We start from the raw sequence: 135,421 nt of genomic DNA, 5'->3' as shown, positions 1-135,421 counted from the left end.
CCAGGGACAAATGAGACCACACCAAGAACTTCTTCAGGCCTCCAGCGCTTCCCTGTCCCCAGGGCCAGCCCCAAAGCCTCCCAACTGCCCCACACCAGCCACCCTTTACTCCAGGGCTGCTCCTGGAAATGCTGTTTGCAACAGGACAGGCCCCCTCCCCTGCCCCCCATGCTTGGATGGACAGACAAACCAAAGGGGACATACCCACAGGAAGAAGCGCAGAGCCTTGGTGCTACGCAGGCTGTTGCTGAGGGGCACGAAGAAGGTGCTGTACGTGGCAAGGACCCCCACCCAGCTCGGGCTGCAGCCCACGACCGCCTGGCCTGCCCGGGACCCACCAGGCGTGCTGGCCAGCACAGCGACCGGAGGAAGAGGCAGCATCCCACGGAGCAGTGGGACATCACCAGCTCTGCCGGGAGCGGCGACAGATGGCATCTCACTCCAAGGATGGGATCCTCTGGAGACAGAGGCAGCTTCTGGGGCAGGAGGAAGACAGAGCGCTGGACCTGGTTGGTGGTACCCAGCGTAGAAGGGGAGGGGACAGTTCTGTACCCTGGGCTGCCTACGAATGAAAGCGCTTGGCTTTTCACAGAAGGTCTCATCCCAGCTACCTCCTGCGGCCACGGGGAAATCAGGCCGATCGATGGTGGACCGGCTGAAAAACACCAGCTGAGCGGACACCAGCTGTGGTGCTGCAAAGGGTCCTGGGGCCGCAGCACAGCCCCCACAGCTCCACTTCGCTGCTCGGGATGAACCCGTCCCAGTGCACTGGGGATGCAGGATGGATATCGGGGATGCAGGATGGATATCGGTGCTCCCATCGCTCCCTGGGCTTTAGGCAAATTAGCCTAATCACAGCTGAGTGCCTTGTCTCTGCGGGGGCCCAACATCCTCCAGCATCAGGGGGGAGGTGACAGCACTGCCCTGCACAGAGATTCGGTCCTTGCTCGACTCAAACCTGCTCCAACTCTCTCTCTACGCTTAGTACCGAAAGGCTCCTGCCGGGGTGCCAGGGAAGGCGCCTCACCTGCGGAACAGGGACAGACACCCCTTCTCCAGGGGAAGTAGCATACTAAAAGCAGCGCAGCACTCGGGTATGTGCGGAGGGGGGAAGAAAGGCAGAGGACCTCCCTCCCACCACCCCCACAACAACTTGGGGAAACAGAGGCAAGGGCAGCATGAGCCCAGAGCAAGAGCACTTGCAGCGGAGCTGGGAGCAGACCCCAGCTCTCAGCAAGACACGCTGGCCACCAACCCCTCCTCACCAGTACCAGGCAGGACCTTGAACTGATGGCAGTGACAGGCTCCAGCCTGGAGCTGCACGCACAGGGAAGGAGAGACCTTCCCCTCTCCAAAACAGCAACTCCCAGGCACCAAAACCCCGAGAGCCAGAGACCCCCATCCCCAGACACACACATCTACATTTATTACTCCTTGCCAGCACCTCTCAGCAGAGACCCCCTGAGCCCAAGAGCATCCCAGCCCCCTGTGTGGCTGCAAGCCCAGCAAACCATGTGTGCACAAACCTCCCCTCCCCAGGCCAGGTGTCGGAGCACCTTATGTCCCCCAAGGCCAGTGCCAGGCTGTAATCGATGCTGCCCGCAGGGCTGGTCAGCCCCGCTGGGCTCGGGGAGCAGGGTGACACCAGGGTGTGAGGGGTGGAAGTGCAGAGGTGACAGTCACAGCCTTGGCAGCAGCTCCAACACCGGCGAGACGAGCTCTGGCCGATCACTCATCCTGCAGGCTGGATCCTGGCTCTCTTCCCAGGAAAATTTAGCTTGAGCTTGTGGGCAACATGCCCAGGCAGCTCCTCCATCCCACTTGGGAGCAGTGCGGATCCCTTCATCCAGGCAATCTGATCCAAACCTCTCCACTGAGGGAGTGAGGAAGGGGAGCCGATCCCTCCATCCTGGGCTGCCCGGCTAAATTCAATGCTGGTTTCTCTGCATTACTGGCAAAAAGTCTCTCGGGAGCCAGGAGGATCAGCATGCTTGAGCCCTGATTTACAGAGAACATCTGGCAGGGGACACAGCCCGGCACCACCGCTTGCCAGCACAGAGCGTACCGACCTTCACTGGAGTGCTTGAAAGGCCCAGAGACCCACCTGCTCCTACACCTACATGTTTGCCTTTCCCTGCCCAAGTTTTTGCCCACAGGGAAGGCACCCATGCAGTTAAACGCTGGCTCCGTGGGCTGCCCTCACTCTGGAGGAAGGCAGGGGAACATGTGCCTCCTCCCCGTCTGGCACGATTCAGGACAGAAAGCACCTCGGAAGTAATGGCAGGACCTCCACATGCGTCAGAGCTTTGTATCCAAAATATCAGGATGAAAAATATCAGGAATAACCCCGTGCATCAGTACAGGTGAGGGGCTGACCTGCTGGAGAGCAGCTCTGTAGAGAGGGACCTGGGAGTCCTGGGGGACAACAGGATGGCCATGAGCCAGCAACGTGCCCTTGGGGCCCAGAAGGCCAAGGGCATCCTGGGGGGCATCAAGAAGAGTGTGGCTAGCAGGGCGGGGGAGGTTATCCTCCCCCTCTACTCTGCCCTGCTGAGGCACATCTGGAGTCCTGTGTCCCGTTCTGGGCTCCCCGGATCAAGAAGGACAGGGAGCTGCTGGAGAGGGTACAGCAAAGGGCTGCGAAGATGATGAGGGGACTGGAACATCCTTCTTATGAGCAAAGGCTGAGGGACATCGGTTTTTTTGGTCTGGAGAAGAGAAGACTGAGGGGGGATCTTATCAATGCTTATGAATACTTCAGGGGTGGGTGCCAGGGAGATGGGGCCAGTCTTTTTTCAGTGGTGCCCAGTGACAGGATGAGAGGTAACGGGCACAAACTTGGTCATAGGAAGTTCCGTCTAAACATGAGGAGGAGCTTCTTCACTTTGAGGGTGGCAGAGCACTGGAACAGGCTGCCCAGAGAGGTTGTGGAATCTCCTTCTCTGGAGATACTCAGAACTCGCCTGGACGCGTTCCTGTGCGATCTGCTCTGGGTGACCCTGCTCTGGCGGGGGGTTGGACTAGACGATCTCTAGAGGTCCCTTCCAAACCCCATCATTCTGTGATCTGCCCGACACCCCACACGTACAGGGTAGGCGGGGGGAGCCACAGCCTAAACAGAGCTGGTGTCAGCGGTGAGGGCCCCCTGCAATCCACCTTCCCCCAGGGACCACAGGCCCTTTGCTGGAGTTCATGACAGGGCTGTCCCCTTACCATGCTGAAGTCCACGCCGTTGGTAATGGTGTGTCTCCGGTGTTCTGCACGTCCCCTCTGATGCCTCCGAGTATCCCCAGCCCCTGAATGGCTGCCATCTCCCTGGGACTGCCCAGCAGCCTTAGCATCACCACCTGTAACAGAGGAAAGCATGAGGCCACCAGCCGCTTGCAACAAAAACCTCCCCATGGCCACTTCTGTGGGACTATCTGCAGGGTGGTCTTGCAAACGGACATGGCAGGGAGCAGCTGAGCAAAGCACCGGCCCAAGCGCCTGCTCGTGTCTTTGTATGGGCAGGGCAGGCTTCAGCAACAACTTGGCTGCGCCAGGCTGGCAACAGACCTTGGTGATCATCTGCAAAAAGCAGGCAGCTTCCAGGCAATGCTTTTTCAGTCCTGGCACAGGCATTAAACCATTAGTGATATTGTCACCCTCGTCCCATCCTCATGGGACCCTGGCTCCCGCTCAGGTGGCACTGACTCCTCCTGAAGGCAGCTCCTGCTCGCTGTTGGGCTTGGCCATGCAGATGTCCCCCCCCCAAGACCCGTGCCTGAGGTCTAACCATAGAGTAAATCAGGCTGTAAGTTTTCCAAAATTTTATTAAAATCCCAACATCCTATCTTGCAAAAGACTGATCTACTGCAAACACATGACGCTGGTGCAAATCCATGCATAACCTATTTTTGCAGATTAAGTTCATACAGGCAGGTTTTAGGCTGGATCAGACACCTCCTGCCTGTATGCCAACGCAGGTACTGGCTGGGCACCTGCAGTAAAGTCAGTACAAGCCCCGCACCGCCCACCCTGGTGAACTCGCCAGAAACGCAGCCCTGCGGCCACGGCCAAGCCGGATCAGATGCCCGCTTCTGGCCGAGCTGGCAGAGCACCGCCCTGCCGCCCCGAATCGCGGCCCAGGGCAGCCAAGGGTGCAGCCAGCACCCTCCCCAGACGTGCCCAGGCAGCAAACCTGCTGCACCTCCTTTCTTGCTCCGGTCCCCTGCCGAGCCCCCAGCAGACCCTGCCTCATGCTCACCCCCTTGCTCTCGCAGCTCACCCCGCCCTCTGCACACAGCTTTCCTCGAGAGTTTCTTTCCCAACCTGGCTTTCAAACAAGAGCAGCACGGAGGCAGGCAAGCGAAGGCAGGCAGTGAGGCAGCTGGGGAACACATCTCCTCCTTGGGACTGCTCACCACATATCTCCCAGGCACCCCCACCCATCACCACATCCTTCTCCCACGGGCTGGGCACACACCGGCTCCCAGGCGCCAGAGCTGCCTGGCACAGGTCTAGCACGTTCCCTGCTGCGCAGGCACAAAGGGCTGCGGGTGCCGGGACAGGGCGCGTAGCATCGCCTAGGCTGGCACATTGCTGCCTGCTGCTCCACAAGTCTCCTCGGCCGAGCACACGGACACGATGGAAGAGGGATACGGGGCAAGAGAAGGCAGGCGTGGCTGCAGGAGCCACCCTTCGTCTTGAAGGCAACGAGGTCTGGGAGAGTTGCACCATACTGGGACTGCCTGTGCTGCCATGTGTGCACGGGTCCAGCAATGAGAGCTGGACTCGGGCTCAGGGGGCAGCCGGCAATGCTACACAAGCACCTCACCCAGCCTGTCACTTTGTGTCATTGGGGAAAGAAGCCACCGTGGCACGGGAAAAATCCTCCTTCTGGTCCATCATGGCATCCCGCTTCTCCTACCAGCAAGTGCTCCGGCATAGACAGGTCTCCAGCACGTCAATGAACACAAAGTCTTTGGTATCGTCCAGTCATCTGTTTTGCCAACTGTCCTGGGTTTCATACACCCATATCTACCTGGAAGGAACCCAGCAAGACCAGTGCAACCACGCACATGTTCTCCTAGCAGACCTGTAGCACATCCTGCTTGGGAAGCTGAGGAGCAGCTCCAAAACCAAGGGTAGCTTCCATAGGCAGAATCCCAAAGCAAAGCCAGGAGCACCTCTGGGAAGAGCTGCAGGGTAGAAACAACACGTTAATAAGGTTTTTGCTGCTGTTACTTCGAAGCGCCAGGTTGAGCTGAGGTGAACCTGGAATAAGGAGGTGCTCCCTGGTCAAACAACTGAGCTCTGTGCACCTGAGCTGACAATGTAGTGGCTAAAACAGGACCCCTGCTAATGAGCTGGCATCGGTTCTTCCTAGGCAAAGAGCAGGACCAGCTCACTGGAGGTGCAAGAGATCCTGCCATGAGACACGCCAGGAGGATCACCTGGCCCCAGTCTCTGCAATCTTGCCATGATTTGCAACCAAATCACCTCTGACACATGCAGATGTCCCCTGGACCAGCACGCAGAGCGAGGGTGGCACCCTGTGAGCACCTCCTTCCCCCAAAAGACAGACAGGGAGAGTCTCCTCAGACTCCTTGCAGCTGATGAGCTCTGCTACACCAGCTCGCTGCACTTGGTTTGGTTCTTACAGAAGCCACCTCATGCAGCTGGAGGCTCACAGCAGCCTCGAGCCCAAACAATATAATGTTAATGGAGACAAGGCCTCCTGCACCCACGGGCAGCTCTCAGCACATTTTTCCCCAGCGAGAAAGAGCCGCGTCCCGCCACGCAGTGCCCAACTCCCTCACAGCCAGTTGAGGGGAATATCTACCTGTTCACCCACGCCCCAGGAAGCCCTCCGCAGTGGAGGGAGCACTGAGCAGCTGTGCAGGATCTGGAGCTAAAAGAGGTAGAATAACTCCGAGTTACAATGTTTGCTAAGCTGCTGAATCAACCTGAAATTCAGGCCTGTTGCCAGAATACGGCCCTGCACCGCGGGAAGCTGGCAGCAAGGGCTGAGGCACTAACCCTGCCCGCAGGCTCAGGACATCAATATAACATCAGCTATAATGGAAAGATCCTCAGCAACCCAAAAGTTGCTGTAGTCATCTGCTCACTCCTTTCCAGGGCAGAGCTTTCAATTTGCTGTTTATTTACCAAGCAGGATTTTTTTTCAGGTTTTTCCAGATTTACACTCTTGATGATAGAAGAACCAGCCTGCTTAATAATATTCCCCTAGATGAAGCTCTAGTGATTAGTCTGGAGGCAAAATGGAAAGCAGAGAATGTCAGCCACGGTTAAAGTTTCTTCTCCACCCAGCAGAAGAAGGGATGGGGAGGGAGCGAGTGGGAAGGGAAGGCAAACCAGCCCAGACAACGTTCCCAAGGTAGAGGAAGTCACAGCGCTCAAGTGTTGCAATAACAAACACCAGCTCCTCACACAGACCTTTGTGTCCGTATGTCTCAAAGCACTTCACAAATCTAGATAAAGAATTATCACCTACACCAGATAAGACCAGAAGCCTGGTTTCCTTATAACGTCTCCTAGTGACTAGCCGCAAATCAAGATGTTGGTGAAATAGTCTCCCCCTCGCCAAGGTCAGCATGCCACCCAGGGGTGGGGGGCCCTGGCAGACCCAGCACGGGGACCCAAGGGCCCGAGGAAGGGGCAGAGTCTACCGGGACCTGCTGGCGAGCTCTGCAGACAGAGCCCTGGCCTGCCCACCCGGACAGTGCCTGGGGACAGGAAAGCACATCGCCCTGGCACCGCTTTCCCGTTTAGTTATTGCTTAATTATTTATTATTGCAAATACCGCTGCGGAATTGCCCAAACAAAAAAGTTGGACCAGGTTTCACTATTTTTTTTGGTCCAAAACGTGGATGAAATCGTGAACTGAGCCCTTCCGAGAAGGCACACCCGCAGCACGGAGCCCACCCGAGCTCGGGGCTGCTACGCCACTGCTGCTTGGGCTCCGGCGAAGCTGCCCGGCTCTCGGAGACCCCAGGGCCCAGCCACCCCCCGAGACGAGCGGCCGCATTACCCCGCCTGGGGAAGGTCACCTACAGACCCTGCGCCAGGGGACAACTGCGGACACGTTATGGTAAAGCCCTTAATTCTTCTTGGCACCGCTGTAAGTGGACAAGCGCCCACGGACGGGAAAAACGCCGCGGGAAGCGCGGACAAGCGCCCACGGACGGGGGAAAACGCCGCGGGAAGCGCGGACAAGCGCCCACGGACGGGGGAAAACGCCGCGGGAAGCGCGGACAAGCGCCCACGGACGGGGGAAACGCCGCGGGAAGCGCGGACAAGCGCCCACGGACGGGGGAAAACGCCGCGGGAAGCGCGGACAAGCGCCCACGGACGGGGGAAACGCCGCGGGAAGCGCGGACAAGCGCCCACGGACGGGGGAAAACGCCGCGGGAAGCGCGGACAAGCGCCCACGGACGGGGGAAAACGCCGCGGGAAGCGCGGACAAGCGCCCACGGACGGGGGAAAACGCCGCGGGAAGCGCGGACAAGCGCCCACGGACGGGGGAAAACGCCGCGGGAAGCGCGGACAAGCGCCCACGGACGGGGGAAAACGCCGCGGGAAGCGCGGACAAGCGCCCACGGACGGGGGAAACGCCGCGGGAAGCGCGGACAAGCGCCCACGGACGGGGCTGAAGCCCGGCGCAGCGCCCAGGAGCCCCGCGGGCCGCAGGTCCCCCCCCGCCCTGCCGAGCTCGGGTCTCCGGCGAGGGGGCCGCCCGCGCCGAGCCGGGCACGGTCCGTCCCCACCCCCGGCGCTCCCGGCCGGCCCCGCCGGCTCACCTTGGCCGCGGCCCGGCTCCCGCTGCCCGGCGCTCTTCCCGCGCCGCTCCTCGGCACAGCGCGGGCTCGGCGGCTTCTCCCCGCTCCGCCGCCCGCCGCTTTCCAGCGGGGGGTCGGCACCGGGCAGGGCAGCGCGCAGCCCCAGGACGAAGCGCTCGAAGGTGAGGTACCCGCTGGCCGGTGCCGCCCGCCGCAGCCCCTCCATCACCCCGGCGGGCAGCTCCCGGGCCTCCGCTCCCCGCCAGCGGGACTCGATCTCCCGTAGGTGCACGTAACCCCGCCGCCGGTCATCCAGGATATCGAAAAGAGTCCGCAGGCTCTGCAGGAAAACCCGGGGAAGACCCTCGGTACCGGCGGGGAGCGACCGGCCGCCGCGCTCCGGGGCCATCGCCGCCGCTCCCGAGCGTTACTCTTCGCTCCGGCCCCCGCGCTCCTATTGGCTGGTGGAGGGAGGTCCCGCGCTCTCATTGGTTGGCGGCGGGCGGTGACGCCGGCCATTGGCTGAGGGGGAGGACGGCGGTTTGAGTTCCACGCGGCGCCCGCCCCGCTCTCGGCCGGGGGGGGGAGCGGGGGGTCCCGGTCCCTCCGGAGGAGGGACCGGGACTCCCCGCTCCTCCCCCCCGGCAGATAACGGGGGGGCTCAGGGAGGTGTCTCCTCCTCCATCCCACCGCCCCCCGAGCCCCTGCACCCTCGCTAACGGCTCGGTGACCTCCGCCCGGGCACGGCCGCGCTGGCTGGTGTCCATCCACCGGACACAAATCCTCATTTCTGGCAGCGCAGACCCTCTCCCGCTCCTCCCGCCGCTGCAAACCTCCTTATTTGCCGGCAGAAGTTGGGGCAACGCTGCCTGCGCCCAATGCCAGGGGCGCTTCTGCTGCTGGTGGGAATAAAAAGCTTTGGAGAGTTGGGGTTTTGCACCCCAAAGGCACCGTGACCTCGCAGGACGGAAAGCGGCTCTCTTTTTAAGCAGAAATACCTAAAGACTCCAGAAAAAAACGTGATTAATGAACAGGAAGAAAAAAAAAATCACCCCAAACGCGGTGTTCGCTCTTGCCTCCAGCTTTGCAAACACAGCCAAGAAGCATCGGGCCAGCTTCTCACCCGGGCAGCGTCCCCATGGGAGAGGGATGGATGGCTCTTTTGTGTCAGCACGGAGAGGTCCTGGGTGTTTGACTTGCCCGGTGCTGCGAGGGAAGCGAGTGCGTGCGGCGGGAATGGAGTCCGGGCATCCCAGTGCTGCGGCTGGTGCAGCACCAGTGGCCACCAGCCAGCAGGAGCTGGGGTAGGGGCCCAAAGGAACCACGGACATGGAGAAAGGAGGAATGTGAGAGAAACAGGATTTGGATCATATCCCTTATAAACTTAGCATGAACTGGCATTGTTAACTCTAATTTATATCAAAATTTGCTGCTTCTGTTAGACCCAGCAGCCCTACTGAAAGGCGCTGCCCTCCTCTGCAAACTCCCTCCGTCAGCCGGGGCGTTGCACAAAGCGGACTTCAAAGCCCTGGTGTCACCATTCCCACGTCACAGGCACCACAACTTGCTCGAGGGGCCATGGGCAGCCACGTGCCGGCCCCTCCAGAGCCCCCATCCTGGTTTGATGCTCATGATGCTGAGAGAAGAAGCAGGGAGCGAGCGTGCCAGGGGAGGGTGATGGCCAGAAAGGGCCATTAGCTACAGTCCGGGTGCTCAGGTTGCGAGTCTGCCTGCGCCACGACACGTGCCAGGGGTGATCTCCTTTAGCTCTCGGCGAGCTTCAGAGGGAGCAGGGGGAAGATGCTTGGCCCTCAAGCCTTCCCATCCATGTGGCACTTGCTGTGCTCACCTCGCCACCAGCTTCCCCGTCAGGGCCAGACACTGGGACTCCATCCCTGGTGTCTTCAGCACCTTGGTCCTACTCCTGGCTTCCCAGCCCATTCCTACCACTCCTCCATGGAGTTTCTCAGCCCTGTCAGACCCAGGCTGCCAGGTAAATCACAGCAGCTTCTGGAGACCCTCACTGGGCTTTTCTCTATCAAGGACCTGCTCTGGCTGGTCTCCTCTGCGCGATGGCTGGGCTGTTCACAACCTGCTTTTCTTTAAACCATTTCTTTTCATAAATTCCCCGGACCTGTCCTACCTGTTTTGAGATCTCTGCTTGGCTTTGCCATGTTTGACTGAACAGGTTCACACCTGCGTAGGATACAGGGAGAAGGAACCGGTGCATCATCCCTCCCCTTTCTGCTCCAGAAACAAGGCAGTGGATGTGACACTACGCAACTCCGGTAGCACCAGCACATGGGCTGTTTTGCTCAGTAAAGGCTAAACCTGCAGGAAAATGAGGTTTTCCCCAGGTTCCTCCCACATCTCTGGGCTTGCTGGAACAGACAGGAAACAGGGGAATTCAAATTGACCTTAATGTCTCTTGTCCAATCTCCCCACCTGGTGGGTCTATCCCACCAGGAAAGCAATCCAGAGATACCAGAAACAGTTCCTGGCATTGACTGTGTCTGGTGGTTCAGCCGAAATACTCTCGCTCCTCCATGTGGAGCTTTCTGCTCTGGCAACAGGGAGCTGGGACACAACTGCCCAGTGCAGCTCTGCTCTGCCTACGCTTTCCATACCGAACTGCCCTCAAGAGGCTGCCATGAGAGAGGCCCATGTTTTCATCCTCGGCGAGGTGGGTTGAATGAGGTTAGGGAGACTTTGAAAATTCTTGGAAAAGGCTTTTTGGGGTTTGGTTTTGTTTTTTCTCTCACTGAATAGTTTATCTTGGGGCCAGCCCAGGCGCTTCTGACTGACAGAGCCATCTTTGTTTTTTTTAATAGACCAACATAGTTACTCAGTTCTCCTTCCTCCAAGCTACTGGGAAGCACCAGCCACCAGTCAAACCCGGCCCAACTCTCCCTCGCTGCTGGCCTGCCGGCACGGGCGGTGGCACTCACGCCTCTGGTGTGGTGGCACCCAACGTACCCCTGCCCCTCTCTGGGGAGGGCATGGGGTGTCTGATGTCCCCTGGAAGGCTGCTGGCAGGCCAGCGTGTCCCATCAACCCAGCGTTGCCACTCCTGGGAGGAGAGGTCGCAGCAGCCACGCCAAACCCTGGCAGAGCACTGGGGGAACCGGGTGCGGTGGTGGAGACCGGGGCACCTTCCTACATGACACTGATCATCTGTGGGTGATGCTGGGTGACTGCGGCAGTAGATTAAGCCCCATGCTGGCTTCAGCAGTGGGTACGTGTTCCCATGTGAATCTTGACTCTGCAGAGGGCACGTGGTAACTGCAGCCATGGGGTTGTCTCCTGATGACCATGTTCAAGCAGATGCTGCGAGCCTCTGCTGCTGCGCTCTCCTGGGGGAGAGCAAGGTCTGGTGGGGAACCAGCTGCATGTCTGCAGGCTCGGTGCACGCGTGCTGCTGCCTGGCACATGGAGCAGCCTCTACGTATTCCACTGCTGGCCAAAACAGTGCCACATCCAGAGTGCGTTGGTCCCCAGCCAGCCCAGGTTACCAGACCATACCCAGGAACGGTTGGTCAGGGCTTGGTTAAAACCAGACCAGGAGCCATGCAAACAACAGCCCGGATGCCAAGTTTCTGGCGCTCCCCGTCACTGTCCGATTCATTAAGTGCGGTTGGTATTAACCCCTTCTTTCAGCCCCAGAGCTGAGGGGGTGCAGGGAATCACTTCCAGTGGGGTACCAAAGTGTCGACCCAGAAATGGATCTGTCCCCAGAAAACCTCTGGGCAGAGGCTAAAAATGGCAAGGGGACCGTGGCTGCGGAGAAGCAGCAGATTTTCCCTTGGGGGAGGGCTATCTTGTTTGATCTTCCCAGCTCTGAGATGCCATCGTGTTTTCCATCTCGCTGCTTACAGGGCCTCTTGAGGACTTGCTCTGTTTGCTTTGGAGGGGGCCAGGCGCTGCCCACAAAGTTACTTTTCTTTCCTCCAGACTGTTTTTTCCCTCGGAGGGCCAGCGAGCAGGAAGTCTGGTGGCTGCCTGGCGGCTCGCAGGCTGTCACGAGGGCTGCGAGAAGGGCGGCGGGTGGGAAGCTAAAATAAGCTGTCCAGGGGGGTGGTGGTTTTGTTTGCTCGCTCCGTGACACACCTGGGTCCACAGAGCAGGAATTCGTGTGGTAGGACATGGCAGTCACTCGTGCCCAGTCTCACCCCCCCGCCCCTCTGGCTGATGGGGTCTCAGCACGGTGAATTTAAATACAGGGAATCGTCTGGGGCTTAAATGAGGGTGTGATAGATGCTGCAAGGCCTTCAGTTAGAATCCGTCTAGCAATTGCTCTGTCCTATTATAAATTCCACTCTGCTGCTGCCGATGATGCCAGCCATCACAGGAGCGGCTAAGGGCAGCGTGTAGTAACAGTCATGCCACAGCCGTAAACTACCCAGCCTTTCATCTTATCCAGGGAACAACCATAAAACCGCATTTCTTTGGGGAACATATTGCTGGATACTTATATACTGAAGCCTGAAGCAGGGCCCTAAAAATAAGCAGCTCTGCCTCTCTCCTGGTAGAATATCTTACCCCGATGGAGCAGTGTTTGCTGTCTGTGTTCAGGGCGCTGGAGCTTTTTTAATCATGAATTTCCTGTTCCACCCGCGTGCTTGTGTTCCGTTTGGCCCAAGTGTACCTCCTTCCCGCTCTCTCAGGTTGTGCTGCCAGGTTTATCTCATCCAACCTGCCACTGTTTTTATTGCTTTACAGAAGAAAATTTCTACCCACATGGATGCGATGGGTTGTGGAATCAGCCCAGGGGACTCTGTGCAGCAGGACAAACCTGTTCTGGTGGATGGCTGCGTTTGGGGGGTGGGAGCGTGTTCTACCGGCAGCAGCGTGATTCGCTGCAGTTCTTCTAGGAGAGCCGAGATCCCACAGCTACGAGGTCCCACGACCAGTTGCTGGGGTTCCTTCAAGGGGAGGCAGCAAGAGCTGTACGGGTTCTACAGGAAAAGGCAGGGCTGGATTTTTAAGTTGGATCTGACAGAGCCTTTTCCGATGAATAAGGGTCGATGGTTAAGCAGGCACCACGCGTGTGGAAGGAGCTGCCCCCACTCATGCAGCAGGCAGGCAGGGAATGCAACCACGGGAGGAAAAGATTTTGTGTAAACGGGAGCAGAGCGAGGAGTTTTTGAAACTGCAAGCCTCTGCCCAAGCAGAAGCCGTGTTGAGTCATGTATAATAGGAAATAGGGTGTGAAACAGAAGCTTTGACAGCTATCAGGGATTCTTCCTGACCTGATCGTCACAGCCAGATGGGGTCCAGCTCCCCTGACTCCGGTCACACGCAGGGAGGTGGCTGTGTCTGAGCAGCTGTCTGTCTGTCCTCTCATCTCCTTCTGCCCAGCCGGGCTCCGACTGCAGGCAGGATGCCCCAGAGACGGGCCGACGGCTGGGACAGGGAGTTAGTGCCAGGCTGCCCAGCAGCAAGAGTGCTCTGAATATACCAGGGGCTCCAGGGCAGGAGCATAGGATGTTGCACCGTCCCCACTCTCGGCAGCCCGTGGTCCCCACCGGGCCGCTGAGGAGGCTGCCTGGCTGCGTGCCTTCTGACGCCTCGTGGCTGGCCCAGCCTTGGTCTTTGGGTGTTTGCGTTTAATCACTTCGCCGCTGCCAGTGCTGCGTCTCTGACGGGGAGCTGGACTTGTGAGCCGGACTTGCGAGCCGGGGGGCCTGACCCTGCGGCAGGCATCACAGCTGGGGTGCGGCGGCGGGATCCACCTACCTACGTGCTGTGCTGAAATAACCCCAAGAGCTTTTCGACACATTTGCAAGCGCGGGTGCAAGGCGAGGCGTGAGACTTTCCCGGATACAAAGGTCCCAGCACGCCTGGGGTCCTGGGCAGACGCATCTCAGCAGCCAAACACATCTCCCGCACCCGGCTCAGCCCGCTGCAGAAAGGCGCCCGGGCCAGGCGCCAGCCCGCTGCGCTCGGCGGAGGCTGCGGGCCGGGGCTTCAGCCACGGGGGAAGAGCTGCGCTGGCGAAGGCCGCCGGCCCCGCAGGGCAGAGCGACGGGCAAGCAGCAGGCAGGGGCCCCGCGGTGGCGGAGGGCGGCGGGGCCCCGCGGGCCCGGGAAGGAGCCCGCCCGGGAAGGAGCCCGCCCGGGAAGCGCACGTCGCGGGCGGGAGCGCAGGGGCCGCGCGGGGAGCACGCGGCCGCCCGGGGCCCGCGGGACGCGCGACGGCCGCGGAGCAGCTCCGCACCGGCGAGGGGCGGGGAAGCTGCCCCGGGGGGCGGGGCCTCCGCGTCATGACCCCGCCCTTCCCCGCCCCGGCCCCGCCCTACCCCGCCCCGCCCCCGGGGCCGGCCCCGCCCCGCCCGGTGCCGCCGGCGGGCAGAGGCCGGCGGGGCGCCATGGGGCCGCCCGAGGAGGTGCGGGCGCGGCTGGCGCGGTGCGGGCAGAGCCACCTGCTGCGCTTCTGGGCCGAGCTGGGCCCGGCGCAGCGCGGGGCGCTGCTGGCAGCGCTGCCGCCGGCTCTGGGCGAGCACTGCCGGCTGGCGGCGGCGGCCGGGGCCCGCCAGCGGGGGCCGCCGGAGCGCCTGGACGGCCGGATGGAGCCGCTCCCCGCCCGGCTGCTGGGCAGCGCCCGCCGCAGCGGCCCCGCCGCGCTGGAGCGCTGGGAGGCGGAAGGTGAGCGGGGCCGCCTGGCCCCTCCCGGCGCGGGGGTCTGGGGCTCCGGCCCTTGGTGCGCCCCCCCCCCGCCCTTCCGCCCGGGGGCTCCGGGGAGCGGCCGGGCTGCGGGCCGGGGCGGGGGGCACTGGGGTGGGGGGTCTGTCGGCCGGCGGGCTCCCCAGCGCGGCCGTCCCGCGGCTCGGGGCCAAAAAGGCGGAGGCTTGTCCTCACATCCCGCCGGGGCCGCCTCAAAACCGAGAGAGCGCGGGCTGGGGCCAGCGGGGCCGGGCCAGGCTGGGTGGCCCCGGGCCTGGTGCGAGGCGCGGGGGGCACGGCCGTCCCCGCGGCATCGCGCGGAGCTCCGGCCCGTGCGGAGGCCGGGGCCCTTCCCGACGGGATCCCCGGGGCACAGAGCCGTGTCCGGCGGGGACACCTCTGGGGTGGCATCCAGCACCCTGCGCGGCAGCCCCCTGCTTTGTCGGGGGATTTGGTGACAGGCCGGGGGGAGCGGGAGCCAAGGGTGACGGCGAGGCAGGCAGAGTGGGGAGAGGTTTGGGGTTACGGTGGTACCGCCGGGCCCTGAACGCCGGCAGCCAGATGCCCGGTGCAGGGCAGGGGCTGCGGAGGCACTTTGGGGCTGAGACAGTCAATTTTCCCTTCTAGCTGTTAAAAAGAGTGGCCGAGGCTGGAGAGCGCGTGGTCGGCGGGACAGGGGGTAACGCTGCGCCTTGCAGCTGGAGCTGAAGTCCCCGGGGAGGGTGGGAGCAGGGCCTTCGCATTGCTGCTGGAATAGGGAACTGCGTCGGGGCACGCGGGTGGTCTCCCGGGGCACGTGCGGACGTGAAGGCTTTCCTCGTACTAGTGCGAGGCTGGCGTGGAGCCCCATCCAGGCTGTGCCTCGTGCAGCGCAGGAGGGAGATGGGATCTGGGAGTAGAGCGGATGGGTAGCGTGGAAGAGGCCCGGGAAAGCCCAACATCCGTGTCTTTTGGAGCCTGGTAGATGCTGGTGGCTTTCCATGGTCACCCCATGGGCATGTGAAAGATGGGGGAGGTGGTGGCTGGATGTGGGGTGCTGTATGACCCCCCACAGCACATATGTCTTCCACAGACATCCCGGGCTTTTTTCTAAGTGCATGCTTTTATTTACAAAGGTTCAGACGTGTCTCCCTTCCTTCTTTATAAAATACAACAGCACTGTTAAAAAATAATCATAATAAAAAAAGGAAGCCAGAAAAAAACAGCTGCGGTCGGAGAGACACTCGCCTAAATTGTGGCCAGTGTCTGCACAGCCTTAACCCAAACCTGCCAGCAAAGAGGTGGGGACTTGTGGGCAGGGAAGTAAAAATTTCCGAACAAAAGCAAAAATAGAAGCAGCAGGGTCACAGGGCAGAGGAGCTTTTCTGGCGCATCAGACTCCGCTGACGGGGCTGAGCAGTGATGGAAGGAGCAGGAGGAAACTCTGGTGACCCAGGGGCCACGTGTGCTTGGTTCAACCAGGGTTTCCACCAGCCCTGCTCACATCTCCAGCCGAGGAGAGGAGGGTTTCAGCACCCAGCCGGCACCACAGCGGCCGTCCAGATGTAACCGGTGGGGTTTGGTAGGGGACCTGCTTGGGTGGTGGTGGCTGCCTCTTGCTTGAGGGTGTCATGGTGAGGAGGAAGGGAACCCATGAATCCGAGAAGCAGATGGGTCTAGGTCAGGGCTGTGCAGTTAAATTAACAGTTTTACCAAAATGGGTCCTTCGCCTTCCGCCCTGCCAGGCCAGCGAGGAGCCGGCATAGCTGCCTCGTGCTGCCGCCTGCAGCGGGGAAGGGAAGGCAATCTGTGCAGGGCCGGCCTCGCTGTGAGCAACGCTTGCAGGAGTCCAGAAGGTCCGGTGTGGTTGGGACCACCGGCACCTCGCACCAGCCACCTGGCCCTGAAGTCCCGCTGGCCCCGAGCCACATCAGTCCTTCAGGCAGCGTTTCTTAATTTCTACCAGGAGAGGGGGACGCGGTTCTTCTGTTTCCCTTTGATTTCTTTTTATGATCCAGTTTAATGCTGGAGATGGGAATCAGCCCTCGGTTTTATTTCCCAGAGGAAGGCAATCAGGAGCGAGACTTTGTGCCGCTGAACCTGGGCATCGCTGGTGTGCCAGCTGTCCCTGTGGATGTGGCCTCATCCCTGGGAGCATCCCTGTGCCCCTGTGTGGCATTTCCCAGTGGAGCTGGCGTCGGCGGCATGGGCTTCGCAGGGACTGTGGGTCCCTGAGGGGATGTGGGCTCCGAAAGGCTCTTGTTTCCAGTGAGCTGCTCGTGGTGGTGAGCTGGACAAGAGCAGAATGAACAGTCCCGACCCGCTGCTCGACGTCCCCGAGGCTGCACAGCTGATACAGCCCTTGGCTACGGGTTGGGGTCACCCCCGAGCTGAGCCCCCCGAGCTCTCTCCGCAGGTGTCCCGAGTTCCCAGCGGCTCCCACCTGCACTGTGTCCTCTGCAAAGACTGAACAGCTGAAGTGATGTCTCCTTCTTTCCCCTTCCCCCTTTTTTGTGGTAAAAAATGATGGTTAACAGAACCAGGCAACTCAAAACTTAGTCTTGGGAACATCCAAGATATTTTTTAATAGTTAAAATACATCATTGTTATTGTCTCTGAGGTGATAAAACAGCCTGGTCAGATTTGCTTTCAGATCTTAAACACAAACATTAAGCGATCACATTTTCTAGGCAGCCTTAGGGATGATGGTAGAAATCAAACACAGATGCTTTTCCATTCTGTAAACATTTTAGTAATGAAATCTAATCTTGGGCATGGGCTGCAGCGTAGCTCCCATTTCATCAGAGGGTTTGATGAGCCGTTCTGGTTATCTGGCTGCTCTGCAGAGTTAAGGATTGTGAGTTTTTTGCTTTATTCTTCTCTTGCTGACTGCTGTTGTAATCGGGCTGATGCGCCTCTTCAGCAGGAGAATTCATTCTGTTCTTGCAAGATCAATCTGTTCTTCCTGCAAAATCTATTTTTGTTTTTTACTTTCTATGCAGAATAAGATTTACTGCAGCATTGGTGGGTATCTAACAGCCAGCTTGAGCTGTTCATATTTAATATTCTGCAGAAAATAAGGTGGACCTTTTTTTAAGAGGGATAAATATTTCCATTTACTACAGGAATGTGCAGCAAGATGAGTCAGTTGTTACAAACTTTAGTTGTGAATATTAGTAGTTTTACAGTTGGGAGGTCAGAGCAGACCTACTTACTCAAATTTCTGGGGATATCCATTTTCATGGTGACCTAAGATCAGAAACTTGGAAAAACTCTCTTGTAGTTGTAGGGTTGCACCATAAATACTGGGAATGCCATAAATGATGGGAAGGAGAGTCCCCTTGCTGGGTTGTTCTTGTGCACCATGGTCAGCCATCTCCTGGGAATACTGCCCTGTCAGTCTGCTGGGTTTTGGGAAGAGAAAAAGAGAATGACACCGTTGATGTTATCAGTGGTATTGCTTTGGACTTGGGTTTGTCCCGCTTAGGTCGAGGTTTCGGTCCCCACAGTGAGAGGCCCCTCTGGGAGGTGGATGTGAGACGCCAAATCACCCTTGAGCAGATCCCATTCTCTCGTCCCTGCATGGAAAACTTCTGAGACCTGCCATCTCCTCTGGGACATCCCCGTTTCAGTGGGGTGACACCAGCCCTGGCACCTTTGAGTCCTGCTGGATATCTATTATAGACCACCCAACCAGGACAAAGAGGCGGACGAAGCATTCTACAGGTGACTGGCAGAAGTCTCACAATCGCAAGCCCTTGTTCTTGTGGGGGACTTCAACTTACCGGATGTCTGCTGGAAGTATAACACAGCAGAGAGGAAACAGTCCCGGAGGTTCCTGGAGTGTGTGGAAGATAACGTCCTGACACAGCTGGTAAGGGAGCCTACCAGGGGAGGTGCCCTGCTTGACCTGCTGTTTACAAACAGAGAAGGACTGGTAGGAGAAGTGATGGTCGGAGGCCGTCTTGGGCTTAGTGACCATGAAATGAAGGAATTCTCGATTCTTGGTGAAGTCAGGAGGGGGGTCAGCAAAACCACTGCCATGGCCTTCTGGAGGGCAGACTTCAGCCTGTTCAGGACACTGGTTGAGAGGGTCCCTTGGGAGACGGTCCCGAAGGGCAAAGGGGCCCAGGAAGGCTGGACCTTCTTCTAGAAGGAAATTTTAAAGGCGCAGGAGCAGGCTGTCCCCATGTGCTGTAAGAAGAGCTGTTGGGGAAGACGAGCGGCCTGGCTGAACAGGGAGCTTTTGCTGGGACTCAGGAAAAGAAGGCGAGTTTATCACCTTTGGAAGAAGGGGCAGGCAACTGAAGGAGAGTACAAGGATCTCGTTAGGTCATGCAGAGAAGGAATTAGAAAGGCAAAAGCCCAGCTAGAGCTCAGTCTGGCCATGGTCGTAAGGGATAACAAAAGTTTTTACAAATACGTTAACTAGAAGAAGAGAGCCAAGGAGAATCTCCACCCTTTACTGGATGTGGGGGGGAACATTGTCAACAAGGATGAGGGAAAGGCTGAGGTACTTAATGCCTTCTTTGCCTCAGTCTTTAACAGCCAGACCAGGTATCCTCAGGGTATTCAGCTCCCTGAGTTGGAAGACAGGGATGGAGAGCAAAATAAACTCCCCGTGATCCAGGAGGAAGCAGTTAACGACCTGCTACGCCACCTGGACACTCACAAGGCTATGGGGCCTGATGGCATCCACCCAAGGGTGCTGAGGGAGCTGGCGGAGGAGCTTGCCAAGCCGCTCTCCATCATTTATCAACAGTCCTGGTCAATGGGGGAGGTCCCGGACGACTGGAGGCTTGCCAATGTGACGCCCATCTACAAGAAGGGTCGGAAGGAGGATCCGGGGAACTACAGGCCTGTCAGCCTGACCTCGGTGCCGGGGAAGATTATGGAGAGGTTCATCTTGAGGGCGCTCACAGGGCACATGCAGGACAACCAAGGGATCAGGCCCAGCCAGCACGGGTTCATGAAAGGCAGGTCCTGCTTGACCAACCTGATCTCTTTCTATGACCAGGTGATCCGCCTGGTGGATGAGGGAAAGGCTGTGGATGTTGTCTACCTGGACTTTAGTAAAGCCTTCAACACTGTTCCCCACAGTATTCTCCTGGAGAAGCTGGCGACTCGTGGCTTAGACATGTGCACTCTTTGCTGGGTGAAAAACTGGCTGGATGGCCAAGCCCAGAGAGTCGTGGTGAATGGAGTGAAATCCAGTTGGCGGCCGGTCACAAGTGATGTTCCCCAGGGCTCAGTTTTGGGGCCGGTCTTTTTTAATATCTTTATTAATGATTTGGATGAGGGGATTGAGTGCTCCCTCAGCAAGTTTGCAGACAACACCAAGTTGGGTGGGAGTGTTGATCTGCTTGAGGGTCGGAAGGCTCTGCAGAGGGATCTGGACAGGCTGGATCGATGGGCCCAGGCCAATTGTATGAGGTTCAACAAGGCCAAGTGCCGGGTCCTGCACTTGGGTCACAACAACCCCAGGCAACGCTCCAGGCTTGGGGACGAGTGGCTGGAAAGCTGCCCCGCAGAAAAGGACCTGGGGTGTTGATTGACAGCCGGCTGAATATGAGCCAGCAGTGTGCCCAGGTGGCCAAGAAGGCCAACGCCATCCTGGCCTGTATCAGAAATGGTGTGGGCAGCAGGAGCAGGGAGGTGATCGTGCCCCTGTACTCGGCGCTGGTGAGGCCGCACCTCGAATGTTGTGTTCAGTTTTGGGCCCCTCACTATCAGAAGGACATTGAGGTGCTGGAGCGTGTCCAGAGAAGGGCGATGAAGCTGGTGAGGGGTCTGGAGCACAAGTCTGATGAGGAGCGGCTGAGGGAGCTGGGGGTGTTCAGTCTGGAGAAGGGGAGGCTGAGGGGAGACCTCATCACTCTCTTCAACTACCTGAAAGGGGGTTGTGGTGAGGTGGGTGCTGGTGTCTTCTCCCAAGTGACAAGTGATAGGACAAGAGGAAATGGCCTCAAGTTGTGCCAGGGGAGGTTTAGGCTGGATATTAGGAAAAATTTCTTTCCTGAGAGAGTGGTGAAGCACTGGAAGAGGCTGCCCAGGGAGGTGGTGGAGTCACCATCCCTGGAGGTGTTCAAGGAACGTGTGGATGAGGCACTGTGGGACATGGTTTAGTGGGCATGGTGGTGTTGGGTTGATGGTTGGACTTGATGATCTTACAGGTCTTTTCCAACCTTAGTGATTCTGTGAGTCATGGCCAAGGATCACAGGCGCTCGTGCTGGGTGCTGCATGACAAATGGGACCTTGTAGTCTTTCTGATATAGCGTTCGCTCCAGAGCTTCACGTGAATGATGCGCCTTGGTCACAGTCTATTGCTGTGCATAAACCTCTAATGTGAGATCAGTGGGATGTGGTCCGTCCCATCAGGACCAGAGTGTGCGTGTTGGTGTGAGCCTGACGGTGCCTTGGCGGGGATGGAGAGGGATGAGCGCCTGATGTGGTCTGCTGGTGGATGAATCTCAGTTGCACCCCAAAGCAGCACCCCCTGTGCTGCAGCAACCGAGACCAGCAAATGCTGAGTTCAGACCTCAGACAGCTTTGTTTTAAATCAATGTGAAATACTTTAGCTCGAGCAGTTTCAGTTCTAGATTATTTAAGGTTTTTTAAATGTTTTTATTGACCATTTGCCACAGAGCAGTTTGGAAGTGTCCCACAGGGGAACTTTTTTAGATCTTTTTTTTTTCTCCATAAATTTTTCCCTCCCTTAATTTTTCTTTTTCCACTGCGAAGTTTTGGGTCAGGTTTGGTGGAAGGAGCCCACCAGCCTGGCATGGTGCTGCCCCGCTCACACATTCGAAGCCAAGCGGAGAAGCGCTACCTGCCCCAGCCCTGCAGTAACACAAGACTTAGGTAAAGATGAGCACTCATGAGGCTTTGGAACGTGGGGGGGTGCCAGGTCGATGGAGGCAGTTGATGGAGGTGGGCGAGGAATGTGCTGCAGCTGCACCGTGACTCAGTGCCTCGCTCTGCCCGGTTGGTGTTATCCACGCAGCACCCCTACGTGGAGCGATCCTGAGTGGGATGTGGCTGGGTACTTTGATTTTACTAACCGTGTGCCTTAGCCTTCCACTTCAGTCCAAGGCTGTTCAGATCTTTAGAGGGCTTCAGGTTTGCTTTCTTGAGGGACTGCTGGTCTTCTTGATGCTGGAGGAAGGTTGTGTATTTCCTTTCACGCTGCTGCCCTTGCGACCCTCCTAACTGGTGCTGTGGGGCGCTGGTGTGGCACAACTGGTGCAGCTGTGAACGAGCCGGGTATTTGCTTGCATCCTGAGGAGCAAGCAGCTGGAGCCAGCTGGATGGTGACGTGTATATATATCTCACCATCTTAGCTCCTCTGCCCAGTAGGATGTGCTCACTGGGCTTGCTGGCCCTGCACAGCTGCACGTTGCGGTCTCACGCTGCTGGCCTCGTTCAGCCCTGGGTGGCTGTGGCATAGTGACATTCAGAGCCCTTCCCATCGCCAGGTCTCCGGCCCGCGTGCATCTGCTGTGGGTTTTAAATGCGGTTGGGAATCACTGGAGAGTGACTCATCCAGTGTCATCCCTGGCCGTGGGAGTGACAGTGAGTACGCTCTCGCCAGTGTTCATGGCCAAGGGCTTTTCTTTGCTCAGACACTGCTCTTTGTCTTGCTTTATGGGAGGCTTGTCGTTACTGTGGAGAGGCCAAGATTAAGCTTGCTCAGGGATACATTGGCCAAGTGAGAGGTGTTTCCTTGCGGAGCAGTGAATCAGCTCCCAGTGCTGGTTGAACTCAGCAGGACCATGCCAGCTGTTACTCCTTTTCCTGGGATAAAACAGGGGAAGGGAATGGGCAGGATCTATGCAACCATGTCATCTCTCGTGGTAACATTCACTGCTTCAGTTACAGCCGTGACTGTCCTCTCCCTGCCCTGCCCCAGGACGGGGTGGCTGCCACAACAGCGTGACCCAAACCAAAGAGTTTGGCTTTGGTTTCTAACCACAATCACTTTCCCTTCCTCTCCCCATTGGTAATTTTGTCATCCCTGCTGACCCCACCACTAACCTGTAATTCCCCCCGGCTCCATCCCACGGCTTTTGCTCCAAGGCATGGGTGCAAGCAGAGGCGATGGTGGGGCTGGTCCTGGTGGGGATGTGGACTCAAGGGCCAGATGGGAGCTGAGCACCCCCGGCTAGCGTGGTGCTGAGCTGGCTGTCGGTTTGCTGAGTCTCTGCATCTGTGTGGGGAGGAGAGGGAAGGGAAGGGAGAGGGGGCTAGCAGGAAAGAAGGTTTTACCCAGGTTTGTGTTTCCCAGGGCTGTGTGGCTGCAGCGTGCCAGGCTTGTGTGCAAAGCGCAGGTCTCGCCTGCACGCTTCCCTCCTGCACGAGTTTGCTGCCTCCTTCCCCTGGGGGAAGGCACCTCTGGCCAGAGGCAGCCCAGCGCCAGGTCCCGGTGCGGGGACAGCCACCACCCGAGCCGGGGCGCTGGGAGGCCCGGAGCCATGCTCCTTCGGCCTTTTGCTCGGGTCCTTCCCTTCTCCCGCGATGGTTCCGTGCGCTGGCAAACAGCCTGCCGAGCACACAGCGGCAAACCACATGCCCCGAGGACCGGAGCAAGTAATAGTGCTGTATCTAACACCTTAGAGCCCCTGCTCTGCTTTAAGGCTTTTGCGATGGGAAGTTCAGTAAAGACACAAAGGAGCTCTTAATGGCTTGTGGTTTGTTTCATAAAATTATGCTTATTTGATTTGCGTCAGGCTTTGCTCACGTATGGCTATGTGTCTCGCCATACAGCTCGCCCAGTGCTACAGTCTGTACCTTTTGAATTTTAAGTTTAAACCCATTCAAGCTTCCCCCTCTACCCAAGGACCTCCTGAAACTGTGAAATCCCAAGACTTCTGCCTTCAGCACAGGTTTCCCTTTAGAGAGTTCTCCTAATCCCAGTTGGAGCGGGAGGGTGGACTGCGGATCTCAGAGGTGGCGTCCAGCCAACACTTCTGCGGTCCTGTGAGCTCAAAGGCTCGCTCTGCAGCAAAGCGATGGCGGGGTGGCGTCACCGGCTTCCTTCGGTGTGCCTGAGTGGGCATTACCAGCCTTTTTGGAAAGGGTATGTTTAGGCAGAAACGTTGTGTTACTGCTCTGGTGGGACTGAAACTTGTAAGCGTGGGGAGGTCAATAGTATTACCGCAAAGTCATGGATGACCTATGTCTGGTTTTATTGCTGAAAGCTAGATTTTTTTAACAGAATTAAAACCAGGCCAGGTTGTTAGAGCAGCAATTGATATTTTCCCTCTATTGCTCATTTAAACAGCCGATTATTTAAAGACGAGCGTAAAAACAAGCCTGTTTTTCTTCTAATTCAATAGCTTTGGTCCCTGTGTCCTTCAGTCCAAGTCAGGAATTTTTTAGTCCCAGATGTGGTTAAAGTTGGGTGTTTGTCTTCTCCTCGGAGGCTGGGCTGAAGCGCGGGCTGTGCTGGACCGCAGGGAGCAGTGGCAGGCTCGGCGGCGTGCGGTAGACTTCTTGCGTTAGGTTGCAGAAGGCTCTGATAGCTACCGTACAGCAGCAGAGCTGCGGCTTTTGACCTGGGCAGTCCCAGAGCTCACCACATTCCTGGGGGAACACAAAGTGTTCCCTAAGGAAAAATCTTTCTCACAGTTGTCAGTCGTTACTGTGATGCTCGCCTGAGAGAAGGCAGAGAACAAAGAGTGTGAATGAGCTGGTTGTTTATTGTGTGGTCTGGTTCTTCCCCAAGTTCTGGACTTCCCTGCTTTGTCGGGAGAAATGATACTGGTTTTAATTAGATTGTGGGAGTTGTGGCTTCTGCAAGCTTGGCTGTGTTATCAGGCCCTGACTGCAGCTGAACAGAAGCTGGAGCACAAGTACCGATAGCTGATTAAGGCAGATTCCAGAAATGCCCATGCTTTACTGAAGATGATGGTACTTTGCTTCTTTGGGATGTAGAAATGTTGGTGATAAGGGACCTCCGGAGGTCTCTAGTCCAACCCCTATTTGGAACAGGACCGTACCCAGCCCTAGGTCAGGTCAACTATGGCTTTATCGAAGTAAGCCTTGACAACCTCAAGGGAAGGGCATCCCCCACCTCTCTGGATATCTTTTCCAGTGCTGCGCCACCTTCCTAGTAAAGAGTTTTTATCCTAATGTCCAGTTTGAACCTCCTAAGCTGTGACTCCTGGCTGTTCCCTGTTGTTACACTGTGCGCTGCTTTAGGTCAAAGAGGTGAAATGAATTTTTTCGTATTGTGTGCAGCACCATATTTCTCTCCGAACTGCCAGCAGTGGGCACCGAAGTGGCAGCTTCTGGCTGCTGCCTGAGCTCATGCTTTTGTGATTCTTACGTTCCCTTGGGCTTCTTTCTCCTGTTCAGGCTTGCATCAAATCTCGCAGAACAAGGTCGCAGTGCTGCTCCTGGCTGGAGGACAAGGAACTCGCCTGGGAGTGAGCTATCCCAAGGGCATGTACAACGTGGGGTTGCCCAGTGGCAAGACCTTGTATCAGATCCAAGCAGAAAGAATCCGCAAAGTGGAGCAGCTCGCTGGCGAGAGACACCACTGCAAGTGTGCCATTCCCTGGTAGGTGACCTGGAGCACAGACCTGCTGGGCAGGGGTCTTTGTGTTGCAGTCTTGCCTATGTTGTCTTCTAGAAGCACTTTGCTGGGTGCCGTACAGAGACACGTCCGGGGAGAGCCTTTTGTCGGCGGGATTTGTGATGTGAGCAGCTGGAGGAGGTGCACGGGGATGGGAAGTGGCAGGTCCGTGTCTGCAGACCTGAGAGACCGCGCACTGCCCTTGAATCACTGACTGCTACCCTAACTGCTGTACCATGCTGTCTTTTCAAGCACAGTCCCTGACCACACTATGAACACCACTTTTCAGTGCCTGTTTCAGATCCTTTGCAAGAGATTTTGTCCTTTTGTGCCGTGCTTTCTCAGGTTCCTGCATGGAGGGAGAGATCGCCTAGAGCTCACCTTCCAAGACCGTCCGCCTCCCCTTGCCTGCAATTTCTGCTGCAGCAAAAAACCTCTTCCCCTAGCAGTAGTAAATGCTTGTCATGCTCCATTTTCAGGCCACCTCCTGCTGTTATTGTTTACAGCTGGCTGCTGTCTCTCCTAGCTGCTCCTAGCTTTCAAAAGCCTCCAGGCTTCAAAAGAGACTAGCTCTGTGCAAGGTGCAAAATACAAATTCCTTATGGGATGTGGTGGGTGAGAGAGAGGCAGGTGCTGCGGCACGCTTCTGGGAGTGTTTTCAGCTAAGTGGTTTTCGTTAGACTGTAAAGAGATACCTTTATGAAATCACTGTCTGGTCTGAGCCAGGGTTTGGGCAGAGTGTAAGAGCACTGTGCCTGAGGTCTTCAGGGTAGCACATGGTTTTACAAATTGGAGATTGACGGTGATTCGAGTACATATTGTGTTTCTTTCAGAAGCCATGCATACATGACCTGAATTGCAAATGCACCATCCCTGGTGCTGCTGGAAGCCAGGGTGGGTTATTTGCAGGGTGCAACATCTGCTGATAATGTTTACAGTTCCTCTCCTTGGGCTGAGGAGGCAGTTGGCTGCTACAGTACACCAGAGGCCAGACTGTGCTGTGTTGCAAAGATGTAAACCGGTGTGTGTGTGAGGTCCAGGCTCTCCTGTGCAAGGGAGTGATTCCCCTGGCATGCTGGCAGGGGACCCTGTGTACCAATGCCAATAGTTGCTGGAGAAGTGCTTGACAGGTAGGTGATGAAGATGGCTCTTGGCCACTGTTGAAGAAGGAAGATAGCGGAGGGAGAGACAGCAGCAATGTGGAGCTGGAAGGAGACAGGGAAATAGAGACACTAAAGAGAAAAACAAATCATGCAGCCAACATTTGAAAATGCTGCTGTTCGCTTTGGCACTGAAGAGGTGCTGGCGGACTGAGCTGCTGGGGATCCGCAGCTCATTCTCAGCACCTCCTGCTGGTCAATGCTTCTTTAGACACTTAACATCTGTTTGAATCTAGGGTGAACAAGGCTGTGGTACTGTCCTTTGCCTTGTTTTCCAGCTCATCTGGAGGTCCAGATGTTGTTCACATTTAGGGAAAGGCTCTTCTGTCCTGGTTGGAGCTAAGTCTGTGGGTAGGATCATGCACAAGACCTTATGCAGCCTTCCTGTGGGATGAGTTCTGGAGGAGAGCTCTCCTGCTCAGTTGCATATCGCAGGATACTGTGGTGTCTCTCATTTAACACTCTTGCGTTTCCTCCCTTTTGTGTTCCATTTGTAGTTTTGTCTTTCGCTTCTGCTTTTCTTGCTCATTGCTCAGCACCCATTCCTACCCAGGTACATCATGACAAGTGAGTTCACACTGGGGCCGACGGAGGAGTTCTTTGTAGAACACAACTACTTCAACCTGGATAGATCCAATGTGGTCATGTTTGAACAGAGGATGCTGCCTGCTGTCACCTTTGATGGGAAGGCCATCTTGGAGGAGAAGGGGAAAATCGCTATGGCTCCAGGTACCCCGCTGTTCACTCTTACATGGTACAGTAATGTGTGTTGAGAATTGCTGCTAGCCATCAGACAGCCTTGGCACATGGAGCAGTTTTTGGAAGTCGCTTCTGATTAGCGTGGGAGGGTTCAGTTAAATGTTTCAGTCTGGTAATCAACAGTGTGGCAATCTCTGTTTAGTTCTTCCTGGAGATTTGCCCACAGCACATGGTTTTTATCAAAGCCTGGGAGTATTGGCAGGAGTGGGGCAGCTGCAGGTTAGGAGCAACATGCATTGGCAGGGCTGTGCATGAGGTCCCTGGGGTGCTGCCTCCCAGGAGCAAAGCTGTCGGTAATCGCTTGTGCTCCTCACAGCACACTGTGCCAGCGTGGAGCTAACAGTCCCTCAGCAGAATCACAGAATCACTAAGGTTGGAAAAGACCTGTAAGATCATCAAGTCCAACTATAAAAAACAAAAACAAAAAACCACACACACCCACAAAAAACCAAAACCACCCACAAACCACAAAACACACCACAACCCACACCAAAACAACCCACCCACACCGCACAGCACCATGCCCATCAAGCCACATCCCGCAACGCCACATCCACACGCTCCTTGAACACCTCCAGGGATGGTGACTCCACCACCTCCCTGGGCAGCCTGTTCCAATGCTTCACCACTCTCTCAGGAAAGAAGTTTTTCCTAATATCCAGCCTGAACCTCCCCTGGCGCAACTTGAGGCCATTTCCTCTTGTCCTGTCACTTGTCACTTGGGAGAAGAGACCAACACCCACCTCACCACAACCCCCTTTCAGGCAGTTGTAGAGAGCGATGAGGTCTCCCCTCAGCCTCCTCTTCTCCAGACTGAACAACCCCAGCTCCCTCAGCCGCTCCTCATCAGACTTGTGCTCCAGACCCCTCACCAGCTCCATCGCCCTTCTCTGGACACGCTCCAGCACCTCAATGTCCTTCTGATAGTGAGGGGCCCAAAACTGAACACAGCATTCGAGGTGCGGCCTCACCAGTGCCGAGTACAGGGGCACGATCACCTCCCTACTCCTGCTGCCCACACCATTTCTGATACAGGCCAGGATGCTGTTGGCCTTCTTGGCCACCTGGGCACACTGCTGGCTCATCTTCAGCCGGCTGTCGACCAGCACCCCCAGGTCCTTTTCTGCGGGGCAGCTTTCCAGCCACTCGTCCCCAAGCCTGTAGCGTTGCATGGGGTTGTTGTGGCCAAAGTGTAGAACCCGGCACTTGGCCTTCTTGAACTTCATCCAATTGGCCTCGGCCCATCCATCCAGATGCTGTCAGGCTGGGGAGAACGCTCACCTGGCTGAAGGCTCCCGTTCAATGCTGATAGCTGGAAATGGGTAAAAAAAGCAGCAAGAAGATCAGCTCTTTCCAAAATGATTGCAATGTCTCACCTAGTAAAGTTCTCCTCTTAACCTGGACACGGTAAGAGACTCGGTGGAGGCAGCCTGGTCGGGGCCATGTTGCAGTGATGTGGTTTTGCGGCTGCAGAGTGGTTTTCCTGAGCTGACAGGGGTGTCAAAGGGGGAACCATGAAAGGGTGATGTGTGATGAACAAACGTGCAGGTGTCTCTTGTGCAGCTGCAGTTGAAGCCTTTAAAAAGGCATTGGGAAGTTGCGGGGGGAAGATAAACAGAGTAAGATATATTTTAGTCTTTTTCTCCAGGCTAAGTTTTAAATATGCTTTTGCTCTGCACTGGAAGAGAAGAAATGTAACAGTCTTTTCCCACCCTCTGCATAATGTTTTGCCCTTTAGTGTTCTCCCTTTGAGGGTCTTACCGGGCTTCATAAAGTCTCGTAACACTTTTCTATGAGGCTGGTCGCCACGGTCCCACTCTGCAGGAGAGGGAGCTGGGGTGTGGAGGGGAAGAGGCTTACCTGAACTGAGTGCCAGAGCTGGAAGTAAAATCTGGTAGCACCGACTCTTGGCTAGAAAGCATTCCCTGCTCTGCTGTTAAAGAAAGGTTGTTCAGGACTTTCGGCTTTTGCTCTGTTAGCAGCAAAAAACCCACACAGTCACTAATTAACCAGAGCTTTCTCTTTTCTCTTGCATTATAGATGGCAATGGTGGCTTATACTGTGCTTTAGTGGATAATAAGATCTTGGATGACATGAAGCGGCGTGGAATCCAGTATGTCCACGTCTATTGTGTGGACAATATCCTCGTGAAAATGGCAGATCCAGTCTTCATAGGCTTCTGTGTTTCCAAAGGGGCAGATTGCGGTGCAAAGGTGAGGCGGTGCTAACGCTGGACCATTTCCCCACGGGGAGTTAAGGTCTGATTACGCTGGGAAGCTGCTGGCTAGGGTGAGCTTAGATGAACTGGGGTGTTCAGACCTCTTTCCAACAGCGGCTTGCTCCAAGCACGTTTAGAGGAGCTGCTTGCTGCCTGCGTTGCACTCAGAATCCCTGCCTGTGGGTGTCCTCCTCCCTCTTCCCAGAGTACTGTGGAAAATAAACTTTAATTAGAGCAGGGACTGTAACTATACAGGAAACTACAAACTGGAATTGCTTCCCCCCTTTCTACAAAGGCACTTGGGCTATCTAGAAGCCGTATTGGACTGGGCTGTGTTCTATAAATGCACCGTTAATTCTAATGGAGGCATTCCTTATGCCCCACTGTGGAAGATGGGGAATGCCAAACCAGCCCAGTTTTGTCACCCTAAAGCAGCAGGTGCCTGAGGAGAGATTTATATTACTTTAATCATTAACACTGTTCATGCAAACAGGGACCTGAAGGCTAATGGCTGCAAACATTCGTCATTTAATGCCAGGTCCCAGTCCTTGATAAGAAAGTGCCCCACGCTATGCCGATTTCTTTAAACTGATTTGTCTTCTGAGCAACTGTGCAATTCAGCAGTCAAGTACTGGGTTTTATGCCTGGTTGTTGGGCAAAATGTACCTCCAGGCTGCTCCGTACACCCAGCACTGTCCTGCCTGTGCTCCTGAGGCGCTGGAGGAACAGCGTGCAACAGCCCATGGGATCGTTTGTGTGAGGGAGTTGGGATAGTGCTGGGATTTTCTTCCTCCTTGTCGTAGCCCTCTGTCCTGTGGCTGCAGGTGGTGGAGAAGGCCTACCCCACGGAGCCCGTTGGGGTGGTGTGCTGTGTGGATGGGGTCTACCAGGTGGTGGAGTACAGTGAGATCAGCCTGGAGACTGCGCAGCGGCAGGGCCCCGATGGGGGACTGATGTACAGCACTGGCAATATCTGCAACCATTTCTTCACAGTTGAGTTCCTGGAGACGGTGGCCCAGTAAGTTCCAGCAGACCAGCTAGGCAGCTGTGCAGCCCAGAAATGCCTCCAAGAGTGGGTGTTCCTGTTTCCCACTCTGTAGTTTCAGTTATGGGTACCTCCTGCTCTGCTCTTCACCTCCTCTCTCCTCCAAACAGTTCAAAACAGCGGTGTCCCCTTTCTGACAGCCCCGGCGTGCACTTCAGGCTTAACCCAGTGAAGAGGTTGCACGCTTTGCTGTAGCTGAATCGGCCGAGATATACCAGTGTGTGACCTTCCTGGGCCTACAAGGGTGAGCAGCCACATGGGCTGCAGTGTGGTCGGTGATGTGGTGCAGCCCCACACTGAGGATTTTCAATGGGAATGTCACCCATGCCATCTCTTGGGACAACAGAGGTTGGGGAGGGAGGGTGAAGCCTGGGGAGGACTCTGCACCTTGGTGTTGGGAGATGGGGATGTGATGCTGAGCATTCAGTGAGCAGCCATACCCCCTTTCTGAAGAGCTTGATCCACCCTTCTGTGAGGGATCTGCTCTGCTCCATTGTCATCCCAATCAGATAACAATTTGGGTTACCTTTTTTTATCTCTGCCTGTAATTTCAGCTGGATGCTAGGTCCTCCTTCACCTCTTGCTTTACCCTGTCATGTCCCACTGGTTCAGGGAGCACCACTGGTGGGGCTGCTCTGCTCAGTGAGGTGTTTCCTGGACATGACTTGGATCAATTTGGACAGAGAAACACCCACAACAGTTGAGAGATGACCCAGAGCAGTAATGAGCCATCTGCTTTTGTGTACTACTTTTTTTCTAGGTGGGCATGGAGTAAATGAACTTGTTTCTTCTCCTTTTGCAGGAAATATGAGCCACAGCTGAGGCATCACGTAGCCATAAAGAAGGTGCCCTACATTGACGAGGAGGGAAATCTGGTAAAACCGCTAAAACCGAACGGGATAAAGCTGGAGAAGTTTGTGTTTGATGTGTTCCAGTTCTCTAAGTTAGTGGTAGACATGATTTTATTTTTTTCCTCCCCTTCTCAATGTTTGTTTGAATGACTGTAGGTTGTAACAGGCCTTGCCAGGGAACGCGTGGTTTGTGGGTGGCTTGTTAGAAAGGCTGTTGGATCTACACCAAACTCCAACACAACAGTAACGCTGCAGGCTCCAAGAAGTGCGGTCACAGGGCGCTCAGCAGCAGCCAGGCTTGCTCTGACCACACTCCCAGAACTGTTCGTTCCACTGAGGATGTGTTGGCTGGCCCGGACACTGCCAGCTCTGTGAAAGAAAGGAAAAAAAGGAAATGGAGCGCAAAGTCAATGTTTAATACAAGCCTATGTTAGAGTATTCAACCCGCAAAAATCGGGTCTTTCAGGATCGTGGCTTCCGTGCAACTGCAGCTCTGGTTATGTTTTTGGTGCATGTTACGCCAGGGCTCAGCTCACACCCTCCGTGCTCAGAAAACAGGTTGTTTAAGCACCGTGGAGCCAAGTTACTGTTGCTGTGGGAACTGTCAGTGTTGACTTGCCAAGCTCTAAAACATAGCTGAGAGCGCTGTGCATTAGTGTTAGCGCAGTCAGGGGTACTTTGTGTTTAGGGAATGTGGGGTTTTAATAATTTAGGAATTTAGCATAAGTGTTCTTATAAAACCTATTCGAGGTCTCGAATTCAGCAGTAAAGGTTCTGTTTTTAGGCTTAAATAAATGGCAAAAAGAGACCTCAAGCAAACTGAATTATCTTTGTTTGGGGATAGTATTTTTCTTTTCAGAGGATTTACTTTAGGATAGAGAGCTTAAGGTTTGAACCAGTCTCCATTTCCTGACATGCGTTCAGTAAAGAAGTATCAGACCAAAGGCAAAACCAGCGTGATAGAAATAGTGCTGAGTTCTGAGCTTCGAAAAGACTCATTTGCAAGCAGTGATTCCTTGTGCTTTTTTAATAATACTGCAAAACCAGCTTGGCAGCTGCTCTTCACATGTGAAATGCAGAAACGTACAGATGCTGCTGTGGGAATTTTAAATTTGCATTCCCGTTTCTGGTAAACAGCTGTACTTAACATTCAACTGCGAACCCTCCCATATTGCTTATTCATCCCTGGGAACTGGTGTCCTCAATTGATCCTTGCCTACAGACTCCCAAGTGGAGTGGCAGTATCCTGGAGCAGGGGTGCGGTGCTCTGAAGTGAGCCGCGCAGCTCAGCGCTGTATCCGAGCTTCAGGCATCGCTGCGCCCTCCACCGTGCCATGCTTTTGACTGAGGCTGTTTCTCCACGAGCCTCCTGGTGCCTGGAGAGGTTTCTGTGGGATCTCTGCAGAACTGTTGCTTTTCCTCTCACCTGTGCACAGCTCTGGAGGATTGTGAAGCTGCTGTTATGTTCCCAAAGAGACTGGGCTGCTTCGTGTGTTTTTCCATCATACAGCCCTGGTACTTCTTTGCTCTTCAGATGCAAGGTCGACTTTCCATAGCTTGGCCGCCTCAGGCTCCATACATCGCTGCTCCCTATAATATAAATGAGCCTTTCCCTATGGAAGTTGTTGTTGCATCAACAGGGCTGATAGCTAGCTTTGTTTTTCATTCATCGTTTTCTCCCCTTTGCTGGTAGGAATTTTGTGGCATTTGAAGTTTTGAGAGAAGAGGAGTTCTCGCCACTAAAAAATGCAGACACAGCTGACAAAGACACTCCTACCACTGCGCGGCAAGCCCTCCTGGCCCAGCATTACCGCTGGGCTCTCAAGGCTGGGGCCAGCTTTCTGGATGAAAATGGTTGCAGGATACCAGAGAAACTCAGGTACGAACCTCTGTGCCCTTCTCTGCAGCTTCTCTGCCTGTGGCTGCCCAGCCATGCCAGCTGGCTAACGGCATGTCCAGTTCTGGGCTCCCTGGATCAAGAAGGACAGGGAGCTGCTGGAGAGGGTACAGCAAAGGGCTGCGAAGATGATGAGGGGACTGGAACATCCTTCTTATGAGGAAAGGCTGAGGGACTTGGGTCTTGTTAGTCTGGAGAAGAGAAGACTGAGGGGGATCTTATCAATGCTTATGAATACTTCAGGGGTGGGTGCCAGGAGGATGGGGCCAGTCTTTTTTCAGTGGTGCCCAGTGACAGGACGAGACGTAACGGGCACAAACTTGGTCATAGGAAGTTCCATCTAAACATGAGGAAGAATTTCTTCACTTTGAGGGTGGCAGAGCACTGGAACAAGCTGCCCAGAGAAGTGGTGGAGTCTCCTTCTCTGGAGATATTCAGAACTCGCCTGGACGCGATCTGCTCTGGGTGACTCTGCTCTGGCAGGGGGTTGGACTGGATGATCTCCAGAGATCCCTTCCAACCCCCGTCATTCTGTGACTCTGTGATCTACAAAACTGGGCATTAGATTGATCACACAGTGACTTAGCATGATTTTGGTTCAGCTGGTCTTTTCTGAACATGCAGAGTAATGTCTATGACAGCTCCTGCCTGTTAGCGATTACGAGTGCTCTGGACAGTTAATGCACAGTGCTCTGGGCTTTATCTCTGGCAGAGATTCCTGCCCTTGGGATCATGAGTTGACTCCTCCTGTAGGAGCTCATTAGGCAGGAGCAACATTTTCCATCATTCAGGATTTAGCCAGCCCAAGGAATTGTAATTTGTAGTCCTCACCAGCTTTTCTGAATATGGCCCCAGTGCTTAAAGGCCAGCAAGAGCCTCAAGTGGGCTTAAGGATCAGCTATTACAGCAATTACCAATTCAGGTGCTTCCTGCATCATGGGAAGCTGCTTTCACTCCATGGGACTATTACTTCATCAACTCATAGTTTAATAAACCCACAAGCTGTTCATTTTACTTGAAAAGCACCTCTATAAAAGTGACGTTCTTGATTTGATGAGAAATATTTAGGACCTGCTAATTCCCTTTTATTTTCACACTTTGTGTTCAATTAATGTCTGGTGCATGTAAATATAATAAATGTCTTACCCTTCTGGATATTCTGTTCTTGATGGTCTTTCGAAGAAGATGCACTGTTTTTTAAGCACAGCAAGAAATTAATCCTGTGTTCTCTTCTCTAGTCTCTCAGGAACTGAAGATCCTCCGGCTGTGTGTGAGATTTCTCCATTAGTGTCTTACTTTGGAGAGGTGAGAATAATTTATCTATGGAGGTATTTTTAAGAGTATGCAGGTATGCATCTGATTTCCTTCCAAACATGGGATTTCTTTAGCCTGGGCTTGCTGAGAAATGGTGAGATCAAGGGAACTAGGACTTGGGATCTGTGTTACATTTATGGTTCCACTATGGTTTACTCTTCAGCAGTTTATTCCCTCACCATTTTAGCACAGTTTTATCTGTAAAATGAGATTTGCAATGAGGCTGCACAGTTTCATTAAGACTCACAAATACTTTGAGATCTTCTGAATGAAAAGTGCAGAATATTCAAATTACGAAGTCCATGGGGTCACTGTATTCGGTTGTATGCTAATTTGTACCCATCTCCCATCTGAATGAGAAGTGTGGTATGTGCATTAGCTTTAGAGAAACCACGTCTTAAAACAGATTTCTCAGGTTTGTCCCTCTGAAAATAATTGGTCCTGGGAAAGCTGCTTCCATTTAGTAGGGAGAAGAGAAGCTTCCCTGCGTTGGACAGACAGGGTGAGAAATAGTGGATTGCAGGAGGATCTGTGGGCACTGTGGGGAAGGGCGTTCACAAAACTTTACACCTTTGCTAGGTTTTCGCGTGCAAGTAGCGAACTCATTGCAATCAATGCATTGTTAGAACAAAACGAAAACAAGGCAATTTAAGTTGACTTTTCTTTGCTAGGATTATTCTACTGTGAGTTAAGGACACACCTTCCCATGCCTGCCCCTCCCCAGGAAGCTTGTTTGAGATCCATTGTTTTACCATTCATGGGTGCCTCTCCTTCATGAACCCCTGGCTTGGGGCTGAAATGCTTTCCATCTCTGTCACTGGGGAAACTGTTGCTGTTGTCTGTCCTTCCCATGACCTTTAACTTTGGGTAGTCAGTTGTTCTTTGAGGACATTACATAGACTTAAAAATAGTGCAGATACCCAGTCTGATGTGTTTATGACCTAACGGTACTGTTTTCACACGTTCTCAGGGTCTGGAGGCGTACATGAAGAACAAAGACTTCCCTTCTCCCTTTGTACTCGATGAAAACAAAGTGAAAATGCTAGGAAATTCTTGAAGAGGAGGGAGGTCTTTCCCCCTCGAATCAGATATCTGTCTGTCAGATCCATTAGAAGAACTGACATTACTCAAATGTCAGTATGAAGTGCATTACAAAAAAGATTGCTTTGCAGTATTGGATCGATGCCAGATCCTTGCAGCAGTTGTGTTTTATACACGCGTACATGCTCCCCAGTTCTGTTTGGTAACTTTGAAGGCTATGCCTTTTATCTCGGCCTGTTTTATAGACTTGGATGTGAACGAAGATTAATATCCTCTGGGTACCAAACAGATTTTATATTTCTTATTTGCTGTGCATACAAACATGTAAAAGAGCTAGGCAGGGCCTAATAAATCAGCTTTGCATTCAAGCAGATTAAACCTCTTCAGTGCCTTCGTAGGTATGTTGCTTGTGCTGGTGGGGTTGGGGTGGTTTTTGGTTTTTGTTTTTAAATTACGCGCACAGCTGAAGAATCGGTTTGATCCGTCTTTCCCCTAATCCTGTGCTCGTTAGACGATCCAATTCAGCAATTGCATCCTCTAACCAGATCATACAGAGGAGTCTGCTGTAGGTAGGGATGCTGCTGTGCGTAAGCATTGCTTTAGGTTTGGACTCCAAAGCAGAACAGACTAGTTTGCATGTTCAGGCTTGCTGATGGCATTCCAAGAAAACATAAGTAAATAAGCAGCTTAGACTGATTGCTCTTTACAGCTGTAGTGACCTGGGTTTTTTAATTAAAAAAAAAAAAAAAAGAAAAAAATGATGTGACATTTTTTTCACTACAACCCTCTGCTCTTCCTGTCTATAACAAACATTTATTTTACTTTTCATTTTTCTGTTTAATATATACCATATCCCTCAAGAGGGGACTCTTTTAAAGTATCTGAAAGTAATAGAGGAATAAATCCTGCTGGCAGATTTAATGCTTAACTAAAACCAAAAAAAGACTTAATCCCAGCATAACCAGTGTACGCAGTAAAACACCAGCCTCTGCTTCTACAGTTTCTGGCCAGGTAGTTTTCCAGCACTCTTTCACTTATTAAATAATTCTTTAGATGCCTTCCTTTTAAATATATTACTAACCGTAACGTAAAGATGAATGTCAGCTAATTAAGGATGCTAATTGCCAGAGCATATGTAGCATGTGAACTCAGCCCTGGCTGAGGGATCCCGGGGTGGCTGTGATCCACAAATGCTTGTTCCTGTCCAGCCTTCGGACGCCGCTCCGGCAAGCGCCTGCCGGGCAGGCGCCTGCCTGCTGCAGGACCTGCGCCGAGCGCACCGAAGTCCTTTCACCCTTCGTGAGGATGCTTCAGGTGTGCTGCTGGGTGGCCTGTGCTTGAGGAGCACTCTGTGCTTTTCCCCTAAATCAGGTGTTAAGGAAGGTGGTGAGGAAGACGGCTCATCTGGAATGTTGTTATTTCATGCATCTGCTTCTACTGAGGAACTGCTGATGCTATTTTATTAAGCATAAATCTTTTAAATAACTTACGTGGCTTTATGTAATTCCTGACATGAAGCTGTATTCAGAATGTTGGGGAAGTATAAAAATGGTTTTGAGAGTAAGTTCAGTTTGTAAGTAGGCTCATGTTTTCCAAAGAAAGCATCTAAATGTCAATGGCAGAGTTTCCAGGTATAAAGTGCATCTGCATGCACATAAGTAATGAGCCTTTTGCACTTGCAAACCAGCTAATGACAGTTCTGATTACCTCATTTTGCATGTGCAGCCAGAAATTCCCATTTTTAGTATAAATTAGGCATTTGTCCTTGACACTCAATTCTGGGTTTGTTTTTTTTTGCACAGTGTTCCTATGCGTCATTCCATTCCTGTCAGTCAAGTTTTATATCTGAGAACAAATTGTGTTGTATCTTTGTAAGTATTGCTTGTCGATTCAGGCACACGCTCTATTTAAATTACACTGTGCTATAAAGAAAGGGTATTTCTTTTGCTCTTTCTAAAGTGCTTTATCTTTTGAAACTTCAGTTCCTCTGTGCTTTATTCATGTGTACGCTGAGCTGCTGACATGGTTTTTAGAGGTTGTTTTCAAGGAGAAGCTGAATTAGGATGCCAAATGCCTTGTGTGTTGCGTTTTTTTCTGTGACTCCTCACATTTTAAACAGGAACATGGAAAGAATTTTGGGAGAACTTAAAAAAAAAAAAAAAAATCTGTCCTTTATGAAACAAAGTAATTCTAGTATGCGTTACAAAATGAAAAAAGTACTGGAAACAAAGGGAGGTCCCGTAGTACTCCGGAAACTTTTGGACACCTAAGCGTTTTTATAATAAACATGTTACTGTGATTTCTCTGTGTCTGTCTGTGTTTCTTGTCCATGAGGAGAATACACTTGTCTTTGTCCCTACACTTCATGGGTGTTGTCACCACAGCTGCAGGAGACTGCGATGTTGTCACTGATGGCATGGCTGGAGGCTGCAGTGCCCACGCTTCAGATGTACAGGGGGATGCGGAACTCGGCAGCGGGTAATTCCTGAAGGGGTTTGACATTGTGGGATGTATTTTTTCATCAGAAAACAGAAGACTGTTCTCGCCTGCAGTCCTGGTTTGTTCCCCCCCCCCCAAGCTTTTCAACTCAGTTTACTGAGGGGAAGGAGTTTAATTGTGGGTGGTGTGTGGTTTTCTTTTATTTAAAGTAGATTTGAGTGATCTGGATCTGAGTCAGGCTTTCGCAGCTGTTGTGTAGGTAACGCGCACGCACTGTGGTGCAACTTTTGCTTGGCTTCCCATCAACAGGCACTTTTTAAACAGGGCTCTATTTATAGAACAATCAGTAGGGGAATTCAGTATTTTTTCACAAATGACAGATTGTCCTCTCTTTTGGGGGTTTAGTGCTGAACCCAGCAAAGGTCAGAAGTAGATATTCTTCCTTCCTTACCTGTTACACCCCATGTTTCTTTCTTGGCACTTGTATGAAGGCTGCTGGGGTTTTTAATGTGCTTTTAAGCTACATGAATCAGTAGTTTCCTGTGATAGGAAAAAAAATACTAAAACCAAATGCATGCTTCAGGCTTCCGTTAAATTGTTCCTCTGCTTATTTATGTGGAGTGTTCATAGCTACCAGAATTGTTTGGTTGCTTAGTTTTTTCAATCATGAAATGTTCAGAAAACCACCAGATTTTCAGTTTCATCTGGAAATCTAGTGTGAGGTGTGAGGGATTCCAAATTTTAAGGCTCAAATGATGATGTTAACTGAATAGTTAGGCACAGCTGAAGGCGAATTCAGTGCCAGCACTTAAAGCAGTAGTCTTAAAGCAGCTGCTTCAATGCTTTCTTTTTCCTGTTGGAGTATGAACCTGATCTAGAAGTAATGGTTATTACAAAACCAGTCATGTTGTGGCTCTGAATGTGTACATCACTAAACAGTGCTCTTCCCTATTCCTCTACACCCACTGATAACATCCCTCCTCCTCCCCAGTGAAGATGCAGAGAACTCTTTGCACAGGGAGTGATGAAGGGCTGGGGGTCTGTGGAGAAGCAGGTGAGGGAAGGAATTGTGTGGGAGAAGTGGATCCTGCTGAGTACCAGAATACAGTGCCAGATCTTATGGAAGGGTTTATTTACACAACTGCTTGAGTTGCTTTTCACCCACTCGCACACATCCTCTCACAGATTTCAGTTGTCTACTCTCAGGCCCACGTTGTTTGCCCAGGACTGTGTGAGTGTGATGCAGAGGACGAGGGATGCTGCCCGTCAGACGTGTCTCTGGGGTCCTCACTGGCAGGCGGTAATGACATTAGGCAGCTCTTCTCTGCCTTCTGGGAGTCAGCAGTTGTTCGGGGTTTTCCTTCGCTGTGCTCACCTTCCTGGCCCAGTGGCAGGAGGAGCAGTGGTGTCTGTGGTGCATCCTCCTCTTGTCGGGGCGCAGTGTCTTCTGCCGGGGGCTGGTGCTGGGGCCTTATCAGTGCGGTTCTCCAAGCTGGATGGGAGCTGCACCTTCCTGAGCTCGACCAACGTGCAGGCCCTTCTGTTAATTGTTGGTTTTCCTCATGACCTCCCACATGCACATTTCCATTTATGTTTCTTTCATGTCACTACTTCTGTGACTGGTCTCTATATTATAATCTCCCAACACAGAGGAAAAGCGAGGGTTCCCAGACGCTCCTCGTGTCTCATTTCCCGCCCAGGCAGCGAGTCCGTGCTGGGCAGGGCCTGGCTCCGCGGTGGGAGGAGGCGAAGCGAGGGCCAGCAAGGGCGAAGAGCGAGAGAAATTCAGCCCCAAACCACCATTAACCCTCTGCCCGAAAGCGGTGCCCGTGCCAGGATGACTGCTGGCATCGCTCGGACTCGGAACAAGCCTAGGCCGAGAGCTGCGTCCCCCCGTGGCACCCCCGGGGGGTGTTGCGGGTGGGCGCCGCCGGGACCCCGCGGCACCAGCGCTGCGTGAGGCCGTGAGGGCCGCGGCTGTCGCCTGCCTGCCCGCCGTGAGGAGGACGAGCCTCCGCGCCGAGGCCCGCCGCCGTTCCTCGCCGCCGCGCCGGGCCCGGCTTCGCGTGGCGCGGCCGGTGCGCCCTGCGGCCGCCGTTGCTAGGGCGCGGCGCGGCTGTTGCTAGGGGCGCGACAGAGTCCCGGAAGTGCTCTCGGGCTACAGCGGCTCCCGGAAGCGGCCGCTCCGTCCCGCCCCGTGCTGGGAGGCGCGGCATCATGGCGGCCGGCGCGCGGGGCGGCGGGCGGGCGGGGTGCGGCCCCTGAGGCGCCGCGATGTACTCGGCCGCCGCCGCCGCCTCGCCACCGCGACGGGACTTCATCTCCGTCACCCTCAGCCCGGAGGAGGCGGTGGGGGCTGGCGGCTACAATAACAGCAAGGCCTGGAGGCGGCGCTCCTGCTGGCGGGTGAGGGCGGGCTCCGGGCCGTGAGGGGAACCGGGCCGCGGGGGGCTCCGGGCCGTGAGGGCAGGACCCGGCCTGGAGCGGGTGGGGAGCTGTACGGTGGTGGCGGGTGCCCCCGAGCTGGGTGCAGGGGACACGTGGCGATGAGGGAGCCCTGTTGGGCTGGGAGGGACGGGCTGCAGGGAGTGGGCAGTGAGGTGTGTCTCTGGGCTTGGGTGCAGCTGGGCTGTGTGTTGGGGGTCCTGGCTTGGGACCCCCCGTTCCGAGCTGGGGAGGGGGCCTAAGGTGCGGGCACTTGACGATGGGGATACCCCGGGCTTTGGGGAGGAGTGGCCCCGGGCTGGGGGCTCTGAGCAGAGCAGTGACTGGGTGGCAGCTCCCCAGCTGGTAGGGGTTTGTGGAGTGCAGGCTGGTGGAGGGTGCTCTAAGTCATATCTTAATTTTTGTGAAGGAAGCCGGGGCGGGGGGATGCGGTGTGCGTTTGAGGGGAATCCTGCCCTCTGCTAATGGGCATTTTGGGGGCAACACTGCGCTCTCTGGGCAGGAGTGGCGGGGAGGGGAGGTTTGGTCTTGGTGCCTTTGCCCCCTATTTTAGGGCTTGAAGGGGGAGCCCTCTCCTCTGCCCGGGGACAGTAAAGGGAACAGTTCTGCTTTCTGTGGGAAGGCTGAGTGTGAGACGAGGGCTCTTCGGCAGAGCTGTGTGGAAGTGACCTTCATGTCTGCTTGGGGGTAGGGAGTGGGCAGGCAGCTTTACTGCGGGTGGGAGTCTTGGACTGGAGAGGCAGGGTGGGAAAGTGTGAGTGAAAGGGACAAGATAACCCATGTTGCAGATAGGGGATGAGGTATAGCCACCTATAGAGGCTTTACGGGTGGTCAGATGAAGCGTATGAAGACCTTGTTTAGAGACAGTATAGCCGCTTCCCTCTATTAACAGCTAGGGAAATGTGGGGACGGGGCACAAGATGTTTCATTCTTCCTTTTATCCTTATTCTTTGTCCACAAAAAAAAGTAAGCTGGTGGTGAATGCCCTCATGTACGCTTGTACCTCATTGCTACCCAACCCAAGACACCACAGTCAATGCCTCTTTTCCCATCCTACCCTGAGGAAACACAGGGCTGCTGGGTTTCAAGCATCCTTCTGCAGTTGGGAGATGATGATACGGTTGGCTGTGCAGATAGAGCTGAAGGTGAAGGAGTGGGATCAGCATCTTGCGATGTGCGTAGGGAAGGGTGTACAGGATTGCTGTACAGGACTACTGTACTGTCAGCAGTATGGGAGGAAAACAGGAAATGTGTGCTGTGAGGCTTGGCAGTGTGAGCACATTGACAGTTCTTCACTGAAACATTTGCAGCCTCTGGTTGTTATTAAGAGGATGAGGACTATGGGAAGTGCCGTTGGGTGTAGGAAACTGCAGGTTGTTCCCAGGTGCAGCATTGGAACTGAAGCGCCCTCTCTGTACACCAAACCCAGTAATTAGAAGCAAATTGCTGCTCTGGTGAATTTTGATAGGACTGTTGGAAAACTAACAAAGTGGTAATTCAGCAGTTAATGTTTAACTCCAACTGCTCTCTCTCTAAATGGAGGAAACTTCTCTCTCAGGCTAATGTAGCATTTGCTGTCTGACTTTTAGTGATTTTGTTGTATATACTTCAGTTTTAAAAACACATTTTTGCCCAGGACTAAAGTTGAAAACGTTGTGGTTTTGTCTTGTTTGTTGTTCTGTTGGTTTACTTCATTTTCACATTGCTATGGGTTGGTGACTTTATTTGTGGTGGTAGGACCTGCTCTGTGTGACAGTTCCACATATATTTGTCAGAGGCAGGACGTCTGGCTATTTTTGCCCAGTCACTGGTGCTTAGCTTATTTTGAGCCTTTCTTCTTTGCTGCAGTAACATTTTTAGTTTTCCTACCACTTTCTTCTGTTTCTTATTTTGCATGTGTATTCTGCAGTGCCTCCCCAGCCAGAAGGGAGGAAAGAGGCTTTTGGCTTATTTCCCAGTTGACATCTGGGCAGATGCACAGGTCAGCCAGTGAAGGCTGTGATGGAAGTCAGCGCACTGTAGGTGATGCTCTCTGGGAATCTCAGCACTTGGCAGTCTCTGAGGTTCTTGCAGCAAGTGGCTCTGATGTTTCTCTGAGCCTGCTGTGCCATATGCTAGCATGTTATATTTCTATTTTCTCTGTCATCAAAGAAAATAAGCAATGGACTTCTGCAGTTGGAACCAGAGGGTAAAATTAAACCTACTCAGTTTGGTGTTTCTTGCTCTGAATGAACTGATAAGAGTTTATTTTTGACTGAGTAGGCTCTTAATGTCATGCTTAATATTCTTTCTCTTACTTATTTTCTCTCCTAAAGAAATGGAAGCAGCTGTCTCGACTACAGCGGAGTGTAATTCTCTTCCTGTTTGCCTTCTTGGCAGTCTGTGGAGTCATTTCATACACAAGCATGGGGGAACCGTGGAAAAGTATGTGTTCTGTGTAGCTCAGAATTATCGGAATGTGGTGTTACGTTTAAGAGATTGTTGTAGTTCTTGTAACTAGCTTTAATTTTTATTGAAAATGACTGGGTGTATCCATTAAAGCGCAGTTGTGAAATGATTCTATGTGACAGGTTTCAGTGACTTGTTTCTGCTTAATCAGAAATATTTTTCATATGCCTTTTCATTGTTTATCTTGACTAGAGTAACGATTTGTTTTAGTTGATTAAGATTTGGAGGCTGTGAGTGGGTTTTTATGTTTGTATGTAGATATTGGTAACCCAAACCTAAACAGTAGAATAAGATAATCCTCTCTTGGTTTTGATTATCCATCAAATTAGAAATTCCAAGCTTTTCTGCAATACAAAGGCACATTTACCTTTGATATTATCTTACTGCCTGTATTGAGAAGCTAAAATAATAGCAACTAAAAAAAAGCCCATGTGCCTTTTAGCAGCCCCTGTGTATATTAGGGAGAGTGTTAATACCAAAAGACACTTTGCATCTAACAATTAGTGTGTGTTTATCAACGTTTTGTGAATGGAAACACTTTTTGGAGGTGCATCTAGTATGTGAATGTAGCAAACTGTTACTAATTTCTAGCTGGAGCCTAAACTGTTGGTTCCTTGTGCTGAGCAGTTTTGTGTGTCTAGGTTTAACAAATAAATCGTTGGATGATCAGAGAACAGAACCAGAAATTCCTGGATTGAAGCTGGCAAATCCAGCCGTACTACCAGCACCCCAGAAAGCAGATGCCAACCTTGGAGACTACCCAGAGCTTTCACCACAGGTACTATGAGAAGAAATGAGGTTTATAAACCTACCAAGGAGTTTGTGAAAGCTGCAAATATTGCTTGTTTCCAACAGTTGTTGAGGAGAAAGGAGTTAAAACTTGCCATAGAAGTCTGCTCTGGGTGGAACGCTTTCCTCTCAGGAAGGGCTTTGGTAGAGTATTTCTTGGCTTTACCTGTTTTATTTAAGTGTTCAGTATACTATTTCTTAATCACTGATATACCTAGGAGTGCCAGGACTTTAGGTCACAGCGACCTCTTACTTGAGGCTTCACTTTCCTGCTATGATTAATTTGTTTGGACTTGGAGTGCTCTGGATGTCAGTCTTGCTGTGCAGGAGCCTAAATAGAGTTGTGGCTGAATATGAGACGTGGGATACAGTCAGTGTCACACTGAATTGGAATAGCTTTTCTGGTAGTTGGGAAAATATCAGCAAACAGATGTTAGTTAGTTAGTTTTGAAGGGTTGCATTTGTGGGGGATGTGACAGGAAAGAAACATGAACTGATTGTGGATTAGTGGGGTAGGGGAATACTGGTTACTGTGTTGCTCTTCATGTATTTACCTTATGAATTTTGGGATTTCCAGTCAATGAATACGAAATTATCTATTAAATCTTTCCCTCGTCGTGCACAAATGTACATGTATTACTGTATAGTAAGTCTTGGTATTAGCTAACACTGACATTGTGTAAGCTTTTTTTTTTTTGCTAATCTTAATAAAAATTTACTGTGCCTGGTAAAATGGAATCAAAAATAATATCTTTACAATCCTTTGACAGTGCCTTGTGTTAAATTAATATCTGGTAGCAGAAGAGGTAGTTTAAAAGTAATTTATCAGTGTAAACTTGAGAACTGGGTAATTTTACCAAAAGTTTAAAACAAACAAAAAACCAAGGTCTTTAGCATACCTTCCATTCAGAGCAGAACTTGCATGCTGATACGATATCAAAATAAGATTTATCTGAAGTTACATTTAACACTGGAATGCTGTTGATTTATGGTTTGAAATTTTATCATCTCTGCCACATACCAAGCGCATTTTTTTTCTTTATTTTCTCAGAAGCCGCCAAAACCTCCTCATGTTCGGCGTGGTCCTTCCAATCTTCAGATCAAGCCTCCTCGGAGGGATGTGAGGCTGAAGACCCGACATGATACTAGCAGGGTTGTAGAAGAGCCGGTCCAAGCTGATAAAGAAGAGAAAACGGAGAAATCTGTTATCAGGTAGAAATGTTTCCAGTAAGTTACAGTGCTCTCACCCTCGCCCCCGCCAAGATCCATTGGATGCTGGAGTGAAAATTGTAAGGGCTTTTTGCTGTCTGTGTCTGAGATTGATTTCTTTCCTTGCATATATTTGTTCTCAGGTCTGGCCTGACAGCTGTTGATATTGCTAGGCTAGTTATGTAATGTTGGTGAATGTGCAGCTTTTCTGTTTTTACTGTTTGCATCATAGAACTGCAGAGGATTTGGAGCCCTACAAGGCTGTCTGTGCTTTTAATGCACTTAGACACTCTTAATGCTCAGGAGAATTTTCAGTGTCTGTAGGTTTCTGCCGTTTGTTTTGTAGTAAATATTAATGTACCAGTATCAATACAATAATACTGTCACAAGTGTCTTTGTCCTGGGCCAGACTTGGAAAATGATACCAGTGTCAGTGTTGATTAGGGGTATGATGCCACTAAACACAGTAAGCCCAAATTGAACTGGCAGAAGCCGTAGACATCTATGTAGTTGCGTGCATGTGACTGTACAAGCTATGCTTACTCTGTTCTTACAAAAGATTAATCATACAGTTCAAAGACCCCTCACGCAGATATAGTAATATCTTTTACAGAGGATCTATGCTGCTATGATTGTATTTATACTTAGTTATTCCCTAAGATATTACTGATTGAAATATTTTGATTTGGGAATAACTGGATATAGAAATAAATGGATATAGAAAAGCCTGCTACAAGTTCAGCAGAGGTTCTTAAGATTTGGAACAGTAGGCTTGGCTTTTTTATATGTTTGTGTCCTTTTCAGCGCTGGCACAGCTGAGCTGATATAGATTCAGAACTGTGCCTGCATCAGCATTTTGGCTGTTGGTATTATCTGAAGTCTCTCAGAATGACTTGAAGTGTTTTATTCCTGTGCTTCCACTTTTTTGATGATCATCATTTGTGTGGTACTATTTAGTGTTAGTGGCTCCTATGATCATTTCAGATCTGGTAAATAACAAAATACTTCTAATGCAGCATTCTCAGGTATTTTAATTCTTTTTAGAAGTTTTTTATTAAATTCCATTGCCAAGATATTTAATGGAATTCCAAGAGCCTGTAAGACACATTTCTTAATCCAGTAAAATTTCTCTGGTGCAAGTTTCTTTCTTTGAACAGAAAAATTATCTAGTGGACAACATAGTTATTTTGATCCTTGATACAAAATCCAACTCCTGTTTTATCAAAGTATCGTGAGAAAAAGGAAATGCAGAGATAAGTCTCATTCATTTGCATGACTTTCTGTGATCAAATTAAGTCTTAATTACAATCCCTTGTATTTGCAGCTGGAGAGGAGCAGTGATAGAACCTGAACAAAGCACTGAACCTCCCTCTAGTAAAATAAAGGAACCAGAAAAACCTTCATCTGTGGAAGCTGAAGACCAGAAGGAACCAGGTAAATAGTGCAGTTAATGATACCTTTATTTCTGTTCACTTTTATGGTTGAAGTTGTGCAATTCCTCCATACACATCTATTTATTTATTTATTTTAATTAAAGGAAACAAAAAGTGTAGGAAAGATTATTTACCTAGAACATCCAAGCCTTTCAGTGTCTTTATTCCATCATGACAGCCTTCACTCTTACTAGCCTTCAGAATTTTGATTGAATTGCAATCTCAGTATTGAATAAAGACTATTCTGATGCATAAGTAAAAATGACTTGATGTGTCCAATGCTGTGGCAGGAAATGGTTTACTGTGCCTGTAATGGCCAGACTTGGTGTCAGTAGGTCGCAGAGTGCATGTTATACACGCTGTTCCTTGCAGCTCATTGCTACCTCTGTCCTCTCCTAAAGCGCATGTGTCTGCTTCTGGAAAATGCATTGCTTGTCCTCTCTTAGGTGCTACATAAAACGTTATCAGGATATGTTATCAGGCCTGTAACTACCAAGGGGCTTATTTACATATATACAAACTTACATGCATATTCCCTCGCACTATGTGTTTTTGTAGCAGCATTGTTTCCTCAGAAATTCTGAAACAAGGGGGTTGCAAGTAGAGAGGCTTCTGACTTTGGACTTCTTTGTTGCTTTGCCAGAAGATAGTATCTTCACGTTGACTGGACTCTGGAGATGCCCTCAGTTTCATCCCTTATCTTTTGAATTTTCGGTGCTTCTCTTCCCCCACCAGTTTCTTCTCAACCCATACAAGAGAAACCAAAAGAATGTGCTGGAATATTTGCACTATGGGGTTTTTTTTTTCTTCTCTGTTTATGGAGGATCAATTCTGATCTTCTTGCCCAGCTCTTTGTTCTCCTTAAACTGTTAGAATACTATTGAAAATAAATGTTAGTGACAAATCTTTGAAATACAGCCACTGGGAGGAGGCAGACATTCCCATCTTTTCTTCAGGAAAGGACAGTCTAAAGAGAGAGGGCTGGAAAAGGACAGCTTCCTTTTTCAGCAGTGGTTTTCCTTTTGTTCTGCAAATACAGGGAAAGTGTCTTCCTCCCTGAATTAAACTGAACTACTTTTAAGGCTCACCAGAAGGCTGTAGAAGTTGTTTTTGCAGTTGCTGTCCTTGTGGAGTAAAGAACCTGTTGTTCTGCTTTCTGGGCTCATATGAGGAAGTTCTGATACGATAAACGTGGCATATGACAACGTGGTGTATTTGGCTTGTGTTAGCTTAATACATATGCGGTTAGTTATGCTGCTTCCCACTCTAGGAATCTCTGTTTATAATTTTGCAAAATTTCAGCTAATGGGCTTGAAATTTTTCATGTTGGATGTGTAACATAAGCTCAACTTTATGGCAAATGGCGAGCAAAAATTTCAGTAGAACCATGGAAAAAGACATGTCTTTGCCCAAGATGGAAAATGTAAATTTTCTTCCTTTTTGTATTAAATGAACAGTTAAAGAGAAATCATTTTGTATAACTGAGTTTAAATTTAGCAGAAAGCGATGAATAAGACAGGGAAGGTGAAGAAAAAACGGTATGTGGTAAATTAGCCGAGGATCACATTGTTAAGCATATGTATTCAGCAGCTAAATTACAGTTGATTTAAGCAATCTTAATTCTGGTATTTCCTGACTTTCAGGTCTTTGAGGTTTAGTGATACTCCTCTAACAACTGTGCATGTGACTATTTTAATGTTTTATTTGCAGAAGTGACTTTTTTTTGCGAGGGAGAGATCTGTTTCCACCTGGCTGAATTCCTGACAGAAACACTGACTGGTTATTCTGCAGAGGAAAGGCTGTACTGAAAAGAATAATTTGAGAATGTTTCTTCCATTACACTGATAATTTAGTGTGGAAGAAAGTTTATTTTGGGTAGAATGCAGCAAAATGGTGTTTAGTATAGCTGCAAAACTCCCCTGCAGAAGTCTCGAGCAAGGTGCTGTTTTCCTTTTGCAGTGCCTATAAATGAACGTCAGATGGCTGTGATAGAAGCATTCCGCCATGCATGGAAAGGATACAAGGATTATGCCTGGGGCCATGATGAGCTGAAGCCTTTGTCCAAGTCTTACAGTGAGTGGTTTGGACTTGGGCTTACCTTAATTGATGCCTTGGATACCATGTGGATTTTAGGCTTAAAAGAAGGTAATTTTTTTTTTCTTTCTCCATTTTTTCCCCTCTAAAATAATTCCTTATTTTCTATTCAGGCAGTACATGTTCAAAGTTCTTTGAGGGGAACATTTATTACATGTAGCCAATAAGTTTAGTTTTCCTGTGAGGGTAAAGACATATAACACACAGACACACATATATATAAACAAAATAAATCTAAAAAAAGCCCCAACTATATTAAAGAACACCATTTTTTTTTGGAATAGAATTTGGAGCCAGGAAAAAAATATTCTGCTGTTACATATAACAATGGGTATATCTGCTAGAAACTGAGGAATGTTAATTAATAAGCCTCCTGATTTTTGTTTCTGTACTAAAACCCTAGTGCTATCTTTGTGCCATTATACAACCACTGTAGTCTTTCTACCCATCAGTCTTGGGTAGTTAGTCTGTAAGCTCCTAGGTTGTGTTTTATTACACCTAATACCAATATTTCATATCCGGATTTAAGAAGGTTGTTTCTGTAAGGAATCAATTCATGGAGAAGGGGAGTGTTCAATACCTCCTTCCTGAACTGCTCTGCTGTCTGTATTTTTTCAGTTATTCTGGAAAAGATGGTTAGAAAACTTTCAAACAGATTTTAAAAACTAAGCCAAAAATTCTGTTCTGTTGCAAAAGCCTTGCTTAACCAGTATTTAAGAGGTTTGGGTTTTTTTTGTTTTGGTTTTTTTTGGGGGGGTTGTGTTTTGTTTTTTTTTTTGTGGTGCAGGGTTTTTTTTAGTGGTATTTAAAAAGTTTCTGGAACTGTATCTGTTTAACCTTGGTAGATAGCCACCTTTGTAAACTTCTATTAGTCATGCAGTTTTTTGTGTGAAGACAGGAAGATCAGAGCTGCTAGTAAGGGGACAATAAACAGTCAAAGTCTTTCATGGTTCTGTCTCCTCTACCTTTGAAGTTTGTGTAAAATATTAAATCAAACGAAAATTCCGTATCATGTGGTTGCAGCTCTAGGCCTGAGCAGGCTATCTTGAAGTTTCATCAAGTTGACAGTGTGCTGCTTTTTTCATAAAAAATTAATTGTGAACTGCATAGAGCTTTTAAAATAAATTATTAGTAATTTAGTTGTGTTGAAAATGGGTTCTTGGTGAAGGCTTCTTCATATTTCATAGCAGTTCTTTTGCTGATTGCCTTAGAAAGCTCAAGGGGTTTCTTCTGAATAACAAATGCTGTATAAATTAAAGTTCTGTTTGAGGTTGCCAGTCTTTCTTATAAGATGATGAATACAAATGCTTCTGTGAAAGAGGACCTTACCTTTTCTGTTGTACTGCTAGACAGTGCTACCATCTGTCAGCAGAGATTTTTCTGTGGTTCTCAGTCTACCTGACATCCAGTATTTACCCAACATCCAAGACATTTTTTCTCATGAAGACACAAAGACATCCTTTTGCTTTAGAGTTAATATCCCATGGAATACTTTCCATTTCTGGGGAACTGGTTGTTCTTCTGTGCCTGCTCAGAAGCAGGAGTTTCTGGAAGGTGTGAGATAGAGGCATGAGCTATCTCAAACTAACAGTGAAGGCTAACTCCCATGCAGCATGGAGTTAGACCCTGTGCAAAAGCAATCATTGAGTGATGCTGCTGATAAGCTGACTGTTGAATCTAAAATGGCTTTTTTTTACATTCCTTTTTGAATTAGTAGTGTGATAAAAAAACATTTTTGTTTCTGGGGAAGAAATTGCAGACTGTTGGGATTTTATGGGTTAAGTGCTGAAGTAGGAAGCAGGGTCTCCAGGACATTGCTAGACAAATGGCTGTTAACTGAAAATGTTATCTGTTATCTTGGTAGATAACAACTTTGGTTTAAAAAGGTTTCATTAAAAAGTTCAGAAGGCTCCTGTGGAAGTGTAACTAATTGTCTGACAGGTCAAATGGATGGACTTAAGATCTCAAATTATGGACTATTTTAATAATGAATTCCTCCATTTCTTCTTTTTTTAGACTATTAGGAACTTTTTATTTTGCTGGGTATCTCTCTCTGTATGCATCTGTGGTGCATGCTGAATAAGAACTAAGCTGATCGTAGTCAAACTTCTCCCAGCATATGCTCTTCACTTTAGTTTTCCCCCTAAAATTATGATCTCTTAGACAGATATAAGTAACTGTCATGGATATATGGAGTACTAATGGCTCTAGTCTAGTTGTTGGAACATGCCAGAAGTTCATAACTAAACTACCTTTATACTTTGCAGAGTTTGAAGAAGCAAGAAAATGGGTAGCAAACGATTTAGTATTTGATAAAAACGTGGATGTGAACCTCTTTGAGAGCACTATTCGTATCCTGGGGGGCTTGCTGAGCACCTACCATCTCTCCGGAGATAGCCTCTTCCTGGAAAAAGCGGTGAGTGACTAGTCTTACAAATGAAACTGGATTATGTATTCCATATTGGACAAAGTTGAGGGAAGATTCATCAGAAAGTTAAATGTTGCTGTTTTTTAACAGTTTCATATTTGAAGTGGTGGGAAAGAAATTTACCATTAATCTTTTAAACCTTTCCCTGCTTCTTTCTCTCTGGATAACCTCAGAGCCCTGCTGTGTTTTATCAGGTATTTTTATACGCCTGTTCTTCTGTTGATGAAGAGCTGACCACAATAAAGTTCATGAAACAAAAAAGGAAATAAATGGTTGGCAAAGAGGATTAGTTGTCCTTTGCTGCCCTTTCTGTGTGTCTTAAGAGCATCAGCCACCTCTTTAGATTAGCTAGATACACTCAATGACTTCAGAATTACATCATGTTGCATAGGGATTGCAGACTCAAATGAGGCATGCAATACTAGGAACAAGGTCATTACTATGAATAAATCCATGACCCTTTTTAATTCTTAGCTTTCTTGCATCATCTAAAACTAAGGTGCTGTTCTCTTTTTTTTCTGTCTGCTTGGTGAAAGAAAATCTAAAGGGGGGGTGTGTGTGTATATTTATTTTTTGTTTTGTTTGTTGTTTTGTCCTGTGCTCTTGGGTTTTCTGTAGAAAGACATTGGGAACAGGCTTATGCCAGCATTCAAGACCCCCTCCAAGATACCATATTCTGATGTCAACATTGGCCGGGGCACTGCACATCCACCTCGTTGGACATCTGACAGCACTGTGGCAGAGGTGACCAGTATTCAGCTGGAGTTTAGGGAGCTCTCTCGTCTCACTGGAGATGAGAAATTCCAGGTATGGAAGAATCAGTTGATGTTTTTCTCTTTTTCCACCTCTCTACATCTCCACCACTGACTCCATCAATACGCATAGTCTCTGTAGTCTCTAACTGACATTAAATGAGTTGTGAAATTCTAGATGAGGGAAGGAAAAGAAACAAAGTAATTCCAATTATTTTCTTAAATGCCAAGAAGTAGTAGTTGAGCTGAATAATTATTTTTCTCCCTCAGAAATGGCTTTTGATTTAAAAAAAAAAAAAAACAAACCCAAAAAAACCCAAACAGCAAACCCAAACCACAACAAAACCAAAACAAACACCACCCCTGCCATTCCCCAACCCGCCAGTTTTTATCATTGATATTTTTGTTTGACACTAGGTTGTCAGATTTTGAAAAAATATTAAGCTCAACAGGGGACTGTGAAACTGTGCCTTGCTTAATGTTGTTAGAATTCTGTGTGCAGTTTCTTGATGCCATTATCGAAACGCAAAGAACAAAGCCTTGGTGTTGCCATCCAAGGAACTAAAATGTGACTCACTAGATAAGGGCCTGACAGCAGGTCACAGGATAAGGAAAAGTTCTTCTTGTTGTTTGGCAATGTTGTTTTATTGTTTTAAACTGTATCCACAGCTCAAGTTCTGAAGAGTGCAGTTATTTAAAGAAGTTTTAACTATTGCTTGATTCATGTAGTTTTTATTTTAGCTGGACTTCTACCTCGCAAATACGAGTAAGTCAGATCATAGCCCCATGCCATAGTATTGGCTTTCAAGTGGGCTTACTTGAAGGAAAGGAAATAGTTATAATTATTTCAGAGTACTTAAGTGTACCCAGAACATCATATTTCGAGAGTCAGAAAGTTTGAAATTCTGTATTTAATGTGTTGCATGAGCTGAACTTGATGTCCCTGATGCTAATTTGAGGAAGAATAGTTAAAGATTTGTTATCAGCCTGAAGTTACTAGCCACAGTTTTGTGCATCGTTTATTCCTGTAATTTATGTTTGCTCTTTTCTTGCTTTTAGAAAGCTGTGGATGAGGTGATGAAGCATGTTCATACCCTCTCAGGGAAAAACGATGGACTAGTGCCTATGTTCATAAACACCAATAGCGGGCAGTTCACTCACTTGGGTGTCTATACTCTGGGAGCCAGAGCTGACAGCTACTATGAGTATTTGCTCAAGCAATGGATTCAGGGTGGGAAAAAAGAAAATGAGTAAGTTCTTTCCACTTCTCATATCGGTGTGAGAATGTTGTGTGCTGTAAAACTTTCTGTTGTAGTTTGCTGCTTAAAGAAAAATAAGGTATGTGCTCAACAGTCGACTGAAAATACCACTGTTTTTAAAAGCAGGCTAAGCAAGCAAGAGGGGCCTGTGGTAACTTGATGTAAAAACAGCATGAGAGATAGGCTTTGACTCAAAACTTCTCCTCAGAAAATTTTTCTTCCTCAGCACATCAGATATGAGGAGTGTTACAGACAGGAGAAGAGAATTAAGTCTTTGCAGTAGATATGGAGCATAATTAGACACTTCTGAAATACTGATGATAGTTCACCAGCGATGTCTGTGTTTTTTCTGGGTTTGTTAGGGAAAGGTGAATCTTACAAGATGGTTGAGGTGGGAGATTTAATCCATCAGGAATAACTTTTCTTAGAAGAGGAGACTGAAGTTTGATGTTTGTGTAAACTTTGCTTTAGGTCTCATGTTTCTCTTATCTGCACTGGTTAATTGGAAGAGAATGTTTGCAAGGAGCAGAGGAATTAGAGATGTTGGAAAAGGTGGTTGCTTCCAAAACAAAAAATCCAGTTTTTGTCTGTTTATAAGCTGATTATGTTGGATTTGTTCATGTTGAGGGATTTAACGCATACACAGCGACAGTGTGCCTCTCTGTGGTGTTTCTTTATATCAGAGCAGGTGCACTTCTTCAAAGGAAGTTTGCATCACTGCTTTTTCCAAGCCATACCTCATTGTAAATGGAGGACAGTTGCCTTGGGACCATGAATGATGGCATTTTATGAGCCTCAAAATGGAATTATTCAACAGGGTTTTTTCGACATAAAAGTACTTTGAAAGGAGAGAAATTCCAGTTAAATGCTGTGAAACAGTGTTTCACAATGAGAGTGGTCAAACATTGGAAAAGATTGCTCAAAGTCATTGAATGTCCATTTTTTGGATGGAGATACTAAAAAATTGCTCAGAGAAGCCCTCTGGCAACCTGATCTAATTGAATCTGCTTCAGAGCAGAGGGTTGAAGTAGATACCTCCAAGAGGTCCTTACCAGTGTAGATTTTCTGTGATATCAATTACAGTACTTCTAAGGATTCCTGAAATAAAATCTCATTACTGCCTAGAAACAGAGTTGGGGGGATGTTTTCTTTAATACTTAAATTTAGAGTTTACTTGAAAAGTAAACCCAATATTGCTACATGGTAGCAATAACTAATTAATAGCCAGTTGATGGTGACTTTGAGGTTTTTTTGTCCGTTTTCACTTTTGGTTAAATATTGTTCTTTAGACTGAAATAACGGTCTCCAAAAGGATTGTGCTGAACATCAGCTATGATTAAATGTGTTCTGACTGCGTGTATGTGAGCCAACTGGGAATGATTTTAATTCACAGACTGTTGGAAGACTATATGAGAGCCATAGAAGGAGTGAAAAAGCATCTTCTTCAGAGATCACAACCCAAGAAGCTTACTTTTGTAGGAGAGCTCGCCCATGGCCATTTCAGTGCCAAGATGGTAAGAAGTACAACTGCATTTAAAAAAGATCAACAACAAAAGAAAACTACAACAAAAAAAAAATAATCAGCATATGGACAGACAAATGCAAAGCTTCTCTGCTGTCTTTCCCCTTTAATCCCTCCAAAGAAAAACAACCAAACCAACAAAACCAAAAAAGCCAAGACTATATATATAGACAGTGTGATGGTAGTACTGGGTAACTAGTTTGTAGATACTAGTCACCAGTGCAAACCAGGGGCCTTCTCTTTGAGTTATTCTGGTAAATCCATTTATGTTCCTGTAAGACTGAACATTTTGGTGCTGGAGTAAAGTTTTCTTCATCTTTTTTTCTGTTTTGATCATAAAATTCCAGTGTCTGAAACTGTTGAGGCAGTACCTATTTTATGTATTTTTTATTTTCCATAATTCAAAAATATATTTGGACACTTGCACACCTGGCTTTTCAAATTTACCTTCAAAAGAAGCAGGTGATCTAATATTGTCTTACTGGGTCAAAAAAAAACCTGATCATTTTGGAGGGTTCTGTCCATTCATGACATTTGTTTCTTTTCTGTCGAGTAAAACAGTATGCAGTTTGCTGTAGGGAAAATTGACTGATCTTAACTCCCTGCTTTTAATTTGTGCATCCGTACTCTTTAAAATGCATTTTAAGATCTTTTAGTTAAAGATCTTATGCAAGTGCAGGTATTGTGTGCATGTGTGGCTTTTTCCCAAGGTGAGTGGTGTGTTATTAATGTATGTTTTAATTAATGTATGTGTTAATTAATGTATTAATGTACCTGAAGTGAGCTTTAGTGAATTCTTTGACTTGTTTGGTTTCTTGATGTAGTGTTTTTGAGGTGTTCAGTTCTGTTTTTCAGCATGTGTTCCTTGCATCTGAATTTCCCAAAGGCTCTCCAAACCTGCTGTGAGCGGGATCGGAGTCTGGGTTTTGGGTAGAGGGACCTCCCCCATCCTAAGATACGACAGAACTGAATTCAGACAGATAGATTTGGCTTAGGTTTCTGCATGTGTCAGTACACTGGCTTCTGTTCCAGGGAGTCGGAGTTTTGGTGTTTAATCAGTTATTATTAGGTGAAAGGTTTGACAGGTATCTTACCCTGGCCAACTGGAAAAGTGGGGGATGTTCGTCTCCTATGTCTGTGTTGACCTGCACAACCCTCAACCATTTCCTTTAGGACTGGACAAAGCTTTTAAAGGTCCATACAGGTGTTCCTTGTGCACCAGGGTGTTTTTACTATGTTTTTGGGTGATGAGACCTGAGCTTTCATTCTGAATGGTAAGAATCATTTGAAATTCCGTATGTGACATTAATCTGTAATTCTTACATTCATAGTATCAGTGGTGGATTAGCCCCTGAAGGAGGACAATCAATTGAATTTTGCTGGAGATGAGTTTTGGGCATTTTATACAATCTGTTTTCTGATGTGTTCTTGGAGAGTTAACTGAATTAATCTTGACTGTTTACAAATGTTCTTGAAGTAATACCCCTCCTCTTGTCCTTTGAACAAATTGTTTGCTCTAGCAAGTAAAAGCTAAGAAAGAAATATCCCTGCAGTCCTTTCATTGCTGCTGCTTTGTCTTGGGAAAGCAAGCAGGAATGCTCTTCAGGCGATCATCCTCAGGTGCCCCTCTTCCATACAGACACAAAGAGCCAAAGATGGTTTTTTGTTCAAGGTGCCTGGGATCTGTGGCATTCAGCTGGCTGTAAACAAGAGAGTAAGTCTAGGAGAGCTAGCGGTGGGAAGGGGAGCCAGCTGGATCCCAGACTCCCTAGAAAAATGGTGCTCTTGCATCTTTGGTGCTCTATAGGTAGGAGGGGCAATAGCTTTCTATTACCCCAAATAACAGAGTTGCAAGAAAGGGGCAAGCTTTTGAGCAGAAGTGTGCTTGAAAGCTTGTCAGTGTTATCCAGTTGTATCAGTGGATCTAATGATCTCTGCAGATGTTGTCTCTCTTACAATAACACTGAGGTGATTATTTCAGAATGATGAAGATCTGATTCAGCTGACCTCTCCCCCTTCTCTAAAGCTTTTTTTTCTGTGGCTGACTCTCATCTCTGTTCCATTTGAAGTTTAAAATTAAATTCAGATGATCAGTTTGTCCCTTTAGGTGTCTCTGTTGAGAAACCTTTAGGTGATTCTGCCCACCCCCCTTCATGAGTTGGTATGAAATGTATACTTCTGGTAAACCAAAAGGCACTCTCTTCCCCCTTGTCCTGACCTGAGACTTTTTTTTTTCTTTTCCCCAGAAACTTGACATCAAGACTGTGTGGTTTTTTACTTTTTCCAAATTAGTGTTGTCTCTGTAATAATGCTGCCTGCCTCATGCTACATTACATCAGATTGTTAAAAAGTTACCCTCAAGTTCTTGGAACCTGAATTGTGTTTTGAAGAAGAGAAAGAAGGGAAAAAAAAAAAAAGACACGGACACAGGGACACATTGAGGCACACACACACACAAATACCTGTCTGTTGTGTAATTTTTTCCCCAGTAAGAGTTGTCTTGTCTTGCAGGATCACTTGGTTTGCTTTTTGCCTGGTACTTTGGCACTGGGAGCTCACAATGGATTGACTGCTGATCATATGAAGTTGGCTGAAGCCCTTATAGAAACCTGTTACCAGATGTATGCTCAAGTAGAGACAGGCCTGAGTCCGGAGATCGTACACTTCAATCTTCATGCGCAAAAGGGCCACAAAGATGTGGAAATCAAGGTGAACAGATAGCTGGCCTGAACTGTAATTTGATGATTCTTCGTATCTCTATTCCGCCGTTGAAACTCCCAGCCATCTGGATGTTGGTGATGTACTTTGTCGTGGAACAGCTTGTTCTTTTGCTGCCTTGCTTTCTAGGTGAACCCTAGCCTTTGTTTTTAATTACCCCTGTAGTGTATTTAGAAGCTAAGTTATGTGTAATAAACTCTTTAGAGTAGATGGAGATGGGAATCACTATTTTTCTTCTTGCATGTGTCCTTGAGGAAATTCCCTGTCTGAATTATTCTTGCCTTTTATTTTTTCTCTTGCAGCCTGCAGACAGGCACAACTTACTGCGACCAGAAACTGTGGAAAGCCTTTTTTATATGTACAGATTCACCGGTGATAAGAAGTACCAAGACTGGGGCTGGGAAATCTTGCAGAACTTCAATAAATACACACGGGTAAGGTCAGCTTATAATGACCTTGTTCTGTCAGGACTCTATTCAACTTGCTTTCTAACAAGAACTTTGGAAACCTACTATCTTTCAAGAGTCATCAAATACCTGTGGGGAAATTCATAAGAACACACAGAAAAATTCAGTTCATGCAGTGCCTTACAGTTTGAGATACACTACTTAATACATTCAGGGAAAGAACTTGTATTACAGTGATTAAAAAGTAAAATGCAGAAGCTTCTTGGAGGCTGTTAGAATCTCTACTGTGATCTTTCTTAGAATTCAGAAGCTGAGAAGGACCTGGCTGGATTGAAAGAACCCTTTGGTTGAAGTTTCCAAAAGAAAAAGAATTGCCACAAAATGGCATTAATGTTTTAATAGAGGGGTTTTTGTCTTCATTGACTACCGACCTCATGGATATATCACTCTGATACACTGTAAAGGTGTGTGGCCTAGATGCCAGTGGTCATTAAATATCCACGGTCTGTTCTTAAGAGAATAGGCCTGGTACTTTGACCAACTCTAATGTAGAAATTGCACTAGTTACTTTCTGTACATTTGTCTAGAAACTTCAAGGGGATGTTCTTTGTGATACCTCTTTAAATTAAGCATAAGTGGATATTTTGCTTAATTTTGTCCTCGTGGTTTCTTTTAAAATGTAATGAGATTTTTTTCATAACTGAAGTTCTATCTGTAAAAGAAAAACAAGTATGAAATGAAAAAATGCTGATCTGTTTCTTAGCACTTACTTCTCCAAGTGCATCTGGATGTTAAGAAGTGAAAATAATTTATTTTAGACTATTGAAATATGCAAAATTTCTGCTTTTTCTTTTTTTTTGGCACAGGTTCCTACAGGTGGTTATACTTCCATTAACAACGTCCAGAATCCCAGTAATCCAGAGCCACGAGATAAGATGGAGAGCTTCTTCCTTGGGGAAACACTCAAATACATGTTTCTGCTGTTTTCAGATGACATAGACTTAATCAATCTTGACAAATACGTATTTAACACAGAAGCTCATCCACTTCCTATCTGGGTGCCAGCATAGACTGGGTGTCAGTAGACCTTGCAATGGTGGCATTTTTATCTTCAAGTCACTTTACTTTTCAGGGTTTGAGGAGAGATGCTATATTGCACCTTTTTTGGCTTAAAACAAACAAACAAAACCTTTGGGAAAGCATCTCTGGTTTGGAGAAGTCATGTCAGTCTTAAATCTAATCCCTTGTTCTGGGATGGACAAGCTGTGCCATACTAAGCTGGTTTTCCTGGTATTGATGATGAGGTTCAGAGAATAATTGTAGTGTGGACCATGACATTCACGGGGCTCTGGTGAACCAGAACTCACTTATGTCAGTCTTACTGAATGCTCATTAAATATTGGGAATGCAGCAAATTGTCTTACAGCACAGGATTGTCCCTGGAGAGAAGGAATAAGCCTACAGGTTTCTGGTTTATTCTGGATTCACTGAAACACTTGGTTACAGCGCCATTCCTTCATGAGAACGTATAGTGTTTCAGGTGGTAAGTGGAATAAACAAAGAACTGTAATGTTGTCCCAGGTAGAAGCAAAGCTGTCAGTATTGCTACTGATACTCTGATCTCATTCCAAACTACCGAGCTATGCTGCATCACGTTAGAAGAAGAAAGTGGCAGCAAAGCATCTGTTGTACAGTGTCTTAGTTTTATAGAGCACTTTGAACAATCTGTTCAAGCTGTGGCTAAAATGAATGATGGAAGAGAATTTGCTGCTGGTTTGGCTCAAAGTGGTATATAATTTTGTAGAGGTATTGCAGTTTTTTAACTTATCTGCAGGAATGCAGGCGATAATGTGAAACGCAAGTGAAACTACACATGCATTTTATGTATTATTTGCATCAGTTAGACTCAGGTATTCTGACTGAAAGCTGCTTTCTGAGATTGGGCACTGGGAAAGCTTGTGAGCACATTAGCTATAATTCTAAGTCAGCCTCCTTCCGTCCCTTCCTGTCCAGGTAGTTGCGTTGTAAGGTGTTTGTTGACACAAAACAAGCTTACAGCTGTACAGCAAAGTTCATGTTATTCATCATTTTTTTTGGACTGTGGAGAAATTGTCAATTTTTTTTTTTTTCCCTTAGGAGTACTTTGGTTAGAAGTATTTTCATTAGCAGTATTAAAAGCAGACAGTCTAAATGTATTACAACAATTCCTGGTCCCAATAGAATTAGTGAAATCTGTTCAGTTGCTTGAAGACAAAGCAGACCCAGGTTTTTTTAAGAATCTAATGGGAGCCCTGGGGTCTTTCATTTATATATGTGCAAATAGATTTTAAACCATGAATTTGGAAATCAGCTTTCTGTAGTGCTTTTTCTTTTGGTTTTGTAGCTACTTGGACAGTCCTGTAGTCACAGGTAAGTTCTCAGAAATGTGCTTGTTCGTATTTCTTAAAGAGGTTGTTCTCACTAAAATGTCCTTTCCCCTCACATTAATGGGAGCGGTGGGAAGTACGCAGGTGCGTGGTAGCGACAGTGAGGTACAGTCCCCACTAGATCTAGGGCTGCTAAACGGAACTAATGAAATCTGACTGTTATGGTTAATTTTCCAGTGGCTGAGGGGGGGTATGTGTATTTTATAGTATTTGTAACCTTTGATTTGTAAAGTAAGAGGCATCTTTATTTGTTTTATGCTGATCAGTTCTGTTTGCTGGAGTCAGAAGTTACCCTTGGGACCACTATTTAAGTCTTTTAAAGAATATTTATCATTCCATGTACTAATGATGGCTTATGGAAATGGAGAAATTTTACAAATTATTTAAATGCACCTTTTTCTGTCATCAGAGGGACCCTGGGATTTGCAAGACGTGACAAGTTTGTGCAGAATGTTAATGTTCCTCCAGTTCACATGCTACCAGTAACCCTAGAAATTAGTTTCTCACTTACGTGTGCAGTGGAATCCAGTAGCTGTAGCCTTTGTCTGCACAATGGGTTTGCTCCTAAGACTTTTGTTTTCTTTGACATTAACAGCGAAGAAGGAAAATGCTGTTGAAATGTGGGAGGAAACACCTTCAGTGTTTTTGTTTGTGGAGTAGGTTCATGTTACTGAGGAGCTGAGCTTTGGCTAAAAGCTGAAAGCTTAAAACTGGAGATTAAAAAAAAGAAAAGAAAAAAAAAAGATAAATTCAGTGAGACTACTCAGGCCCTACTGACTTGTCTTGCCTTGGCCTTGTGCCTTTGATTGAGGCTGGTATTGAACCCTTAGTTAATGACTTTGCTATGGATTGTAAAACTTCCGGAGTTTGGCATTTCACCGATACGGCAGCGCTGCCGAGGAGACAGAGATTTCTTAGGAAGTGGAATACATATAAATGCTCAACCACAAATCTTCTGTTGTTGAAGTCTTATACTAGTCTTAACGTAATCGACTCTACAAATGGGACTGTGGGAGTCTGTGTTATAATTTTTTTGCCTTATGATTGGGTTGAGAGTAATAATCCATTTCGTAATGAGTTAAAGGAAGGAGAGAAGAATAAATCGTCGCTTTCCCAAACACACTTCTTGTCTTTTAGCTGAGTCTGTTGGTCCTACTGATTTCTTTTCTACCTAGTTCTTCCTGGGAAACTGAATCTTCAGAAAGTGTGGCTTTACTGCCCTCGTCCTTTAAATCTGAGGTTAAAATTGTTCAGATCTCTCTACCTTTGAGAACAAATGCTTGTTTCAGACTCCTATATCACACGTGAAATGGCACAAACCTAAATAATCTGATAAAAGCTCATCTGCTTCTTCCTATTCTTTTGCAAAGGTCACTTTAATTGCTTATTTATTTTTATTTCCTTAATGTAAGATGTTGTGTCAGATTAGTCTCTGAGCTTCACAGCCCATCTCAATTCTCCTATGTGCTCCCCCAGCACAACAGAAGCTTTGCACGTCTTTGAAAAGTTTTCTTTTGAGTACTCTGTGGTTCTTTGAACCAAAGCCTTAACTGCAGGGTCTGTAATCCATTTTTGGTGTTTGAGCGTACTGATACGCTTCTGATGCTCAAGTTGAATGTTGCGGAAAGGCCGTCTCTTCAGCCAGTGATTCTGTCCTTTTGCACAAAGAGCTGCCTTGGTTTCTCTCCAAGAGCTTGAGTGCCTTGCCTAATTAAAATAAAACAAAAAAACCCCAGCCCCACCCAGCTATACTGTTCACTTACGCTTTCACTGAGAAACAGAAATGGGTATGGGCACAGCCACGGGGTGCTGCACAGCTGTAGGACTTGGAAGTCTCACACTCTGGGCTTTAAGCCACAGCTCAGAAAAAAGTACATACCTGTTTGCTCAAAGAAAATTCAACAGATGGATGCGGCCACAGTTAGCATCTAATCTCTGAACTTTTTGACAACCAAAGTCTCACTACAGGTCTTAGAAACTGGCAGTTTTGCAAGGTCCATGGTATTGGCTGACAGGGGCCCCTCCACGTGTCACATGGCTTTCCGTTAACAAGATTTTCAACATTACATGCCAAGCTCAGATACAGCTGCATTTACTCCTCCAAATACTAGGCAAAGAATCCGCTTTGTTTCCTATTCTATACCAGTGTGACATTGCAGTGAGGAGGGATGCAGACAGGATAGGTTTTTGCAACTACCAGGTTTACACAGTTTTGTGGATTTCTCCTGCCCTTTGACTATTTTCCTTCAGCTGTGCATTCCTAGAAATAACCCTACAGGCAATTCAGCTCCTGATTTCCAGTGCCACACTCAGTGTATTTAATAAGACCAGTAAAACTGACATGTCAGGGTAGCTCCATGATGCTGTCTGGCAAACTTGTTGCTTCAATGGAAGGGTTAAGATTTTCCTGACTTTAGATTCAGGAAGAATGGCTTGGGGTTTTTGTCTCTGAAGTATTGCTAGAAATTGCTGTCAAAGTCTGGAGGCCTCCGCTTCCACTAAAAGCCAACCCTGAGTTCTTCAGAAATTGATGGCTTGTGCTTGCCGGGAAGACCTGCTGATTTGCATGCTCAGTTTTCAAGCTCTGACTTAAAGGCATGCGACCAGAGAGACACTTCTTACTGTTCTGTGCCATGTTCCCATCTTGGTCATACTCCTCATGCTGGTATGTGATGACAGAATAGCTAAGACTTTTCTCAGCAGCCCCACTGGTCCAGGTCCGAAACCAGCATGGGGCCTCCACCCACGGATGGTGCTCTGGGCCACTTACTCTCTGCTTGCACTCTGTTTTCCTGTTGCATTCCCTGAGGTTCAGCCACAAGCAGCATTCCTGCTATGAGTGGTGCCTGCTGTGTTGGGCTCTTCCCTTCAGCTCAGGGAGCACCACACAACCAGGGATTTCTGCTTGGGTCCTATTATTCCTTGCCCAAGGCTTCAAAACGTTATGGATGTTTGTGGCACTGGCTTCAGACTTCTGCCACAGTTTCTGAAGCCTGTTTTTGTAATTATTTTTAGCGCTGCTCATCTATTATCTGCATGGAAGTCCATGTATTTCTTAATTTATCCCTTTGCTATAGCATCTGAAAGCCTTTAGTTCATCCTTCCATATAAATCCAACTCTTTGTGTCACTCACACTATGTGGCTTCCTTTGGGGCAAGTACTATCTGCAAGAGGAAAATAAGAGACCAGTATAGTCCAGTACAAGAGGATTAAACATCTCTTTCCCTTCTGGAAGGTCAGAAGACACCTGGGCCTCTGTTCACTCAGGCACAAAACAAGCCACTGGCCAAAGGCAGTAACTTGCAGATTACTTTCCAAGAGACTTGTACTTTACTTGGCTGCTTTAATGCGCTGCCAGGTTGGTTTAATTAGGGTGCCTGCTTGCTGGGAGCTAAGGCTGCTGTTAGAAAGGTAATACACAAAAGATGTAATCCTCTTTGCCTGCAGACACATCCACCGCTGTCTGCGTGCTAATCCTGAATAATTGCTGGGGTGCAGCAAATCTAAATTCAGAAAAGTCGGGGGGTCTGTGAGCATAGAGGGTGAGTACCGGATTCCAGCATATCGGGAAGGCTGGAAGTGGCAGCTTTGTATAAGCCATATTTTCAGCAACAAACCTGAAGCCTGACTTCGGTATGAGCAAAAGGCATGTTGACAGCTCTCAGCAGAGGTGTAGAGGTTTTCATCAGCACAAATGGAGAAGATACGGGTCTTGCTGAGGCTGTAGTTCCACTAAAAGTCTTAAAGCGTTTTGATTGGGGGCTGGAGTGTGACTAATCGGGTCTTCCATATGTTGTCTTTCATTTGTACATACCTGAAAGATCCGATCAATGGACTTAATCCCTTCCTTCCCTTCCCCCCTGCCCCGCACTCCTCAGCGGGGGTGGGGGGCAGCGGCTTTGGCCTTTTGTGCTTAAGAACAGGGAAGAGGTGCAAAAAAAAAGGTTTGTCAGCACCCGAATATTGTGAAGTAACATCAGTGACTGACGTCGTAGCTCTGGAAACCAGTCGTACTGTGATGGCAGGGAGGACCCAGCAGTGCAAATACTGAACGCGAAGCCTTGTGTTTGAGCAACCTCACAGAAGCTGAAGCAATGCTGTGGCTTTGCCTGTATAAGCAGTGCAAGCCTTTCATGACCCGGGAGGCTTCCCCGCTAACTTGTAAAATCATTGTAAATGGATCAACTGAGGCATCCACTTGATGACCAGGATTTAATATTTTTGCAATTATGTTAGTATTTATTGGTGCATAGCAATTCCAGTAGGTAAGAACCCACCTCTTTATGTGCAAAGATGAGTTTACTCCACCTGGGAAGCTGGGAAGTATCCTTTTTTATCTTCTTTGGTTATACTACCAAGCCATGAAATTGTATCACACACTTTAATAAACTTGTAATTTATTTTAAAAAGATGTGAAGATGTCTCAAGTGGAAGTGTGCTTTACTGGTCGCTAATATGCAGCTCTTGAGTCACAGCAGTACACACCGGGATTACTTTGTGTCAATCTCCAGCTCACCACCTGGAGATCTCTTGTGCAAGTTGAAAACAAAACCAAAAAAACCCCAAACCCACAGCACTGGATGAGGCTGACAGAATCTTTTTTTATATAGCTGGTCACTAGTGGAGTCCCCTGTGAACCTGTGTAAGTAATGACCTTATCTCTGCTTTTCCACTAGTCATCTAATATTTACTTTTTCTCTAAAAATAATTTAGCTTCAACCTTAAGGTGCCTCCTGCAACTGTACTGTTCAGGATTCTTGGGCCTTCAGGCAAGCTTTTATTATTTCCACCATTTACAATGCCTTCTCATTCCAGGCAGGTGAACATGGAACCCACAAAATGTGGTTTTGGCTTCAGTCAGTGATTTGGCCTGTTGCTTTTCTTTTGATGCTTGATGAGGAGCAGGTGGAACACACCAGAAAGGTGAATTTCCACTGACATGGCAGAGGAGGTAACACTTTCTGGAACAGCACAGGCACAGCTCAGCAGGCTGCTGTCTGTTTGCATCCTAGCAGCAGCCTCGCACCCCTGCCGGAAGCTACGGGGATGGATGTGGTCACAGCCATCCGGCCCCTGAAGCTCCTGAGCGCTTCTCCCATGCTCTTTCCATCCTTGCAGATTTCACCCAGCCGCTGATGATGCTCGCTTCGAGCTTGCGCACCTCTGTGACGGATGGGGGGTCAGCTGGGTTGTGTCCTCTAGAGAAAGCAGAGCAGTGTGAGCTAGGCAGTGGGCAGCAGCTCTTTGCCTCTTGCACAGGGAAAGCCAAGCCAGGGAACTGAGGGACAGAGATTACCTGTTTTGTACTTCATATTTATGCCCTGGAAAACAAGTTACAGTGTCATACCCTCCAGGAGGCTGGGAGGCAGCCTCTAGCGCCCTGAGCTCTCCCTTGCATCGGTGGCTCCTGCCCTCTCTGCTCTGGGCCTTAAAGCTGATGGCTAATGCTGAGAGACGCTGGACTACTTCACATGACCAATCACTCCAGGCCAATCCCTGTGCAAGACTGTGTTCTAATGAAAGTATGTGACCTCAGTGCTGAGTTCTGCACAGCCCGGCTTCCCTGAAGGCCGTAAGAGCCCTGTACTGGGGAAGAAGATTGCTCTTCCTCAGTTATGCTGCAACAGTCTGGTATTCAGCGCTCTTTAAGTAAATTATCTCCTGGTTCTTTGGAGCGTGGCTAGCTGAGATCAAACATCCAGGGCAGTAGGATTTTGTCAGCCAAAGGAGAGTTCAGTACTTACCGGAGATCTAGGTGATGAGCGCCTCCTTTAATGGTCAATGCAATTAGTGAAGGACTGAGGCTGCTATTTATCTGGAAGGAGAAGGAGCAGAGACAAACTCTCACCAAGTTACCGGGCAGAACTGGACATCAGTTCTGAAAAGTGGAAGATGAGCTGGGCAGGACTGAGGAAGAGCATGGGAAGAGATCTTTGGTACGTCTGATATTCTCTGCATAGCTAATGTGCTACGCAGTCCTAATGAGCTAAATCATCTGTCTCCAGTGAAGTGAAGGCTTCCCCCAAGATGAAAACTGAGCCTATTCCAGTATAGGTGGTTTGAAGTAACAGGTTCCTTTGGGCCCAGGCACCCTAAGCAGCCTGTTCCTCTTGCAGCTGGGATTGCCAAGCCAGCCTAAACCAAGGAACTCCTGCATTACAATCAGGAGCTCAACTAACTCAAAATCCAGCTCTGGGTAATTTTTGTTTTTAAATTTTAAACTAGAGCTCTGCCACCACTCTGAAGTTTTGTTGAACGTAAGCCAAAATATGCCCTGGTTCAAGTTGCTGCTTACAGCAACAACTTGGTCTCACAAAGCGAGACCCGAGATAGCAAGGAGCACTCGGCTGTCAGCACTGAGGTGAAGGCTCAACACAGAAACATGGGTTGTGGTTCAGACCCCGGGTGCTGGGTAAGGACCTTCCTGCTTTGTCTGCACGAGTGAAGCCACCTTTGCTGCATCAGTGTTCCTGGCTGATGGACACTATTCAATGTGTCCATCATTAATGTCTGAGGCTCCTCAGTGGTTCAGCATACACCAGCTGCTTGCAGAAACTAAAGACAAATCGCCAGTGCTGCTCTGAAGGGGCGAGGGGTGGTGTATCACCTGGAAAGGCTGCTCTTTGTGCTTGGTGTGCAGGAGGGCACATGCTTACCCCACCTCGAGCCCATGGGTCCAAGTCTCCATTTGAAAAAATGATGTTGCTTGCACTTTTCAGGTCTGAAATTGAGAGATGACATTTGAGAGGCCTCCTTCCTGCCCATTTACCCAAACATGTTTGAATACTGCAGCAAACATGGCCAAGAACAGAAAACACAGGACACTAAAACAAATTCTTGGCAATTTTTCGCTTTTCCACTTCTGTCCCAAGGAGGTACAGAAAGGTCTGTTTGGCTCAAGTCAGCACTAGGCTGTGACTTTCTGCCAGGACTTGTTAGTGTGCTGTGCCTGTCCCCACAGAGCTCAGCTGGGCGGGGGTACCAGGCAGACAACTACAGGGTAATGCAACGGAACAAGCAGCCAGCACAACTCACCTCCTCCCCAAAAGTTTGTCTGCAGCCACTGTGCGCGTGGCCTCACGTGCCATTTGCTCCGACAGTACTGCTCTCGCATGGCCTCCGTGAAGGGCATCTCAGGGAACATGTCGGTCACGTTGTTGCTGTTGAAAGTTAAGTTGATCTCGGTGCAAACCTAAGAGAGGTACAAGAGCTGTCATGGGGAGGGGGGATAACCAGGGCAGCAGCTGAAACCTCTTGGTGTCTCCAACCCCTTACCTGGTAGTCCCAGGCCTCGGCGTCTGAGCCGATGCCGCAGCCCGTGGGGTCAGCGCAGGACTGGTACAGCTGGTATATGTCGTAACACTGTGCCGAGCCGGAGGAGTTGTAAACCACCCCTGCCAGGTGGGAACAGAGCACAGAGCCAACCCGTCAGTGCCGCTCTGCTGCCTCACCCACTGCCTCCCGCACGAGCCTCACGGCCAAGGCCAAGCAGAGGGGTAGCTATCCCAGCTGGACAAGTGTGCAAGGCTGGGGTAGAGCTAGCAGGGTCTGCACCAGTGTTAGGTTACAATTCCAACTTTATGCCAAAGCTTTCATATGGTTTCAAGCCTGCCTGCATTGACACTCTTGCTTCTGCTGTACGCACGGGGAGGAAGAGGCTCCCAAGGTCTCTCTGCTGTCTCTGCTGGTCCCAAAAGCCAAGCGACTGGCTCAGTAGTCCTTGGGAAAGCCCGAGCCTCCAACCCCTAATGCACCCAGGAGCAGGCGGTGTACAGGACATATTAGTTGAATGCTTCAAACTGAATGGCACACAACTACTGAGACCTTCCCACCCCCTCCCTGAAAGTAGCTGTCATCTGAATGCATCAGATTTAGTCAGCGGGCCAAGGGTGGCATGTCACAGACAGAATTTTGTTTGACGGTTGTTCAAGAAGGGAAAGATGGCGTGTCCAGGCTTGCCCAGATGAAAGAGCGCCTGACCAGGCGGCCCAGCGAAGCATAGCTGGGGAGCTGCTGAAGAATGAGCTGCTTTTTGTGCGGATGGGTAGTTACCAGATAGCGAGGAGGAGGAATGCGGCTATGCCAGTGGCCAGCCGCTGCTGCCAGTGTCACAGCCCCCAGGCAAAACCCACAAACACCGTGGGTTTTGTGTGATAACCAGCACCAACAGCTCCACTTGCAAACGGCCCCAGGCAGCTCTGCAAGGCACACGGCACTCAGCGCCTGCAAAGCACCAGGCAGAGGCCGTTGAGGAAGGAGGCTGCTGCAACTCCTGCCTTTCAGATGGCTCTGTGGCGAGGACAGCGCAGCCTCAGCTCCCTCGAAGCATGAAACCACTGGTTTGGCTGCAGAAGACTGCCCAGGAGATACACTGAGTGCGCGCAGTGAAGAGTCCTGGGGCTGCTGCAGGGCTCCGCACCTTTCAGAGCAATGCTGCAGGCCAGCACGGCGAGGCTCGTGTCGGACACCTACCTGGCGAAACTCCTGGAAGGGCTCAGCAACCTTCGCTCGCAGAGCGCACTGTGCGACGTGACACTGGAGGCAGAAGGGGTTTGCTTTCCAGCCCACAAGGTCATTTTAGCGTCAGCAAGTAATTACTGCAAGATCCTGTTTGTTGGAAACTTGACAAGAGCGGGGAGCCCAGATGATAACATCCGGCTGAAAGCTGTCAGTGCTACCGGACTGAGGAATGTTCTCAACTTCATTTACTCCAACGAACTAGACCTCTCATTACAGAATATTGAGGAGACCTTCAAAGCTGCAGAAACCCTCCTGGTTCGGGAGGTGATCAAGCTGTGCTTTCGCTTTCTGGAGGGTTGCTTGAACTGTGAGAACTGCGTGGATGTTCTTAACATTGCTAAAAAACTTGGCCCAGCAGAGTTGAGACAGAAAGCCATGTGCTACGTAGGACAGCACTGCAAACAGATCCTGGCTGATCCTCAGTGCTTGAAAGACCTGGACCGAGGAACCCTTTGTGAAATTTTAGACAGGACCGACACGGAGGGATGCAGTGAGCTGGAGCTGTTCAGAGCCGCTGTGAGCTGGCTGCAGCATGACCGCACGCGGCTGAAAGATGCAGCAGATATTTTCAGGCGCGTAAGATTCCCTCTCATTCCTTTACAGGATCTGCAGAGATATGTCCAGGAAATGTCTCTTATGAGGCTGGATTCAGGCTGCCACAGGTACCTGCAGGAGGCTCTGAATTACCACTCCCAGCTGTATGCTCAGCCAGTCCTGCAGACCAAGAGCATGAGCCTCCGCTCCGGTTCCACCATGTTGCTTGTCGCCGGTGGCAGAACCACCGACAACTGCGTGTGCAGAGAGATGTGGGCTGCAGACCAGAGCTGCAGCACCTGGCACAAGGTCGGGGACCTCTGTGTGCCAGTGTACAACCACTGTGTCGCCGTCATCAATGACTTCCTCTTTGTCATCGGGGGACAGTGCAAATTTGATCCCACGGGAAAACAGCCATCAAATAAGGTAAGACACAAGAAACCTTTAGCCTTGGAAAAATGGCTGGGTGAGGAAGGGAGCAAGGGAGGGAGGGAGTCATTCCTCTTGCCCACCACAGATGTCCCACCGCTACACATTTCTTAGCACTCTGTGCAGTACTGAAAGCCCTTGGGAATAAAGCTTCCCAACTCTCTGGGAAGCAATCACGTCCTGCCCTGGTCTCACCTTGCTCCTACTGTAAATTCTCATCCTAATCGGTACACAACTTCCACAGTGCAGGTTCAGCCAGGTCCACATCAGTCAATTAAGCAACCCCATGAATGCTACCCCTGTCCCCATTGCTGCTGCCATGGGACTCACGCTCAGGAGGCATGATTAAAGCCTACCACTTCACTTGAGAACTGCTCCTTCCTCGGCTTTGCCCTTGAAAGGCAAATCTGTTTTAGCTCCCAGGACCTTCCCCTTCTGCCTGGACAGTAAAAAGACTTGTGCAGGATTTTATGTTTTCCTAGATGGCTTCAGCGAGCTTGTTTGTTAGAAAAACCAGCATGTTTCTCTTTCCCGTGCTCCCACAAGGCTTATTTCAGCATTGTACTTAGTTCAGCAGTGCCACTGCAAACAGCAACTCTCTTCCACTGCCTTGAAGGCAGGAGGCAGCTCAGCAGCAGCGGGCAGAGGATGCCGAAGCAGCAGGGCTGCGGCACTGGCCAAGCCCCGCACTCACCGCATGGGGTTCTGCAGATACTACCCTTGCTCACCGGCCTGGGCTTTCTAACTAGGACTGACAAAATACGCTTGGGGAGGTATTTAGTGCTTGTTCAGATGTGAATGGAAGCCCAGCCTTAGCAGAGGTGCTGTGCCCCTGTGGTGACGCCACCAGGGACGAGGAGAGGGGAAGCCACTCCTGCCTCCTCCTGGGCAAGAGCAGCGGGCAAAGCTCAGCTGCTCTCTTTACTACACACTCAAACAGTAGCAGAGATACAAAATGTGCTTGTTTAAATCTTACTGAAAGAGTTTTCAGCTGACACATGCCAGCTGGTGTTTGAAACAAAGATATTTCATTAAGCCAATATGCTTCACCTCCTGCTTGCTGCAAGCTGAGAGTACAACCTGTTCCCAGACCCCCCCCAGACCTGCAGAAAGGCCTAACCAAGCCTCCAGCTCCACTGGGCAGGTACTGCTGTATCAGCTGCCTGGCACTAGAAGTTTAGCCTGTCCAGGTCTGAATATAAAACCTGAATATAAAGCCCAGGAAAATGTTTATCAGCTCTTGAAGCCACAGGAGACACAAGCCAGCCACCCACTTTCTGCTAACCATCACCCATCTGCTGTGATCCTAGGTTTTCCGATTTGATCCCCGCAACACTTCCTGGCTCCAGGTTGCCAGCATGCTGGAGAGGCGGACACGCTTCCACGCGGGTGTGCTGTCTGACTGCATCTTCGCCGTGGGTGGTGGGACACTTCTGGGGACTCTCACGCGCACCGTGGAATTGTACCAGCCCGCTGACAACAAGTGGGAATTTGCAGCTCCTTTCCCCATGCCTATTGCTGATCATGCAGGCACAACCCACAAAGGAATCCTCTATATTTCAGGTGATACAGCTACTAGAATGCAGCGTATTTTTTATCGTTTTGCTGATTTTTGCTGGCATCTTAATGTCACAGTCTAAGCCTGCACCCACACCAGTAACACCCACAGCTCCGGTGTCCCCTTCCTGCTGTGTTAGCACAGCCTCGCTACCCTCCTGAAGGGCAGGATTTATTTTCTTTCCAAGACATTAAAGGTGACATCATCTGCTTGCAATCCCTTGCACCCCTGCTCGCCTTTGACCTTGCAATCCTGGCTAAATCCCAAAGCTTTGCTGTCTGAAAAAGTAAACCAGGAGCAGACTGCCATAGTGTTGGGGATGGGATTAAACCCTGGTATTAATCTGAATGTAAAATGTGGGACTAACCATACTTCGCTGCTTTGTTAATCTGTACAAAAAGAAGTATAACGCAGGCTCTTACCCTCTTACCCACTCAGCTTGTACAGCTCTTGCCCTGCAAGGGATCCTCAGTCTTTCCAGGGATCATTGGTAGATGGTGCAGGATGTTTCACAATAAAGCAGCATGGGTTTAAACGCTTCAGGAAATTGTTGTAGGATCTTTAGCTTTTGCAGCTGCTACTATGGACTTGAAAGATAATCTTTGGTTTATCCTAGGAAAAGCACTGTGTTGTTTGTGTTATTGCCTCCGCAGTTAAAAGTCCCGGGCCAGTCTGCCATGGCTGTAGGCTCCCTGCTTCGTAAACCAGTTACAGCCAGCTGGGATCACTGAGCTGATCTAGTCCAGATTAACTCCAATTGCACCGCTGCAATGAAGGGCACTTCTCTGTGCTGGACTGTACACCCGAGGCCCCAAGGGCAGGGAAGGCAGCACACGGGCTGTCCTACCCAGATGTGTATCCCACTGACAGCAGGGCTCCTGCACTGCCAGCGCGGATCTCTGGAAAGGAAGGATAATGGTGCAGCTGGGGGAATGGCTGAGGCTCAGGTTCAAGTCCCTGCTTCGACTTAGCTGGCCCACGGTGCCACAGGCAGCTCATTTAACCTTTGTTGGTCTCAATTCCTACCAGAAAGCAAGGACAAAATGGCCTCACAGAGCTTCAAACATACCATAGTGAACTAGCCTGGATAACACTATACACCTTGGGTATAAGATCTTACCTACCTATAGCATTCATCTCCTTCTAAACTAGTGGGGTAACTGCAAATTTGATTTGGACAGTCTACAGCGCTGCCCAAGCAAACTACAAGATTAAGAGAGTTACTCGGTATAAGATTTAAACACAAGCTCCGTGCAGACAAAGTGTGCACGCACAGAAAGCAGCAAAGCCCAGGTGAGCGGGGGCTTATGGCCAACCTGAAATATCATCCTCCTTGTTTGCAAAGACTCTCTGCAGGCTGGAATTCAACAGGCAGGCAGCTGGAGGCATTTACCCTTCCCATAGCAGCACCTTCCTTCTGCAAGGAGCTTTTTATGATGCACCCCTGAAATACATAAGTGAGTGCCTAGTAAAGAGAAAAAGTTGACAGCAGCCCTGGCAGATTGGCTCTGACCTTCTGTCAAAGACACAAAGTTCAAAGAGCTTTGAACGCTTTTCTTTCAAGCCACCATTCTATTACTGTGCGTGCTGGAAGCAGATTCCCTAATTAAAGCTGTCCTGGTTACACTTGAAATGCCCCAAGAGCTTTAGTCAACAATCTTTTGTGGAAAACTATTTACAGAAAGAGATAGAACTGGTTTGTGTTTGTTTTTGGTTTTTTTTTTTCCTCTTTAAAATACTCAGGTTTTAAATTTCATACCGCATCAGCTCTGCAGAATGGTGTGAAATTTTAAACCTGAGCTTCTTAGGTATTTTAAAGAAAAAAAATCAGCTCTGCTGATGCTTGCAGAAGGTTTGCTGGATGTCAGAGAGGATGATGGATAGATTTTCAAGACATCTGCTTTCCTTCTAGGGGGCTTCTCTGGGGGTAAAACCTTACGAGACACTTACAGCTACCTCCCTCGCCTCCGACGCTGGATCAGCAACAGTGCCATGGCTTTTACCCGCTGTGATCACGGGATGGCTACGGTCAGGGACAGGATCTTTTGCATTGGAGGAAGGACACTAAAAGGAGTAAGTTCATTTGCTCTTATAATCCCAAATCTGATCCAAAAGGGGGTCCCTGTATTGCTAGGCCCCGACTGTTTTATTCCAACAGGTTGATCAGTAACTTCATTATTTTTGGTCTCTTAGTGGACTGGCAGAGGTGCAAGTCACACAGAATCACAGAATCACTAAGGTTGGAAAAGACCTGTAAGATCATCAAGTCCAACCTAAAAAAAAAAAAACAAAACAAAAAAACCCCGAAAAAACCCCACAACACACCAAAAACCAACCCACCCAACACCACACAGCACCATGCCCATCAAGCCACATCCCACAATGCCACATCCACACGCTCCTTGAATACCTCCAGGGAGGGTGACTCTACCACCTCCCTGGGCAGCCTATTCCAATGTTTCACCACTCTCTCAGTAAAGAACTTTTTCCTAATATCCAGCCTAAACCTCCCCTGGTGCAACTCGAGGCCATTTCCTCTTGTTCTGTCACTAGTCACTTGGGAGAAGAGGCCAACACCCACCTCACCACAACCCCCTTTCAGGTAGTTGTAGAGAGCGATGAGGTCTCCCCTCAGCCTCCTCTTCTCCAGACTGAACACCCCCAGCTCCCTCAGCCGCTCCTCATCAGACTTGTGCTCCAGACCCCTCACCAGCTCCGTCGCCCTTCTCTGGACACGCTCCAGCACCTCAATGTCTTTCTTGTAGTGAGGGGCCCAAAACTGTCAGGCCAGTAAGCTTATGGAAATGTGCCTGCCATCACAATCGTGCGCATTAGAAGGTGCCCTGTTGTCACACTCTACTTGCTAGAGTACAAAGACTGTTTAAAGCATTTTTTTTAAAGAGAAAACATACGGTGGAGGCGCAGCCTGCTAACAAAGGAAAACCTAAGTGTAAAACTGGTCACGTACCTGCCCCAAACACACTGACCACCTGATTTCCCTTGTTCGAACTGAGAGGGAGCAAACACCGGCAAACGGGAAGAGGAATGAACTGCGGTGAGGACACTAGCCTTGATTTTAGGCAAGATGGGCTCAATTCCTGGAATGAAAATGAAGTCTCTTCAAACCTGGATTTCCCATCTCTGAAAGAGGAGGGAAAGCACTGCCCAGCCTTCTGCGGAGGGCAAGCTGGGAGGAGACCTGGCAGGGACTGAAAGGCTCACTCTAGGAGAATCCCATTCCCTGAAGTCAAGAGAACTGAGTTTTCAAAGATCGTTCAGCAATTCCCATTTGAAAGTGTTAAGACTCACGGCCTGGCCTGATTTTACCGTGACGGGTACGGTTTCTTTTGAAGGAATGCGGGTGTCTTAGAGTACTTAATTCCTCACTGAGGAAGGGATAGAAATCTATAAAGAGAAACCGCACATCAAGGCTGACATCAAATTCTTCCAGATGACACAAACTCCGTTATTGTCCACAATTCCATGCAATAGAGCCCTCTTTAGATGATTTCCTTCATAACGTGTTAAATGTCCAGAGAGCAGGCAGGACTTGGGCTGTGCCAGTTCCAGCAGGTCCCTGTGGCACCTTGCTCAGCTCACTCCTCTGATTTTCCAAGAAGAAAGCTCCTCTAAAGCCGTGCCATTCTGGTATTTTATTCGGTTTCTTCTGAGGCTCTGATTGATAAATGTGGATTGAAAAGCTGGCACCTTGAGCCCCACACTATTCAAACAGATGTTGGGACACTGTTTTCCTTTATCATGAACCAAGCAAGCCTGACGTGACAGTGATGCTCACTCAAGGCGTGATATGATGGGTGAGTGTTGGTCTGTTTCTTTGCAGGCAGAGGAATGGATTCACGTCAATAAGACGGAGTATTATTGTCCCGTAAGCAATCAGTGGACGACGCTAACACTATCACTGTTCAGCTGCTGCCAGTTCAGCATCACAGCCCACGAGTCTACGCTCTACCTCGCAGGAGGTGGGTCGCTGCAGCACATGCAGAAAGAAGACAGTGTTTTCCTGTATGACACACAGGGGCGGGTATGGAAGAAAGCCAGTCCCCTGCCTAAAGCTCTGGTGGATCATGCCTCTTGCATGATTAAACTGTCCCAAGTGAACGCAGCTGGTGAGGCGGGGAGAGGCTCCCCCACAGGCACGAGGAAGAAATCTACCCTCAGCTTGTTCATCACAAAGAAACAAGAGTCCCACACTGCCTCGGAAAAGAAGTAGGATGTGAATATGTCAAGCAGATCTGACAGCGTTTGCCAAGACATTAGTATTTTAACAACTCTTCTAGTTGCCAGCCAAACATCTTTAGCAGTGATTTGGAATTGGTATGTTTCTGACTTGGTGCTATCACGGTCACATGCATAATTTGAAAAAAAAAGAATTAGTTCCCAATCCTACTAAGCTGCATTAAACCCATAAGAATTCCTTACATCAATTTTTTGTCATTCAGAACCTGTTTTTCTGAATAATGACCAATGTAGAACTTACTTTTAATGAGCAACTTGAGAGATTTTATGAGGAAGTCTTCAAAAGAGCTTTGAATTCTATCTCTAATAATTTCCTTACAAACACTGCTGGCTGACAAATTAAGTACTCACAGAGATAAGTATACACCATGTATTTAAGACTGTCTTGCCACTGGATTAAGACCATAGGGCAGTGTGGTGACAACCTTGTCCTCAACAAGCAGACCAGAAAACTTCCTTCTGCGAACATGCATTGAACCTGTGACTGCTTGAGCCAGAGTATGGGTAAACTTTTAGAAAAGAACCAAGTACCTTAGAAGTCCACATCTCATGGACAGTCAACAGGGTAAGGGGCTGCGATGGCTGAAAAATCTGCTGAGGATAAGTTTGGAAAGAAGAGAGAATGAACCTATGGGCCACCATGGGACATCCCAACGGACAGAGCCAATAAGGGGCAAAATGTCCCAGTGGGAGATAGGAGTTGTACCAGCTCCCAGGATACACAATGCATGCAACAACACAACAGCTCTACTTACAGGTGCTTCTAGAAAACAGGGTGTTAAATAAAAGACCAAACTGATACTATTAACTCACCAACAAGAGCAGCCAGTCCTTGAATTGGGTCTGTGTGGGCAAGGATTTGTTCACAGCCAACCTGGATGAGACACATTACAGGCAAATTGCAGACAGGATAGTTAACAGTCTCTGCTCCATGGAAGGGCTAAGCTAGAAGATCCATTAAAATTATCACTTACACATTTTATGGTTCAGCAGATTTCCAAGGGCTAATGCAACAGGGTTTTGGGGCATTTTTCTTGCCTTTTAGCAACAAAATAAATAGAAACGAGGAGACAGGGCTAGGACAAACAGTTTCTTTACCAAGTTAAGCAGTTGTGCGGAGGCCACAGTGATACACAACAGTTCCTTCCTCCTACAATCAGAATATTTTAATGCCCTCCATAAGGCGGGGTGGAATAATTATTTCCATTTTACAGGTTGTTAAACAGACCCTAGAAGGGACCTGGATGCCCAGTGGAGACAGAGACAGCATCTCCTGAGTCCCAATTCAGCGTAGGCTGAGTGACCTCTTGCACAGCATACATTTTACCTGGGGTAGGACTCGAATCATAAATGCCACAAGACCAGAGGCAAATAAAGTCCCGTTGGCGTGGTGTGCTGGAGTGTAGCAGAGCACAGTGTAGCAGCACAAGGCTGACAGCACACCAGAAGAAACCAAGAATTGCAATAGCAACTGGTCATCTGGGATCAAAGCTGGGACCTTTCAAAAGCAGCTGGTGTCTGAGAAGTCTTTGTAACCCCCTGAGAACCAGGCCCCTTTCCTACACTTTGCCATCTCCAACTCTCTTGAAAGTTTACAGGTTTTCCAGTCCCCACAGCAACACTTTTCTCTGCATTATACTCTGAGGTATGTCATCTTCCCGGATGATACTTAGAAAGGAGCCTGATTGTTAGATCTCCATCCCTACCCACCAAGAACAATACAACTATGTGAGTGTGTTGAAGTGGGCTACAACAAAACTACATTTTTTTTTAAAAGCTAGAGGGTTTTAGTATTTAAAAGCTGAAGTCAACAAGCTTGCACAGGCCTTTGTGTCTAAGGTAAAGGCAGAGCAGGGTAGGAGTGGCTCCAGCAAACCCTCCCTGACAAGCCTTACGGCAGCGCATTTCAAACACAGTACTCACCATCACAGAGAAGTTTAAAATGTGTAGATTTACGGTCAGAGTGGAAGGGCTGCAACATCCACCACTACCTCCCCCGTCACCATCACCGATGTTGCGCGCCTGACAGCGTCCCAGGCTGTGCAGCTCCCTGCGCTCCAGTCACCGAGGTGCACATCAGAAACCACGACTCTCACCCGCATCCTGGTACTCACCTTCACTGGATTAGCAGGGAGGTGACCCATGAAATCGGTTTTGTAAGGGTAGTCCATCATGGCCATCAAGGTGAAGGCATTTCTAGCAAACCCAAAAAGCTGGTAAACATCCTCCTTGTTGGAGATCTTACTGCATGTGGCCATTTTGCTGCTGATTTCATCGTAGGCTGCAGAAGGAGGAAAATGGAAGGCACAAACTTCAACGAAGGAAAATAATACCAGGCTTCAGCATCTTGTTTCACTCAGGAGTGAGGAGATGCCGTAACACAGATAAGGTTTCTAGTGGGAAGGACACATTATATCTAAATTTACACCCGGGTGGATGTTCAGGCACAACCTTCCTGTGCAGCCTCACGACTCCGCATGCCCACGGTCCACATTCTGGCCCTCACGGACCCAATGACACCTCCCTGGGGAGCCCAGAGGAATCAGCACCCGCTGAGACAGAAGCAGTCCCGGCTGGCAGAGTGAGAAGAGCAGCTTGGTACGAGCCCATCCTCACCAGTGCCCTGCCTGGCTGCCTCCTCCTTGCCCCCACAGGCTCCCCCCCAGGGTCTGCAGTGCTCTGCAGGACAGTCTCTCCAGGCAAGCTCTTATGCAGGAGAGCAGGGTACAGCGTACAGGTCCCAGTGGGATTCAAGAGCTGGAAGAAGTGTCAGGGAGAGAAGAAAAAAAAAAAAATGCTCCTTGGGAGCTGGGTGCATTTGAGTAAGAATTGCCAAGTGAGAGTAGTCCTCACAAAGTCAAAGAACTCCTGAGACATGCCTTCAAATTACAGCGAGATTTAGAGAGGTCAGCTGGAGTCACGAAATCTGTCTTTGAAGAGATTCCTTCAAGATGCACTCATATACCTTTGCATTTCTGCCGGGGAAAGCTGCTCCCTTCGTTTTCATCCTCCATGTTTTGGAGTCACAGTTCCTGCATGTCCCCATCGTACTCTACAAGCTGCCCACCGGAGCCCGGCTGTCTTTACTTGGAAACCCAAGGTCTGGGACCTGCCTCTGGATACTGACTTGAGAGTCTAAGCCTTAAATATGACCCCCTTATCCACCCCGCTGCAGTAAGTGTGGCCCCAGGCAGACCTCGAGGACCTTGGCTATTTAACGGTAACATTTTTCCTGCTGTGACCCAAAGCTAAATGGGGTTTTGGAAACCCGGCTCCTCTGGGCAATTCCAGGACCAGCTCCTGCAGCGAGGCAGCAACAGCAGCCATTGGAGGCACACAGCCTTTGAGGTGCAGCACCACAGACCAAGCCAAGTCTTGAGACAGACCAAGAACCCACCACAGCTGTTCCAACACCACGCAGGGCTCCCAGGAGACGCTGCATTGGCCCACGATATCTGCTCTGTCCTACTTGGGAAACACTGCAGAGATCTTCACCAGTCTCTGTCCTTGGCTTCACCTAACTGTCCAAGGCTGGAGACGAAAGAGACGGTGACAGCTACTTCAAGACCTAGATTGCCTTCCAAATATTTCTCAGATATGTCCAGTGAGCTGAGCCACGCAGTTGTCATACCCACCTGAACAGTTCTCAACAGTGTGGGTGCTGAGGACAAGTATCTGGTGAAACACGAGGCTTTCCGAGCATAAAATGCAGGTGTTTCGCAGCTGCAGGTCTTTTTGCACTTTGGTGCAGAAAAGACAGTTTCATTAACACTGTGCAAAGCCCCACAGAGATGCTTTAATTTTGGTGTCAGTTACTAATTTTAATGATAACCGAAACTGTTCATTAAATTCAAAATCAATCATGCAAGCAGAAAGAGGCAGCCAGGTGGGCACTTGCATTGATTTCGCTGAACCAATTGAAGACCTAGCTGAAGTAAAACTGAATCAACATTTTTCCACAAGGCTGGGACTGCCTGCTGGCTGCCCTTGGGAAGTCGTCTGCAGGCGTATCTCTCCTTACCTCCACTCAGGCACAGATCCTTAATCTGCTGGAAGGCTTTGCGGACAGCTGCGACGCAGCCTGGGCTGGACTTCTGAAAATCCTGAAGGGACAGAAAAGACAGGGGATTACGGTTGCGCAGAGGAGATACGTGCGGAGGCTGCGCTGGGAAGAACTGCCAGAAGTACCAGGAGATGACAGGGGTTACTGGCCCACTGGTCAGAACCTCACCTGTGTCTGCAGGAGCAGAGACACCAGTGCTTCTGCCTTGTCCTCCAGACAATCAGCGTGTCCCAGCAGAAGCCAACAGCCTGCACAGCTCAGACCAAGCAGCAACTGTTTCACCAGGTCTTGCTGGGATGAGCCGTTAGACAAAACACTTTGCACTTAGTGGAGCCATTAGACTCAACACGAAGCAGTGAGAAGAGACACATGGGAAGAGGGTGCCAGGCCTTGAAGTTTTTTGTTGTTTTTTTTTTTAAACACACAATAGAGTTCTTCCAGCTGCACTTTGTCTATGAGAAGGAGCCATGGAGAAGTCAGTTATGCATGGGGGGCAGAGCACTGGTTTGGGAACCAAGACCTGCTTTTCTTCCTAAGCCTGCCAGTGACCTGCCAGATGACCAAGAAGTTAATGTCCTTTTTCTTGGGAAAAACATTACTGATCCTGAAAAAGCACTTTAAGGTATGTCTGAAGAGCTGTGGCTGGTTATGCTGGTGGAACAAGTTGTTTCTGTCACTGAAGGCTCTAGCAACCCAAACTGTTTCTCTTCTGTCAGCTTGTAAGGCAGTTTGAGATCTGCTGGCAACCGGTGCTTTGTAATAATAGTAATTACTAGAGCTCTTTTAAGGTCCCTTTACCCTGCTAGAGCAATGGTTAAGTAACCACAAATCATTAGCTAAGCATTTTTCTTACATAGACCCAGCCTCAACTAAAAATAGATTTGGGACCTTTCTTTTATTCCCAGCGCTGCCTTTGTCTGATAGTTATGCTTAGAGAAATCACTATGGGGTTTTCCACAGTTTACCTGGGCTTCCCTTTAGGGGTTCCAAATCTAATTCTGGATGTGCTTATTGATCTTCATTTACTAATGGCTCTAATCGGAGCATGGGGACGCATCGGCCTGGGACAGAAGAGCAGGTCTCTTCTGGCTGCCGTGATGGCTCAGCTCCCCACTAGGCAACGCTGGGCTGCTGCAGCGCACTGCCCGGCACACTAAGGAACCACCACCCACTCCAGTTCTCCCCCGCAGACCCTTACAGACCTGGGAGCAGTTCAGCTGAGCAGTCCCAGAAGCAGAGGCAGGAGGCGTTACAACAGCCATTCCAAGGAAAGCTTTTCCTCCTCCAGGCTGCCAGCTTTCCTCTTTTGAATCACACCTAATTCAGATGTCTAAACTGACCTATGTTGATGGCCTGAACAGCCCCTGCAGCAGTAACCTTACGGGAAGCACGCACGTGGCTGTATGTGTAGTACTCCACAGGGGCTTTCTGCCTGGCTGCAGGCAGGGCAGTTGGCGTATATAACCCAGCCTTATGCAAATGCCTTATGCAAAAATCAACTTTCTGCCCTTTGCTCACTTCCCCTGTGAGCTGGAGGCTGATGAAGTGAGCTGGAAAAGCTCAGTAAAAGTCGCAGAGAAAGCTGCTTTGAGACAGTGCATTCTGACTCAGGGGAAGAGAGAGCTCAGGCAATGATTCATGAAAGGTTTGTGCCTTCATTAGTATTAACAGCTCTCAGGGGTGTTCTCTCACCAAGAACAGCAATTGAATTCAGATTTCGGATGCACAGATTGCTTTTATGCAAACACACTGAAGGTGGAAGGAATTACTTTGAAAACAACACAAAGTGCTTGCTTAGGAGCCCAGAGAGAATATATTTTAAAATTAATTGGAAAGTTTTTTCACATGAAAAGGTCAAAGCCCTAATTTCAGGGGTGTGTAGTGACTCACAGCATTTTCACAGCTGAAGCAAGACAGAGCTATCAGCTGAACAGGGCTTCTGAGAAGGAATCAGCTTCAGCCAGAGAAAAATTCCCACTGCAGGGCCTGTTAGATGACTAATTGGTATAACGTTTTTTGTTTTAAAATGTATAATTTTAAGACAAGATGTCTTGTATTCTCTTATACACTTAAGACTTTCAAATGCTATTCTGTTTATTTTCATATGATAGTCTCTTCTTTACACTTACTGGTAATGCGATCTGTCCTGTAAGTCTCTACATTAAAATAAGGTTTTCATATATGTAAATAAGAGCAAAAAGACCACAAGTTTCATACACAGGTAGTTCATGCCAAGCCATCTGTGTCACCCAGATCTAGAAATTCATGTTGGAAGAGAGGCAAAACAGACACCATCACAAGATTTCAGTAGTACCAGGTAGTACATTTCTTTCCTTATCAACTAAATGTAAGCCAGTTCTAAGCAATACCACCCTCCTATGGGTCCTATGTCCTCAAAATGTGAAAACCAAAATTTAAATTTTGGTTTTAAGTGAATCCAGGAGACCTTGCATATTTTTAGTCAGTGAAATGAAGATTTCCAAGCTCTTCATTGAGCTTGCATTGAGCAATCATCTTGGGACTAAGGAGCTGCTGTGAATCATGGATATTAATGCAAAATACAGCATTTTGGGAGAGAATTTGAAGAATAAATTATCCAAAGGGTGTTCAGCCAGGCAAAAAGGAAAACTTTCAGGCTGTAATATGGTTAAGTCACTAGAAGTGGGAAAATGAATCCTTAGTGGTACTAAAGGTGCTGGAACCAAATTGTGCTGCTCATTAGAGCAGCACCTTTGGGTGCTGAGCTACCCCAATTAAGGCAGCGCTCAGCCATCACATCTACAGCTGCTGCTTTTCCTTGGGGGTTCCCATTTAATTGCATTCCCTGCCCAGCACTGATGCCATGAAGACAGGTGTCTGCTTAAACACATGGAAAAGGAAAAAAATTCAGCCTTCTTAATGGAAAAAAATAATGCTCCTGAAAAGGGATACTACTTACTGCTGTTACATCCCTGAAGAACTGGGTGGGGTCTCCAAGCCCAGCCACAGACAACAGAGGAGCACTGGCAGCTAATGCTCCGGCCACAATGTTTGGGTATTTCATCCTCATGTAAGCACTCAGCATTCCTCCGTAGCTGCCACAGGAGAGACAAAAGAGTTATTTCCTTTAACTCAGAAGTTCAGGCCAGTGGTCACAGGCTCACCTAACCCAAGGCAACAAGAAGCTTATGGATATCTACTAGATGCCATCCTCATGTAAAAAGACCCAGTTATGGTCAATGAGCAGCACACAATGTGTTCTTACTGGCCTTTCCCTAAATGCTCTCACCAGCTCCGGTGGGAACACAGCAGCCCAGCTTGCTTCTGCAGCTAAATGTAAATCCTGCCTCAACATTTAACTGTGCACCGTCCTGAGTGTGTCCTGACAGCTTCAGTGCAGAACCAAGTGCAGCTCAAGCGAAGCTGTCACTGTTCAGTGGGGGAAGGAGACACATTTTGCATACAGGTTTATAAGGACTAAAAAACTGTCTGGATGGCCGAGCCCAGAGAGTTGTGGTGAATGGAGTGAAATCCAGTTGGCGGCCGGTCATAAGTGGGGTTCCCCAGGGCTCAGTTTTGGGGCCGGTCTTGTTTAATATCTTTATCAATGATCTGGATGAGGGGATTGAGTGCTCCCTCAGCAAGTTTGCTGATGACACCAAGTTGTGTGGGGGTGTTGATCTGCTGGAGGGTTGGAAGGCTCTGCAGAGGGATCTGGACAGGCTGGATGGATGGGCCCAGGCCAATTGTATGAGGTTCAACAAGGCCAAGTGCCGGGTTCTACACTTGGGTCACAACAACCCCATGCAACACTACAGGCTTGGGGACGAGTGGCTGGAAAGCTGCCCTGTAGAAAAGGACCTGGGGGTGTTGGTCGACAGCCGGCTGAATATGAGCCAGCAGTGTGCCCGGGTGGCCAAGAAGGCCAACGGCATCCTGGCCTGTATCAGAAATGGTGTGGGCAGCAGGAGCAGGGAGGTGATCGTGCCCCTGTACTCGGCGCTGGTGAGGCCGCACCTCGAATGCTGTGTTCAGTTTTGGGCCCCTCACTCCAAGAAGGACATTGAGGTGCTGGAGCGTGTCCAGAGAAGGGCGATGAAGCTGGTGAGGGGTCTGGAGCACAAGTCTGATGAGGAGCGGCTGAGGGAGCTGGGGGTGTTCAGTCTGGAGAAGAGGAGGCTGAGGGGAGACCTCATCGCTCTCTACAACTGCCTGAAAGGGGGTTGTGGTGAGGTGGGTGTTGGTCTCCTCTCCCATATGACAAGCGACAGGACTAGAAGAAATAGCTTCAAGTTGCGCCAGGGGAGGTTTAGGCTGGATATTAGGAAAAATTTCTTTACTGAGAGAGCGGTGAGACACTGGAATAAGCTGCCCAGGGAAGTGGTGGAGTCACCCTCCCTGGAGGTGTTCAAGGAATGTGTGGACGAGGCACTGTGGGACATGGTTTAGTGGGCATGGTGGTGTTAGTTGATGGTTGGACTTGATGATCTTACAGGTCTTTTCCAACCTTAATGATTCTGTGTGATTCTGTGACTAGCTAGGCTCTTAGCAAAGGGTATCCCTGAATACTACAGAATATGCAGCCCCCTCTAGTGTTGGGAAGTGGAGAGTATTCTCCCTGGGTACCCTAAATAGCAGCTGCATAGATGATCAGCACAAATATAGGGAAGGGGAGTCATTAACAAATACCACCATGAAACTCAAAGCCACCTTGGTAGTTTCAGTGCCAGGGCCCCAATCTGCAGATATGTCAAGGGTTGCTAGATAAAACCAAGGTGACAAAAGATATTCAGCTGCCAGTGTTTGTGGCATTGCACTAAGGTCACTCCTGGGGGTGGCAAATGACATCCCCAAAACACAGGTAACACCCAGTCTGACTCCAAGCTTACAGGTATTCAAGTCTCCCTCCCCACCACCTCAAGTGGTTGGAGTAAATATCATTCCCACATCACTCACATGTAAAGCAACAGGCATTTCTCTAACCCTGGTCTTGGAAACAGTCATTAGCTGAAACCTGCCACAAGTAATTTCAGGTTATAGTTTGGCAAAGTTATAAGCAACAGAAGAGGGTGGGTTTTTTTTTCCTCCCATGGGAAATGCTGTGCTGCTCCAACACTGCTGTATTTCAGTATTCTTCTCGTGGGTTTAGTGCTGTTCAGGGCTGCTGCAGACGGAACTCTGATTTACACACACGGAGCTGTAGTCTGACATGCAGCCCAGCTAGCAGGTCTTCTTGCTGAATCCCTCTCCCACCTCCCCACCCCAGGACAGCTCCTGGCCCTTTTTACACTAGCTACCGTCCCGATAGTCACAGAACAAACACCCCTGAGATCAACGGTCCAGCCACCACCACAGTGAGCTCGAAGCTTAATGATAACTGTCAGGTCAAATGCTTTTTAGCTCACTGTAACTGAATTAGAAGGCCTGTACTTGGTGGAAGCCTTTTAAAGGGAAGGATGTCTCTACTACAAGCACAAGGAGCCATTCAAAGACAAGGACATTGCATCAACACAGCTGCAACAGAGCAAGCACTTTGGGGAAGAACTTCTGCTAGGAAGCGAGGAGCAACCAAGCAGCAGGCTGCAGAGCAGAATTATAAAGGAGCCTACAATGACAATGACTGGATGTTGTTTTGGAAGCTGTGTTCAATAAAAAGCTGGGTGCCCCCTGGAAAGAATATTTTACCAATTGTTAGTTTTCTGTATTTCCAATGTAAAATGTTCTTATTCTGCAGGAGGAATTTCCCATTTTCTGCAGTTCTGGCTGACTCGTACATTGAAAATGCCTAGAAACATCCAGTCAGTGGTGCTTCTCCAAAGTAATCACAAATTGAGACTAATTCTTGATGGGAGAGCTTATTGGGACCTGGTGATGAGCTCTTGGGAGCTCAGGCACAGGCGCATCTGCTCTTTATCGGACAAGCTTAAAGCTCTGCCTTTAGAACTTGCTTGGGAGCCAAAGAGATCTAGGAGAACAGCACGACTGTGGCTGGGAAAGGATGCAGAGAAGGGAAAGAGAACACTCAACCTTTACCTGCCTCCGAAAGCAATGACAGGGCAGTCTGCAGCACCGTACTGCTGCTTAAGCTCAGTAATTAGCACTGCATAGTCAGCGAGGGCTTGTTCCACAGTAAGCAGACCAGTCTTCTTCAGCTGTGTTGACTCAAGTCCAAATGGAAGAGACTTCCCATAGTACCTCTGAAAGGAAAGAGATATGCTGAGGAAACGCTGGTGTCAAGGTCTGGGTCTTCTCTGTTCTCACTATAGAACTGGGATAAGTGTGCACAAACGGGAAGTGACAACAGAGCACATGGTGTCCTCTAACTTGTTCGTAACTGAGGAAGTGCCTTGTCTCCTGCACTTGATGAACAGAGACCTTCAGGACATATCTTGTAGAGGACGGACAGTCCATGACAAGCTACTTCAGTGGGTGCCAAGCAGGCCCTCAGCACGTGTCTCTCTCTTGAAATCCCCAGCTAGAAAATGGAACTGGGTAATCTCTTCATGCATAAGTTGTGGAATAGCAGATGTAATAGAGTAGTGTGGGAAAGGCTGGCTTGGGACTTCTCAGGCTAGAGAGATTAAATATTATCCAAACAAAATAACTCTCTAGTTCAGTGTGGAGTTCAAGGCCTGTGGAAACTACTTACAAAAGCACTGGTCTAAAAAAAATACACCATGACATAGGTTTTACTGAAACTGTAGTCTGTATCCTGGATTGCTGGTAGGTATAGTAAAAAAAAAAATTCAGAAGCCATGGTTAAGTAAAGAAGAGCTGCTACCATGAGGAGAAAGCTTACAGCTGGTATACCTCAGCTTCATGGCAAGAGATGTTGTTATTTTTCCGGACCTGCAGAAAGCTGAATTTGGTAATGCTGAACAGAACAAGACTCTATAGTATGAATAATGACTAAAATACTCACATGCTCAGCAAAAATCACAAGTGCTTCCTGTTCTTCTGCTAATTCAAATATGAAGTCAGAGTTCTGAGCAAAAGTCCAGATGTCACCTTCATTGCCAGTATAGAAAAAGATGGGTCCAAATCCTTTCTTCCAGAACTTTGCTGAGTGAGACAGTAGACAGAAGCAAATTAAAAAAAACCAAACAAAACCAACCAAACAAAAAACCCCAAAAACACGAGCATGAAATGACTCTACTTTTGGTGTGTTTGTGCAGGAGCTTAACAAGGAAGAACTCTGTGAACAGGCGGATCCTTGAGACCTGAGCTGGGGAATAAAGGTGTTAGAAAGGCCAGACTACCAAAATCTCTCATTTGAGCACAGGTAAATAAAAGCTTCCATGAGATCAGCACATGGCCTGGAACTTCCACTTCTGCCTGAAAATCCCTAAAATCTCAGTTCTGCAAGGCATTTGGAAACAGCTGCCCCCCAAAAGAGCAATTACCCATTTATATACCCTTTTCAGCCCAACGAATCCCAAAACACTTGCACAGATCACTTTTCCCACAAAATGGATGTTAGGGAATCGCCTACATCTTTCTGCTGCTCCTGCTGTGATGTATAACGTAGAGCCAAGCTGTAAATCATATATTATAGAATGGTTTGGGTTGGAAAGGACCTTCAAAGATCATGCAGTTCAACCGCCCCTTCCGTAGGCAGGGACATCCTCCACTAGATCAGGTTGCTCAAAGTCCCGTCCAGCCTGACTTCAAACACTTCCAGGGAGGGGACATCCACAACTTCTCTGGGCAACCTGGTCCAGTATCTCACCATCCTCATAATAAAAAAATTTCTTCCTCATGTCCAAGCTAAACCTACCCACTTTCAGTTTAAAACCATTGCCCTTTGTCCTGTCACTACAGGCCCTGGTAAAAAGTGTCCCTCCAGCTTTCTTATCAGCCACCTTTAAGTACTGAAAGGCCGCAAGAAGGTCTCCCCGGAGCCTTCTCTTCTCCAGGCTGACCAACCCCAACTCCCTCAGCCCTTCTCCATAGCAGAGGGGTTCCAGCCCTCTGACCATTTTCCTGGCCCTCCTCTGGCCCCGCTCCAGCAGGTCCGTGCCTTTCCGGCACTGGGGGCCCCAGAGCCGGACGCAGCACTCCAGGGGCGTCTCATGAAGACAGAATATAGGGGGAGGATCACCTCCCTCGACCTGCTGCCCACGCTTCTTTTGATGCAGCCCAGGATATGCTGCTGCTGCTATGCTGATGTACGTTATATATTTAACACCCACATATATAGAGATCTCCCATATGATATATCATATATGTATATGATGATATATGAAGATGAGGTGCTTCATCCCCTGATCTATTTATAACTGAAGGCAAACTGAGACTGGCAGGACAAGCTGACCCATGATGTCAATACTTGCTTATCTAACAAACAATTGCTTTAATGCTTGCTGACTTTAACAAACATTTTATTTTAGCTTAGCTTTAAATTGCACAGGAATTAAGAGGGATAATAAATAGCTTTCTTCAACAACAGACCTCAGGCTGTCAGTTAACTGTTGATTTCAACACATCGCCACATCATCCAAAGGGACCTTCCAACAGCGGTTGTCCTACGGACGCCGCTGCAGCATGTCACACAAGGCTGTTTCCATTAACAGAGGGGCCTGAATTTCATTCTTGGCATTCTCAACACAGACTTGCCAAAGCAGGATTTGGCTTGGAAATGGGTTTGAAACCTTTCATTAGCGAAACTGCTGCTCTTTATTAACAAAGAGGCTGATTCTCTCTCTGTGTTGCATTCTGGGCGGTATCAGGTAGGAAACTGAAGTGCGATCTTCACTCTAGCTTTTCTTCTGATATGCTTCGTGGCTCCTGGAGTAAACAACCATTCACAGGAGCCAAAAGCAAACCAGACGGGTTGCTTAAAAAGGTATCTATTTTTAGAAAACCTGGGGAACTGCCAGCTAACCTCAAGACAGTCAGATGCCTGGTTGTGAAATAATAGTCGCCTTCAAGTTCTCGCTGATAATCTGAAAAGTCTCATATTGCATAAGGAGCAGTAGAGGGGAAAGGAACTACTCATAGGAATTTTGAGTGAAAAACTATTTGTAAACCAGCAGAACTGCAACGGTAATGTTTTGTTTCTTACAAGTATTATTCAGCTCTGCCCAGGACACACAGATAAAACATAACATAAAAAGAAAACAAATGGAAGTTATGCAATGCTTTAAACCAGGTGATCCCAAAGTTCTGTTCAAAAAGAGCCACTTAATTTGTGACATTTCAGCCTTGGGTGTGCTATCAAAATTCACTGGTGTTCCCGTATCTTTGGGCTGAACCGATCCATGAATTCACACTTGGTAAAACATATATGACTGGGTGCAGGTGCTGGACAAGCTGCAGAGTAACAGGTGATGTAAAGAAGGTGAAATGCTGCATATGAAGCCGCAGATGCAGGCAGCCTGCGAGCCAGCAGCAGGCAGGCGCCAGGCTGGGCACTGCTCTGGGCTGGAGCTATTCCCAGCTCCACCTTTGCTATCTCCCTTCAACTCTCTCCCCAACTGCTCCAAGCAGGCAGGATTGAAAAACACATGATGCTGGTTATTGGAAGTGCTGTCGTCTTAGTCACATGCTGTTTAGAAAAGCTTCCTCTCTCTTATTGTCTGCTGCACAGAAGATAACTCATTATTTGGCTAGAAAGGAAGACACTGCCGGCTCCTTGCTGGAAGCCCCTCATTGTTACGCACGGCTTAAGCTATCTGAAGTCGCAGGGTTTTAAATAACACAGAACACTGACCCAAGAGGAGTTATCTTCACTTGTGAGAACGATGGGTACAAAGTGCAACGTTGACTTTGCTATTTGTTTTCCCCGCTGCATTCAGAGCGCCGAGTTGCACTTCTAAGAGATGTGGCGGCCAGCTGCCGACACACGCGCACAGAGCCAGGCCTGGTGCGAGACCAACGCAGCCGCTGCTTTAGTCAGCTCCTGCTCCAGAGAGGCCACACCTGCACCCCACACCCCGTGGCCAGAATGACAAACTGAAGGGAAGGAGAAAGGGTATGGACAGTGCCAGGGAATGACCGGCTCGCGAGGGGCTGGCGCGCAGCTCCAACGGGCTGCTGGCTGCTCAGCGCAGCTCTCTGAGCAGCAGACGGAGAGGCTCTGCCCCAGCCCAGGAGCGGTTAAAGCTTGAGCAGGCAGAAGTTCAGCCCTGAGCCCCAGCAAGGCCCTGCCACGGCCATGCGCAGCGCGTCCCGGGACCCACCTGAGACCAGGTACCGCTGCGGGAAGGTCCCGTTGCCACAGCACTCGAAGCTGAAGTGGTTCCGCACCTGCTGGAAGAGCCGCTCCTCCAGGCCGGGCCCCGCTGCCCGGGCGGCTGGAGGGAGCGCCGTCAGCGCAGGGGAAACCGGTGCCGCCGCCCGACCCAGCCCGGCCCCGCTAACCGCGGCCCGGGGGAGCCCGCGGCACCCGCCCAACGCTCCCCCGGCCGGCTGGGGGTCCCGCCCAGGGAGGCAGGTGCGCGGGCCCGGCCGGGGCCCGGGGAGGACGGCGGGGGGGTCCCACCCGTGGCAGGGCCGGGGCCGTTCGGGGCTCCGGCCCGGGGAGCAGGGAGGCAGGCAGGGGTCCGGCCCGGGTCACCCACCGGCAGCGGCGCCGGCCTGCGGCAGCAGCAATAACGGGAAGAGAAGCAGGAGCGGCAGCAGCAGCGTTTCCATGGCAACCATCCAGCTCGCGCCTCCGCTCCGCGCACACCGGACAGTCCTCCCGCGTGGGAGCCCAAGGCAGCTGGTCACATGATCCCAGGGCTTTTGGCATCACGTGGCGACCTTCCGTCCCCTCACGTGACCACGCGAGGGCCCTGCCTACCGGCGCACCGCCATGTTGCCTGAGGGGGCATTCTCTCGGGGCTGCTTTGCCCGCGCAGCCTGTGCGTGCGGCTGCGGGGGCCGAGGCAGGCGGGGCCGGCCCGGGCGTCGCCTCCTGGGCCCCGTGGAGGGTGCGGGGGTCGGGCCAGGAGCCTCAGCGCGTTCCCAGGGGTGCTGAGGCAGGGCGGGGTGGTGAGGGGCCTGCGGTGATACCGGGTGATGGGGTGGCTGGCAGGGGCCTGTGTGCCCCCTCTGAGGGGTCAGGCGGTGGCGCGCAGCTCCCAGTCGGGTGTGCTGTCTGTGCTGCCAGGCCTTTATGGCTCTGGTCTCGGTGCCAGGAACCCAGCTTGTGGCACGGGGATGAGGAGGGTAGAAGGCAGCGAGGCTCGGTGCTGGCGCTAGGCCGCTGCACCGTCCCCGCAGGTCTGGCAGGAGCTGCTGGGCAGGGGACGCGTGTCTCCCCCCTGGCTTCGCTGCTGGCTTCCACCCTTTGAGCCTCTGCAGCATTTGCCGGCATTTGCATCCTGGTGCTGAACTGGTGCTGGCCTTTGCAAGGACGAGTGGTGGCACCTCAGGTCCCCTCCATGATGTTTGCGTGAGAAGGAAGAGCTGAGGAGGAGCGAAAGCCCAGCCAGCGTGCCGGGGCCATGGCAGCTCTGCTCAGTACCCAGTGGAGATGAAGAAAGTAGCATAGGAGAAAATCGGGGTGAAGATCCACCATGGGGTTTGTTGGCTTATGTCCACCTCTCTGGTGAGGAGTGGTGGGTGAAGGGAGCAGCAGAGAAGAGGAGGTCTGGAGGATGCCTCTCACTCTCAGCAGGAGGATGTAAGTCTGACAAGAATGGAGCATGTCCCCATGGTGGTGATACACTGGTGGCTCTGTGGTTGGGCATACTGGGGAGAGAGGGAGCTTACGGTGTTCTGAGAGTAAGTCCGGAGCAGCATGAAATCGTTTAATGGGTGATTACTGTAGGTTTTTGGTTCCAGAGAGAGGCCTCAGCAGATACCCCAAAGGGCATGCGGCCCTGAAGGAAAAGGGGAATGGAGAAAGTCGCATTGCAAACTGGGCAGGGCTGGACCTGCTAGTATGGCTGTAAGTAAACTCAGCAGTACCTATGATCTAGCTTGATCTTGTTATGCCAAGTACTGTATAAACATGCAAACAAAGGCCTGGTTTTACCCCAAAGGATCAGTACATTGTCAGCTTATTCAAAATGTTGCAGACACTTTACAAGATGTCTGTGAATGTTGTGGAAGTTTGTAGTTTATAAAGGAAGGGTTTTAGCTTACTGAAGACCAAAGGAGCTGTTGTAGAAAGAAGATTTAAAGGATGTGGTCATGGGTGGGAAGCTGCAGAAGCAGCATTTTCATGTCTACTTACCATCTGCAAACACATAGTGGCAACCACACCATAGGAGATTGGTCTGGTTCAGGCAGTCACAAGATAACAAACACAGGTGGAAGGCAGATCTAGCCTATCTTGGCATGATGAAAGAACAGCAGCAGGTTCTGAGGATGCGTGAGTGGCTCTGGCCAGGGCTTCTCTAGGGCTGATTTTGTACTCGAGTTCCCAACCAAGTAGGTACAGAGATCCTGCCTACTTGTCTGAAGCTTGCGTAAGATTTATCCCCGATAGTCTGGTCACTTGATTGAAAAAATGTTTTTTAGTGCATTAGGACTTAAACAGTATCACACTTCCTTTATGAATTTAATAGAATGAAAATATTAGAGGAATTCTGAGTAGTATTTCAATTATGTTAGTTTTTAATTTCCTGCACTCCCAGGTTTGTGCTTTCAATAAAGTGTCATTATAATTAAGACTTTGAAATCCCTGTTTTTTGGGGGGCTGTTGTTTTTAAAACGGTTTCAGTTTGATGCTCCTGAGCAGGTTTATTTCTGCAAAGGATGAGGCTCAAGCAAGTTTCTTCCCACCTCCCCAGAGAGGAGAAGGCTGTGACATAGGAGGCTATTCTACTTCATAAACTACTGGATAGTCTTCAGACCTGTTAGTTTAAAATGTGAACTGATACAAAGAAAACTAAACACATTAGCATGAAATTGTTTGCTTTTGCAGTGGAGAGGAAAGGCTGGAACTGGTCCTTGGAGCGGGTCCGATGTGGGCTTAGGGTGAAGGGTGTGCTGCACGTAGCAGGATTAAGATCTTATTTTTAGACTACTGCTTATCTAAAATCTGTTCCAAAGAGCTTTGCAGAGTTAGGCTACAAGTAATGCCTGTGAGGTGTGTAATCCAGGGCTTTAGGGAAGAATAAAGGATTTGTACTCATTGCCAAGCTTTATGAAGAGGTTAGGGAAATCCATGAGGTGACATGGGCAAAGATATTCACAGAATCACAGAATCATCAAGGTTGTAAAAGACCTGTAAGATCATCAAGTCCAACCATCAACCCAACACCACCATGCCCACTAAACCATGTCCCTCAGTGCCATGTCCACACATTTTTTGAACACCTCCAGTGAGGGTGACTCCACCACCTCCCTGGGCAGCCTGTTCCAATGTTTGACCAGATTAGACGGCCAATCTTCGTACTGGGGTGAGGAAAAGGTTTTTCACCAAAGCCTTTTGTGTAAACCAGTCCTGATAAAAGAATACCTTTAAAAAGGCTCTTAGTATCTTCAGAAATAAAAATACTTGCTGGTGGATGGGATAAAGAGCCAAAGGCTTTCCAAGATCTGAAAAGATAAAGAAATAGTCTGGTTTTGTCCTTCCCCTGTCAATAATATTAAACTCATCCAAAAATACTAAACTGAGAGGCAAGTCCCTCTCTGGTGGTACTTTCAGATGGTCAGCCCTGGGCAGCTCCAGCTGGACAAGCTCCTTCCAATCTCCCTTGGTCAGATACTTGGCCTTGGTGGGATAAAAGAGCAGGGGGTGCTTGGAGTGACCTCTGGACCCGAACAGTGCACTCCTGTATTTCTAAATGGCTGCATTTGTATTTTGTCTAGTCATTTAAAATTATGTAAATCCTTCTTCTCTCTGCCCTAGGTTTCTAATTTTCTATTCTGTGAGAGTGGAGAGATCGGGCACTTCTGTCTGAAATGAGCAGCATGTCTTGCTCTAATAACCTGTGGCACTGCACTGCCTTTCCCTGGATCGGTTTCTATTGTCTGTGTCAGCTAAAGAATGGCTGGTGTAAAGGTCCCTTGGTCCTAGCTGGCAGGCTGGAAATGGGACGTTCAAACATACTGAAAATAGGAAGACAGGTTAAGCGTATAGTCAATTATAAACAGCCTTGCATGTAGTAATTGTGTAACTTCAGTTTCCCTCTTTGGAGGAAGTAGGATCTATGTATCTTCATTTACAAAAATTTCCAGAGTGCCTTTGAGATCAAGCAATACCTATTACATGCTCAAAGGCCTCCCCAGCGGGCCTGCATCGCTGGTCAGCGTGGGGGCTCTGTGGGGCAGCAATGGAGGTCTTGGGGGGGTAGCGGTGGGGTTTGGCTCCGTGGGTGGAAACTCAGCTCCCTGGTGTGCCATGGCTGAGACTGAGGGCTGTTAGTGTTCACCTGTGTAACTCCTGAGCAGTGGCCAAATGAGAGTGCAGCCTCCCTGACTCCTCTGCCTGCTGCAGTGGTTCCTGGAGAGCTGCCTGGCCCCCCCTTCCCCATGCTCTTCTGGCTGCTTGCGGTGACAGCATGGAACAGCATCACGACTTGGAGTGGTCTTGCTGAGAGTGAGGATATGGTGTATTTGGACACTGCACCCTCTCCCTTGCTTTCAGCTGACAGCCTGGGAGCATCCTCTTGGACAAAAAACGCAGTTTTATTTTGGAAGAGGTCCCTACACTTCAGCGTGTGGAGCAAGTGGAGAAAAATACAGGAGAAGGTGGTCAAGGATTCAAAAAGGGGAGCATTGGACATTGGCCTGTGTACTGTAGAGGCCAAAAAGGCAGCGGAGGTGGGAAGCTGGCCCTGTAATTGCAGCAAGGCCAAGGTTACCCGGCCACTCGGTCTTGTGTATGCCCAGGTCGGAGCTAGGAGAAGGGGGCACCCCCTCCCCAATCAGGTGCTCCTTGTGGTCCCTCCCAGGCATGGGTTTGTGCTGTTGGGTAAAGAGCAGGACCAGGGAGCTGAGCCAGCTGAAAAATAGTTTCCCTTTTCTCCTGTTGAATTAATTTTTTTCAGGTCTGGCTCACAAGACAGTTGGTGCAGAGGTTGGTGCCAGCACAGGGTGGAGGGCAGGGGCAGCTGAAGCAGGGGGAAGGTGCGGCCATGCCTTCGAGCGGCAGCTGGATTTCTTCTGGATTGCAGAAACGGTGTAGCCCAGGAAAACGCTGTGGGCAGGTCTCTTAGCTCACAGAGGATGTGATGTGGAAGGCTGCAGTGTCTGGCTGGGAGAAGGCCTCCCTGCAGAGGTTGTGCTTACCCCCATCTTTTTTTGGCCGGGTGGTCATCAGAGGAAAGGTTTGACCTTTTCTTTTGCTGCTCGTGTCCCTGTAAAGCACTGGGTGGATGTTCCTGGGGCCACGCTAGCTGCTGCTTTGAGCCAGAGCTCAGCACGGTGGCACTGGAGGTACAAAGAAACCATGTCCCTGAGGAGCACAGCGAGCTGGGAGCGGTGCGGTGCAGCGCTGAGCCTTGGATGCTGGAGGCAGCATGTGGTTTGTGCCAGCCAGGTGACCAAGTGCTAACGTCAATCCATGTGCAGGCTTGCCAGAGCAGAACGTGCGTGCACTGCGCAAAGTGGTGTTACAGCACCAGCCTCCTGATAAGATTCTTCGGGAGGTCAGGTTTAGTGGCACCGTGACCTTCATGAGGCAGTTAGCTGAGGAGCGATGTGGCTGCACTGCTGCAGCGGCGCAAGCTGCCACAGGAGAGCTGGGGGCTGGGCCTGGCCGGGCGTGAGGCCGGCTCTGTGGGCCACCTCTGCTGTCTGGGTCAGCACCGTGGAGGGGTGCCAAGCGGTGACTCTGGACACCACAGCCTCAGGAGATGCCGTGATCAGTGCTCTGGGGTGCATCAAATCTGCCAGTGGCGCTTGGTGGCAGGCTGCTGCTGGGACCCACAGCTCCGCGCTGCAGGCAGAAGTGGGCACAAACTAGAGGGACCACCGGACTGCTGTGCAGCCTCAGAAGGTGTCAGTGAGAGTGCTGGTGAAGGGCTCTGCCCCCCAGAAATTGCATTTTCACCGTTGGCTTTTCTTAACTCGAGCAGTCTGTGCACTTCTGGCAGGTGTTCATTGCTCCGAATTTACTCCGCAAGCGATGCCTCCAAATCCAGTTGGAAGTGGGGCATGGTTGGGCCGTGTGTGACAGATTTGGTGCCACTTGGCTGTTGTGTTTTTCAGGAGGGCACAGTCCATCCCTGAGTAAGGTTCAGCAATGCCAAAAGCTAAGAGTGACTTTTGTAAGCCAGAAAATGGGAACTTGCCTGTGGGCAGGAGTGGGTGGGCTGGTGGTGAGTGAGGGGCCGTCCCTGCTATGAGCGGCTTATCGTGCAGAGCAGTCAGCAAGCATCACATTTTGCAGGCAGGAGAGGTGAGGCTGGGGGTCTCCCTGCACATGCTGCTCCTGCCAGAGTCCAGGCCTCTCCCGTTTCTGCACAGGGTGCAGCAGATCCCATGGCTTGGGAGCATGCCAAGGGACGACGTGTCTGCACCTGGTCAGGCTAGCGGGCAGGGATGTTATCAGTCCTCAAGGATGTTCAAGGACAAGGTCCTGGAGGCAGCTGCTAACGGGTGCGCACGGCCAGCACAGCTGTGCACCGCGATGGGGCTCAGCAGCAGCCTCAGGCTTGTTTAAAGGATTAGAGTCAGCCACAGTGCCTGGGGGGTGACACATCAACCAGATTTTTCCTCCTCTGGGGTATGAGAAGGGTTCGTGCACACAATTTCTCAAGCTGTAAACTTCCCCCTTCTGGCAGGACCCAATTCTGTGGTGCTCTATTCAGTGTTGACAGTCTCCTGGCTGTCCCATGTTGTCCCACGTTGGCAAGAGGAGCCGCAGAAGATATTTTGGCAGATGTGGGCAGTCCCTGTGCTGACTAGAGGCTTTCTTCAAGGGTTTCTTCCAGTTGGGTATGCTGCTGTGCTGTTCTTGGTGTCTAAGAAGGTGCAAGCTCCTACCAGAGCCTCTTCCACTGCTGGACCTTGAGGTAGTTGCTCTGGGGGGGTGGATTGTCAAATGTCTGCTAAAGGCTGCAGCACCTCCTGCACTGGGAGCACAAACAGGGACTCGCTTCCCCATGTGCTGCCTGATTTCACAAAACCAAGCACCTCTGAGGTCTTGACCTTTCTGTCAGATGTGGCTGAAATGACAAGTGAGCCCCAAATTGTCCAAGGCAGGACAAACAGGTGGAGACAGTGTGATTGCACAAGTCTTTTCTAGAAGATACTTCCCAAGGAGCACAAAGGGAACAAATATCTTGCATTGTATTGACCTATAGCGTGATGTCAGGCTGTGCTTTGGAGGACACGGCTTTTCCCTGAGTTTGAGTTTGAAAAAGGCAGGTTCTTGGACCCACCTCAAGTCTCCTTCTGTTCTTCTCTTTGTTGCCCTGGTCTGCAGGCCCAGCTGGGGATCCCGGGGGGTCCCTTACCCACGGGAAAAGGGGCTCTCCCAAGATCAGGGCATTCACTGAAATGCACCTGGGCCCCCATCCGTTCTCAGCGGAAGTATTTTCCGGACGCTGGACCTTTTCTGCTAGGCTCTTTTGCACCTGCCAGAGGCTCCTCTTCAGGTCGATGCTTTGGGACCAAATCCTAGCTGTGGCTGTCACACCTGTGGTTCTGTCACTGATCTTTCAACACCACCTGCAGAGAGCTCCAGTGTTTGGGACAGGCAGCTGTCACCCCGCAAGTTCCCAGTGGGGCACTATGGCTGCTGGTTGGCTTGGAAACGCCCAGAACCACTTGGTGTCCTGGGCTGCACTTCAGATGAGAGGCTTAACTGGCTGCTCAGCTCCTCCAGGAACACCCTTTGACCTTTATTTAATTACTTCAGTGACAGCAAGCACCCAGAAAAGAACATCCTTGACAACCTCCCAGGGTCCTTGATAATCCTGAAGTGATTGAAAGCAGAGGTGGAGGAAGGGTTGCAAGCTGCCATTAGAGCAGAGCTGCTGCCTGAGCGTGCTGCTGCAGGCATGCCGGAGCCCCTGCTCCTGCCAGCTGTGCATGGGGGCCATGGGCATGCTGGCCTGGGGTGAGCTGCGGGCACCAAGGAGGCTGGGAGAGATGGTGGCATCGTTTAAGGTCTTGCTGTAGGAGAAAAGCACCTGGACGAGAGAAGGAAATTCTTGCAAGAGGAAATGTAAGTGGCACTTACACCTGGGTCTTCTTGTGGTTTTCTGTAGAGTAATGTAGGTGCTTCTCAGCCATCAACACTAAGTTTGTTGCTGGCACTGTGTCTGCTTGAAAGCGGTGTTGCTGGTGGGTTGCCTGTCTGGTGTTCGTTAGCCCTAATGATGCGGACACTGGGACCACTGAGCCATCCAGCTGGTGTTGATGGGGCTGCTTGTGTGTTGTTCAGCTGGATTGCACCTGAGCACAGGGACAGCACCTCTCTGCTTTGGCACCTGCTGATGATAGCTCGATAGCTTGCAGCTCTCCTCCTAGCTGTAAGAGCAGACAGCTGCTGCTAGGGCTGCTCTGCGTGCTGCTTGTTGCAGGGAAAATGATCCGTGCTCGCAGGTGAGGCAGGACAACGTAGCAGGGTGCTCTGTGGAGCGTAGCGGGTCACGAGCTTGGCCGGGTGCATCACACAGGTATGCAGCCTGTGAGGGGGTGTCTGTGTGCTGAGAAGAGTGAAAGGGGAGAAAAGAGCTGTGGTTCTCCTCCTACCTTAGCACTGAATGTGTTGCTGTTGATGGACATTGTAGAAAGAGCAGGCAGGAGGGAGGGCAGGAGAAGCAGGACAGCTGGCTGGGCAGCAAGTCAGGCCAGGCATACCCAAAGGGGAGACTGCACTGCAGCGAGGAGAGACGTGCCTGGGACTCACCTCCAAACTGGGGATGCACCCGCAGCCTAATGTGAGCTTTTGTTCATGGGACTTGCCTGGCCGACCTGTTGGATTTGCTGAGATCACTGACATGTCTGCCCTGTGAATTGATTTGATTTTAGTCCCTGTTAATCCCGTTCCCAGTTTCCCCTAAAGGAAATGGCCATGGGTACCCAGAGCACAGCCTGACGGGCAGCCCTGGGGTGCCAGTCTGCTGACGAGCTCCTGACGCCACACGTGCAATCTGCTTGTTCCCACCGCATTTGTGGAAAATGTGCCTGAAATGGTTACCAGTTTGAGGGAGGAGTTTGTAGCCCAAAGTTGTAGCCTGGCTTGTGAGTACACCTGGGCTGGGCAGCTCTGCGGGTCGCTGCTGCCCTGAATCTCGGAGCAGTAACTGCCCAGCCAGCTGCTCTCAGATCCTGCACTGCAGTGGAAGGACGCTTCTGAAGATGGTTTCTCATTGTACAGCTGCATCTTAGCAACCGTCTTTACAAGATAGCAGTAAATGGGCAGTAAATATTCTTAAAGTCAGGTACCTAGAAGCCGTTAAGAGCCTTAACAACTAGTTACGTCGGAATGCTGTCTTTTTGTACTAGAAAATGGCTTTGAAACTGCATCTAGTGTTGTGATCTGAGCAACCTACCTTTCACGTGGTGAGCGTGACTCCTGGACGTTCCCGAGAGAAGGGATTTATGTTGCTTTCCTCGTTGGCAGTTGCCATGCAGAAGTACAAGGGGCTTCAAGATGTCATGTCTGGGGCCTTGGGGAAATGTGGGCAAAACTCGCTTGTGGTCTGTAGCAGCTAGATGTTGCTCTCCACATGTCAGTGCCCTGTGCCAGCTCTGATGGAGGGGGTCTACGGTGCTTCAGGGGAAGAGGGTCTGTGACACCCCTAAAATGAAGTTTCCTACTGTATCCAACCAGCCATCTTTGCTCCACCTGATTTCCTTCTTACTGGAGGAAACCACCCTGGCTGGTTCATCCCTCTGCATAGGGGATATAAGGACCCTCGCCCAGGAGAGCCTGTGTGGCTGCTCCAAGCATCTCCCCTGCAGCCTGCATTGCTGTTCTGGCTCCGTGTGCTGTGTTCCTCAAGTCCCAGCTGCCTCCTGCTCCTGTGTGACCCAGGTTGGGTCTTATCGTCATCAAATAACCGAAATGAGTCCTGTGTGCTCTTGCAGTGGGGTTGCTGAAACCCACAGGGCACCCCCACCCCGTGTCGCAGCAGTGTTTGTATCAATGATGATTTGCAAACACCCAGCTGGGCGGGAATGTTGATCTGCTCGAGGGTCGGAAGGCTCTGCAGAGGGATCTGGACAGGCTGGATCGATGGGCCCAGGCCAATTGTATGAGGTTCAACAAGGCCAAGTGCCGGGTCCTGCACTTGGGTCACAACAACCCCATGCAACGCTCCAGGCTTGGGGACGAGTGGCTGGAAAGCTGCCCCACAGAAAAGGACCTGGGGGTGTTGATCGACAGCCACCTGAATATGAGCCAGCAGTGTGCCCAGGTGGCCAAGAAGGCCAATGGCATCCTGGCCTGTATCAGAAATGGTGTGGGCAGCAGGAGCAGGGAGGTGATCGTGCCCCTGTACTCGGCGCTGGTGAGGCCGCACCTCGAATGCTGTGTTCAGTTTTGGGCCCCTCACTCCAAGAAGGACCTTGAGGTGCTGGAGCGTGTCCAGAGAAGGGCGACGGAGCTGGTGAGGGGTCTGGAGCACAAGTCTGATGAGGAGCGGCTGAGGGAGCTGGGGTTGTTCAGTCTGGAGAAGAGGAGGCTGAGGGGAGACCTCATCGCTCTCTACAACTACCTGAAAGGGGGTTGTGGTGAGGTGGGTGTTGGTCTCTTCTCCCAAGTGACAAGTGACAGGACAAGAGGAAGTGGCCTCAAGTTGCGCCAGGGGAGGTTCAGGCTGGATATTAGGAAAAACTTCTTTCCTGAGAGAGTGGTGAAGCACTGGAACAGTCTGCCCAGGGAGGTGGTGGAGTCACCATCCCTGGAGGTGTTCAAGGAACGTGTGGATGTGGCACTTTGGGACATGGTTTAGTGGGCATGGGGGGGTTGGGTTGATGGTTGGACTTGATGATCTTACAGGTCTTTTCCAACCTTAGTGATTCTGTGATTAATGGAGAAACGTTGTGGTGGCCGTCGCACAAGTGAGGGGGGTTGCCCTGCTCCTGCCCTCCGGGTCCATGGTGAGCTGGAGTGCATGGTGGTGGGTGCTGTGTGGCCACCCTCTTCGAGCACCCTTATCCCGGGGGTGAAGGGACTGGGTAGCAGCTGGGAGAGGAGGCAGAGCTGGAGGAGAGGTGAGAAGACTTGGCCCACCATCAGAGACAGGAGTAGGAAGTGCTTTCTTTCCTCAGGCTGGGGTCCCACGGGCTCTTCTGGCTTCGTGCAAGTACCGGGAAGTCCCGGTGCCCGGATCTGTCGCCATTTAATAGTCTGGGGTCTAACAGCGGAGTCCGTGCAAGATGGTGGGGTGCGTGCAGGTGCGGCCGGGGTACTGCCTGGGGCAGGGCAGCGGGAGCTGACTCGGCCGGCCACAGTCCCACGGGGTGGGGGGGCAATTCCTGACCTCGAGGGGGGCACGGGAGGGGCGATAGCTGAGGGTCGGCTTTGCTGTGCTTCGGGAGGAGGCTGGGCGCGGGGAGCACCGCGGGGCCGCTGATGCGGAGCCGCACGCCGGACACGAGCGATGCCGTCGCTGTGTGTTGGGCGGGGGGGCAGCTGCCCCGGGGGCCGCGGCCCTTTGTCCCGGGAGGGGCTGCGGCAGCGGGGCAGCCCTGCGGGGGGGTGGGGGGCCTTTGGGCGGGGGCCGGGGCGCGGCTCGGGGGGTGGCGCATCGCCGCCGGGGCGGGCGGGGCCGGGCCGGGCTGCGCGGGCTCACGCCGGGGGAGCGGCGGTTGTGCCGGGCCGAGCCGAGGGCAGCGCGTCCTGCAGGACCCGGGGCCGGCGGGGCCGAGCCGGAGCAGGTGAGTCGGCGCTCGGGCCGGGCGGGGGGCGCCGGGCTGCCCCGCGCCGTGTTCCGCCGTTTCCCCGCCGCCGGGCCACGGGGCACCCCCGCCCCTCTCCCCGAGCGCCCTCGGACTCTCCGCTTTCTCTTCTCCGGGAGCGGAGCCCCGGGCGTGGGGAGCCGGCCCGGGGCAGCGGCACCGCCCGCAGCCGCTGCGCGCCCCGAGCCAACCCCCCACCCCGTCCCCGCTCTCCCCGGGGGGGACTGCGGGGCAGCCCCGGCGTGCCGAGTGCCTCCGGCACCGAGACCCCGCCGCTCGGAAGGCACTTGAGCGCGCTGCAAGGGGACACTGTTATATTAATGACGCCCCGCTCCCTCCTGGGAGCGATGGAGACCGAGCGGATGCTGGTCCGGGAGCCCGCCTTGCGCTTGGTCCGACGGGCTCTCGGCGGGGACGGGGCAGAGCCGCTCCTGAGGCGGAGGCGAGGGGGAGCAGCCCCGGGGCCGAGCGGTTCGGCGCTTCTCCGGGCTGGGCCGGTCCTGAGCGCAGCCGGAGGGGGGGTCCCAGCCGCTGCCCCCGGGGCCTGCTCCGTGGAGACCAGCGTCTCCAGCACTGTCCTTGGTCTGGATTCGGAGAAGGGCTCTGGGTTTTTTGGAAGGCTGCAAGAAAAAAGTAGATCCCAAGGGGGGAAAAAATAGTTTGTGCTTGGCGTGGGGTTCCTAGGCAGTTGCTCGGTGTCACCTTCCCTATGTCCAAGCAAGTAGTTTGCCTCTGATGCTGCTCTCATGCTGCTTGCACACGCTGTGCACATGCTGGCTCGGATGGGTTTGCTGAAGGAGACGTGTTTTCAGCCCGGTCTCTGTTTTGCAGAAAAGGTCCCTCTTCCCCTGCCCTTTCTTGGTGTGCCTGGCTTGGAGACATGGACCTGCCCTAGAGCATCCCTAGGAGCAGGGCCCAGCCGCAGCAAGGAATGGCTCAGGGTGGCTCAGGCAGGATTCTCCCACATCTGTGGCCCAGCAGCTCCAGGGTCTCTTTCTTCTGTTTCCCTGCCAAATTCAGCAATTCCAGTGCAGAAACAGTACCCAGGAGAGAGCACGCTTGAGCTGCAGGATCCTGCCTTCAGCTTCAATCCCAAATGTATCTTGTTTTTCTTTAAACAAAAAAACCAACCCAACACTCAGACAACAGGGAAGATGAGTTGGAGGCTATGTAAAACCTGCATGCAAAGTGTAGGTAAAGCTGTGGGGTAAACAAATGGTAAAAAGCCAGCACTGAGTAGTGAAAAGGTTGCTGTTATCATGCAAGGTTAGTCACAGCATGGCACGAAAGTGCAAAGGGCCAAACAGAAGCCAGCTGGAGCTGAAGTGTTCACAGCGGAACTACCTGCATGTGGATGGTTATAAATCACAAGGTGAGCGTTACAGTGCTCCTCTCCCTGAATGGAAAAATAATATAAAACCCATCTGGACCTGAGCAGCGAGGCTGAGGGATGCACCAGGCTGCGGAGCTGGGGTGTCAGCTCCCCACGGGCTGGGCCCCTCAGCGTGGGGAAGACTGGGCAGCACCGAGAGCCCCGCAGGGTCCTGCAGAGACCTCACTGGAGGGTCCTCGCCTGGCCCCCAGTCCTTCCACAGGCAGGAGTCAGGGCTGAGGCACTCAGGGTACCCAGTATGTATTTGCTTGTCCCATTAAATCTTACTCCGCCAGGAGCGGGTTCTCTCGCAGGAATGTCGCTCCTCGTGCCTGACGGGGAGGCTGTGTGGGGTGAGATGCAGCTGTGTTTCCAGCATCTCTGTTGTGCTGGTCCGCCAGGCAAGGTCCTCCTTGCGCAGTAAATCCCTCAGCAGTCCCCGCTGCTGGTGCTTGCTGTTGATACACCATTGTTATTTTCTCTGTAAATTATTAGCCCCGTGATTGTCAGGTTTGATGCTTCCGAGTGACGTTTCAGAGGATCCCAAAGCAATGTGTTAGCTCACGGGCTGAAACTGCAGGTCCTCTCATAACCAAAGCATCTTTCTACACCAGCTGGCAGAGCTTGCAGGAGTATGTTCGGTATCTTCAGGCTGCACCCAAATGTACCTGCACCTGGGGAGTGGCACGGGAGTTATCTGGAGAGCGTGGGGCATAAGCGGGGAAACCCACTTATGGCAGAAGCGGTGATTTTTCTGCCATCTCCCCGCTTCTTGCTGTATGGAGAAAGCTGCTGCTTGTCTGCCTTGTGAGCACAGAAGCTGGTTTTCTTCTGCTGGGTTCTTCCCTGACTGCAGTCAGAGTTTAAAACATCAGGGCCTTTAAAGACAACAACACTTCAGGGTCATTCCTACTGTTCAAATTAAGTCTTGCATAACCTTCTCCCCTAAGGGCAGATTTTGCAATGAAAACTTTATGTAAAGCCAGGCTGCTGCTTTACATAAAGTAAGGCCATGGGGTTTTGACTTGGAGCACAGTTTCTGAGGCAACTTTCAACTTTGAGCATTGATGGCAAATGCTTTGGCTCCTGCCCCATCTGATCTTCAGCATGAGCGCTTAAGGCTAGAGGTGTACATCTCTTGCCGCCGAACATGAAGTGTCGTGCTGCTGCTATTTAGCAAGTGGTTGGCCAGTGCTGTGCTCCTCCCGTGTCCTCAGTGACAGCTGTAATTAGATAAAGTGCGTGTTCTGTGGGTCAGCTCCGTGCTGCTGCAGGTCTGTTGAAGTCGCTGGAGTTACAGCGGGGTGGGCATGGGCCCTGATGTCCTGGGAGGTGTAAGCTGCACAAACTGCACCTTCACCGGTCTACTCCTCAACTGCTTGGTTGCTGCCGGGGTTCCTCTCTGTTGCCCTCTCTCCTTGGTGTGGAAGTGGGCAGCGATCAAATCGCAGTGTACAAACCCACTGTGGGCATGAGCCTGCCAGCTGGGGAGTCTGCTGGCCACACAGCTGCTCTGCCAGAGCCGGGTTAAGGGCTCTGCGGCAAGGTTAGGGGATGTGAAGAGCCAGCTGTGGCGGGCAGCGCTGACAGAGGCGTGACCTGGGCTGGTGTTCACTCTCAGCAGATCTGATTCTTGCTCCCCGTGCAGTGGGCCGTGCTACCAAGCTGTGCAGCTTCTGGCCAAAGTGTGTTCTGGGGCTAAAAAGTTAAGCTTTATTGGGCAGATTCATAGAAGAAAAACGTGCGTTGAAAGCTATTCAGTACAAATCACTGTATCCCTTCTGTGCTGAGCTGCAAGTGGGAGCCTGGAGGGCAAATGAGCAGAGCTGGGTCTGTGAGCCCAGGGGTCGGGGGGCCCTTCTCACCCCTCGCAGCTCAGACTTGACACCCCACCTTGACACTGGCTCATCACGTGGCCTTGGGCAAGTCACTTAACTTGCTTTTCTTATGTTTTAGCTTTAGCTTTTCCATCTGTTAGCGATAGCCGCTTTGCAGTAGCAGACTGGTATGAGGTAACAGCTGTACGGAGCTGGGATTGCCTTAGGGGCTCGGTCTGCTGTGCTACAGTGGTTAGAAAATGCTCATCTCAAGTGCAAATCTATTTCTCTTTCCTTGGCCCTTTGGGAGCTGCTGAGTGATACCTTGTTCCCTGGAGAGAGACTTTACTGCATTCAGTGTTCCTGGCATTAGCTGCCTGTGACGTTGTGTGCAGAGCTCTTGGAAACAACATGCTTGCCTTGAGAAATTTCTTGTAACGTGGTGTTGTGCAAATACTGCTTGTATATATAGCATTACATGGGGAAATAGATTTAATAGGGGTAAATGAGTGGTTTCCCTAGCAGGGGTAAACTGACTTTTGGAGACGTGCAGGAGAGCTGGGCAGCTTGTCAGCCAGCTGAAGTTCAACTTCCCAGAAATCATAAGCCAGCGGTGGATTTGATACAGCAGGTGGTGGCAAGAGGAAGGCTCGGAGTGGAGAGAGATGAGAGCAGGGTGTAACGGGACAGCAGTCCTGGATGCTTGAGGCAAACCCAGCTTGGGGTACTGCCCCCAAGGCAGACAGACAAACCCCGATCTGATATAGCAGGATTTGAGCTTGCCCTCCTTGACTCCCCTGGGAAGGACTCGTGTCTCGCAGGATGTATCCTGGAGGCTGTCGGAGCACGGACTGTCTCCCCTGCATCCATACAGCCCGGCTGCGGGGGCTTGGGGTGAGGGCCAAGTGCAGGGCAGAGACGTGGTGCCCAAAAGTGCTTCAGAGGTGCTGAACTTCTGGGAAAGCACTCGCCTGCTGCGCTGAGATGGGTCCAGTTACCTCCATCTTAAAGCATGGACTTTTAAATTATTTCTTATCTACTTATCCCGTGCAGCCTGCAGCAGGTAGATTACCGTGGTTTTAGTCCCTGTGTACAGATGGGATGGAGAGGCCCAGCACCCATGGGGTGCTCCCTTGCTGGCCTCCCACCATCAGCAGCCTTTTCTTGAAGAAGCTTTTTTTCTGAGCATGAATTAATCTGTTGCAGGAGAAAAAAAAAAGTGATTTAATATATCTGTGTTTGCAATTCAAAAACCTCCGCCCCAGCTGAGACCTGGAGACTCAGTCACATTTCTTATAGTACAGAGTCTTGAAGCCAGTGTGTTTTCCTTGGGTGCCTGTTGGCGTAGCTGGGGTAGCAGAGGTGCGCGGTTGGCCATCACCCCAGCACTGGCTGTAACACCAGCTCCTGGGAAGATTTGGGTGGCAGAGACTGAGAAATGGGCTGGCTGAAATGAGCCCTCTTCAATGCTGGTGAATCTAAGAGGGTTCGTCAGCTCCTGACTTTGTATAGTGTGAGAAGGGGTGGTTTGTTTCTGTGCATGAGCTGCATAATGCAATGGAAGCAGGTCTGAAGATGTGTTTTTCCCGTGTTGAGAAAGCTTCAAAGCACAGCAGTCTCTGCCAAACCTGTTGAAATAATTTTTGCTCTCGCTTTTTGCAGGAAAAGGGCTAAGAAGCAGAAGAGGGGTTTTCTGCCCCTTATCTATGAAGGGTTGAAAAAATTTGCTCCAAATTCTTTGTCTTTCATTAATTGTTTTAAGCTGCCTGGAAAGATCAATTGTTTAGCTGCTGAAGACCATAGCTCCAGCATTGGGGACGAGCCAGCTGGAGTTGATGGGGCTGCTGTGATTAATTTTCCACTGCTGAAAAATAATGTCTGAGATGCTCTAACTGGATTTCAGCTTTATCTGCAGGATATTTACTACAGTCCTGCTTTGGCTGGAGAGTGGAAAACGTGCAAGGGGAAACATATGCTGGGGGCTTCTTAAGCTTACAATGGACAGAATTTCTCCCAGGATGACCCCTCTGAACCAGCAAGGTCCCACACCATGTTTACCAGCCTGTCTGTGTCCTCTGCTGGATTCAGGTCTGCTGCTGAGATGCCTCTTGCTTGGAGACCCACCACCACCTTGTCCCTGTTGCGCTGCCCTGCCCAGCGCAGGGGTGGCTCGGTCCAAGGTGGCACATCTGCAAAGGTGCTGGAGTGAATGTGGTGGTGTGAGGGCTCGGGCTCTTCTCACAGAATCACAGAATGACGGGGGTTGGAAGGGACCTCTGGAGACCATCCAGTCCAACCCCCCGCCAGAGCAGGGTCACCCAGAGCAGATCGCACAGGAACGCGTCCAGGCGAGTTCTGAGTATCTCCAGAGAAGGAGACTCCACAACCTCTCTGGGCAGCCTCTTCCAGTGCTCTGCCACCCTCAAAGTGAAGAAACTCCTCCTCATGTTTAGACAGAACTTCCTATGACCAAGTTTGTGCCCGTTACCTCTCGTCCTGTCACTGGGCACCACTGAAAAAAGACTGGCCCCATCTCCCTGGCACCCACCCCTGAAGTATTCATAAGCATTGATAAGATCCCCCTTCAGTCTTCTCTTCTCCAGACTAAAAAAACCGATGTCCCTCAGCCTTTGCTCATAAGAAGGATGTTCCAGTCCCCTCATCATCTTCGCAGCCCTTTGCTGTACCCTCTCCAGCAGCTCCCTGTCCTTCTCGATCCAGGGAGCCCAGAACGGGACACAGGACTCCAGATGTGCCTCAGCAGGGCAGAGTAGAGGGGGAGGATAACCTCCCCCGCCCTGCTAGCCACACTCTTCTTGATGCCCCCCAGGATGCCCTTGGCCTTCTGGGCCCCAAGGGCACGTTGCTGGCTCATGGCCATCCTGTTGTCCCCCAGGACTCCCAGGTCCCTTTCTACAGAGCTGCTCTCCAGCAGGTCAGCCCCTCACCTGGACTGATGCACGGGGTTATTCCTCCGCCGGTGCAATACCCTACACTTGCCTTGGTTGAATTTCATAAGGTTCCTCTCTGCCCAACTCTCCAGCCTGTCCAGGTCACGCTGAATGGCAGTGCAGCCTTCCGGTGTGTCCGCCACTCCTCCCAGTTTTGTGTCATCAGCAAACTTGCTGAGGGCACACTCCATCCCTTCATCCAGGTCATTGATGAATATATTGAATAGGACGGGACCCAGTACTGACCCCTGGGGAACTCCACTTGTGCAGACTGGGAAATAAGGCACAGAGAGGTATTGGGCTGTGAATTATCTGGATAGTGCCCCAGAGGTTCCTGTAAATGATGGAGGGAGAGAAACACATCCAGAAGGCAATTTGGGGCATGTAAAGTCCCAGTTCTGAGTGACTGCCTTTTCACTCCGGAGGCAGCCGAGCTGAAAGGGCTGGAGAATATGGATGTTTTGGCATGCCTCAGCCCAGGGGAAGCTTTGCCCTTCCTCTCGCAGTAGATCAAGAGTTAATTAAAGTTACAGTGGAGCCATCCCTCAGGGAGGCACATGCATCTTGTGCTGGAGGCAGGATTAGGAAGCATGAGTCAAATTCACTGCTGAATTATGCAGGCTTTAAAATTCAGCCAGCTGGGGGGCTGCCTGCTCGCATGGCATGTCTGCTGCTGCTGCCGCTGCTGCTGCTCCGCGGACGAGGAGGCTGGGGGCAGCTTTTCTCCATCCTCTCAGCAGCTGTTCGGCTTGTCTTTTTCCTTGAACTGTGACCTGCAAACGTGGAGAGGGGAAAAGTGGTCTGTTTAGGAAGGGAACAGGATGAATGATTTCTGCTTAACAGAAGGATGATGCTTTGGTTTTGCCTTAGGTCTTGCAGAGCTCGGAAAATGAAGCAGAGCCCAAGCACCACTGAACGGGGAAGGGCATCAGGGCAAGGGTGGGAAGCTGTGATGGTGGAGCGATGCTGTGCACAGCGAGGCTGTTTAATATACCTCTGTTGTGACCAGATCCAGTGGGTTGGTCATTGGTGTGAGCCTGAGTTAGAAAAGCATTGCCGCCGCTCTCTGGCTTTCCCTGCATGCTGATGCCTCTCGCGTATGGCTGGTGCATCTGCCGAGCTTGCAGGCAGCAATGGCAGGGCGTGCTTCCTCAGCCGAGGGATCATCCTCTGCCAGAATGGGGGTGGCCCTTAAATTAAAGACTGGGTTTGCTTTGGTTTAATTCTCAAGTTGTTTCCCTCAGGTGTCTCTCAGCTGCTGTTCCTCTCCACCCAAACGGCTGCTGTCAGGGGAAGGGCAGACTGAGGCCCAGAGCCTCGAGGGTATTTGGGGCCCAGGGTTGCCTCTCACCAGGCTTAGTACTCTGAAAGCGGGGTGCCTGGTCCAAGCAGGTCTCCCTGGTGGTTTTAATAGTTGCTGGAGAAAGACCAGCACTTCCCAAGAACACTGATCCCACCTCCTGGGTTATCCTTCTGCAGTGTCCTCAGCACCGCTGGCAGGGCACAGGGCACGTCCCACCTTGCCCGGGTCCTTTTGGGTGCCTGGGGCGGGTGGGCACCGTCCCCCTCAGCTGAGTGTCGGAGCACAGCCCACAGCTTGCTTCCTTTGCCTTGGTGACATGGGTGCGCCCGCGGCTGCGCTCCCACCATCAGGAGCCCGTTGTGAGCATCCCCTGAACACTGCAGGGCAGAGCAGCGTCCCCCCCTTTGCAGTTAGCGTGATGATCAGACCTCTAACGCCCGACACGCACAGCCCTCGCTCTTCTGTTGGCAGCTTCAAGCCTCCTGGCAGCCCCAATGCACAGGATCCCAAATGGACCATGGCTTCTTTCAGGTGCCCGGTTTCTGAACAGCTGCTGCAGTTGTTTCTTGTGTGCTAGTTTCAGCTGAACCCTCTGCTCTGCATCTGCCAAAGAGCAGCACGGAGCAGTTCACAGAGCTTATTCTGGTTCCTGTTTGTGCTCCATTTAAATGTTAAGCAGAGCCTTGCGGTGGTGCTTGGTGCCACGGTGTGAGAGGTGACAGTGGTGCTCTTTGGGCAGCCCTGGACTTAAAATGAGAAACTTTGCTCACCTGAGAGTGGTGAATGCGATATGCAGGTGATGAGTGAGTGCTTTTCATGCCTGATGAGCCAGGGGTTGATTTGATCTCCCTTAAACTGATCAAGCCCCTGAGATGTCTGGAAAATGTGCCACCTTCCATCCTTCATTGCTGCGTCCCAGAGGTGGTGGGAAGTGATGATTTGTAAGTGGATGTGGCACCGAAAGGCCGTCTGGAGTCAGAGAAGGGGCACAGCAGATGCTCCTTCCCTGGCTGGCTGCAGCTGGTGCAAAAGCCCCCGGTCCAGCCCCGGAGACACGGATGCCCTGCGCCACGTCCGTGGCTTTCCACCTCCCATCTTGGCTGGAGGATGCTGCAGAGTGTGGCTTTCCTGTGGAAATAGGGCAGCAACATGTCCCGCAAGGCTGTCCCTTCCTTCCTCCCCAGCTTGATACAAATACGGCTTTGGGTGAATGTCAGCAAAGAGCCATTTGTCAGGCGCTGGGGAGGGTGCAGTACACTGGCTCAGGGTGCTTTTGCATTGATCAGGAGGAGATGAAGCTCTGGAAAGACCCAGCAGACGGGCTGTGCTAGCTCTGCACTGATCCAGCCTCCGAGGGGCTCTGCCGGAGGCTGCTCTGCCCTGCCTGAGTGTGGGACACGCCAGGAAACATGCTGGTCCTCAGCTTCAGAGCTGTGGCCCCCTTTGCTCCAGACTAACGCTGCGGTAGACAGGAGTGCTTGCCCCGCGCGAGTCCAGGCTGCGAAGGGAAGGGCAGGTCCACCCTGCCTGCCCCCTTGCCCGTGAGCTGGCACTGGAGGTCCTGGTGCTGATGGTGAGGCACGTCAGGGACTCATCCGGCTGAGAACGAACCCTGCAAAAATGGCTTTCAGCTGAACTGATGACTAATTAAAGCAGTCAGACTGTGTATCAAGGCAGGCATGTGATGGTGGCTATCACATTTCCTGCGGGGCAGGGCAGGGTGGCAGCTGGGTAGGATGCTTTTAGCTGAGGCAGTACCGTCACCTTCATCCCCAGCCCAGGTACAGGGTCCTTGTTCTCAGGGGGTCCCAGGCCAGACTTTCCACTGTGCTTGGGGTCACGATGAGAGGGAGAAACAGCAGGAAATGGTTGTCTCTGGGGCAGCTGTTCCTCATGAGCTTCTAGCTCTGGTAGCACTCACCCCATTTTGCAAGCTCTGTGCGGGTTAAGAGCCGGTCCCTGTCCTGAAGGGCTGAGAAAAGCCGGGAAGAGGAAGGAGGAGGAAAGGTGATGCCAAGGTGATGCTGGCTGGGGCTGCAGCCCAGGTGTCCTGAGTCAGCTCCTTACTCACTGGGCTGTGCCACTTCTGCAGGATTTTTCTGTGCTGTACATGAATAATCTCGTGGAGCAGCACAGTCACAGTGGTGACTCTGGTGTTGGCCCACCTGCAGATTTCAAAGACCTTAAAATGTTTAATTCAGTTTATCATGGTTAGTGTTTTCCTAGGAACAGCCTCAGAAGAGCAGGGTTTTGTGGTCCCTCCAGGCTGTCCCTATCCCCAATGGCAGCCAGCACCGCAGTGTTGGAGGATGCCACAAGGACCCATTGGGCTATTCTTGCTCTGATTCACTGGGAGTCTGCAGATACGCAATCAACAGGAGGTGGTTCCCCATTAGCTATCTTCTTCTCTCAACTCATTCCCTTGTCTCTGAGGGATGGAGATATGGCTGAAGCATGGGTCTCAGGTCAGCTGGGTCCTCTCTGAGATGGTGCTGGGGCAGTTCTGTGACTTTGAGCCATTTTCTGATGGTTTTCCGTGTGTAAAATCAAGTTTCTCCCCACCTGGCTCCTGAAGTGCAAAACGCAGTTAATACCCTCTAAGCATCCCCAAAATGAAGCGCTTTCAGGGGATTTGGTGCTGTTTCTAGTCAGTGTTTTTCGTGGGTCTTTAATGCATTAAATATAAGAGCTGGCAGGAACCAAGTCTTGCCCAGTGGTTTGAAAAGAGATACACCAGGTTTAGGAGGAAGACTACTCACCAGGTGTGGTGAGAGCTTGTGTGTGAAGCTCAGCGGGAGAGCTTTGGCATTGCTCAGAACCAGCTGGCAAAGACCATGTACCGCTCCAGGAGCTTATTGAACCTCTAAAGCACTGTTAGTGCCAGGTATTACTGCTGTGGTGAGCTGCCAGTGCGCCCGCAGCACAGCGCGTGGCCGTCTCCAGCCCGGTCGTTCTCATGGACAGGAGGTAGCAAATGCTTCAGGAGACCGAGCAGGACATGCAGGAGAGGACCCGAGGGGCAAGAAACCATGTTCTCCCTGACGAGGAGCAATGCTGGTTGTTGCAGATGGAGTTTTCCTTGCTGAGATATCAGAATGTCTTGCGAAACCAGCAAAGTGCTGTTACTGCCTTTTGGCATTTGAGGAGAGATGGACACAGAGGCTCATTCACCGTGGGGTGATCCGCCAGCAGCGCCTGGCAGACAGCCCAAGCCTTTATTCTAGCTTAGGACTCTGGCCATCTGCACCGAGACAAGCCTTGAGCTAAAAACAATCTCTTGGCTTCTGGGAACAACTCAGTGTGGTTGAGATTTGAGATTTATCATTGGGGCTTTGGTTGGAAACTCCAAAGATAAAGAGCGCGGCTTTCACCTGCTGTGGAGCACGTCCGGGTTTGCAAAGAGCCCAGCCCTTCACGGGCTCTTTGACAGGATGGCCCCCACCTCCCTCCCCGGTCCCTCCACGGCCTCCAGTCCTTGTCTCTGGGCTGTAACAAGAAGCGAGTTATGGTAGTCGCTATCAGATGATGCCTCAAACGTTTCAGCAGTATCTTTTCTCATCCAAATGCATTTTTTCTTGATGGAGAGGGTGGGCTGGGGATGTTTCAGCCAGCTGAAACGTTTGACAGCTCCCACACGCTGAGCTTCCTTTTAAAACGCCCACGTGCCCTGCTCTGCTTTTTCATTTGTATAGCGTCAATTAAATATCAGGGGAAAATGAGATTTATAGATGCTGGTGAAGTAAGTGCCATATGACATCAATTAGGGGTCTTGTACCATGAGTCTTAAGAATTAAAATAAAAATCACAGAAAACGCATGAAGAGTGTAGCAAAGGGAGCAGAGATAGACAGTAAATGTGTGGGATTAGGCTTGTGACTGCCGAATTGTTACAACTGCTTTTTTTTTTCCTGCTCTGTTCTGCACCTTTCCATCTCAAAGGAATCCGTGTGCCTTGTCGATCATCATCCATTTGGCAAGGCAAGCCAGCTCGAAGCCTTCTCTGCTGACTGCCCTGGAGAGTGTGTTTTCAGTTGCTCTTGTCTTATTTCTCTTCCTTCAAAACACCCACCGATTTCCCATCGAGCAGGCAGTGCTGGGCACTTTCTGTGCATGAGAAGTGTTACCAGGGAGGACTCTGCACAGAGACCTTCACAGATGGTTGGGTTAAACTTCCCCAAAACTTGGTGGAGAACAGCCGAGTTCTTCCTGGAAGACTTAGGTGCCTGACTGTCCTTAACCCTGCTAGAGGTCAAACTGCATCTTAGCTGCCTAAATGCCTTTATGCATCCTGGCCTGACGCGTCTTACCGGTTTTGTGAAAGCCATTTCAAGTGGGACTCGGTTCCTGGGGTGTGGGCACAAGGGAGCTGGAGGTCAGGTCTCCTTGGATGAGGAGGGGACCGGCTGCGTCTTCATTCCCCTGTAGACTTGTCTTGTGGGGAGGGGGCAAGTAGGTTGCTGGAGGAGCCAGTCATTCTCCACTTAGCAACAAACATTTCTGAAGATAAAGCTGAAGTTACAGACAATTAATCTCTTCCTTGAAAGCCTCGGGGAAATACTGATTTTTAGGGCCAGAAGATCTTAAGAGCTTGTCTCCCCCTTGTAGGTAGCATCAGCCATAGATCTTCACCTGGGAACTTTATGCTTTTTGGTTAGGTTGCTTTGTGAATGACATGCGCCTTGTTTATAATTTAGGTGGGATAAAGACCGTGTCCTGACCAGGTTTTCCAACGCTTAGGTCTTCCCTCAGCATGTGTGTGGAGTCTTTTAACTATTTCACAGAATCACAGAATCACAGAATGACAGAATCAGTACGGTTGGAAAAGACCTGTAAGATCATCGAGTCCAACCTGAAAAAAAAAAAAAAAAAAAAAAAAAAAAAGAAAAACCACAAAACCCACGCCACACAACAACAACAAGCCACAACCCACCCAACACCACACAGCACCATGTCCATCAAGCTACATCCCACAATGCCACATCCACACGCTCCTTGAATACCTCCAGGGAGGGTGACTCCACCACCTCCCTGGGCAGCCTATTCCAATGTTTCACTACTCTCTCAGTGAAGAACTTTTTCCTAATATCCAGTCTGAACCTCCCCTGGCGCAACTTGAGGCCATTTCCTCTAGTCCTGTCACTAGTCACTTGGGAGAAGAGACCAGCACCCACCTCTCTGCAACCCCCTTTCAGGTAGTTGGAGAGAGCGATGAGGTCTCCCCTCAGCCTCCTCTTCTCCAGGCTAAACAACCCCAGCTCCCTCAGCCGCTCCTCATAAGACTTGTGCTCCAGACCCCTCACCAGCTCCGTCGCCCTTCTCTGGACACGCTCCAGCACCTCAACGTCCTTCTTGGAGTGAGGGGCCCAAAACTGAACACAGCATTCGAGGTGCGGCCTCACCAGCGCCGAGTACAGGGGCACAATCCCCTCCCTACTCCTGCTGACCACACCATTTCTGATACAGGCCAGGATGGCGTTGGCCTTCTTGGCCACCTGGGCACACTGCTGGCTCATATTCAGCCGGCTGTCGATCAACACCCCCAGGTCCTTTTCCGCGGGGCAGCTTTCCAGCCACTCATCCCCAAGCCTGTAGCGTTGCCTGGGGTTGTTGTGGCCGAAGTGTAGAACCCGGCACTTGGCCTTATTGAACTTCATCCGGTTGGCCTCAGCCCATCGATCCAGCCTGTCCAGATCCCTCTGCAGAGCCTTCCTACCCTCCAGCAGATCAACACTCCCTCCCAACTTGGTGTCGTCTGCAAACTTACTGAGGGTGCACTCTATCCCCTCATCCAGATCATCAATAAAGACATTAAACAAGACCGGTCCCAAAACCGAGCCCTGGGGGACTCCGCTTGTGACCGGCCGCCAGCTGGATTTCACTCCATTCACCACAACCCTCTGGGCTCGGCCATCCAGCCAGTTTTTTACCCAGCGAAGAGTGTACCTGTCTAAACCACGGGCCGCCAGCTTCTCTAGGAGAATACTGTGGGGAACAGTGTCAAAGGCTTTGCTGAAGTCCAGGTAGACAACATCAACAGCCTTTCCCTCATCCACCAGGCGGGTCACCTGGTCATAGAAGGAGATCAGGTTGGTCAAGCAGGACCTGCCCTTCATGAACCCGTGCTGGCTGGGCCTGATCCCTTGGTTATCCTGCACGTGTCCCGTGAGCGCCCTCAAGATGAGCCTCTCCATAACCTTCCCCGGCACCGAGGTCAGGCTGACAGGCCTGTAGTTCCCCGGATCCTCCTTCCGACCCTTCTTGTAGATGGGCGTCACGTTGGCAAGCCTCCAGTCATCCGGGACCTCCCCCGTTGACCAGGACTGTTGATAAATGATGGAGAGCGGCTTGGCAAGCTCCTCCGCCAGCTCCCTCAGCACCCTTGGGTGGATGCCATCAGGCCCCATAGACTTATGAGTGTCCAGGTGGCATAGCAGGTCGTTAACTGCTTCCTCCTGGATCATGGCGAGCCTATTTTGCCCTCCATCCCTGTCATCCAGCTCAGGGGGACGGATACCCTGAGGATACCTGGTGTGGCTGTTAAAGACTGAGGCAAAGAAGGCATTAAGTACCTCAGCCTTTTCCTCATCCTTCGTGACAATGTTCCCCGCCGCATCCAGTAGAGGATGGAGATCCTCCTTGGCCCCCTTTTTGTTGTTAATGTATTTATAGAAGCTTTTTTTGTTGTCCCTCACGACCGTGGCCAGGTTGAGCTCTAGCTGGGCTTTCGCCTTCCTAATTCCCTCCCTGCATGACCTAACGAGGTCCTTGTATTCTTCTTCACTTGCCTGCCCCTTTTTCCAGAGGTGGTAAGTTCTCTTTTTTTCCCCGAGCCTCAGCATAAGCTCCTTGTTGAGCCAGGCCGGCCGTCTTCCCCGCCGGCTCTTCTTACGGCACAGGGGCACTGCCTGCTCCTGCGCCTTCAAGATTTCCTTCTTGAAGAGGGTCCAGCCTTCCTGGGCCCCTTTGCCCTTCAGGACCGTCTCCCAAGGGACCCTCCCGACCAGTGTCCTGAACAGGGCAAAGTCTGCCCTCCGGAAGTCCATGGTAGCGGTATTGCTCACCCGCCTCCTTACTTGGCTAAAAATTGCAAACTCTATCATTTCATGGTCACTAAGCCCAAGACGGCCTCCGACCTTCACTTCTCCCACCAGACCCTCTCTGTTCGTAAACAGCAGGTCAAGCAGGGCACCTTCCCTTGTAGGCTCGCTTACCAGCTGCGTCAGGAAGTTATCTTCGACACACTCCAGGAACCTCCGGGACTGTTTCCTCTTAGCTGTGTTGTACTTCCAGCAGACATCCGGTAAGTTGAAGTCCCCCACAAGAGCAAGGGCTTGCGACTGTGAGACTTCTGCCAGTCGCTTGTAGAACGCTTCATCAGCTTCTACGCCCTGGTCGGGTGGTCTATAACAGACCCCCAGCAGGATATCCGCCTTGTTGGCCTTCCCCCTCATCCTTGCCCATAAGCATTCAACCCCGTCGTGACAATCATCCAGCTCTATACAATCAAAGCACTCCTTGACGTACAGAGCCACCCCACCGCCTCTCCTTCCTTGCCTGTCCCTCCTGAAGAGCTTATAGCCCTCCATCGCAGCACTCCAGCTATGCGAGTCGTCCCACCATGTTTCTGTGAAACAGAAACATTTCAGATTTTGAAAGGGATTTATGTCACACGGTGGCCAGTTATAACGGAGACCTATGCTTACCGGTGCCAAGAACCTGCTGTCCTCTTGGATCATCTGAGTTCCCATTTGCTGGATCTTATACTGCCCTTGTCCCCATAACTTGGCTTTTTCCCCTCAGCAAAAGGGTACTTTAGCTATCGGTTCTCTTATGCCTTTTCTTTGTGTTTAAATTTCCCGGGGAAGCAGATTTCCCAGGTGTTAGATCTTTCCTAAGGTTTCTTTCTTACCTGGCAAAGGATAGGTTTGAGCAGCTAAATCAAAGCTGGAACTGCAATCCAGGGTGTGATCCTGGTCCCGTGAGCATGATGCTGTCCCAGGAGTGCAGGATTTCATCCAGGTCTGTGTCTCACAGATGTCCTTGTTGACAGGAGCATAATAAGTACTTGAATTTGCAAAGTCAAAATTATTTACCCTGTCAGTAACTTACCCTGAGCTTTTTAAGTCTTACTTTCTGGGCTGTATTTATTTATTTCATTTTATGAAAAATGCATTCATACTCAAATGAAATGCAAGTATCCCTTTAGCCCTGCTGCGTAATTTACTTTAATTTGCCTTCCTGCAGAGAGAGGAATTTGCCTTCCTGATTTTGTTTTATTTTATTTTTTTTCGGACAGAAAATTGTCTTTTTGACTGGAGAGATCAAATATATTGGGGTTAACTTGAGGGAAACAACCAAGCTTAGACTAGATGTTCTCGTGTACATGAGGATGTCTACGAAAAGCTAATTGCTAACTTGTGTAACGATGGCATCCAGGGAAAGCCAGCTGGTCCCTGTTGATGTGGCTGCAAGGCTGTTCCTGACATCCTTGCACTGGTGAATGTTAGTGTTTTATCTGTGGGAAGCCATCCTCTCGCTGGGCAGCAGGAGCCCTGGCCTGTCTTCAGCCTCCTCCCCAGGCTGGAAGTATTTAGGAAATACTTTTTCCTTTTTTTTGTGGGTCAAGAGCTCAGAAATACTGATGACATATTTTTAGGGATCAGTAACATATACTGGTCAGCAAATCCATTTTGGTTTTGCTTGACATGCTACATTTTCCTTATGCTACAGGAAGGTTTGCTGGTGTCTGTTATAAAAAGCCAGAATGGAAGAAAGTCCATTTCTGTTGACAGAGATAAATGCTGAGTAACTCTACTGAGGTGTTTTGTTCATCTGGCTTAGACAGATGATCTCATCTCATGTCACCATTGTTATCTGGATTTGCTTTGTGTTTCCACCCGGGAGTTGGGGAGCACTCCTCCCTCCATCTGCAGGAGCCAAGCGCAGGCAGGGCAGGACGGAGAGGGCTCTGGGGAGTGTTGCCCATGCGCCCAACGCATGTGCTGCAGGAGAAAACTGCTCAACTCGTGGTTTAAACCATTTGGGGCCTGAAGTGATTTACTGATTTATTGATGAGATGTAAATAACGGGCGACAGTGAAGCATCAGAGTCGTTATCAGCAACACAACAGGTAAATCCCAGTGCTAGACACTTAGAAAATGTTGATAAGCTCCTACAGATTTCTAAACATCCTTCTGTACCTGATCCCCCCGAGGCCAAATGCTGCACACGCGTGCGCCCAGTCAGTGCACACCCCCTTCTCCACCAGGAGGATGGTTTCCCGTTTGCGGACCCCAGTGCTGGCACCCAGTGCTGGCAGCCTGCTGTCCTGGCAAAGGTATTTTCTTTACAGAGTGATCGCACTCACGGAAGGTTTTTGCATGACATGTTAGTAAGCGCCAGATAAGCTTTTACGTGCTGCTCCTCAGAGCAAGGCTCCAGCCATCAGGCACTGGGCTTCCTGGTCCAGGGAGGTCCCTGGGGCCGGGCCAGCCTCCCGCTTACTGGCGGAGGAGGCTGGGGAGAAGCTCTCTGCTTTCCTGATGACCGGAAGAAAAGTCCTGGAAACGGTGGCAGGGGAGGCAGGTTGGCTGTCTGGCGGGTGCGGGGAGGAAGAGTCTATTCTTCTCTTTTTGCAGGAAAATTTGCTGTCTAGAAGAGGGGTTTGAAGCCTGGGATTTGTATCCTCACAGCAGAGCCTGGACCTGGGTAGGTGCTCAGGGCCGTGTCCGGCTGTGCACGGGTCTGGGAGAGCCGGTCTGCCGGCTGGGTGGTGGCTTACTTGGGAGCGATGGGTGCTGCATTGCTGAATAGAGGGAATAAACCCCCGACGCCTGCTGGGTCCTTCCCCAGGCTGGAGCCATGGCGGTGGGGCTGGAGCCACGCTTTTGGCTGCGCGATTGCTTTCGCAGGGTGTGGGCACAGGGCTGATTACGGCCCCTCTGCCAGCCCTGGCAGCTGCTGGAGCCTCGCTGAGCACGTGGCATGGCAGCAAGCATGGGCAGCCCCAGTGAGCCCCGATGGGGAGCCGGACCCTTCCCTGTGGCGTGCAGGTGCCTCTCTGGTGTCCGCAGATGAGGAAAGCCCAGAGGAAGATGGTGCCCCAGGTCTCCTTTTCAAAATGACTGCTAATTTTGTGTTTTTAATCTGGCAAGGAGTGGGTTCCTTGCAGTGACAGCTCACAGCATCCAAACACTTCCCAGCTGCCCGTGAGATGCTTCCTTGGTGCTTCTTGCTGCCCTGGGAACTGGGAAGTGCATGTTGGCTGCTATGTCCAGAGGGAGCTCCTCGCTCGCTGGAGGCACGGCGGAAAGCTTGGGGACACGGGCAGTTTCCCCAGAGGGTGGTGGAAGCCAGTGGCACCACTGTCCCTTCTCCATCTCCCCTCTCCCTGCAGGCAGGGCAGCCTCGAAGGGAATGAGCCTCCTCCTGTGCCCCAGCCTGCTCTCCCGGCTGTGGGTTGAATTTGAGCTGGGAGTACGGGGGATACAGGCAGTGCCCCAGCACTTTACCTGCTCTGACAAAAGCACAGCTTTGGGTGCTCTAAACCTTGCTGGTGACATGAGGATGTGCCCTGCCTGGGGCTGTGGGCTGTCCCCCGAGACCGCCCTCGCCTACTCCCTGTCCTTCTCCCACCCTCTCCCCCTCCCTCACCGGCTCCTAGGAAGCCTTCAAATAAATCTTGGCATTTTGAAAGGCTGTTTTCTCCCCCAGCCTACGTGTCAGCACTAATCTGGGGACAAACAGCTGCATTTATAAGAAGAAAATAAAGACTCGGCTCCCACTCGGCGGCATAATGCGAGGGGCCGTTCCCGGCATGCTGGGGATGCTGCAGGGATTCTTTACTGGACAAAGAGGCAATTGATGAACTAGGTCATGGCGGGAGGAGATGGTACGTGGGAAAAGCACTGAACAGAGAGGCCTCTGAAAAGGAAACCATTCCCTGTGGAAGAGGCAGCCCCGGGCAGCCTGCCTTGCCCACGGGGACCTGTCGTGCCTGTGCCCTGGTCACCCTGCGGGCAGGAGGGGGTCCACGGTGGCTGGGGATCAGGGCATCCGCCGGTGTGCTGCTCTGCTGAGGAAAGGCTCCTTCTTTTCTTACTGAAGGGTGCTAAAGTGGAGGGAGAGGCTTTCAGAGCCTGCTGGGTAAGCATGTCTCTGGTGGCTCTGCCAGCGAGTGACCGGCTCTCCGAGGTGCGGTTGTGGCTTGTTGTGTTACTGTTTCACCACCCACACAACAGGAGAGGGCAAACCTGTGTCCCAGGACTGGGGGCAGGAGTGGGTAAACCCTGAGAGTGCATCCTGCAAGATGGATGCAATGCTCAGAGCGACCCTTTGCCCTTCCTTCTCCATGTTTCGTTGGCGGCTTGGGGTCAGCAGGATCCGTCAGACCCTGTCAGTGTCCCCTCATGTCCTGCCCAGTCGTGCAGGATGTGGAGTTGCTCCTCTGTGTCTCGATGACCGAGTGTGAGCCCCACTTGCTTGGCCTGGAGCTGCAGCACCTCCTGCGTCTGCCCTCCCGCTCCACGTCTGCCCTCCCGCTCCACAGCCCTGCATGCTGAGCGTGGCCTTGGGCAATAAAAGCCCTTTGCTGCACCCTGCCACCAGCTTGTGCCAGTGCCTTGCCCTGCTGCAGCCGTGCCCCAAGCCCTGCCAACGCTGGGCTGTTTTACACAGCAGAGAGAGAGATCCTTGCAGAATCTGGATGGATCGTCCACGTGGGAAGGTAATGCCTTCAGTGACACAGCCAGAGCACGGTGGCTTTAGCAGCGCTGACTGTGATTGATGTGAGTCCCGTCCCCTGCTTCTGCAGGAGCCTCTTCCCTTGTGCCAGTGCATGGTGCCTGGGTGCAGGCTGGATGGGAGGGGGCCGGGCATGGCTGCATTTCAGGTGGTGCTGGCTGTCAGGAGCAGTGACCGTCCCAAGGCAAAAACCTCCAGGCAGGTCCCTGCAGCTGCATCCCATCATGGGATATTCCTTGGTTGCTTGTCCTTGGGTCAGAGCAGGGGTAAAGCAGTGGCCCTGTAACCTCTTTCATGTGCCCTGCCTGATCTGAGTGCTCACCACCCGTCATGGCCACGGGCTCCCCTGTTCGTGAGCAGTTCTGGGGCTTTGGTCCTGCAGATGTTCGCCATGCAATCAGGTAGGACCCCACGTGTCGTGTTGCTTTTGCTGGGACTGGTGTCCTGCAGTCTGCATGGGACTGTTCTGTGGTGGCAACTTTGGGGTCTGGCTGCTTTCAGAAGTTTGTGCTGTGGTTCTTCTGTGTTGCAGCTCCCTGAGTCTCAGCCTGGAGCTTGCCTGCTGTTTGCATTGGGGATCCCTGTGATGGGGTGGCTGGTGCAAATATTTTATGCACATTTCAGTCCAGATTTTGCCTCACTCTGTAGAAGCAAAGTAGCCATGAAATAATCCACGGGATCAAGGGATGCTGATACAGCGTCTTGTTTGGTGCAAGACCTAGGACAGAAACTTAGGGAGGGCAGAGCTTACCTTTGCCTCAGCTGGAAACGTTGAAGAGTTACCCTTTGTTGACAGTTGTCTCATCTGCTTACAGTCTGGCAAAGCAGCTCGCCAGGCCCCAGGAATCTGAACGCATGCTGTGAGTAGAAAGTGCTCAGACAGCTTCTGTCACGTACCAATGGTTGTTTACACCCAGAAATAGGTGCCTTACTCGCTTTGCTCAGGGTGTCAGAAGCCCATTTTCCACTGGATTTGCCTCCCCTGCATTTTTGGAAATAACTAGAGGCAAGTAATGCCGGAGAAGGGGAAGACTGGCATATGGCTTTGGAGGAGTGTGAGTCTGGTGCTATAAAAGGCAGAAAGGGGAATGGAGAGAGGGGACTGGAGAGGGAAGTGTGAGAATCAGAGCAGTGGAAAAGAAAGACAATCTAGCAGAGGCACTTGGGGCTTGGAGTCAAATTTGGGATACACAGACAGGAGGAGGGTTGCTGGGGCATTTCCTTGTTCTGTGATTCTCTAGGGCTTATAATGAACTGTAGGCACCTGCCAAGTGCGGATCCTTTTAAGATTGAGTGTTTCCTGCTAGCACACTCAAGCCATGACCCTCTGTCTGCAATAGTAGCTAAGCCCTGTTTAGAGCTTTGGGGTAATGGATGTGGTATTAGTATGTGGCTCGTGACCTATGCTAAAAGCCCAATTTAGACACAGTGGCTTTTAACCCAACATAAGCTGGCTGAGCCAGACGGAGTCCCCCGGACTTTTCCTGGGCTTCACTATCATGTGTTGAAGGTGATGCATCCTATCTATCGTAAACCTTTAGAAGATATAAGTGAATATATGCTAATTTGACATCTTTATGTCCTAGTCTAAAGAAGTCCGAATACAACCTGCGTAAGGCAGACCTAAGCCCAGGGTGACTTAACCAGGAGACAGTGCCTGTGGGTGCTTCCCAGTGCAACATGTGCTGCAGGGTCCATCATCCTGGTGCCTTGTCTCCTCTCCCTCTGTTCCTGAGGCTTCGTCCAGTCCTGATCTCTAGTGCAGGTATTTGTTTGATGTCCAAATGCCTCTCTTGGCTCACTGTGAAATACACTGTGTTTTAGCTGCTGCCCCCATGATGTGCGAGGCAGGGCTGATCGCACCAGAGCCCTCCGGCCCCATGCAGTACTATGGTGAATCGTCCGACACCTACTACCACGTGGACCGCTGGCAGAGGCTGCGCACAGCTGTCAGGAAGCTGGAGTTCTGGGAAAACTTCAATGCCGAGCTGATAGGCAGCGGCTTCTTCTCCAAGGTCTACAAGGTAAACCGACATGCAGGCAGCCCGTGACCTGTGTGAGAGTAGCTGAGCAGTTGCTGAGGCTGTGCAGATGGTGTCTCACCTGAGGAAGCTGTCCCTGAGCTTATTTCCTTGTCTTCATCCCTCCCAGCTCACTCTGGCAGGTTGGATGGGGTGAGGGAGGAAAGGACACCCCCCTTGGCGCACCCTTTGATGCACATCTCCCCTTTCATAGTGAAAAAGGAGATGGAAGGACTCAATCAATCAATGTTTGTTGATACTGTCATCCAGCCATACAAGAAGCTTGTCAGGGAGCTAAACTGGGTATTGGATGAGATTAGGGGGTATTTATGCTCTGTGCAGGTTTTGTTGTCAAAACTGTAGCAAAATATATAGAGAAAAAGAATGTAAAATTAAGCTGTGTGTGTCTCCCAGAATACCTGCCACCCACACCCCGTGGAGACACCAGCGCTGTCACCCCTCTCTGGCTGCTGCTCCGCGTTATGGTGATGCTGGGGAAGAGCAGGGGACCTGGGGCACAGTTGGGCTGGGACAGGCTGCTGGTCCATCCACTTCTGCCTCTGCTGCCTTTATGTCAGGAGACCCCTGGCTCCCTGCAAGCCAGTGCATGATGCGGACGGTGTGTCACCGAAGCAAAACTGCTTTTCTCACTGGGGCTGTTGTGAGTCACTCCCTGCACCAAGCTCCACTGGCGTGGGAGGTTGTTTAACCCTCTCTGAGCAAGCACAGGATCTGGGGTGCTGCTAGCTTTGCTCCCCCTCCAATGCTGTTCCTCAGCCTGGGAGTGCCACTGCTTATTTGGGCGGAGTGGATGGGACTTGGGGCTCTTTCCCTGCAGCCCTTGGTGATCACTGCTCTATGAACAGCAAAGCGAAAGGAGGTGCTTTGTATTAGGAAGTGAGACTCAGCCTTCATCTCTGAGAGCAGATGCCACGTTGCTTTGCAGTGTGTCCAGGTTTGCCTACCTTATCTCTCCTCTCAGCAGCCCTTCAGAACGTGGTTGCTGACACAGACCCAGTGGAAACAAATTGGGCTTGACCCTACCATTGCCTTCAGCTCCTTAACTTGACCAGCCCCGTGATAAACATCATGACTGCACATTTCTCCTGGGCCAGCGTAAAATGATTCTGCCAGAGGAGTATTCTGACATATTCTGGGTGAGAACCCTGACTGGTGTAAGCACATGTGGCCAGTTGAAACTAATGGAGCCAGGCTGGCAGGATCTGGCCATGGAACTGCAGAAAATACACAAGTTGGATAGATAAACGCATGTTGCTTTCTCAAGGCTCTGTCTCCTCCTTTACTACATCTGGGCTTGGTGCTGTGAAAAAGCCTTTGGGTGAACTTCAGGTCTGGGGACACTGCACTGAAGCTGTTCAAAGGGTCCAGCCAAAGGTCTATGGCAGCTCTTTGCAGACTGGAGCAATATATGACAAATATCTCTCCCGACCACAGCCTCCCTCTAGTAATTGCTTTCCCCACCTACACAGCGTGCTGTTGCCATCATTTTCTCTTTCCTTTATCTAGCAGATTTTCATAGTAACAGTTGCTGTTTCCTCCGTGCATGACATTTTCCTCCTGCCCTGGCAGTGAATGAAATTCCAGCAGTAGGCAGGCTGGAGACACGGATCTTGAATGAAAATGAAATAACTGCTTGAAGTAGAAGCAGAAAAAGAAATGTAAAAAAAAAAAGAAGTTTGAATGAAATGCTGTGGGTCAAATAGTCAGAAGACAGTGGAGGAGGACTTGGGACAGGGACAGTCCTTTGTGGGGACTTGACATTTGTCTGGGGACTCGAGCGCAACTGCAACTGAGTGCTCTGATGACTCGTGGTCCTCTTGGGTCAGCCAGTCCCCTATGGACTCCTAGCCCTGGACAGCGGCACTCTTGCTGCGAAGCATCACTGGCAGTGGTCCTTTGAAGCTCTTTGCCAACAGATGCTGTCTTCCAAAGCACTCCCGCAGCAAGGACATAGACTCCCTAAAGTGCTGGCGCTGCCTGTGCTGGCTGCCTGTTGCTTTTGCCATCCTTTGTCCTTCGGTTAAGCCCATTCTCAGGAGTTGTTATATGTGGGTTGGCTGAGGAAGGAGGATTCACTTGGTTCTACTTGGTGACTCAGACTCAAGAGGTCTGGGCACAGCCTTCTGCTCTGCGGGTTATGTATTGCATGACCTGAGCACAAGCTAATTTCCCTCTTTTTCTGCCTTAATTTTCTGATGTGCAATAAAGAGCTATTCAGGTATGAGTTTCTCTCAGGGAAAGCATAAAGCTTCTTTCATTGGCAGCTCTCTCATATATAGGGGTCTGAGGTGTTCAAAAGCAGGAGAGAAATGCAACATTACTACTTTTTTTCTGAGGCTGGTTTAAGGCATTGCCCAAAAAGAGTCTCTGAGCAACCTGTGTCTCTGTTGGCCCTCAAAAAGCTTCATACACGTTAGGAAGCACAGTCCCACTCCCTGTCTTTCTGCAACTTTGCAGTGCCAGATTTTCACCTTTATTTCTCCACTCGAGGCTGACACCAGATCTGCACTTCCCTGGTTCTCATACTGATCCAGGGCAAAACTGGGCACTTCGCATGATTCAGAGTGGACCAAGGGCAGCTCCAGGCTGGCCAGAGCAAAGTCTTGGGGCCCGTGGTCTTGGAAGAGGCCTTCTGAGCCCATTACCTTTGCCTGTCTCTCCCACTATTTTTTTGGGGTGTGGGTCTAGCCTTGCTTTTCGGTCATTTCTTCTCCAGACCGGGCTGGACTTCGCATTGCCCTGTGGACAGGAACCCCTCCAGCGCTCACCGACTCCAGCAGCCCAGGCAGTGTTTGTGAACTCTGCTGGTGTCCAGCTGGGACATGCAACCTCGCCTGGAAGCTCAGTGTAGCTCAGTGTCTCCACCAGAGTTTGTGCAGAGCTAATAGGTCTCACTGAAACTCAGTATTAGCTCTTCTAAAAGTTTTTCAGCTCTTCCGGATTTCAGCTGCTCCCTGTACTCTGTCCTGGGCATAAGGGCACTCACAGTCTTTGGGCAAAGATGATCGATAGCGTCTCTTATATTTACATCTGTGCAATTACATTTAATAATCAGTTACATCTGATTAGTGATCCACAGTCTGTGGTTATGAAGTCCCATCAAGTGAGCGTGTCAAGAGCCCTGGCTTCCTTATGACCTGCTGGAGTAGAGAGGCAGATTTATTCCAGCGCTAACATGGGCTGTCAGATTGCGTTCCTTCAGAAAGGAAGCAGCGGTTCATGTTGCTCCCAAGGCAGTTTGTTTTGTGACCCTGATTATAATGAACCTCTCTCTCCTTCTAGCCCAGCTAGGTCTTACATGCAGCTCTTTGTTCTCCTCACCTGGGCTAGTAACCTTATCTGTAAAGTGACCATCACAGAGAGCAGTGGGTGACACTTTGGGATGCAGAGTGCTGCTCTTAAGCCAGCTCGTGCTGTGTCTAAACTACTTTTCCCTTAAAACAAACAAACAAAACCCCACAAACCTCAAAATGAGAGAAAATTAAACATGTGGCTGGATTCTCTGCTAGCCCTGGGGGAGCTGTCAGGAGATCAGTGGGGGCCACATTTGATACATGAGTCTCCTTAAAAGAGATGTTAATTGAGGATGGAAATGTTAAAGTGCCACAATGCTCCGTGATGTGGTAGGGAAACTGCTGTTTGGATCATCAACCCAGATAACATGAGCTGCAGTGCAGGGGCCCTGGATCGTCCTGTTGGGGTTGAGAGCCAGGGCATCCCTGCATGTCCAGTAGCCTGCATGAAACCCCCGCATTCAGTACTGCCCAACCCTGGTGCCTCCACAGGGGACAGCAAATTTCTTCCTAAAAATGCCTGCGCAGTCTGTTCAGTGTTGTAAGGTTGGGGAAGAGCATTTTGTTTTCTGCTCTTTAGCTTCCAGTAGCCCTGCCCAGGGGAAGCCCTAGGAATGAAATGTCTGGTGGTAAAATCCATAGCAGAGGTTCAGGTTAGCACTTGGCTGGGAAGCAGACACAGGACCTCCATCCTGGGATGCAGGGGAGAGACGAGCTGGCTTTCTTCATTGTGTCTGTCTGGCAGAGCCTGAATGGAGGGGGCCTATCCATGGGCAGGGGTGCAGGAGGAACTGGGGGTGAGGAGTGTGGCCAGCAGCCTCGTACAGTGATCAGACCCAGGTAGGAAGGAGGGATGGAGATGTGGGGCAGGCTGTGGTTGGGAAGGGACATTGAATGCAAGGCATTGGAGGGGAGAAGGTCAGCTCTGCAGTAACCCAGTGTGAGCTGAGAAACTGCTCCAGCCCAAGAAACACACAAATTTTGGCAGAGAAATAGTGTTGTGATGGGGACAGGAGGGACCTAGCTGTGCCCAGCCACCCAGGCAGGCATCACTGGAGTGGAACTTATGTGGAAGGGACAGCACCTTGCACTTGTGCAAATGACTGTGCAAAGCTCTGGGCAGCAGGGAAATGACATTCAGGCCTTTGGTTGGGAAGGGATGCTGTTGTCCAGAGGGGCTGGCAGACCTCTGGAAGCTAAGAGATATCCTGCTCCAATCTTGACTCCAGGTGACCCAGGCTGCTGCTTGTAAAGTGATGGTGGTGAAGATCTACAAGAACGATGTGGACCAAGAGGTGATTGTGCGTGAGATCAGCCTGCTGCAGAAGCTGTCCCACCCCAACATCGTCAGGTGGGCACGTTCTCTGGCCATGAGCAGTGGGCACTGGCAGGGGCCAGAGTTGGCTTGGTGTCTCTAAGGCAGTTCTGCAATAAGGGATTGAGCTGAACTTTGATGGCTTCTTTTCTTTTTATTTGGTGTGTTCTTCTGCTTAGGTACCTTGGGATATGTGTGAAGGATGACAAGCTGTACCCCATTCTCGAGGTAAAGGTTTCTTGCTTGTAACTGTGCTGTGGGCAGGCAAGGACCCAGCAGTACTTTGGCAGGGAAGATGGCAGATATCCTGTAACGCATATCTATGCCTCTCTGATTCCTGCACCTGTGAATGGCTCTGGACTAGCAAGATTGCCTTGAAGGGGCTTCTGGTCCTTTCTGCCCCACAGCTGGTCACAGTTGGAGTGGGGCACAGTCAGTGCAGGGCCATGAGATTTAGGCAGGATAGCCAGAAGGTGTTTCAGGTTGGCTTGGTACCACCAAGGGGCCGGAATGGGCCAGCGGTGGGGAGAAGAGGAGCCAGGGATGGAGGGCAGGAGTAGAAAGTAAAGCAGGCGGAGAGTGGCAGGACCTCCAGGGTGGCTCTGCCATGGTGGTGTGGTCTAATGGAAAAGCCTGGGCTGGTGCCGGGGAGGTCTCACCTCGTTCCTACGCTGTCGGTGGCAGAAGGTGTTGACTGAGCTGCTGCCAGGCTTTTTGCCTCTAGTTCGCTGCCCGTGAGTGAGGACCACGCTAGCTTATACAGCCATCCCTGCAGTGGGGCAGAGCCCAGAGACCGTCAGTGACTTGCTGTGCCAGGAGGGGTATTTGCACCATACCACACACAGGGGCCCCTGCATGCAATGGCATTCCCAACCTCCATCCCAAAGGAAGGGCTCGCGGGTTGGTGAGGGAGGGTTCAGCCCCTGGGAAGCTCCAGGGGAGCCTGTGCCCAGCCACACAGCCACCTGCTTTTTTGTCTCTGTTCACAGTACGTGAATGGGGGTTGCCTGGAGGAGCTCCTGGCCAGCAAAGACATTGCTTTGACGTGGAAGGAAAAAGTGGACTTAGCTTCTGACATCACCAGAGGCATGATCTACCTGCACTCGAAGAACATCTACCATCGAGATCTCAACTCCAAGGTACGCATCTGGAAAGGGGACATCATCCTCGGATTGCTGAAGGCGACTGTGTTAGGGGACCGTACAGGGACCGCTTAGGGCTGTAACCAGAAGGCCTCAGGCCTCATGCTGGTCCTCTGCTCCATGCTAATCCCTCTGCAGGCAAGGAAGCTTTCTTGATAAAACTTGTCATTACATTGCATTCATCGCTTGCCAAGCAGGAGACCCAGACAGAGATAAAAATATATTGCTCCTAGTGCTGTTGCTGTCAGAAAAGAAAGCAGGTGGAAATGTGTGCAGGATTGCACATGGTTTTCTTTGCTTACGGTTGCAGGAGAAACTCTACCAGATTTAGAGACTTCCTTTCCTGCTCACAGCAAGGAGGAAGCTGTTGCTAACGGGAGCTGGTGATGGGCTCTGGGAGTGAGTGCCGTGTGAGATGGTCCCTGTCTGTGTGCAGAGCACCAGCGGAGCTCAGGAGGTATGTGCCTCCTCACTCAAGTGCAGGGAAATTGCTCTTCCTTGATCCAAAGGGTCCAAGTCACCAGTTTTAGGATGGTCACCTCCATGGGTTTCACACCCTGGCAGTGTGCTGGCTGTGAAGGCTGGCATCTGGAGACAGGCTTTGGGTGTAATGCAAAGACAGATCATGTTCCTGGTGTATTGGCCCTCTGGCTGGGAGGCTGCTTTCCTCAGCGTGGGCTCAGGCTGCTTGATGGGGGCAGGAACAGCACTGGGGCTTTGCCATTCTCAGGTTTGTCCATGGGGACAGGCTTTGATGTCTGTTCCTCTGCCGCTGGTATGGCAGTAGGAACATGGTGGGGCAGTGCCTTGTTGATCTCTCTTGGGCAAAACTATTCAAACCTCAGGTGGATCTGCAGCATGTCCGTGGTATCACAGGAAACATGAGCTGAGGGGTTCGCCACCAGCCTGGACCATATCTGTGTCAGCTGATGCCAGAGGCTGGCTTGGTGATTCATGGAAATGGAGCCTGCAGGTCCTTGCAGTTGATGCTGGTTGGTGGTGTATCTCTTACAAGCCTTTTTTTTGTTGGTGCTCTGTGAGCTTTTTAAGAGAAACTTGAAATACTGATGAAGGTTGGCAGTGTGGAAGCCAGTCAAGCATTACAGTCTTAAAAGACATCAGCACAGGAATGAAACTCACCTTTGTAATCTCAGGCTGTTTACCTGGCTCAGTTACTAACCACGAAATCGCAAACAGCAGGCAAGGACAAGGCAAGAACCTGGTTCACTCTGACCACAGGTTTCTTGGCCAGTGTACTCTGAAGTCAGGTGAGATGTAATATCCTATTTGGTGGTGACTGTTGAGCTCAGCAGTTTTCCAGACCTGCTTGTGGAAAGTTAGCGAGTGCTGGAGGTTCCTGCCTGTCCCTTCTGGCTTGCTGCGGTGGTTCAACCCTGAAAGAGGTTCGTTCTTCCCAAGGGAAACCTAGGAAACCTGCGGTGATGATGGCTGAAGATCTGGGACAGAAGTGTGTATGTGCTCACTTGAAATCTAGTTGTTAGTGAGAGCCATCTGGAGAAGGAGCCTGTCATTTCTGTTAGTTCCCTGGGAGCAGATGTTGAGGAGGAAATCCTGGGGAACTGAACAGGCTGAAACCGCTGGGATTTTGAGAAACCTTAAGATAATTTTATAGGAATTTGTCCAGAAAGCTGTGTTAGGGATGTGTAGCCATGGGCAGTGAGAAGGGTTGTGGCTGTGATCCTGCCTGCCTTCGGCTGAACAGTGAACAGGGTCGACATGCACATTTCGAGGTCTCTTTCAGATAAAAGGATGTGGATCATCATGTCTGTTGAACAGCTTTTTCAAAGGACTTTTTCTGGCTTCAGGTGCGATCAATCCATCCCTAATCTGCCCCGCACACTCCGCGTGTGCTGCCAGGAGGCAGGTCTCTGGCGAGGGGAGAGCCTGTAATGGCGAGGTGGGGCTGAGGGCCAGTGAGGTGCTGCTCAGGGAAGTGTCCAGGCCCTTCCTCGCCAGGCGTCTCATGCTGTACCCCATGGGCTTCTTTCAGAACTGCCTCATTCGAGTGACGCCGCGGGGCCGCGAGGCGCTGGTGACTGACTTCGGGCTGGCCAGGGAAGTGGTGGAGCTGCCTGTGAAGGATGTGGAGAGGAAGCTGTCTCTGGTGGGCTCTGCTTTCTGGATGGCTCCTGAGATGCTCCGGGGAGAGCCCTATGACCGGAAGGTATGGCACTGCTTTGCAGCTCCTTGTTCATCCTCAGAGCTCCCGAGCGAGTGTGGAGGATGTCTCCTCTGCTTGCTGGTGACATGTCCCAACAGCAGAGGAGCCCTTCCCTCCTTCCCCGGGAAACATTGCCCTGCTACCTGGACCTTTGCTCAGTAATGCTCTGCTCAGCAACTTGGAAGTTCCTTATGTGGCCTTGTTCAGTTAAACTTTTAGGGAAATGGATTGCTGCCATGGACAAATACAGTGAAGCTTCTCTGAGAAAGATGCTTGATGAGTTACAGCCCAATGAACCTGTTGCAGGATCTGTGGGGGGTGCCAAGCTGTGGTAGACCAGACACATTGAACAAGAGCACGGGGCCAGGCTTCCTGAAGATGAGGTGGGAATCCAAGTGGGGCTGTGGTGTTTCTGGGTGGATTCAGAAGCCCAGAAGAACTTTAGGGGTTTGCTGCCTCCATCTCCAATGGGCTTTTTTGATGGGCTTTTGCATAACTAATGGAAGGACCTTGTCGTTGGTACTCCCCTTTCTCATGCTTTGCTTCTGTGCATGCCCTGTCCCACCTCCCGCTCTCCCAACCCTCCTGCAGGTGGACGTGTTTTCCTTTGGCATTGTCCTCTGTGAAATCCTGGGCAGGATCCCAGCTGACCCCGAAGTGCTTCCCAGGACTCAGGTAATGATTCCTGCGGCCAAATCTAATGGTGTTTTCTCCATGGTACCAGATTATGGCTTCTCTCTGGACCAGACAGACCTGTACACATGTGTATGTGTTCACACTCAGGTTTCTCTCTAGAGGTTTTTCCGTGAGAAAATCGGGTCTCAAAATTTTCAGTGCACAAGAGTTCAGTGCAAAAAGTTTGAAAACTTTTTTTAGATCAACAATTTGAAATTAAGTACTCCTGTTTAAAGACCTTAATTCCAAACACTTCATTTCGCTTTGGCATTTCAACTTCTCCATTGAAGTGACAGGTTAAACACAACTTTCATCACAAACTTTTATTTTCAAATACGTTGCACTTAATACACAGTTCATGTGGAAATAGTGGGCTTCCCTAAAAACATGGCCTTTTTTGTTTCAGCCTTTGCAACATTTCCCTTCCACAAAGTGGGAAGGGAAAGTTTATCCTGAAGAGGGATGAAAAATCCAGCAGGAAAACAGCAAATTGCTGCTTTCCATGGAGCAATGCAAAGAACCTGCAGTGACCAGAGATTATTCCATGTTTCTGTGAGACTGAACAGGAACTAACACACTCCATCTGTGTTCACAAGATGAAAGAGAATTACGTATCAGAGACTCTGAAGTCTGGAGGGACAAAACTGTAGTTGTGGAAACAGCTGGCTGGACCCCTTCGACTCTCAGTTGCTGTTGGGAGACCAAATTATCTGCAGTTCCTGTCCTCAGCAGCCATCGCTCAGCACCTGGTGCTGTTTCCTCTACTGGTTTCTGCCTTTGTGGCTCTTGTTGCCTTAGTCGGAGCTTTTCCAAGAGGACACATACTGCTCTGCAGGGATAGCACAGAGCAAGCAGGACAATGCTGCAGTCTCCCAGCCCTGCTAATGATTTACCATCTGTGCAGTCCTGCCAGAGCTGATGTTGCCCCGGTACCTTGGCATAGCCATCAGTAAAATAGCTGTGAAGGAGACCCTAAAAGCTTTAAACCATGAGCTTTTTGTGCTTTGACACCTTGAGAAGGATGAAGAGCTTTTAAATGACTTTATAGCTGAAGTCTTTTCTATGTACTCTTCCCCCTCTTCACAGGATTATGGCTTGGATGTTGCTGCCTTCCAAGGGATGATCAGCGAATGCCCCAAGCAGGTGGTGGACATCGCTGCTAGCTGCTGTCGGGTGAGATTCTTGCTTTTTTTGCTTTTTTTCTTTGGTTTTATTGGATTTGTATCACACTTGTATGACAGAGACCAAAATTATTGTGAACCCTGGAGACCTTGAATCTGCTGCTCTCAGTGCTGGCACACAGGGCTCTGCCACTTGACCTGTGACGTGATGAGATCTTCCTGGGCCAGTAGTATGCTTTCACCTACCGTGCAGTTTTGCCCCTAGGAGAAGTGTTTAGTTTGTGCATTACAGCCCAAAACATCCCAAGGTCCTGCCTGTTCCCATGCATGTTGACCCCAGAGTGGGAAGCAGGTTGGTGATGATGTCTAATTCCTCCTTAAGCCAGGCTGCAGGCAGAGGCACCCAGCTGATCCTCTCTGGAGAGCGCTGCCTCGCTGTTGCCAGCCCTGCCGTTACAGATATCATCAGAGCATAGTTCTCTAACCTTTCTTGTTTTAGCATAAAAGGTAATGGTGAAAGCTGGGGGGCCTTCCCATGCTGCCCAAAGCCTCGGGAGGCAAAGCAGAGAGAAAGCAAGATCTCTGAAAGGAAGCGAAAACCAAAGGCAGTAATCAGGCAGAGAGTGGAGAAGCTGGGTGATCATAATGCACCTGATTGCTAGGAGCTCAAGGCAGCAAATGGAAGTAAATCCTTGCATGGGTCCCGAGGACGTGTGAATAACTTGCCCTGAATCAGAGGAGTGATTCACATTGGCAACTGGCTTAGATTTATGTGTGTTCAGATCTTGTATCTCTGACGAGCAGCTTCCTAATGCAAGTTGATACACTAACGTGCTTCTGCCAGAAATGGCCCTTGGGGATGTTCTTCTCTACCCTTGTGCGATGTGCAGGTTTGGGGACTTTCTGGAGCAGTCCCCAGGCTGGCTCCGCGGGGTCAGGCACAAAGGGCAGCCCCAGGATGGCACGGTGGGGGTGCGGGATGGGGGTGCCCTGGGCTATGTCGCTCACTTTGGGTACACCTGATCAGGCACTGGGAGGACTGGGGGATTACAGCCCACTGAGGATGAGCTGCATCAGGGAGACAAGACAATTAGATCCTGAGTGTCATGAAGAAGCTCAGGGAACGATACATCTCCCTCCTGATACCTACCTGCAGCCTTTCCCTGCACAACACCTGCCCCTGCACCATCTGGGTGGGTTTTAGGATAAGCAGTTCCCACACCCTGTCCAGGCTGGGGTATGTCAGGCTGGTTTTCGGCATCTCGCTGCCTTTGCTTGAGCTGTACCACACCATGGGACCTGTCCTACAGCTGCTCGTTTGCAGCAGCCCAGGCCTGGATCACCAAGTGGTGATGCCAGAAGGCTCCACCGGCAGGCGTGTGACCCAGACCAGTGCTTGTGATGGATGGTTGCCGTTGCCTAGCCTTGGGGGACCCAGCAGAGCTGCTGCAGAGCACCCACCTCCTGTCCGGGGTGTCCTCTTCAGCTTTCCCTTCTCGTTCCAGGTGGAAGCATTTAAAAGGCCGTCTTTCTCCGAAATCCTGGATGAGTTGGAGGATGTCGCCGAGAGCCTGGAGCCTAGGAGGGACAATCAACTTTTGGGCTGAGCTACCTGCCTCCTGTGAGGCTTGGCAGAGAATCGCCCAAACTGTAAATTAACTGTCTGGGGGGTCAGGAAGGGAAGAGCTAAGTGATGCACTGCTGTTTATTTAATCATAGTCTTGGTCTCTAATTTCTTGGATGGAAAACATGGTTAAAAATGGAGAAAGGACTTACCAAGGGTATATTTTTCCTAGCTAAGGTTTTTAACAGATGTAATTAGGACACCGAGCAGCCTTTGTCTGTTTGCTTGTTAAAAGCAAAAGGTCCTGAGGGACCTGAATTCCCTTGAGGATGCTTTCCAAATCCCCGACAGAAGCATCATCCTCTCCTGCTTCCCCGTGCCCCCTGGACCCAGGGTCTTCCCCTTCTCCATCCCCATGGCCTTGGGGAATCGTCTCTCAGGGGGCTGGGGTCAGTGCGGTGTGAAGGAGAGGGGCTTTGGGGTGCTTGGTGAGCCTCGAGGTCACCTTATATTTTAAAGCCTTAAAGCACCCAGCTGGAAGCCTTGCAGGAATAGGTATGCTCTGTAAGGTCTCTGGCTGGGTCTCCCGGCATTGTGCTTGGAGCGCACCAGGCCTGGAGGCATCCGGCAAGGTTTTGGAGAGTCAGCCAGGGCCACCCATGGGGTGCTGACCTGTGCTGGCTGAGGTGGTGGGGAGGGTGTGCCTTATTGAGATACGAACTAACCGACTAATATCTCCTCTCAGAAAAGCTTTGTCAGACACATGTCCCAGCATCACAGCAGTCTGGATTTCTCCCCGCCGCCCTCAACTGGGGCTCAAAGATGGAGGGGTCTGCCTTCCCCCTTCTCGTCCTACTGCAAACATGGCGATGAGCACAATCCAACAGCTTGTGAGGCTGAAACAGGGGAGAGCTGGGTCCAGCATCATCCAGCATCTCACCCATTTCTCTGCCTGGCCCAGCACCCATCGCCTCCTCGGTGATGTGGAACACCCTCACGGGCTCCAGGGCTCAGGCAGCCAGGAAAGGACTTTGTTTTGAAACCGTGTTTTCTTCTGTGGCCAGAGGAGGGTGCTGGGGCTGCAGATCCAAACCAGTGGTGGAAAGAATAATGGCTAGAAATGGCCTGGCATTGCAAATTAAGAGAAACAGATGAGCAGTTCAGTCCCTGCCCCCAGATCAGCTGATTGCTGGGCCATTGGTCTGAAAGACATGTTCTGCTGGGACCAAAATGTTTGTGGGTGTAAATAGGTGTAATGTCTGTATAGTGGTGGAGCTGTGGCTCTGTTCTTGTAGACTGTAAGCTCGTGGAGCAAGGATCATGCATCTGTCCACCAAAAAATATTTGTACAATGTTTAGCCCAATGGGCCTTCAATGTACGCCTTGAAGGCTGTTGTCCCACATAGTGGAAGACCTACCCGGGGGCCTCATTTCAAGCTCTTGGAGCTGGATTTGGTGTCATATGCAGTCCAACGTCTCTGTGCTGTGGTACCTGCACAAGGGAGTGTCAGTCGTGTGCTGGGACAGAGACGTAGTGGAGAAGCGTCGTGCATTTTCACCAGGGATCATAAGAAATCGGGAGCTGGCATTAAATGCATTGAATGGCACCAGGGTCACCAGCTCAGCCACATCTCCAAGGGACATCTGCAGCTCCTCATTCCCCAGAGGTGCTATTGTACTTTTGTGGGATGCTGACTTACTTGCACAAGAAACCTCCTGCTCAACAGTAAACTGCCCAGCAAATACCTTCATACCAGCTGGATGTGCCAGCAGGGGGGAAGGAAAGCCTCGAGAAATAGAAGGCTGAAAATAAGGGAAGCTTTTCAACCTGGAAGAGGGAGAGTGGCCACTTTTTGACTGGTACCAGTTTGGGGACTTTAGACCAGTGGAGTGAAATGGACTGCAACAGCAGTACAAACAGCACTGATATATGTGTGTGTCTTCAGTGAAAGCCAGCCACCACCAGTGTCACAGCAACGTGTTGGCTGAAAATCACAGGGTGTATATTTGGCTGCCAGGAGATGGACCTGAGGAGCTAACTGCAACCTCCTAAGGCTTCCCAGGCTCTCCTGGGCTCTTCTTCCATAGAGGAATAGGCTTGAGAATGAGGAATCCAACAGTATGTGCTAATACTCAAAGCATTAAGGATACAAAACTTTTTCCAAAGG

At 50.5% G+C, this 135,421-nt stretch overlaps 6 protein-coding genes across 6 annotated transcripts in view; 4 read left to right on the top strand and 2 right to left on the bottom strand.

The window, feature by feature from the left end:
• Positions 1-8,190, bottom strand: part of SAPCD2 (suppressor APC domain containing 2) — an 11,031-nt gene extending 2,841 nt beyond the window's left edge. Inside the window, exons 1-3 of the mRNA XM_059828947.1 lie at positions 7,799-8,190; positions 4,268-4,275; positions 3,214-3,347 (exon numbers count right to left, since the gene is read on the bottom strand). Of these exons, the coding sequence (XP_059684930.1) occupies positions 3,214-3,347; positions 4,268-4,275; positions 7,799-8,190 (534 nt within the window). The remainder of the gene's footprint in view (positions 1-3,213; positions 3,348-4,267; positions 4,276-7,798) is intronic.
• Positions 8,191-14,148: 5,958 nt separating this feature from the next.
• UAP1L1 (UDP-N-acetylglucosamine pyrophosphorylase 1 like 1) lies at positions 14,149-37,564 on the top strand. The gene is made up of 9 exons (XM_059828701.1): positions 14,149-14,425; positions 24,780-24,984; positions 26,713-26,888; positions 28,959-29,131; positions 29,961-30,154; positions 30,984-31,124; positions 32,726-32,911; positions 34,168-34,234; positions 35,214-37,564. Exons 1-9 carry the CDS (start codon positions 14,149-14,151, stop codon positions 35,298-35,300), a joined length of 1,506 nt encoding a protein of 501 aa, XP_059684684.1. The 3' UTR covers positions 35,301-37,564.
• A 2,433-nt stretch (positions 37,565-39,997) lies between these two features.
• MAN1B1 (mannosidase alpha class 1B member 1) lies at positions 39,998-61,391 on the top strand. The gene is made up of 13 exons (XM_059828998.1): positions 39,998-40,129; positions 42,484-42,592; positions 43,258-43,394; positions 44,457-44,617; positions 45,939-46,048; positions 48,007-48,192; positions 50,409-50,557; positions 51,188-51,376; positions 52,381-52,571; positions 53,974-54,094; positions 56,614-56,811; positions 57,123-57,254; positions 58,094-61,391. The coding sequence occupies exons 1-13, from the start codon at positions 39,998-40,000 to the stop codon at positions 58,295-58,297; spliced, it is 2,019 nt and encodes a 672-aa protein (XP_059684981.1). The 3' UTR covers positions 58,298-61,391.
• DPP7 (dipeptidyl peptidase 7) lies at positions 61,390-89,629 on the bottom strand. The gene is made up of 13 exons (XM_059828999.1): positions 89,557-89,629; positions 89,176-89,289; positions 85,917-86,056; positions 85,028-85,191; positions 81,954-82,089; positions 78,974-79,055; positions 77,067-77,233; positions 75,766-75,826; positions 66,930-67,048; positions 66,690-66,846; positions 66,311-66,375; positions 65,399-65,469; positions 61,390-64,852 (listed from the first exon to the last, which is right to left on the bottom strand). The coding sequence occupies exons 1-13, from the start codon at positions 89,627-89,629 to the stop codon at positions 64,711-64,713; spliced, it is 1,491 nt and encodes a 496-aa protein (XP_059684982.1). The 3' UTR covers positions 61,390-64,710.
• Positions 67,549-74,926, top strand: LOC132319076 (kelch-like protein 9). The gene is given in 7 exon segments (XM_059828865.1): positions 67,549-67,650; positions 67,703-67,846; positions 67,892-67,978; positions 67,980-69,134; positions 70,448-70,700; positions 72,608-72,768; positions 74,537-74,926. Coding segments are annotated over 7 exon segments (2,292 nt in total).
• Positions 89,630-118,038: 28,409 nt separating the features above from the next.
• LOC104256753 (dual specificity testis-specific protein kinase 2-like) lies at positions 118,039-133,296 on the top strand. The gene is made up of 9 exons (XM_009811295.2): positions 118,039-118,060; positions 121,744-121,943; positions 126,484-126,605; positions 126,749-126,797; positions 127,559-127,708; positions 129,723-129,896; positions 130,485-130,568; positions 131,655-131,741; positions 133,195-133,296. Exons 1-9 carry the CDS (start codon positions 118,039-118,041, stop codon positions 133,294-133,296), a joined length of 990 nt encoding a protein of 329 aa, XP_009809597.1.
• The last annotated feature ends 2,125 nt before the right edge of the window (positions 133,297-135,421 follow it).

Source organism: Gavia stellata, chromosome 24 (genome assembly GCF_030936135.1).
Source record: "Gavia stellata isolate bGavSte3 chromosome 24, bGavSte3.hap2, whole genome shotgun sequence".
NCBI classification, from domain to species: domain Eukaryota; kingdom Metazoa; phylum Chordata; class Aves; order Gaviiformes; family Gaviidae; genus Gavia; species Gavia stellata.
The sequence above is the reverse complement of the archived record's forward strand: the minus strand, read 5'-3'. Positions and strand labels throughout refer to the sequence as shown.

Excerpts from the sequence above, each read along its gene's own strand:
- UAP1L1 (XM_059828701.1), top strand. The coding sequence starts at position 14,149 with ATGGGGCCGCCCGAGGAGGTGCGGGCGCGGCTGGCGCGGTGCGGGCAG. Across the intron at positions 14,426-24,779 it reads GGAGCGCTGGGAGGCGGAAG|GCTTGCATCAAATCTCGCAG; the intron begins GTGAGCGGGGCC and ends TCTCCTGTTCAG. Across the intron at positions 26,889-28,958 it reads GAAAATCGCTATGGCTCCAG|ATGGCAATGGTGGCTTATAC; the intron begins GTACCCCGCTGT and ends CTTGCATTATAG.
- MAN1B1 (XM_059828998.1), top strand. The coding sequence starts at position 39,998 with ATGTACTCGGCCGCCGCCGCCGCCTCGCCACCGCGACGGGACTTCATC. Across the intron at positions 50,558-51,187 it reads GCCTCTTCCTGGAAAAAGCG|AAAGACATTGGGAACAGGCT; the intron begins GTGAGTGACTAG and ends GGTTTTCTGTAG. Across the intron at positions 54,095-56,613 it reads GCCATTTCAGTGCCAAGATG|GATCACTTGGTTTGCTTTTT; the intron begins GTAAGAAGTACA and ends CTTGTCTTGCAG.
- DPP7 (XM_059828999.1), bottom strand. The coding sequence starts at position 89,629 with ATGGAAACGCTGCTGCTGCCGCTCCTGCTTCTCTTCCCGTTATTGCTG. Across the intron at positions 85,192-85,916 it reads TTGTGATTTTTGCTGAGCAT|AGGTACTATGGGAAGTCTCT; the intron begins GTGAGTATTTTA and ends CTTTCCTTTCAG. Across the intron at positions 66,376-66,689 it reads GACAAACTTTTGGGGAGGAG|ACCTGAAAAGTGCAAGCAAC; the intron begins GTGAGTTGTGCT and ends TCTCAATTTCAG.
- LOC104256753 (XM_009811295.2), top strand. The coding sequence starts at position 118,039 with ATGGCGGTGGGGCTGGAGCCAC. Across the intron at positions 126,798-127,558 it reads AGCTGTACCCCATTCTCGAG|TACGTGAATGGGGGTTGCCT; the intron begins GTAAAGGTTTCT and ends CTCTGTTCACAG. Across the intron at positions 127,709-129,722 it reads ATCGAGATCTCAACTCCAAG|AACTGCCTCATTCGAGTGAC; the intron begins GTACGCATCTGG and ends GGCTTCTTTCAG.